General features: G+C 45.8%; 1 protein-coding gene across 1 annotated transcript; it reads left to right on the forward strand.

Annotated features, from left to right (window-relative positions):
• Positions 1 to 283: 283 nt before the first annotated feature.
• LOC120940335 (acyl-CoA dehydrogenase family member 11-like) lies at positions 284 to 113594 on the forward strand. The gene is made up of 9 exons (XM_040353114.1): positions 284 to 468; positions 54115 to 54214; positions 57399 to 57524; positions 57660 to 57821; positions 70703 to 70867; positions 83568 to 83709; positions 105580 to 105701; positions 111162 to 111268; positions 113282 to 113594. Exons 1-9 carry the CDS (start codon positions 329 to 331, stop codon positions 113286 to 113288), a joined length of 1071 nt encoding a protein of 356 aa, XP_040209048.1. The 5' UTR covers positions 284 to 328; the 3' UTR covers positions 113289 to 113594.
• Positions 113595 to 125496: the final 11902 nt, after the last annotated feature.

The following is a 125496-nucleotide window of genomic DNA, read 5'->3' on the forward strand; positions in this document are numbered from 1 at the left end:
CCATCTGTAAGTGGTCCAAGTTTGCCTCTAGGTATTGGCTAAATCTGAAGGCTTGTGGAACCTGTTCCTTCCATCTGTAAGTGGTCCAAGTTTGCCTCTAGGTATTGGCTAAATCTTAAGGCTTGTGGAACCTGTTCCTTCCATCTGTAAGTGGTCCAAGTTTGCCTCTAGGTATTGGCTAAATCTGAAGGCTTGTGGAACCTGTTCCTTCCATCTGTAAATGATCTAAGCCAGAAGAAACTGGAAAATGTTGCTTTGGAAGTTGTTAAATAGTTACAATAAGAGTGTTCAGAAGAGGACTTTACCCTGAACTTGGTTGAGGAGAGAGATGGCGGAGATGGAGATTGACACCAGTGAAGTGAAAGCCAAATACAGGTTTGATGAGCAGAAATTGGATGGATACCTGAGCACCCACCTGCCAGACTTCAGCTCCAGACCAGGGGAAGCCCTCACTGTCAGGCAGTACAGGTAAGGAAGAGGGGAGGTGTAAGGACCTGTTACTTGTACCCCAGGACTGACCAGTCTGTCATAGAATGGGGCAAATTCTGCACATAAGAGTGGCAGTTCATTAATAGAGAGGCTGGAGGTCACCAGAATACAGTTTTCATGCCCCTCATACTGTCCTCCAGCAACTCTTCATCCCCCTCATTCTGTCCTCCAGCAACTCTTCATCCCCCTCATTCTGTCCTCCAGCAACTCTTCATCCCCACACTCTATCCTCCAGCAATTTTCCATTCCCACAAACAGTCCTCCAGCAACTTTTCATCACCTCATTCTGTCCTCCAGCAATTTTCCATTCCCACAAACAGTCCTCCAGCAATTTTTATCCCCCTCATTCTGCCTTCCAGCAATTCTTCATCCCCTCATTCTGTCCTCCAGCAACTTTTCATCCCCTCATACTGTCCTCCAGCAACTTTTCATCCCCTCATACTGTCCTCCAGCAATTCTTCATCCCCTCATTCTGTCCTCCAGCAACTTTTCATCCCCTCGTACTGTCCTCCAGCAATTCTTCATCCCCTCATTCTGTCCTCTAGCAACTTTTCATCCCCTCATTCTGTCCTCCAGCAATTCTTCATCCCCTCATTCTGTCCTCCAGCAACTTTTCATCCCCTCATTCTGTCCTTCAGCAATCCTTCATTCCCTCATTCTGCCTTCTGGCAATTCTTCATCCCCTCATTCTGTCCTCCAGCAATTCTTCATCCCCTCATTCTGTCCTTGCAGCAACTCTTTATCCCCTCATTCTGTCTTCCAGCAATTCTTCATCCCCTCATTCTGCCTTCTGTCAATTCTTCATCCCCTCATTCTGCCTTTCAGCAATACTTTATCCAACTCATTCTTCCTTCCAGCAATTCTTCATCCCCATCATTCTGCCTTCCAGCAATTCTTCATCCCCCTCATTCTGCCTTCCAGCAACTCTTCATCCCCCTCATTCTGTCCTTCCAGCAACTCTTAATCCCCCTCATTCTGTCCTTCCAGCAACTCTTCACCCCCTCATTATGTCCTTCCAGCAACTCTTCATCCCCCCTCATTCTGTCCTTCCAGCAACTCTTCATCTCCCTCATTCTGTCCTCCAGCAACTCTTCACCCCCCTCATTGTGTCTTTCCAGCAAGTATTTATCCCTCTCATTCTGTCCTCCAGCAATTCTGTATCCTCCACATTCTGCCTTCCAGCAACACTTCATCCCCTCATTCTGTCCTCAGAAATTCTGTATCCCCCTCATTCTGTCCTTCCAGCAATTCTTCATCCCCTCATTCTGCCTTCCAGCAATTCTTCATCCCCTCATTCTGTATTCTAGCAATTCTTCATCCCCCTCATTCTGTCCTTGCAGCAACTCTTTATCCCCCTCATTCTGCCTTCCAGCAACTCTTCATCCTCCTCATTCTGTCCTTCCAGCAACTCTTCATCCCCCTCATTCTGTCTTTCCAGCAACTCTTCATCCTCCTCATTCTGTCCTTCCAGCAACTCTTCATCCCCCTCATTCTGTCCTCCAGCAACACTTCACCCCCTCATTCTGTCCTCCAGCAACTCTTCACCCCCTCATTCTGTCCTCCAGCAACTCTTCATCCCCCTCATTCTGTCCTCCAGCAACTCTTCATCCCCCTCATTCTGTCCTTCCAGCAACTCTTCATCCCCCTCATTCTGTCCTTCCAGCAACTCTTCATCCCCCTCATTCTGTCCTTCCAGCAACTCTTCATCCCCCTCATTCTGTCCTCCAGCAACTCTTCACCCCCTCATTCTGTCCTTCCAGCAACTCTTCACCCCCCTCATTCTGTCCTCCAGCAACTCTTCACCCCCTCATTCTGTCCTCCAGCAACTCTTCACCCCCTCATTCTGTCTTCTAGCAATTCTTCATCCCCCTCATTCTGTCCTTGCAGAAACTTTTCATCCCCCTCATTCTGTCCTTCCAGCAACTCTTCACCCCCTCATTCTGTCTTCTAGCAATTCTTCATCCCCCTCATTCTGTTTTTGCAGAAACTTTTCATCCCCCTCATTCTGTCCTTCCAGCAAGTATTTATCCCTCTCATTCTGTCCTCCAGCAATTCTGTATCCTCCACATTCTGTACTCCAGGAAATCTTTATTCCTCTCATTCGAGTGTTAATTTTGTTGACAAAAAATATATTCGCCATAGCTTTCTTCAGCTGCATGTTTTCAGTGACAAAAACGAAAGAAAAAGAAAATTCAAATAAAAGTGATATTAAAGACTTTTTTTTAATAACAAACATCTTATACTTGCCTGCTCTATGCAGTGGTTTTGCACAGATCAGCCCTGATTCTGCTCTTCTTGAGTCCCATGGTGGCACTCCTGGCTCCTCTCTCCTGCCAGGTGCCCCCAAGCTCTGTGTGCATTCACACATTGAGTCGTGGCTTGGCCCCACCCCCCTCCTGAAGGGCTCACTGGCTGTTACTGACAGCACCCGGAGCCAATGGCTCCCGCTGCTGCACAAAAACAATCAGGAGTGCAAATCCCTGTAGAGGAAAGGCTCTCGTAGACATCCCTGGATCCAGAGGGGGCCCACGTAAGTATTAGAGGGGGCTGCTGCACACAACATTTTTTTTTTAGAATGCATAAAGTAAAAAAAAACTTGTGCCTTGACAGCCACTTTAAGTCAATAATTTATAAAAAGGTTACGAAAATCAATTACACTTTTCGTCAAGAAACAAAATGAAAATGTGAGGAAGGGACGTTTTCCCACCTGAACTTTTGCTTTCCTTGGAGCTCTGTCAGTCTGTTAAAGCCCCCAAGCCCCCCTCTATTGGCCAGCTGTAATGGCTGAGAGATGCAAGCTTCCAACAATCCTTTCCCTTTCCTTTACTCTATTTTTACTCTGTTTAACCACTTGACCACTGGGCACGAAAACCCCCTTAATCACCAGACCAATTTTCAGCTTTCGGTGCTCTCACATTTTGAATGACAATAACTCAGTCATACAACACTGTAACCAAATGAAATTTTTGTCCTTTTTTTCCACAAATAGAGCTTTCTTTTGGTGGTATTTGGTCACCTCTGTGGTTTTTATTTTTTTCGCTATAAATGAAAAAATAAAGAAAATGTAAAAAAATGAATTTTTCTTCATTTCTATTATAAAATTTTGCAAAAAATACAAATTTCTTCATAAATTTGGCCTAAAATGTATACTGCTACATATCTTTGGTAAAAAAAAAAAAAAAAAATTTGGTTATTATTTAGTCTGGGTGAAAGTTATATGGTCTACAAGCTATGGTACCAATTACTGAAAATTGATCAATTTGATCACACCTTAAGTACTGACAGCCTCTCTCATTTCTTGAGACCCTAACATGCCAGAAAAGTACAAATACCCCCCAAATGACCCCTTTTTGGAAATAAGACATTCCAAGGTATTTAGAAAGAGGCATGGTGAGTTTTTTGAAGTTGTCATTTTTTCCCACAATTCTTTGCAAAATCAAGATTTTTTTTTCACAAAATGTTCATATTCACAGGTTATTTCTCACACACAGCATATGCATACCACAAATTACACCCCAAAACACATTTTGCTATTCCTCCTGAGTATGCCAATACCAAATGTGTGAGACTTTTACACAGCGTGACCACATACAGAGGCCCAACATGCAGGAGGGAGCACCATCAGGCGTTTTGGAGCACCCAGGCCAATTCTGACATTCCTCTCCTACATGGAAAAATCATAATTTATTTGCTAGAAAATTGCATAGAACCCCAAAACATTATATATGCTTGTGAAGGACTTTTTGCCTATCTGCTTCAGTTTAATTCTCCCTGCTAGTAATGCTGTGTGTGTTAGAGGTAAAAGGTGATTTCAGGTGTGACTCATTCCTCTGTGTCTAAATGATTAGATAAGTGGCTCATGTTAATTATTCTGATTGCTTCATTGTGGTAATTACCTCTTCTATATGCGGGGCCAAGCTGTCTAGATAACGTATTCGGTTACAACTAGTAATTAACTTCACTGATGTCATTATCGAAAGAAATGTGTCTTCAGAGTCGGCGCCGAAGTGTCTGCCTATAATCTGTATGGAAGCCCCCACTGTGTGTGAAAAGGGGGTGGAGATTTCATTGTTCTTTGATTGAGGATTAGCTTGTAAACTGCATATATACCTAGCAGCATGCTGTCATTAAAGAGTGTCTTGTTCCAGCAGTAAGCTTGGCTCATGTGTGGATTATTGGGCGATCCCAGGAATATTCCTCCTCGTGGGATATTGGGTGATTTTCTTTATGGGAAGAAGGGAATGTTTGACCGGGATATCATTCTACTACCGTCACAATGCTTTTTTAGCAAAAATCCTAGAGAATACAATGGCGGTCATTGCAACTTTTTATCGCGCACGTTATTTTCGCAGCAATTTCTCGAATGCGTTTTTTTTGTAAATAAAACGGTTTTGTGCTTTAAAAAAAACAAAACATAAAAGTTAGCCCAATGTTTTTGCATAATATGAAAGATGAAGTTACGCCGAGTCAATAGATACCCAACATGTCACCCTTCAAAATTCCACACGCTTGTGGAATGGCGCCAAACTGCGCTACTTAAAAATCCCCATAGGTGACGTTTTAAATATTTTTACTGGTTACATCTTTTTAGTTGGAGAAGAGGTCTAGGGCCAAAATTATTGCTCTCGCTCTAATGTTCGCAGCGGTACCTCACATGTGTGGCTTGAACACCGTTTTCATATGTGGGCGGGACTTACGTGCACGTTCGCTTCTGTATACGAGCACACAGGAACAGGGGCGCTTAAATTTTTATTTTTTTATTGTTTATTTTACTTTATTTATTTTAGTTTGACATGTTTTTCCCCAAAAATAAATGTTTTGATCACTTTTATTCCAATTACAAGGAATGTAAACAGGAATATAGCATGATAGGTCCTTTTTACAGTGAGATATGGGGTCAATAAGACCCCACATCTCACCTCTAGGCTGGGAAGCCTGGGGAAAAAAAAAAACGATCCTGGCTTCGATCGTATCGGTGAGTCGGAAGAAGCACCGGAGGGAGAGGGGAGGGGGGACGTCCCCTTTCACCTCCCGTAAGAACAATCAAGAGGTGTAACAGCCGCCATGATTATTCTTATTCTTATGGTGTAGAGAATCGCTGACTGAAAAAGATGATCTCTGAATGATGCCTGTAGCTGCAGGCATCATTCAGATATCCCTGCACAAAGTCAAGGACGTCATATGACGGCCGGCGGGCAGGAAGTGGTAAAACACATTTTTTTTTCGGGTACTGCAGAGTATTGTGCGGGGGTATTGCAGAGTATTGTGCGGGGGGTATTGCAGAGTATTGTGCGGGGGTATTGCAGAGTATTGTGCGGGGGGGTATTGCAGAGTATTGGTGCGGGAGTACTGCAGAGTATTGGTGCGGGGGTACTGCAGAGTATTGGTGCAGGGGGTATTGCAGAGCATTGTGCGGGGGTATTGGAGAGCATTGTGAGGGGGTATTGCAGTGTATTGTGCGGGGGTATTGCAGAGTATTGTGCGGGGGTATTGCAGAGTATTGTGCGGGGGTATTGCAGAGTATTGTGCGGGGGTATTGCAGAGTATTGGTACGGGGGTATTGCAGAGTATTGGTGTGGGGGTATTGCAGAGTATTGTGCCGGGGTACTGCAGAGTATTGTGCAGGGGTATTGCAGAGTATTGGTGCGGGGGTATTGCAGAGTATTGGTGCGGGGTATTGCAGAGTATTGTGCGGGGGGTATTGCAGAGTATTGTGCGGGGGGTATTGCAGAGTATTGTGCGGGGGGGTATTGCAGAGTATTGTGCGGGGGGTATTGCAGAGTATTAGCGCAGGGGGTATTGCAGAGTATTAGCGCAGGGGGTATTGCAGAGTATTAGCGCAGGGGGTATTGCAGAGTATTGCAGGGGTATTGCACAGTATTGCAGGGGGTATTGCAGAGTATTGCAGGGGGTATTGCAGAGTATTGCAGGGGGTATTGCAGGCGGTATTGTAGGGGGTATTGCAGGGGGTATTGCAGAAATTGACCGTGTGTAGCAAAAAACTTTGTTTAAAACAACTTTTTTACACCCGCGCATGTCCAGAAGCTAGTTATGAAGCAAGCTTCAATGGAAAAACGTGGTGAACGTAACCTCGCTTTGCTAGAACATTGTGAGAAAAACGATGGTGTGTAGGCAACTTCGTCTTTGAAAATTGAAGTTTCAAAAACGTTGTTTTTTACTTCACAGAAAATGTCGTTTTTTTTCATCACATAAAGTGATGGTGTATATGCGGCATAAGTCTCTGTGATACGTATAAGTCTCTGTGATACAATAAGCAGGTACCTACCGCCTGAAATATCTCGTCCCATCTAAGTGACCAACATCTTTCTCACACTTTTCTCGTACTCTCAAGGCATGCTGCTACAAAATAGGATTGTAATTGCATGACATAACATTGTGAAATAAAACCTTTAGTCTCGGTTCACACCGGTGTGTGCGTCCCCATTCTCCGGTTCAGGAACGAACTGGGGCAAAATCTTTGCCTGAATTCGGCCCTGAAACTGAACTAAAGATGCAGAGCGTTTCTGTGCAGTGCGCTCTGCAGCCGCCCTGAAGAAATCGGAGCTAAGCGTAAGCATGCTCGAGTTTCCCACCCCAAGGTCAATTCTAGACAAGCTACCATGTGTTTTAGAAAAACATGTAAATTGTTTAACATTAGGGTTATGTTGTCGCCAGATATCCACCCAGCCCACCTCTTGCAACAACTGCGCCAAGGGAGTACCCCCTGGAGAGGGCAGAGGACCTAGGAGCTGGATGTCTATCCAAGGCTGGATTCAAACAGCAGTTAAAATCACCAATTTCGAGCAACAGTACATCCGGCCTGCCATCCAAATGAGAAATTAGGAGCCTGAGCACCGCTGCTGTAAAAAGCGGAGGAATATACACACAAGCCAGTATACATGTCGGTGAACCAAAACGGCAATGAATGGAAACAAATCGACCCTCTGAGTCAACTTTACTATCATACTCCTGGTAGTCGAGGGCACCATGGATCAAAACACTCAGGCCCCGTACACACGAGAGGATCGATCCGCTGAAATTGATCCGCGGATCGGTTTCAGCGGATAGATCCGCTGGTGTGTACAATCCAGCGGATATTTATCCGCGGATATATTTCAGGCCGACCGATTTCCAGCGGATAAAAATTTCTTAGCATGCTAAGAAATCTATCCGCTGGAATCGGCTCCAGCTGATCGATCAGGTGGTCTGTACAGACTCACCGGATCGATCCGTCCGAACCCATCCCTCGCATGCGTCGTAATGATTCGACGCATGCGTGGAATTCCTTATATGACAGCGTCGCGCACGTCGCCGCGTCATCATCCTCAGAGGATTTATCCGCGGAAACGGTCCGGAGGTCCGTATCCGCGGATAAATCCTATTGTGTGTACTAGGCATAACCCTCCTAAAGTAGGAGGTATGTGAGTGTTATGCTCTCCCCATCCAGGAGTAACGCAAACAGCACACCATCTCTGCTGTCAAATGAGTTTCCTGAAAGCAAAATACCCCTGGATTAAATTTAGTAAGGCACATAAAAATCATAGTGGCCCGGATTCACATACATCGGCGCATATTTATATTTATCTAATATACGCTATGCCGGCGCTGCGCACAGAGGCAAGCACTGGATTCACAAAGCACTCGCTCCCACTCGCTGTTAAAGATATGCTGGGCTTCCTCGGCGTAAGCCAGCATAGGTGGAAGTGGGCGTGAGCCATTCTAATGAGGCGTAACCCCATGTAAATGAAGGACTGAGCGTCATAAAGATACGAATAACGTACGGCGCATGCGCCGTCCCGTGGACGCATCCCAGTGTGCATGCTTAGAATCATGTCGAAACAACTGCCTAAGATACGTTGAATCACTGCCTACGACGTGAACGTAACCTACGCCCAGCCCTATTCACGTACTTCGTAAACGACATAAAATCCGATGGCTGTGTTCCCTGGTCCATTCCTTAACATGACTTGCGCCTCCTATATGGGGATTAACTTTACGCCGGACGTAAGTCTTACGCAAACCGTGTATATTATGCGCCGGGCGCAACTACGTTCGTGAATCAACGTATCTCCCTCATTTACATATTCGAATCGTAAATCAATGTGAGCGCCCCTTGCGGCCAGTGTAAATATGCGCCCACAATACGACGGCGTAGGAAAGTTACGTCGGTCGGAAGAAGCCTATTTTCAGGCGTATCTAGTTCTGTGGGCATGGCGCATAGATACGACGGCGCATATTTACACTTACGCGGCGAATCTCGAGATACGTCGGCATAAGTGTTTTGTGAATCCGGGCCAGTATGTTTTTAAAGCGGTGGTTCACCCTCAGTGACACGATTTTACCATCGAGACAGGCATTGTAGCGCGAGCTACAGTATGCCTGTCCCGATTTTTTTACCCCCGTACTCACTGTGTACTCGTACATTATAGATTTCGGCTCCCGCGGGGAATGGGCGTGCCTATGGAGAGGGAGGATGATTGACGGCCGGCCCTGGCACGTCACTCTCCCCGAAGACAGCCGGAGTAGGTCTCGGCTCTTCACGGCGCCTGCGCACAGGCTATGCGCAGGCGCCGTGAAGAGCCAAGCCTATTTCGGCTATTTCCGGAGAAGCGTGACGCGCCAGAGCCGGCCGTCAATCATCCTCCGTCTCCATAGGCACGCCTATTCCCCGAGGGGAGTCGGTATCTTCGATGTACGAGTACACGGTGAGTACGGGGATAAAAAAAATCGGGACAGGCATACTGTAGCTCGCGCTACAATGCCTGATTTTATGGTAGAAGAATTTTTTTTTTTTTTGGGGGTTTATAGGGTAAACCCCCGATTTAAGAGGAGAATGAATTGCCCTAACATTCCAGGAGACTATAAGGATCTTTTCTGATCATACATCATGGGACACAGAGACCTAATTACTTAATGGGTTATGTAGTCACCACAGGTGATTGGACACTGGTTAACCCAATTAGAATTGAGTTGCTCCCCCTATATAACCCCTCCCAAATAGAGAGTGCCTCAGTTTTTTCGCCAGTGTTAAGGTGGTTGGTCACGTTCAACATGTGCTAAGAAGAAAAATGCTCTTTTGATGGTCTGGCTGCGAAGACCTAGGAGCTATAACCGGATCCATTCCTTGGGCTAATATCAACGGCCTAAGATGGTTGGTACACGGGCCTCGTGTTGAGAAGAAACAAGGGGCCAGATCCTCAAAAGGGATACGCCGGCGTATCTACTGATACGCCGTCGTATCCCTGTTTCTATCTTTGGAACTGATCCACAAAATCAGTTTCCAAGAGATAGACAGAAGATCCGACATTTTACACTGCCGGATCTTAGGATGCAGTACCGCATCCGCCGCTGGGGGCATTTTGCGTCGAAATGCCGCCTCGGGTATGCAAATTAGCACTTACGGAGATCCACAAAGCTTTTCAGCTTTGTTTTTTCTCCGTAAGTTTTAGTTTGCAATCGTAAAATTAGGGCTGCTTTTACAAAGTGTAAACTGTTTACACCTTGTAAAAGCAGACCCTTCTGTCCAGCGACGCGTTTTTTTTTGTTTTAAAAAAAAAAATTTCGCCGTATCTTTTTTTTTTCCCGACGCAACTTTATTGACCCGGCGCGATCCACAAAGCTCGGCGTAACGTAATTTCGCGCTATGCACGTCGGGAAAATGACGTCACAAGCATGCGCAGTACGGCCGGCGCGGGAGCGCGCCTAATTTAAATGGGAATCGCCCCCATTTGAAGAGGAACGCCTTGCGCCGGCGGAATTTAAGTTACACAGCCGAAAATTTCTAGGTAAGTGCTTTGTGGATCGGGCACTTAGGTAGAAATTTTAAGGCAGTGTAACTTAGATGGGAATTTTTACGTTACGCCGGCTCTTTGTGGATCTGGCCCAAGGTTTGTCTGTAATGTCTCTCTGTGGAGGTCTGGGCTCTGGGATCCAGACTTTGGTGTACTAATGTGAAAGAGGGGGGTAGGTAGAACCCGCGCTACGGACCAATTATTTTCAAGTGCTACAGTGGTGCTAGTATAGAATGTGTATTGCTTGTTAAGTGGCTGCCCCTACGTGAAATTCCACCGAAATGGAACGTAAAGAGTAAATGGGAGTGAGGTAGTAGGTATTGGCGCCTCTTAATTTTTTGTAAAACCAACAAATAATGAATAAAAATAAAACTTAAGATGAGGAATAGATCAGTAACCTCCTATGAATCCGTGCGTATATAGTTATTCGTGGTGTGTGGGTGTATATGGATATATATATCAAACCCTTTCTAGATCATAGGCAATGACTATAGTGCTCAAAATCAACAACTAAACATTTAAAAAAAAACAAAAAAAAAGTCCATACAGTTATAAAAAAAATATAAATAAAAAATATGTTATTAATGGATGAATTTTTTTATAACTGTATGGACTTTTTTTTTTTTATAACTGTATGGACTTTTTTTTTTTTTTTCAAATGTTTAGTTGTTGATTTTGAGCACTATAGTCTTTGCCTATGATCTAGAAAGGGTTTGATATATATCCATACACACCCACACACCACGAAAAACTATATACGCACGGATTCATAGGAGGTTACTGATCTATTCCTCATCTTAAGTTTTATTTTTATTCATTATTTTTTGGTTTTACACAAATTAAGAGGCGCCAATACCTACTACCTCACTCCCATTTACTCTTTGGTGTACTAATACATACGTGGCACGAAAAGTCTCTGGCAGAGTCTTCTACAGGTCCAGGTATGAGGTTTTCTCTAATAAAACCCTATGTAAACCTGAAGGTTGGCACAACTTGCCCGCCGTGATGGGTGAAAGCTGGAACTATTTTGGTAGCTTTCCTGCAGCGTGGATCAGGTAAGAGGAAGATCATTTTTTATATTTATGTACTATCTTCCTGGAGTAGGATGTCTTTCCTGGTTTTCACCACTGGAGGGAGTAAGTGCAACCTGTTTTTTTTCTTACATAGCCTTCCAGGATAAACATGCTCAGTGAAGTCGGTCATAATAAACACCACTCACCTCCTTCCGCTACAGGCTCTGCCACGATACGCATGCATCCTGTCCCCTGCTTCCTCGTCTCCTAGGGGTCACCATGCGTGTGCCGGAAATGATAGTTTGCGGGACCGGAAACGATTGTTCGCGCCAGAAACTATTGTTTCTGATAGGTGGAGACATGAATAGGGGAGGGCCCAAAGTGGTTGCAGTGTCCGTGCGCAATGCAGGACACCTGTGTGTAGGCCCCCAGAGGCTGGTTCAAATGCCCAGCACACCAGAGCCCAAAGGGGTTGCAGTGTCCGTGCGCAATGCAGGACACCTGTGTGCAGGCACCCAGAGGCTGGTTCAAAAGCCCAGCACACCAGAGCCCTGTGGATTGAACCAGGCAAACCTAAGGCCTCGTACACACGACAGAGTTTCTCGGCAGAATTCACCGAGAAACTCGGTCAAAACCCGGATTCTGCCGAGAAACTCTGTCGTCTGTACAGTTTTGGCTCGATGGAGCCGCCGAGGAACTCGACGAGAAAATAGAGAACATGTTCTCTATTTTCTCGTTGTCCTCGTTGTTCTATAGGAGAAGGCGGCCCGCCGAGCTCCTCGGCGGCTTCATCCCAAAACTCGACGAGGAACTCGACGTGCCAAGCACGTCGAGTTCCTCTGTCGTGTGTACGGGGCCTCAGACTCCTACTCTGCATCAGGTTGTGCAGTGAGCTGATATTTTTGTTTATTGTTAAACTATATGTCACGTACCTCAGAGGGTGAGCCCGACGTGCAGGAAGTGGCAGCCGTTACTCCTCTGATTCCGGGACCCCTGATAGAGTAGACAGGAGGAACGGAAATGCAGAGTCGCACAAGCGCCTGGAGAGACGCTGATGCAGGGGCTATTGGTCGCTTCTGCAGGATCTGATGGAGTCTCTGGAAGGCAGGTGCAGCCTGGCAAGTAGCAGACCGGTGGGAAGAGGTCTGGAAGATCAAGCAGCAACAAGTCCCAGAAGACAGTGCAAGTCCCAGAAGCCGGAGAGAAGCTGGACCAGCCGATCAGGCGCAGGGAGGTCAGGATGGTAGAGGGGTCGTCAAGCCGGGTCAGTAACAGGCGGGCGGCAGAGTACCAGGGATGAGGCAGAGGGATGGTCGGAGCAAGCCAAAAGGTCAGGGCAGGCGGAAGACAGGATCAACAGGAACAAGCCGGGTATCAGGATTAGGATTCAAGCAGGGGTAACAGGTACTGGCAGGTTCAGGAAACACTTCAGACCGGACAGCAAGGGGCCAGACTCCCAGGACGCCTTAAGTACCTTGTTTTGGCGCCGAATTGCCGTTTGCACGTGCCCGTGCGCCGTTGCCGCCGGTGCGCGTGCCCGTGCGCGCCGTTGCCGCCGGTGCGCGTGCCCGTGCGCGCCGTTGCCGCGATTGCGTGTGCCCCGCGCGCGCCGATGTGCCGCTAGCGCCATCTGGTGGCTGAGGTATTTCATGACATTGCCCCCCTCCAATGGGCAGCCTCCGGATGCCCAATCGAGACATCTCCAGTGGATGCGAGTCCTTAAATGATTGGATTAGTCTCTCAGCATGTATGTTGTCCTCTGGTTCCCATGAATTCTCCTCGGGCCCATACCCCTTCCATTTAACGAGGAACTGAATTTGGTTGCGTCTCCTCCTGCAATCAAGGATGGATTCTACCTCAAATTCTTCTTCCCCATTGACTAATACCGGTTCTGGGGGACCAGTATCTCGTTCCGGAAAGGGATTGGGAACATCCGGCTTGAGCAAAGCAACATGGAAGACTGGATGAATTCGAAAGGTTTCTGGTAAATCAAGTTCGTAGGCTACCTCATTTATCTTTCTTTTAACAGAGAAGGGGCCCACAAATTTAGGGCCTAGCTTCTTCGTGGGACATGCAAGTCTTAGATTCAGAGTGGACAAATAAACTTTGGTTCCAGGTTCCAGATTGAGTTCTCCTCTTCTTCCCCTGTCAAAGATCTCTTTATTGCGTTCCTGTGTCTTAGTCATTGTCTCCTGCAGGATCCTGTTATTTGTGTTGAAAAAGTTTAGAGTATCCTGGACAGCGGGTACCGTACTCTCCGGAATAGAATTAGACAGGAACAGAGGATGAAACCCGTAGTTGGCATAAAAGGGTGACTGTTTGGTGGCGGAGTGAATAGAATTATTGTAAGCGAATTCCGCTAAGGGCAGCAGGGACACCCAATCTTCTTGAGAGAACGAGGAGAAGCAGCGGAGATACTGCTCAAGAGTTTGATTTGTTCTCTCCGTCTGCCCATTTGACTGTGGGTGGTATGCTGATGAAAAGGAGAGACCGATTTTGAGACTACTGCAGAGTGCCCTCCAGAACCTAGACGTGAACTGCACCCCCCGATCGGACACGATGTCCGCTGGGACGCCGTGAAGCCTAACAATTTCCCTGATGAAAACTTTGGCTGTTTCCGGGGCAGAGGGTGTGCCTTTCAAAGGGACAAAGTGTGCCATCTTTGAGAGCCTGTCCACGACCACAAAGATAGTGGTGAAGCCTTCTGATGGGGGAAGTTCCACAATGAAATCCATGGAGATCATTCTCCATGGTCTCTCTGGCACTGATAACGGTTTAAGGAGTCCCCAGGCTCTAAGCTTGCTTCCCTTGTTGCGAATGCACGTGGTGCAAGACTCCACATAGTCCTTGCAGTCCTTCAGAAGTTGAGGCCACCAAAAGGTGCGTTGCAAAAGTTCCGAGGTTTTTTGTATCCCAAAGTGACCGGCCAACTCATGATCGTGACAAGAGCTCAGAACATCAATTCGTAGACTCTCGGGCACGAAGATCTTGTCCTGATGCCATAGCAAACCGTCCCTGGACTGCAGCTCCGAACCAGATAAAGGGAAAATTCCAGCAGAGGCTTGCCTGATTTGCGGTAATAAGTCCCTTTGTAACAATAGAAAGTTCCCAGATGACAAGATGGTGTCAGGGGGACTGAGAGACCCTGAATCTCCGTACATGCGGGAAAGAGCATCCGGCTTGGTGTTTTTTGACCCTGGCCTGTATGTGATATGAAAAGAGAATCTCGTAAAAAAAAGTGCCCATCTGGCCTGGCGTGGTTTAAGTCTCTTGGCCACCTTCAGGTACTCGAGATTCTTGTGGTCAGTGTAAATTAAAATTGGGTGCGCTGCGCCCTCCAGGAGGTAACGCCACTCCTCCAGAGCGGCCTTTATTGCCAACAACTCTCGGTCCCCGACGTCATAATTTCTTTCTGCTTCAGACAACTTACGGGAGAAGTAAGCAACGGGGTGTAACAGAGCCTTGGGGCCCTGTCTCTGCGAAAGAACTGCCCCAACCGCGGTTTCAGACGCATCCACCTCAAGAATGTATGGCAAACTCGCGTCGGGGTGTCTGAGAATGGATGCCGAAGTAAACAAGTTCTTCAGGGTTTCAAAGGCTGTTTGGGCTTCTGTAGTCCAGCGGAAACGAGCAGTCTGTTTGGTCAAATCCGTTATAGGAGCAATGATGCTGGAGAAAGCTCTGATGAATTTCCTATAAAAATTTGAGAAGCCGACAAATCGCTGAACGCCCTTTCGGTCCGTAGGTGCTGGCCAGTCGAGAATCGCTGAGACCTTCTGAGGGTCCATCTCAACGCCTTTTATGGAAATTATAAGCCCCAGGAACTGTATACTTGAGCGTTCGAACTCGCATTTATCGGGTTTGGCATACAGTCCGTGGGTTCGGAGACGCTCAAGTACATTCCTGACGTGTAGCCGGTGTTTTTCCAGAGAAGGGGAGAAGATCAGGATATCGTCCAGATAAATGATGACAAAGAGGTCCAGGTAGTCTCTAAAAATGTCATTCACGAAGTGTTGGAACGTTGCTGGGGCGTTACAGAGCCCGAAGGGCATGACTAAATATTCGAAGTGCCCGAAACGGGTACGAAAAGCGGTTTTCCACTCATCCCCTTCACGTATGCGGACTAAGTTGTAGGCCCCACGGAGGTCTAGTTTGGTAAAGACAACCGCGGACCCAAGACGTTGAAACAGTTCAGGCACCAAGGGGAGAGGGTACCGGTTCTTAATTGTTATCTTATTAAGTTCCCGATAGTCCACACAAGGGCGAAGGGAATGGTCTTTTTTTTCCACAAAAAAGATGCCTGCTCCCGCGGGTGATGTGGATGGGCGGATGAACCCCTTCCTCAGACTTTCATCGATGTATGTTTTTAAAGTCTCTAGTTCAAGTCCTGTTAAGGGAAAGATCCTTCCGAAGGGAACTTCAGCACCTGGAAGGAGTTCAATGGGGCAATCGTAGGCCCTGTGTGGTGGAAGGGTCTCAGCCCCCTTCTTGCTGAAAACATCCAGGTAGTCGTGGTAAGCTTCTGGAACAGATTGACGGGTCTCGATGTCGAAGTCCATACAAAGTAAAGGCAGAGGAGGAGGTGACACTTGTAAGCAGTGCTGTCGGCAGAACAGAGAACCGAAGCTGACCTTGCCCGTGGTCCAGTCAATCTGCGGGTTGTGAATTTGAAGCCATGGTACCCCCAGTATGACAGGAAACAGGGGAGAGTGAATCACATCTAGGCATAGCAATTCATGGTGATTTTCAGCAATGGTGGTGGGTAGAGGCTGGGTTTCTCGGGTGACTGGTCCGGATTTTAGCACCGAGCCATCCGCTAGGTAAACAGAGAGTCCAGTAGTCCTGGGACGAAGAGGGATCCGATGCTTGATGGCGAAAGACTGGTCCAAAAAGCAGCTGCAGGCCCCTGAGTCAATTATAGCGCTGACTTGGATGGACTCTCCTGGAAGCTGGAAGAGAATAGGAATAGCCAGATGAGCGGAATTACTTGGCAGAACAGGTAGGTGAACGGAAGACATGGACAGACACTTACGAAGTTTGGCAGGACAGGTCCTCACGTAGTGCCCGGCCTCTCCGCAATACAGGCATAAGTTGTTGACCCTGCGGCGTTGTCGTTCTTCGGGCGTCAGGGAAGGACGGAGGAGACCCAACTGCATGGGCTCTGAGGTGTCAGGAATAGATGAGGCTGAAGGAACCGGAGGAACTATACTGGAAACGGGAGGCACCCGTGGCAGCATCCAGACCGGACGAGATGGGGTAGTGGTCCTTTCCGTTCGGCGCTCCCTCAGGCGCCGATCGATCTGGATGGTCAGGTTAATTAATGCCTCCAAGGTCCCTGGAACTCCTACCCGGGCCAGTTCGTCCTTCAGTGGCTCAGAAAGACCAAGGCGGAATTGGTAGCAGAGGGCCGAGTCATTCCAGGTTGTGTCTGAGCTCCATCTGCGAAACTCGGACACATAGTCCTCTGCTGGTCTGCGACCCTGTTGCAGGGCGTGCAAAGCGGCCTCCGCGGAGGCGGCCTGGTGAGGGTCCTCATACAGCAGAGACATGGCTTGGAAAAAGGTAGTAACATTGTCAAGTGATGGATCTTTGTTTTCCAGGAGGCGATGGGCCCAAGCTTGCGGTTCGCCAGACAGCAGTGAGATGGCGAAACCCACTTTAGTGGCTTCCAACGAAAAGGTCCGTGGCTGCAGAGCAAAGTACAGTTCGCAAGCATTGCGGAAGGCCCGGTATCTACTACGTTCACCCGCGAACCTTTCGGGCATAGGGACTTTGGGTTCGGGCGGCAGCATGATCACGGATGGGGAAGCAGATGCCCCAGAAGCCGCTGCAGCGGTGGTGGGAGTAGATAGAGCCTGGACACGATTCTCCAAACGCGTGTAGCCTTCTTGTAAGGTTCGGACGGCCTGGGTCAGTCCCTCAAGATGGCGGCAAAGTTCCTGCATAGGATCCACTCCCTGCGCGGGCTCGGACATGGCTGTCCGGTACTGTCACGTACCTCAGAGGGTGAGCCCGACGTGCAGGAAGTGGCAGCCGTTACTCCTCTGATTCCGGGACCCCTGATAGAGTAGACAGGAGGAACGGAAATGCAGAGTCGCACAAGCGCCTGGAGAGACGCTGATGCAGGGGCTATTGGTCGCTTCTGCAGGATCTGATGGAGTCTCTGGAAGGCAGGTGCAGCCTGGCAAGTAGCAGACCGGTGGGAAGAGGTCTGGAAGATCAAGCAGCAACAAGTCCCAGAAGACAGTGCAAGTCCCAGAAGCCGGAGAGAAGCTGGACCAGCCGATCAGGCGCAGGGAGGTCAGGATGGTAGAGGGGTCGTCAAGCCGGGTCAGTAACAGGCGGGCGGCAGAGTACCAGGGATGAGGCAGAGGGATGGTCGGAGCAAGCCAAAAGGTCAGGGCAGGCGGAAGACAGGATCAACAGGAACAAGCCGGGTATCAGGATTAGGATTCAAGCAGGGGTAACAGGTACTGGCAGGTTCAGGAAACACTTCAGACCGGACAGCAAGGGGCCAGACTCCCAGGACGCCTTAAGTACCTTGTTTTGGCGCCGAATTGCCGTTTGCACGTGCCCGTGCGCCGTTGCCGCCGGTGCGCGTGCCCGTGCGCGCCGTTGCCGCCGGTGCGCGTGCCCGTGCGCGCCGTTGCCGCGATTGCGTGTGCCCCGCGCGCGCCGATGTGCCGCTAGCGCCATCTGGTGGCTGAGGTATTTCATGACACTATAGCACAACAGTGATTGCATTTATATATTGTGGATAGTACCTTTGCTTTGCAGTAAGGACTATGGGCCAAATTCTCAAAAAAGCTGCGTAACTTAACTTTCAGCAGTTAAGTTACACTGACTTAAAATTTCTACCTAAGTGCCTGATCGTCAAAGCACTTACCTAGAAATTACACGCCGTGTAACTTAAGTGCCGCCGTCGTAAGGCGGTCCTCCTCTCCTGGGGGCGTTTAAAATTTAAATGAGGCGCGCTCCCGCGCCGGCCGTACTGCGCATGCGTGTGACGTCATTTTTCCGACGTGCAGCGCGCGAACGTAATTAACGCCGGGCAGCTTTGAGAATTTTGAAAAAAAAAAGACGCGCCGGGAAAACAAATAATTTTTAAAAAAAATGACAGCGTCGCTCAGCATGCATTCCTGAGAGGGAGAACTCCATGCCAATTTTCAAAGAAAAAACCGGCATGGGTTCCCCCCCCCAGGAGCATACCAGGCCCTTAGGTCTGGTATGGGTTGTAAGGAGACCCCCCCACGCCGAAAAATCGACGTAGGGGGTCCCCCTACAATCCATACCAGACCCGTATCCAAAGCACGCTACCCGGCCGGTCAGGAAGGGAGTGGGGACGAACGAGCGCCCCCCCCCCTCCTGAGCCGTGCCAGGCCGCATGCCCTCAACATGGGGGGGTTGGGTGCTCTGGGGCAGGGGGGCGCACTGCGGGCCCCCCCACCCCAGAGCACCCTGTCCCCATGTTGATGAGGACAGGACCTCTTCCCGACAACCCTTGCCGTTGGTTGTCGGGGTCTGCGGGAGGGGGCTTATCGGAATCTGGGAGTCCCCTCAAATAAGGGGGCCCCCAGATACCGGCCCCCCACCCTAAGTGAATGGATATGGGGTACATCGTACCCCTACCCATTCACCTGGAGGCAAAAAGTAAAAGTTAGTAAACACACAACACAAGGCTTTTTAAAATAATTTATTATTCTGCTCCGGATGCCCCCCTCTGTCTTCTTTATTAGCTCTATTAGCAGGGGGGCTTCTTCTTCCACTCTCCGGGGGTCTTCTTCCACTCTCCGGGGGTCTTCTTCCACTCTCCGGGGGGGTTTCTTCTTCCGCTCTCCGGGGGGCTTCTTCCATCTTCTCCCCTCTTCCGCTGTTGACTCGGCGAACCCCGGTTCTTCTGCAGATGTCCGGTGCCTTCTTCTTCAGCGCTGGCTGCCTGCTATCTGTGTGTGTTAGCTCAATTTCTAACAGGCAGCCGGCGCGGTCTTCTGTGACGTCAGGGTCTTCTCTTCTGTTCTTCTCCCCTCTTCCGATGTTGCCTCGTCGCCTGTTGTCACTGCAATGATGGAAGCGCGCCTTACATCCCATTTATATAGGCATCACCGTCCCATCATGCTCCGGCAGGTACCCACGTGGTGGGTGCCTACCCACGTGCACCCACCACGTGGGTACCTACCGGAGCATGATGGGACGGTGATGCCTATATAAATGGGATGCAAGGCGCGCTTCCATCATTGCAGTGACAACAGGCGACGAGGCAACATCGGAAGAGGGGAGAAGAACAGAAGAGAAGACCCTGACGTCACAGAAGACCGCGCCGGCTGCCTGTTAGAAATTGAGCTAACACACACAGATAGCAGGCAGCCAGCGCTGAAGAAGAAGGCACCGGACATCTGCAGAAGAACCGGGGTTCGCCGAGTCAACAGCGGAAGAGGGGAGAAGATGGAAGAAGCCCCCCGGAGTCCGGAGAAGCCCCCCCCGGAGAGCGGAAGAAGAAACCCCCCCCGGAGAGTGGAAGAAGACCCCCGGAGAGTGGAAGACCCCCGGAGAGTGGAAGAAGAAGCCCCCCCTGCTAATAGAGCTAATAAAGAAGACAGGGGGGCATCCGGAGCAGAATAATAAATTATTTTAAAAAGCCTTGTGTTGTGTGTTTACTAACTTTTACTTTTTGCCTCCAGGTGAATGGGTAGGGGTACGATGTACCCCATATCCATTCACTTAGGGTGGGGGGCCGGTATCTGGGGGCCCCCTTATTTGAGGGGACTCCCAGATTCCGATAAGCCCCCTCCCGCAGACCCCGACAACCAACGGCAAGGGTTTTCGGGAAGAGGTCCTGTCCTCATCAACATGGGGACAGGGTGCTCTGGGGTGGGGGGGCCCGCAGTGCGCCCCCCTGCCCCAGAGCACCCAACCCCCCCATGTTGAGGGCATGCGGCCTGGCACGGCTCAGGAGGGGGGGGCGCTCGCTCGTCCCCACTCCCTTCCTGACCGGCCGGGTAGCGTGCTTTGGATACGGGTCTGGTATGGATTGTAGGGTGTCATAGAAAAATTAATAACGCACGTACATAATCAATAATCAGAGAAATATTAATATCGCACGTGAATAATTAAGATAAGCTATAAAAATCTTTTTGTCTATATAAAAATTAAAACAAAGAATAGCGCTGCGAAAAAGAGAAAAGTATTACATTTATTGATACAGAGAAGAAACTTGCATTACTCTAATATTTACAACTATAACATAAAGGATATCACTTGTTAAAAACAGAGAGGATATTGCTGAATGCTGATACAACATACATTTATGGCTATAGAGAAGTCAACAATAAGTAATGCTAATTGGTAGAGAGAGACGGAGAGAGAGGGAGAGAGAGAGAGAGTGAGAGAGAAAGAGAGAGGGAGAGAGGGAGAGAGAGAGACAGAGGGAGACAGAGAGACAGAGAGAGAGAGAGAGACACAGAGAGAGAGACAGAGGGAGAGAGAGAGACAGAGGGAGAGAGAGAGAGACAGAGGGAGAGAGAGGGAGACAGAGAGACAGACAGAGAGAGAGAGAGAGATTACATCACCAGTCTTTTAGGTCAGCTCCTTCATCATGCTTCAGTCTGCTTGGTCAAGGCATCATACACTGAACTATTGTCAAGCTGACTTGACTGTTTTTTTATACCCCTGAGCCTGCATTTTCCTCCCTGCCAAAACTCAAGTTTCCCGCGGATACGATTGGATGACTTATGTTTCTTTTCAGAATGACACAAAAGGACCCCCCAGTGTGCATCCCCCTGTTATCACATCCTCTTGACATAGGGACTGTCTTGGAGTTTGCATATTTATCAACAACAAAACTTCTAGTGTGAGCACTATCTCATCCAGTTCCACACTTTGCATATCACAGGACCCCTGGCTTATGGAGATGCCTTGTCTGTAATCAGATAGGAGATGACAGAAAATTCTTTCAATACAATGAGGGGGCATTTCCTATCACATCCCCCCCCCCCATTGAGGTAACATCCATATGCTGACATATGGTCAAAAACATGCTCCTCAGCTCACAGAGTAATCTAAAGACAGACCCAAATCACATTAGTAAAAAACCTTGTAAAAGAACGACATACAAATTTCCTACAAATCTTAGAAATATGGAGTTGAAAAATCTCTACCACAGTTCCCCCTGAAGTTCATCCTTGAACTTATGTCCTCCTTCAATGATTCGGTACCCACCCACAACGGCCCAGAAGCCCCGACCCTTCCCCCCACCACCACTGCGGCCTCTTCCTTTCTTGAACTCGCCGTAACTCATCAAGGTAGACTTGAGACAGTCCTGGTGCCTTTGAGACTTCCGATCCGAACCCTGAGTGTCTGTACTGCAATGTTTCATCGCCCCTCTGCATTGGAGGAGTGGAATTCCAACATTGATGGCGGGATCCTTATATATTTAGTCCTGTATGAAAAGATGGTGTTCTGATTGTCACCATTGGATCGGACCGCGAGGCAGCACTTTTTCAGCATGGTGAAGAAGGGTTTCGGAGTGTCTTATTCATGGCACGTTTGTCTTCCAAAAAAAAAATGTCTTGGTTGTCGTTATTTCTTCAGGTGGTGGTTGGGTGGGCCTCCAGACAGTCATGTATGAATACAAAAGGAGAACGTCAGTGTACAGTTATTAGAGGAATGTCAGACAGGAGCCGTGGGGTGACTTTCACGACTATAAAGCCGTAGGTAGACTAGGGGAGGTAGAATTACTTTAAGACATGAAAACCTGGATGTCCAGGGATATTTTGGTCAAATGGGTGTACAATATGGCACTGGCGGGCAGGAATTCTCACACGCCTTAAAAAAAAAAAACTGAAGTTCTAGTTACATTATCCTGAGAAGATGTATGATAGAAGCCAACAATAAACTAATATTAAAGGAGGAAAGGAAGAGAGGTGAGTAATGAAAAAGAATATGGAGAATAGAAAAAAAAACATAAAAAATAAAAACTACAGATTTAATGCTGCTCCAACCAAGCTCTCCAGTTTAGATTCCACTTTCGATTGTTAAAGAGCATTGAATCGGTATTCAAAAAACGTAATAAAAAAAAAAAAAAAAAAAAAAAGAACATTGTTCCGTTCAAAAAACGACTCCTCTCTCTTACTAGTAATTGGTGGTATTTTTGCTGGTCAGGTACACAGATAATAACGAGAGAGAGATGATTTAAATTTGTAGACTTTGGGTAAACCTGACCGCACGTTATTATTACAAATTGAAGAGGCTTATTCCTAGATCAACAGGAAAAAAAAATATATATATCTAGGGTCCTCTCTTAAAAAAAAAACAAGAACAAAACACAAAAAAAACAAACAAAAAAAATAGACTCTTCTGCCCTATTGGTGATCAACAGGTGATCATGATCATGGTCACTTAATAATGTACAAGTCGGGTTAAAAACAAAAATAAAAAATATTAAAAAGGAGCGACTAAACAATGGTTGCCAAGAAACTTTTTAGAATTTAGTCCAACCCGACTGTACTTCTTACTAAAAAAATTTTTTTAGAGGCTCTTCCCCAAACCAAAGGAAAATAATAAAAAAATAATATATAGTTCTCCAACAAGAGGGCAATTAAAAACACTGCATTATTTACTATTTTCCTCTTCCAGGTCTATGCACTACTCCCCCCTTCAGGTGGAAAAAGTTCAAACCTTTTGGAACTTTTCTCACCTGAATGAAATAAGAGGAAAAAAATAACTAAATAAAAATAATAATGAAAAACTTTAAAAAAATTAAAAGTAAAAAAATTATAACCATAACCCTTCAGGGAGAAAAATGAGAGAAAAAATTAAAATTAAAATGAAATAAAAATTAAATATAAAACTGACAAAAATAAAAATGAGAAATGAGAAAAATTGATTAAAAGTTACTAAAAATTGAAATAAAACCGAGAGAGAAAAAAACAATAAAAAAATTACTTTTACAAAAATTAAAAAATGTATAAAAATTAAAAGTAAAAAATTGTAATGGATAAAAAATGACTAAAAAATAAAAAATTGAAATAAAAATTACTAATAAAATTACACGAACATGATAAAAATTTAAACTAGGAGAATTAAAAAAACGTTACATTTGTACTGGTCTGGATTTGGACAGGCTTCTTCGGAAATTTGTTTCTGAGTTAGTGGCTTTTCTGTTACTTGAGAGAAGATACCTCGTTGAGGTGCACATTCACATAGTTTTGGCGTTCATTCTCCTGATAGTAATGCACATCATTACTTGCATCAGGGAAAGCAATAAAGCTACACAGATTAGGACAACAGGGTGGAGCAAAATGTTTAGGAAAGCTGACGCGTTAGGACTATACCCAAATATACTTTCCCACCAGGAAATCTTAGCGTCTTCCTCTAAAGCGTGTAATACTTGGATCACCTTATTTTGATCATGGGTGAGTCGTATAGTGGCTTCATTCTCAGCATCTCTTAGCACATTTAATATTTCATCCTGTTGTTCAAAATCTACCAGCCAAGCCTTTAACTCAGCCCCAAATCCCAGAGGAAGTTTCTGTAGATGTATGGGGGTGTCAGGTTTGATATCAAGCCTTTTCTCTGGGGTAACAGGGGTACGTCCTTGTGTCCCGGCTATATCTATTCCCAGGACCTGGGAAGATGTACAGTAGACTCCCTGAGGTAATGTACCCCATTGAGTACAGTTCCACCCGTAGGCAGAATATAGGGCATCATTGGGCATTTGATGCCAGCACCAATACCCTTGCCCCAAGTATTTTACATAAGGTTGGGACAATTCCTCGGCATCCAGGAGACACGACCCTTCCTTGTGCCAGCATTGTTGTCTCATGATCCTATCCTGTTTCCCTTGACATAACACCACCCCTTCCTTTCTCCAGCACCCACAAGTATCAATCATTTGAGGTTGTTCAGACTCAAAAACCATCAGATCATGATGGACTCGGGGGTGTAACACGGTAGCCCGCTATCTGTCCGGTGAACTTCTGTTTCATTATCTCAGACAATGAGGCAGTAGCATCAATATGAGCATGTTGTAGATTTTCAAGAATATGATTCACATCTAGCTGCCCCTCAACCCCTTCCCCAACCTGCTGTGCCAACCTACCTAGCTTGTTTATGAGTACCTCTAAATCCCTTGAGACGGGCCTTTTTATTCACACCTTGCACAAACTGTTGGCACCATTTAAATCCTGTTGCCCGAAGTTTAACTACCTAACTTTTAATTCCTCCCCGAATCCCAACGGAAGTTTCAATAAGTGTAAAGGGGATGTCAGGTTTGCTATAAAACCTTTCTTCAGGGCAACTCGGGGTGTAACCCGGGGTTCCGTCTATATCCATCCCAAGGACAAGAGAATAGGTACAATAGACTCCCCGAGGTAGCGTGCCCAGCTTGGTACAGTTCAACCTAGTGCTGATAACCGTGCATCATTAGACATGTGATACCATCATTCCAGTGGCGGCCCGTCCATAGGGGGCGCATGGGCGCCGCCCCCCCTCTCCCCAAAGCCAGTAAAAAAAAAAAAAAAAAAAAATGAAAAAAAAAAAAAATTTTTTTGGGCCCTTTAAGAAAAAAAAAAAAGGTCCTTTAAGACGGTGCATGTTCAGGGTGAGCGCCGGTCAAAGACTCAGAGCACTGCTATAGCATCATTGAAGCGTCATGCCAATGCAGCAGGCAAGACGCTTCATTTGCAGTTTTTTTTTAAGCTCTGTGGCTATGTGCTGTGCGCCATGAGCCAATCACGCTCCAGTGTCTCCACTCTCCTCTCTAATTGGGTCCTGCTGCTTCCTCACTGCAGAAGGAAATGGGCGGTGCTTTCCCCAGGGCAGTGTTACTTCGCTTTTGACTCCAGGAGGACTAAGGTAATTAACTTTATTAAAATACTTTATTTGTCTCATTGTCTGTCCTGTCCAGTGTCCCTGTCCACCCCATCATGTCCAGCACCTTATGCTGTATGCTCAGCCTGTACTGTGATCGGACTGAGAGAGGACAGGAGGGAGGGGGAGGGTGCCGTGCTTCACATCTCCTGTCTGTGTGTGAGGGCTTAGAGTACCTGCGTCCTGCAGCTGTGCTTTACAAATCTCTTATCTCTGTCTGCCTATCTAATCTATCTGACTGTCCCAGCTCTCTCTCTCTCTCTCTCTCTCTCTCTCTCTCTCTCTGTCTGTCTATCTATCTATCTATCTATCTATCTATCTATCTATCGATCTATCTATAGCTCTATCTATAGCTCTATCTATCTCTCTATCTATCTATCTATCTCTCGATCTATAGATCTATCTATCTCTCTCTATCTATCTATAGCTCTATCTATCTCTCTCTCTCTATCTATCTATAGCTCTATCTATCTCTCTCTCTCTCTCTCTATAGATCTATCTCTCTCTCTCTCTCTCTATAGATCTATCTCTCTCTCTCTCTCTATAGATCTATCTCTCTCTCTCTCTATAGATCTATCTCTCTCTCTCTCTATAGATCTATCTCTCTCTCTCTCTATAGATCTATCTCTCTCTCTCTCTATAGATCTATCTATGTCTCTATCTATCTATGTCTCTATCTATCTATCTATCTATCTATTAGCTACCTCTGTCTAATTATCTATCTATTTATCTATCTAATTATCTGTCTGTCTTTCTATATCTATCTGTCTGTTTAATTATCTATCTATCTATCTATCTATCTATCTATCTATCTATCTATCTATCTATCTATAGATCTATCTATAGCTCTATCTATCTATCTATCTATCTATCTCTCTATCTATAGATCTATCTATAGCTCTATCTATCTATCTATCTATCTCTCTATCTATCTATCTCTCTATCTATAGCTCTATCTATCTATCTATCTATCTATCTATCTATCTATCTATCTATCTATCTATCTATCTATCTATCTCTCTTTCTATAGATCTATCTATCTATCTATCTATCTCTCGATCTATAGATCTATCTATCTCTCTCTATCTATCTATCTCTCTATCTATAGCTCTATGTCTCTATCTATCTATGTCTCTATCTATCTATCTATAGCTCTATCTATCTCTCTCTCTCTATAGATCTATCTCTCTCTCTCTATAGATCTATCTCTCTCTCTCTATAGATCTATCTCTCTCTCTCTCTATAGATCTATCTCTCTCTCTCTCTCTATCTATCTATGTCTCTATCTATCTATGTCTCTATCTATCTATTAGCTACCTCTGTCTAATTATCTATCTATTTATCTATCTAATTATCTGTCTGTCTATCTATATCTATCTGTCTGTTTAATTATCTATCTATCTATCTATCTATCTATCTATCTATCTATCTATCTATCTATAGCTATCTGCCTAATTATCTATTTATCTATTTAATTATCTATCTATATCTATCTGTCTAATTATCTATCTATCTATCTATCTATCTATCTATCTATCTATCTATCTATCTATATCTCTATGTCTCTATCTATCTATCTATTTGTCTGTCTATCTAATTATCTATAGCTAGCTGTCTGTCTGATTATCTATCTATCTATCTATCTATCTATCTATCTATCTATATCCATCTAATTATCTATCTATATCTATATATCTGTCTGTTTAATTATCTATCTACAGCTCTATCTCTTTATCTATCTACAGCTCTATCTATCTATCTATCTATCTATCTATCTATCTATCTATCTATCTATCTATCTATCTATCGCTCTCCCTCTCTCTCTCTCTCTCTTTCTCTGTCTCTCTCTATCTGTTTAATTGTCTGTCTATCTATCTATCTATCTATCTATCTATCTATCTATCTATCGCTCTCTATCTAATTATCTATCTATATCTGTCTGTCTGATTATCTATCTATCTATCGATCTATCTAATTATCTATATCTATATGTCTGTCTAATTATCTATCTAATTATCTATCTGTATGTCTAATTATCTATCTATCTAATTATCTATAGCTCTATCTCTCTCCCCCTCCCTCCATCTATCTATCTGTTTAATTATCTATTTATCTATAGCTCTATCTAGCTATGTCTCTCTATCTATCTATCTGTCTGTCTGTCTATCTAATTATATATAGCTCTATCTCTCGCTCCCTCCCCCTCCCTCTATCTATCTATCTATCTATCTATCTATAGCTATCTGCCTAATTATCTATTTATCTATCTATATCTATCTATCTATCTATCTATATCTATCTATCTATCTATCTATCTATCTATCTATCTATCTATCTATCTATTTGTTTTATTATCTGTCTGTCTATCTATATCTATCTATCTATCTATCTATTTGTTTTATTATCTGTCTGTCTATCTATCTATCTGTCTCTCTGTCTGTCTGCAGGTCCCATTGTCTGCGAGTGGCGGGGGGGGGGGGTTGACTGGGGTTTTGTTTGCGCCCCCCCAAAAAAATAGAGCACCAGCCGCCACTGCATCATTCGGTATTGAGTCCCACAGCACATATACCATTGAAACAATGACAAAACCCACAAAAACTCCATCCCTGTGACTTGATTTCAGTGACCATGCCCCACTACCACCAGGTAGGTCCAAGGAACACCCTAGTTCCATGACTAACACCCCATCGGTATCCTCTAGGACAAAGAAACAAAACCCGCCTATGTCCTAAATTATACCTAGGTGTTTCCTCCCCCGTAATGATCTTCCCATCCAGAACCCACAGTGAAATACCTTCCCAACATTCCTCCTTCACTACCGGGTATTGACCTGGAATGCAAAAGACATCGTGGTCACACTTCTGACAGGGGGAAATATCAACCTGCTCTCAGCTTCCGTGCCCTCTGATCACATGTGGGTCACTTAGCCCCAAATGCACCAAGATAGAATCCCCAGTCAGTAAGCTCATTGATGCCAACCTATCTACAGACCGAGTCTGCACTTCCGTATATGGGATCATACAGCACCTCATTTCTCACAATCCAAACCAGTACAGCCCATCCCGGCATTTGACTACCATTTTGGATTAGTGTACGCGACGAGTTTTGTCAAAGTCTTACTGAATGGTGATGCTAACTCCTCAGGCTACCGCCCATCATACAGAGATTTGGACACTCAGCATGATCCTGGTCAATAACTCCGCCTGCCCCTGCATGTACGCCAGAGCCAATGACATATTTTTGTTCTATACCCTTTCATACTCTCTTCCAACCTCTTAACATGGTTGATAAAAACGTGAGCCATATTGAACTGGGTTTTCATGTAACTTTGTTGCATGTTGTCACAATTGTCACCAATCTCTCTGAGCAACAAAGCCGTGCTTATTGTCTGAAGCCATGGCTGCGGGTCTGTTCCTCAGGAGACCGCTGTCCACTCTATTACTAACACCCATCCCAGCTCCTATTCCCCCTATATAGTGCTGAATACCCCCCTCCTCTGTTGGGTTACTCCCCAGAAAGAAGCGTCCTGCGTGAACCTTATGCTGTGTCTGCACATCTCTGGGAGAAAGCCACTGGTCACTTAATAATCACTTGATTCAGCGTATACTCAGCACATACAGGGTAATAGTCTTATCAACCACTCTGTACCCTGTTAGCCCGCGTGTATTCCCTTTATTTGACAGGGCATGTTCCTGTATGTAGTTACTGGCATTCCTTGTGCAGGGATTCAACCTCTCAGGTGAGACATTAACTAGGTGTACCTCTCCCATGTCCAGTAACTGAAAGCTTCTTTATAGGACTGATAAGCATGAGACACCGCCTCTACGAGGAAGTTTTCACCCCATTGATGTATCACCTGGCACCCTCTAGTTTGGCCAACAGACACCCTATTAGGCATAGATGCCAGTCTCCTGGGTACCTGCACCACATACATTTATGTCATACTAGTCACCCATTCCAATATTTCTTTCAATTCCTGTCTAGACTCACGACCCTCAGAACAGGAATGGACTCCAGGGTATAACCCAGTAGAGTCAGATAGGATAGTACCCAAATTGACCGTGATATATGCACAAAGTTCCGTCCATGATCTTATGGATGAGAATAGAACGAGTTGGATTTTCCTAACCCTTCCCTGATATGTAGCCCAGGGCCTCCCAATGTGTTCTTGATTATCTCCAGCTCTATAGTGATTACGGTATCCAATTACCCACCTCCCGCTCCAAAGACAGGCGCCATTGAGCCTCTTTTAAGTATGGGAAATAGTCTGGATACCCGGATTGAAAACCACCTGCCACCAGGTACACCCGATCCCTCATAGAGGCTGCACACCTTCTCCCTCCTCTATCAATTCAGTAATTAGACTATGTTATCCTTCACCCCTACAAAACAAACTGCCTTCACCATTCAGATAGGACTCCCATGAAAGACAGGAGTCTAGTGCCACCCTGGGGCACTGATATTCTTGGCATGCAAGTCACAGACCACCAGTTAAGGTACCCAAGTAATCTAGGACAGGAAGGACACCTATGGATATTAACTGAGGAGTATACTGCATGCCCACATATATATCGGAAGTGAGGGCCTCTGGAACAGCCAAGAGCTGATATCACCTCATACAATCTTCTTGCACACCTTTTCTCCAGACTCAACCCAAAAACTATACAATACGAGGCCATACCTATGCACTTTCAACTCGTATGCCACCAGGCAGGCCCTCGTACTACATGTCTGCCGGTAACTCTAAAAGAAATTGGAAAACAAGAATTGCATAATGTGTATCCAGCTCAAGGCAACGGGTGCTGACCAATAGACTAAGAAAATTCCCTTGTAGCACTGAGGCAATGCAACCTTGTACAGCCAGGCTTAACAGCGGGGGGGGGGGGAGTTTAAGAAGTCCTAAAAACACAAGTCTGGCCAAAGTAACATCAGGATTTTACCTATTGGATCTATGGAACTACACGTGTCAGCATGGCTGATCTTGGGTAAATAAGAAAACCATATGCCACGGATCTATGGCCGATCCATTTCAACCGCTGGAGAATACCCCAAAACCCTTGTAACACTAAGTGTGGTACCCCTGAATGCTACTTAGCCTAATATATGTGTTAGAGTGCCAATTATCCCTTGCAGTCTTACTCAATTTTTCATAAAAAACTAATACACGGACCTCAGTTAGTTGGTTCTGCTATTCAGTGGATCAGCACATGTAACCCCCACTAGGTGGTCCAAAAACATAGCCAAATGGACTGACCACTAGACGTTCCAACTAGATAATGGTCATGAAAACCTAAACCTTGTGAAACCCGACCGACTAACCAACCTAAAGACTTCCTCTTATTCTGAAATCCTGAAAAACACAGTTATCGATTCTGAGGGATAAAACACAAAATAAAAGTTTAGTAATAAACATTAAATTTTTTCTTAACCTGGAAACAAAAAAACAATGGTTATATATCTGTAACAAGACATTATCATATAAAACACAAATATACATTACATTATATTATATAAACCGTGCACTTTCTTTTAAAATACCAAAAATTGTTGAGCTCAACGTTTCATTAATATGTATTACTATAATACATATTAATGCCATATGGATTTTTGTTCTATGGTATACCAATAATTCCCCCCTAAAAATGTATTCACCATGGTTAAAAATGAGCAGTTTTAAAACAAACACATTTTTTATAAGTTTCCCTTTTGTCTTGCAAGACAATCATACTTACCTATTCTGAGTACATTGGAAAACTTCAAAAAGAAACTTCTATGGAAACAAAGATTACCGTTAATACAAAAAAAAAAATACACACATATATACATATATATATATATATATATATACATACACATAAGGCATCTTACTTTCGCTTTACCATTCACTCGGCTCACTCAATTTGCATGACAATACAGCTGTTTCACACACCCTCACAAAATGTATCTAGGTCAAATATGACCTCAAGACCTTACATGTTCTATATCCTACTTACCCATAAACTCTGTTCATCATCACTTCTCTGGGGATGTGGATTCCCTATTAAAAATACTCACCTCATCAGTTCTGATATCCTACCATCCCTGCCCTCCAAGCATCTTTTTTTTCATTTGTTCGTATCATCTTCCCGTGGTGACTGCACCACAGGGCTTCCCAAGCGCTTGGCTTGAAAGTACCCTTTTTCGAATATTGCTTTCCTGTCCACTGATCCCAATCTTTTATATATTTCACAACCCAAGGTCCATATTCATCTATCATTTCTTCCTTCGGAGTCCAGTGGTACGGCTCCCCACAGTTCGACATCCATTTTGAAGCGATTTGATTTCCCATCCTTTTTGCGGACGAAGGACCTTGAGCTGATCCCGCAAACCCTTAAAGGTCGCTTTTTCCCAAAGTTAGCTACGCTTTGACTCCTGATTGAGTGGACCGGTACTGCCCCTCTGCTGATCTTTTTTCACTACTTGTCAGAACAATGACTGACTATAGTCCTTCAAAAAATTAGCCCGGGGATTTTCCCAACTAAATTAGTTGTCCTCCCGTGAACTTTTCTGCAACATTCTAAAAGAAATGCTTACTTATTAGATTGTTATGATTGCTTGCAGTGCAAGAGGCACCTAATTGCACTAATTTAACTGACGCTTACCTAATAATGATTTTTAGCAGTTACAATATAGTCAGTGTTTACAGATCTTATTACACCGCTTACCATCCCCAGTTATTTGTTTAAACAGAGGAATAGATTCACATACATCCAGATAATTCAGTGTGATTTTAGTTTCCGTTTCCACCGATGTGATTTGCCATGCGACGTTGGACCCAAAGTCGCATTACAAATCGCAGCCCATTGATTTCAATAGCACCCATTCCAATCTATGTGGCTCAATGCTGCAGCGACCGATAAAGGTACCTGCACCATTTTGATGCGACTTCTGGATAAAAAAAACGCATTCAAAGCCACACCGCAGTCGCACTAAAGCTGCATTTCCAAATCGCACCTTGAATCAGGCCACATTGGAGTTGCACCAGTGGAAAACGCAGCCCAAAAGCATAGGTGCTGACAACAACTGAAAATTAACATTTGTGAGATGGATAGGGAAGCTTTGCTCAACAAGAAAAAGCTTCATTAAGCACCTACTATGGATCTGGCCTTTATCACAGTATACAGCAACCAATACCAACAATTGGAAAAGATCTTCAAAAAGTATTGGCCCATTTTCAGAGAGCACAGAACTTTAGTAGCGGTATTGCCATCACGACCCAGACTCACCCACCGCAGAGCACCAACACCACTAACACACCCCGTCCACAATGCACTCGATCCCCCCAGGGAAGCGAACACCTGTCCAGAACCTGAAGGACTCCACGGATGCCAGAGATGTCCACCGTGCAAAACAAATAAACCCCAGCCTCTGAGAAAAAACAACATTCAAGGCCCCTGTACATAATAGAGAGGTTTAATAACCACTACACCCACACCTTATTGAATATTAATCATTATAGCGGCGCCATCGCCCCACTGTTTATTTACAAAAGCATAGGTGTGTTTCACTCACAAATATTGGCCTAATCTCATTCAAAGGGTCAACTGCATAGACGCACACAGGCCCAGATTCACAGTCAGCGGGGTAAATTTGTGCGGGTGTAACGTATCCGCTCTACGCTACGCCTCTGCAACCCAGACGGGCAAGCGCTGTATTCTCAAAGCACTAGCTCTGTAAGTTGCGGCGGCGTAGCGCAAATCAGCCGGCGCAAGCCCGCCTAATTCAAATCTGGATCAGGGGCGTGTTTTTTTTTTTTTTTTTTTTTTTTTTTAAATCTACTGTGACTCGACGTGATAGGCGTTTTTACCGAACGGCGCATGCGCCGTCCGTGGAATTTCCCAGTGTACATTGCTCCAAAGTATGCTGCAAGGACGTCATTGATTTTGACGTGAACGTAGATGACGTCCAGCCCCATTCACGGATGACTTACGCAAACTACGTAACTTTTTCAAATTTCGACGCGGGAACGACAGCCATACTTATGCTTCATATACCAGGGGCAACTATACGCCGGGAAAAGCCTAACGTAACTTTACTGCGTCGGCCGGGCGTACTTTCGGGAATTCGCGTATCTAGCTAATTTGCATACTCAACGCGGAATTCGACGGAAGCGCCACCTAGTGGTCAGGAAAAAAAAAAATAATAATATGCAGTTACGATCCGACGGTGTAAGAGACCTGCGCCTGTCGGATCTTATGGATATCTATGCGTGAGCGATTCTAAGAATCAGGCGCATAGATACGACGGCTCGGATTAGGACCCACGGCTGCGCACCTGGCGTTGCGCCGTTTTAAGTCCTTTCTGAACCTGGGCCACTGTCTCCAAGATTCCAAACAGAAATCCCTGCTACAATTTCATTCTATATATATATCTACATTATTCAAAATCAGTCTCATAAACACATTCGCATAGACAAAAAGAAAAGGTTAAGTTCTGAAGAGTAAGTTTGTTAGGTATTCAGACAGGTTAAAACAAAATAGACCTAAACCAGTTCTGTCTACCATACAATAAATCATATCTATCCAAACTTTAAACCCTCCTCACACGGGGCACCATCTTGTCATAGAAAAATTAATAACGCACGTACATAATCAATAATCAGAGAAATATTAATATCGCACGTGAATAATTAAGATAAGCTATAAAAATCTTTTTGTCTATATAAAAATTAAAACAAAGAATAGCGCTGCGAAAAAGAGAAAAGTATTACATTTATTGATACAGAGAAGAAACTTGCATTACTCTAATATTTACAACTATAACATAAAGGATATCACTTGTTAAAAACAGAGAGGATATTGCTGAATGCTGATACAACATACATTTATGGCTATAGAGAAGTCAACAATAAGTAATGCTAATTGGTAGAGAGAGACGGAGAGAGAGGGAGAGAGAGAGAGAGTGAGAGAGAAAGAGAGAGGGAGAGAGGGAGAGAGAGAGACAGAGGGAGACAGAGAGACAGAGAGAGAGAGAGAGACACAGAGAGAGAGACAGAGGGAGAGAGAGAGACAGAGGGAGAGAGAGAGAGACAGAGGGAGAGAGAGGGAGACAGAGAGACAGACAGAGAGAGAGAGAGAGATTACATCACCAGTCTTTTAGGTCAGCTCCTTCATCATGCTTCAGTCTGCTTGGTCAAGGCATCATACACTGAACTATTGTCAAGCTGACTTGACTGTTTTTTTTATACCCCTGAGCCTGCATTTTCCTCCCTGCCAAAACTCAAGTTTCCCGCGGATACGATTGGATGACTTATGTTTCTTTTCAGAATGACACAAAAGGACCCCCCAGTGTGCATCCCCCTGTTATCACATCCTCTTGACATAGGGACTGTCTTGGAGTTTGCATATTTATCAACAACAAAACTTCTAGTGTGAGCACTATCTCATCCAGTTCCACACTTTGCATATCACAGGACCCCTGGCTTATGGAGATGCCTTGTCTGTAATCAGATAGGAGATGACAGAAAATTCTTTCAATACAATGAGGGGGCATTTCCTATCACATCCCCCCCCCCCATTGAGGTAACATCCATATGCTGACATATGGTCAAAAACATGCTCCTCAGCTCACAGAGTAATCTAAAGACAGACCCAAATCACATTAGTAAAAAACCTTGTAAAAGAACGACATACAAATTTCCTACAAATCTTAGAAATATGGAGTTGAAAAATCTCTACCACAAGGGGGACCCCCTACGTCGATTTTTCGGCGTGGGGGGGTCTCCTTACAACCCATACCAGACCTAAGGGCCTGGTATGCTCCTGGGGGGGGGGAACCCATGCCGGTTTTGAATTTAAAAATTGCCGTGGAGTTCTCCCTCGGGAATGCATACCAAATGCCGTCGCTGGAATGGGCCTTTAGAATGTATGACTAACTTTCCACATTATAAAACCAGCCCTAGTTTTGCGCAGGCAAATTCGGAACTTAGGCAGAAATCACAGTGATGAAATGCTTTGAAAATCTGCTTAAGTCCTCATTTGCATACGCAAAGCTGCATTTCAATGAGAAATGCCCCCAGTGGCGGATGCGGTACTGCATCCTAAAATCTGACCGTGTAAGTGTCTTACACATGTCAGATTTTCTGCCTAACTTTGGAAAAAGCCTTTTGAGAATCGTTTCCAAAGTTAGGCACAGGGATACGCAGGCTGAACAGCAGTTAAGTCTGCGTATCTCTTTTGAGAATCAGGCCCTATGTCTCCTAGAAGAAGGCACCAGAAGATCCCCATGTACGGCTAAGGATTTTAAGCGTGCCTGCAGTTTACCATCCCCCTCTGTTAACTTGATAGCAGCCTCACAGGATGAGCCCTGTCTGGTTTTGCAGCCTCTCCTATGGCAGCTCATGTATATGTCACTGAGGGCGTCTTTAAAGCGGTGGTTCACCCTCCTTAACAACAGTATAGCATTAAATTTGGCATAGTAGCGCGAGCTACAGTATGCCTGTCTGTATTTTTTTATCCCCGTACTCACAGTGCTATTGTACATTGAAGATTCCGTCTGCCGCGGGGAATGGGCGTTCCTATGGAGAGGGAGGATGATTGACGGCCGGCTCTGGCACGTCACGCTCCCCGAAGACAGCCGGAGTAGGTCTCGGCTCTTCACGGCGCCTGCGCACAGGCTATGCGCAGGCGCCGTGAAGAGCCAAGCCTATATCGGCTATTTCCGGAGAAGCGTGACGTGCCAGGGCCGGCCGTCAATCACCTTCTCTCTCCATAGGAACGCCCATTCCCCGGAATCTTCAATGTACAATAGCACTGTGAGTACGGGGATAAAAAAATACAGACAGGCATACTGTAGCTCGCGCTACTATGCCGAATTTAATGCTAGAGGAAAAAAATATATATATATTTTTTTATATAGGGTAAACCCCCGCTTTAAGGTGGCTATGGATGGCCTGGACGGAAGGATTGCTAATATTGTTGCAACCTCCTTGAGAAATAGCAGAAAACCGGGTAGATCTGCTTTGGCTCTCTCATCAGATGAGCATTCTGAGGGTGAAAAATCCCTCTCAGTAGATGAGTATCATGTGCAGTCTGAGGATGGGTGTTTTTTTATGCGACTTCTCATTCGCTAAAGATGCAGGTGCAATATTATGCAGAGATGGTGCGTGACACTTACAAATTGCCTCCTGTTGAAGCTTCTAGGCCCTCCGTTTCCTCTTTGGGATCTCGGAAGTCCCCGCAGGTTGCATGCTCCTTTCCAGTTCATCCCTTGCTGGATAAACTGATGTATGATGACTGGGTTCACCCAGACAAACTGTTTTCTCCTCCTAAGCAGTTTTCCCTCCTTTATCCTATGGAGGAAGGTTTCACCAAAAAGTGGGGGGTACCAGCTTTTGATGCAGCATTTTCTTGTCCAAACAAAAGCCTGACCTGTCCTATAGACAACACGTAGGTTTTCAAGGATCCAACTGATAAGAAGCTGGAATCCCTATTGAAAGCCTCCTCTGCCATGGCTAGGGCTGTAGTACAACCTGCTGTTGCAGTCATTGGTGTATGTTAGTTCCTCAAGGAACAAATGAAGCAGATGATTAACCTCCTCCCCTCTGAGGAGATTGAGGTTTATGAGGACCTTCCTAAGGTCTTGTGCTTTTCGATTGATGTGATTATGGACTCTGTTCAACAAGCATCTTGCTTGAATCTCCTGCAGGTACACATACGCAGGTCCCTTTGGTAAAAACATTGGGAGGCCGAGGCTTCCTGCAAGAAATACTTGGCAGCCTTCCCCTTTGGGGGTGAGCGCCTGTTTGGAGATGACCTGGATAAATACATCCAAAAGATTACCGGTGGCAAGTCTACCCTATTGCCGGTTAAAAGAAAGAGTAAGCGACCCTCATTTAAATGTACTCTTTCTCCAGCCCCTGGAGCCTCATTTTCCAGGTAGTGGCGACGGCCGCCCCAGTCTAACACTAGGGGAAAAGCCCAGAGCCAAGCCCAAAGGCAAAAAAGAAGTTGGGGTTCAAAGTCTAAACAGACCCCCAAAACTTCCCTATGAAGGGATGCCCCCACTTTTTCGCAAACGCCTGGTGGGACGAGATTCAGGACAAGTGGGTCACCTCTACAGTGTCCTCAGGCTACAAGCTGGAATTGAGAGAACTTCCGCCACCCCATTTTCTGAGATCAAGAATTACCAAAGAGACATAAAAAAGAAGGCCTCTACTACTGGCCTTGGAACACCTGTTGTCCCAAGGGGTAATCTTGGAATTAGCCCCAGAGGATCAGGGGTCAGGAATCTATTTAAACCTGTTTACAGTTCCAAAACCAAACGGGGATGTCAGACCTATCCTAGATCTAAAGAGTCTGAAACAGTTTCTGAACATTCGCTCCTTCCGCATGGAGTCTGTCCGTTCAATAGTTTCCACCCTTCAGGGAGGAGAATTCCTGGCATCAATAGACATCAAAGATGCATATCTGCATGTGCCAATATTTCCCGCTCACCAAAGATTTCTAAGGTTTGCGGTGGATCAGCGCCACTTTCAGTTTGTGGCCCTTCCTTTCGGACTGGCTACAGCACCTTGAGTATTCACAAAGATACTGGCCCTGGCAAGACTAAGGGCATGAGGCATAACGGTAACAGCCTACCTGGACGATCTGTTGATCATAGATCAGTCCGCTGCTTGCTTGGACCACTATGTGCACAGCACAGTGGAATATTTAGAGTACCTAGGCTGGGTCCTCAATTTGGAGAAACCTTCCTTGCAGCCTCAAAGAAGGCTAGAGTACTTGGGCATGATCATAGACACATCCCTAAGTAAGGTTTTCCTTCCCAAGCCAAAGGCAAAAGCCATAGGAGACTTGGTCCGAGTGGTAAATGCAAAAAGAAGGCCTTCAATCCGTCTTTGCATGAGATTGTTGAGAAAGATGGTAGCCTCATTCGAGGCTGTCCCTTACGCCCAGTTTCACTCAAGACCGTTACAGGGCAGCATTCTGTCAGCTTGGAACAAGGATGTTCAGGCCCTGGATCTTCCTATGGTCTTATCTCCAGGGGTTTGCCAGAGCCTCAATTGGTGGTTGCTCCCCCAAAATCTGTCGGTAGGGAAATCCTTCACTCTAGTTACCTGAAAAGTGGTAACCACAGATGCCAGCCTTCTAGGCTGGGGGGCAGTGCTAGAAGAAGCATCTGCCCAGGGAAAGTGGTCTTGGGCCGAAATTCTCCTACCCATCAACATTTTGGAGATTCGGGCTATTAATTTGGCCCTCAAAGTTTGGTCTTGTAGACTGCAAGGCTGGCCTGTTCAGGTTCAATCTGACAATGCTACGGCCATAGCCTATATCAATCACCAAGAAGGCACCAGAAGTCTGGATGCCCAAAAAGAGGTGAATCACATCTTGGCCGTCAACTTAGAAACCCTTCTGACAGACGTAATGGCCACCAAGAAGGCCAGCTTCTGAGAAAACGTCAAGAGAGGAATCTCTCTGATGTCCTCGAAGGGAGGTTTCTGAAGAACCGAGAGCACCAGATTCACTCCCATGGGGGAAGAGGTGGTCTAAGAGGGGGAAGTATATGACGAACCCCCCGCACAAAGGTACCCACCAGAGAATGGGCCGCTAAAGGCCGCTGAAAGAACACAGCCAAGGCTGAAATCTGACCCTTAATGGTGATTAAGGCAAGCTTCTGATCCACGCCGCGCTGTAAAAACAGCAGGATCCTGGATACCGAATACGTCCGTGGATGCCAACCCATCTCTTCGCACATAGAGATGTAGGCCTTCCAAGTGCGATGGTAGATCTTCCTAGAAGAAGACTTCTGTGCCCGCAACATAGTTGGAATGACAGAGTCGGAAAGACCTCGGTCCCTTAGAACCTGGCTTTCAATAGCCATGCCGTTAAAGCCAGTGACTGTAAAGCAGGATGGAGTATAGGACCTTGAGACAGAAGGTCCTCCCGCATTGGCAGCCGCCAAGGCGCATCCGCCACTAGGCACACGAGATCGGTGTACCAAGGACGCCGGGGCCAATCCAGGGCGATTAAAATCATCGGGATCCCCTCGGCCTCCACTCTGCGGAGCAGACGAGGCAGCAACTTCAATGGGGAAAGTCATAGATTAATCGATACTTACCCCACAGGGCTACCAACGCGTCTGACGCGTCCGCCCAGGGATCCCTGGACCTAGCTACGAACCTCGACACCTTGCGGTTGAGACGAGAGGCCAGGAGATCCACATCCGGTGTTTCCCATCTCCTGCAAAGGAGTTAAAACACCTCCAGATGCAATGACCATTCTCCCTGGTCCAGCATCTGGCAACTCAGGTAGTCTGCCTGCCAGTTCTCCACGCCTGGAATGTAGACGGCCGACAGAGCCGGCACGCTTCTTTGTGCCCATCTTAGGATGTGAGCGACCTCGGACGCTGCAGACGAGCTCAGAGTTCCCACCTGATGGTTCATATAAGCCACCGCCGTTGATCCTGATCGGGCGGCCTTGCAACCTCCTTGACCACGAGGAGAGGCATAGCCTGATCGTCCGAAGTTCCAGGACATTGATCGGTAGACGGGATTCTTCTAGAGTCCAATGACCCTGGGCTGACTGGACCCCCCAGACGCCCCCCCAAGCCCATGAGGCTGGCGTCTGTCGTAACCACCGTCCACTGATAAGGGAGAAAAGACTTCTCTGACCGAAGAGCCGGAGATCTCAGCCACCAATTCAGAGAAGCCCTGACCAGGTGGCTGACCTGAATCTGACGATCCAGCGATGATGAAGATCTGTTCCACTTGGACAGGATCTCCCTCTGTAGTACTCAAGTGTGGAACTGGGCATATGGTACAGCCTCGAACGAGGCCACCATGAGGCCCAGAACTCGCATGCAAAATCGGAGAGACGACCATTTGCGGAATGCCAACACTCTCACAGCAGACTGGAGCGTCTGCAATTTTTCCAGGGGTAGAAAGACCCTCGCTTCCAAGGAGTCCAGAATCAACCCCAGATATTCCAAATGCTGAGTCGGAACCAGGACCGACTTCTGAATGTTTAACACCCACCCGAATTCTTGGAGGGTCTGGCTGGTTATAGACACAACCTCCCTTAATTCTGAGCCAGAACCTGCTCTCAGAAGAAGTACTCCACGATGGCAATGCCTCGCTGTCTCAGCAAAGCTAGGATCGGCGCAAGCACCTTGGTAAAAACTATTGGTGCTGACACCAGGCCAAAAGGGAGGGCCACAAACTGATAGTGGTCCTCCCCGATCGCAAAGCGCAGAAACCTCTGGTTAATTGCGCAAATTGGACATGCAATGTCCAAGGATGCCAGAAAGTCCCCCGGGTGGAGCGCAGCTACCACCGAGCGAATCGATTCTATGCGGAACTTCCTTACTTTCACGAAGACATTCAGAGCTTTGAGGTCCAGGATTGGACGGACCCTGTACTTCTTCGGGACCACAAACAGATTCGGATAAAAACCCTGAAACCTGTCATCCTGCGGAATGGGTAAAATTACTCCGCAACCTAGCAGGTTTCTTACCGCCCCCAACAGGGCAGCCCGACGAGCCGGTAGGAGAGGGAGACTTAAGGGAAAGAATCTGTTTGAGGGATAGGAAAGAAACTCTATCTTGTACCCCGAAGAGACCACCTCGCAGACCCATTGGTCGGAGAGCAGAGAGGTCCACCGAGTCGTGAACCTTCAAAGCCGTCCCCCCTCCCATGAGTCGGGCGGGGGCAGGCCTTCATGCAGTTGCGGGCTTGGGTGCCGGCTTGTTCGGCTTACGCACCCAGGGACGTTTCTGTCGCCCAGCTGAGCCCTTGACTGTCTGGGAGGGTTTACCCACGGGCCCTGACTGACGAAAATACCGCTTCTGTGTGGGAAAAAAAAGGACCCGGCTTACGGCGGGGTTCCTTCCCCTTAGAGGACTAAGGGAGGAGAGTGCTCTTCCCTCCCGTGACATCCTTGATAATGTTGTCCAGTGAAGACCCAAAAAGCCTCCCAGCTTTGAAGGGTAAATCTGCTAGGGCTTTCTTAGAGGCCTGGTCCGCAGACCAGCATTTCAGCCAAAGCAGGCGGCGTAAAACCACCGCCGAAACAGAAGCCCTGGATATCAAGGGTGCTGCATCTAGTGAAGCATCACAAACATAGACAAGGCCCTGGACCAGCTGGTCAGCCAGTCTAATAACCTTGGATAGGAGTTGGTGCTCCTCTGCGGTCTGGCGCAAAACCTTTGCCCACTCAGTAAGTGTCTAAGACACCAGGGTAGTGGCCACAATAGGCCGCAAGGCAGACCCCAGCATGGTAAACATGTAGCGGGTCAGTGCTTCGGATCTTCTATCAGTCTGATTCTTAAAAGCAGGAGTTCCCTCTATAGGGAGAGTGGTCACCTTGTTTAACCGGGCAACCGGAGAGTCCACTTTTTTAAAATGTTCTGCGGCTTTTCCCATTCCGCATCAATGAATTTATCAAAGAAGGACACATAAGGAAAAACCTTAACAGAGCGGTCTGATTTGTGTGACCCAAAGGAGACAGAGCCCTCAGCGGATGCCTCAGCTACACTATCCAGCTTAAGGGAGTCCCTTACAACATTGATAAGCTCCCTGACAAGTGCCTTATCATTCCCCAGACCCAGTTAAAGTGTCTTCCTCACAAGGAAGGTCCTGGTCCACGTCTTCAGATAAAACAGAACCAGGCACCTGAGCCGCAGCCGGGTCCTGGTCTGAATCTGAACATTCCCCAGGGGATAGCGGAGGGAGGGGGCGCTTTTTACCCCCCTTACTTCCGCACGCTGCTTCCATCCTGGCAACAAATGTCTCCAGGACTGCCGACAAAGAGTCTATTGTGAGTGCAGGAGCAAAAGTACCAGCTGCCGCCTCTGTCATGCTGGGGGAAGAAGGACCAGATACTGACTCAATTTTTGAGGAAAAAAACTCCCAGTGCCCAGTTCAGACTGAGCAGAAAAAAACCCACCACTCCTGCTGCGCTGACCGCAGGAAAATGGCTGACCTCCATAATATGCTGTATCATGGCGCTGCTACAACAAAATGGCCGCCAATGGGATTTTCAATAAAAACTGAAAATCCACAAAAAAAAATTGCCAGCGCCGCCAGAACAGCGGCAAAACACAGCATTTTAAAAGTTGAAAACACAGAAAGGCTGCCCAGCACCCCAAAACGACCAGAAAAGTGGACCCCAGCAGTAAAAAAACTTATAGGCCAGGAGCACAGTCCCCTCAACCAGGTGATCCCCCCCCCACCCGACAGCAATGTAAAACAGCAGAGGGAAAAAGGGAGCAGGGAAGGGAGGATACCCAAACCCCAGGAATGCTCAGCCGTACCACCCCACCTAAGAAGGAGGGACTGTACTCACCCGTCCACGCGACGACTTACTGACACATTCCAGACAGGCGTACAACCGCAATGGAGGTAGCCGCCGGCCGTGTCCACTGTGAGTGAGACAACACCACAGCTCAGTCATGTGCGGACCTCGGAGCAAAGCTCACTGGCCACCCCAGGAGTCATGGGGCATGTCGTGGCAGACCCAGCCTCTTTGCAAAGTTGTGCTCACGCTCGCTGGCCGAACTGAGAAGACTACAAGGATCTAGGATATCCAGCCTGTCTCTCAGCCGACAGTCGATAGAAGTCAAAAAGACAAAAAAAAAATATATATATCTTTTCCCAAAGGGAGCCACACGTCCTTCTCCTTTGCTAGACAGAACGAAACTGAGGCTGCATGCTGCAGGGAGGAGAGTTAAGTCCGGAGGGACCGCCCCCCTGGGCGGGGCTGTTCAACTCTGTTTAAATGACATGTATATGAATATCTAACATGTTTCTGCCTAGTCCCTCCTGTAAACAGGGAACATAACCCACTTTTAAGAATTGAAGAGGCTGTGTCCATTCATGGATGACAAGAGAAATATGATTTTTTAATACAGCTTATCTGTAAAATCCTTTTCTTGGAAATACATCACGGGACACAGAGCTCCCACCCCTCTTTCAGAGTTTAACGTGGAACACTTATTGCTTTGCTACAAAACTGAGGCACTCTCCATTTGGGAGGGGTTATATAGGGGAGGAACTCAATTCTAATTGGGTTAACCAGTGTCCAATCACCTGTGGTGATTATATAACACATTAAGTAATTAAGGCTCTGTGTCCCGTGATGTATTTTCCAAGAAAAGGATTTTACAGGTAAGCTGTATTAAAAAATCCTATTTTTCCATGGAGAAAGGTATGTCAGTAATAGAAGCAACATTATTGAGGAGCACCGAGCTAAGAGGCCCCCAGGCCACCGGGGACTTAGGGCATCAGTCATGCAGAACACAAGGCAGGCAATAGTTGGTAGAAAGCACCACATGGATATGCAATGCACTGTAGGCAATATGAGGTGTTTGTACAGCTGAACCAGATCTTCTCTTCTGTAAATATTGCTGGAAGTACACCAGCTGACAACAAAAACTGTAAACAAAACAAACCATTGTTCGTTGTAAACCGCCAACAGGGCAAAGTTAGTAATTATAGTAACAATCATTTGCCTTGGCCCAGATTCAAGAAGCACTTGCGCCCGCGCAACCATAGTTGCGCGGCGCAAGTGCTTACTTGCTCCGGTGTAACGAGTGCTCCTGATTCAGGAACCTCGTTACACCGAATGCAGTCTAGGATGTGACAAACATAAGCCTCCTTATGCCTTCACATCCCAGGCTGCATTCTTGCGTTGGCCGCTAGGGGGCGCGGCCTTTGTGATCGGCGTGTAGTATGCAAATTGCATACTACCACCGATTCACAAAAGTTGCGCGGGCCCTGCGTACGCAAGGTACGGAGTTTCCGTACGGCGCCTTTAGCATAAGGTTGCTCCTGCTAATAGCAGGCGCAGCCAATGCTAAAGTATAGCTGCGCCTCCCGCTCGCGACGTTCAAATTTCACGTCGTTTACGTAAGTGAACCGTGAATGGCGCTGGACGCCATTCACGTTCACTTACAAGCAAATGACGTCCTTGCGACGTCATTTGCCGCAATGCACGTCGGGAAAGTTTCCCGACGGAGCATGCGCTGTTCGCTCGGCGCGGGAGCGCGCCTAATTTAAATGATTCCCGCCCCCGGCGGGATCATTTACATTAGGCAGCCTTGCGCCCGGCTGCTTAGCATATTGCCCGCGCAATTTACGGAGCAACTGCTCCGTGAATCGCGGGCAAAGCGCAATATTTGCGTGGGCGCAGAGAAAAAAATTTGCTCTTTGCCCACGCAAATATTGCGCGATTCTACTTGAATCTGGGCCCTTGACTTTATCATCGTTAAAGGGGTGTTCCAGACATTTTTAATGTTTATTAAAAGTCAGCAGCTACAAAGAGTGTAGCTGCTGGCTTTTAATAAACATGCACTCACCTGCTCCACGTTCCAGCAACGCGATGGCCGGAGCACGGCTCCTCTCCCCCCCTCTCCGGCCGGCATCCTCATTGTTACTGTGGGCACCCGGCCGTGACAGCTTTCGGCTTCACTCACTGCGCAATGCGCGAGTGGCGCTGCGCTATCTGATTGGACAGGCGATCGCCTGGGTCCTGTCACGTGTCCCAGGCGATCACCTACAGGGAGGGGCCGCCAAAAGGCGATATGACGTATCACTTTAGCAGTCCCTCGGTGGAAGGAGGAAGTGGGACAGGATGTCCCACTCCTCCTGAAGCCCCCAATCCCCCCCCCCAAAAAAATTAAGCGGAAGTTCCACTTTTGGGTGGAACTCCGCTTTAAGATGGTAAATCCACAGTTTGAATCAAGTAGCTGTCATCTTGATCTGCCTCAGTATTATTTCCCCCAGCCAGAGAACATTTGTTTAGCAAGCCAAATGTAGTAAGCAGAGTTTTAACTTGGGACCAGATAACATAACCGTAAAGCAGGTGTCAGTCTTCCTCCACCTCTCGCCCATGTCGCTTTAAGGCCTGTTCATTTCGATCAAGCCATGTTGAAGCTTCTTTGGCTGACTCTAAGAATTGTGCTTGACCTCTCACAGTAACAGAGTTTTGCAGGGTACAGCATAGAATATGGCAAATGTAGGAAGGCGGCATTTCACATCATTGAATTTGGCCCTGTGTCTTCGTGGAGAAGTTAGGCTAGAAGGACACCCTGGTGTCATTATGTTAATGTTACCACGCTCTCGTGCTTGGTGCAGCGCGGCTTCTCTATCACGATAATGGAGCAGTCTCGTCAGGATTGATCTGGGGGGACACACCGGCTGGGGGGTGGCACTCTGTGGGCATCTTTCACCGCGACGAAGGGCGAGAAAGCATTCTTGCTGAATATTTCCACTAACCAATTCTCCACAAAGGCTGTGGAGCCTCTACCCTCCGCATGTTCAGGGAGGCCCACAATATATCTACATTATTTCCTCTGAGACGATTTTCCATATCCTCCGCCCTATCATTAGCTTCCTTTGGCATCTGATACGCTTATTTGGTGTCACAGGCTATAGGAGGTAATTGATCCTCAATGTCACTGACTCTGCTCTCCACAGCTGTGGTTCTCTCCCAAATCATTTGTAAATCCTGACGCAGCAGCAACACATTCCCCCGCATGCCCCCAAAATGATCTTTTAACCACTTGACCACCGCCCCATGTCAAAAAGACGTCCTGTTTTTAAAGTTGAATATCTCGATAACGGCAGCAGCTGCTGCCACAACCGAGATATTCATCTTTTCAGGGGGCGGTGGTGTACACGATAACGGCGGTCTCCGCGGCGGATTCGCCGCGAGATCGCCGTTATCGGTGGCCTGAGAGGGGCCCTCCCGCCGCTCTCCCGCGCCCTCCGCCGCTTACCAGAGCCGTCGGTAGCGGCGGAGGGGATCGGATGTGTTCGGCAGCTGAGCGGGGACGGGACTCATAGCTCTGCTGGGCGGAAGTGACGTCAAAACATCAGTCCCGCCCAGCCTCTTAAAGAAACATTTTTTTTTTTGTCATTTGAAAAAATGACATTTTTATTTTTTTTTATTTTTTTTTGCATTTAAGTCTAAATATGAGATCTGAGGTCTTTTTGACCCCAGATCTCATATTTAAGAGGACCTGTCATGCTTTTTTCTATTACAAGGGATGTTTACATTCCTTGTAATAGGAATAAAAGTGATCAATTTTTTTTTTTTTTTATTTCAGTGTAAAAAATTATAAAACTAAATAAAAAGAAATAAGAAAACAAAAAACATTTTTTTTAAAGCGCCCCATCCCGACGAGCTCGCGCGCAGAAGCAAACGCATACGCGAGTAGCGCCCGCATATGAAAACGGTATTCAAACCACACAAGTGAGGTATCGCCGCGATCGTTAGAGTGAGAGCAATAATTCTAGCCCTAGACCTACTCTGCAAATCAAAAAATGCAACCTGTAGAATTTTTTAAACGTCGCCTATCGAGATTTTTAAGGGTAAAAGTTTGACGCCATGCCACGAGCGGGCGCAATTTTTAAGCGTGACATGTTGGGTATCATTTTACTCGGCGTAACATTATCTTTCACAATATATAAAAAATTGGGCAAAATGTATTGTTGTCTTATTTTTTAATTCAAAAAAGTGATTTTTATCCAAAAAAAGTGCGCTTGTAAGACCGCTGCGCAAATACGGTGTGACAAAAAGTATTGCAATGACTGCCATTTTATTCCCTAGGATGTCTGCTAAAAAAAATATATAATGTTTGGGGGTTCTGATTAATTTTCTAGCAAAAAAATTGTGATTTTCACATGAAGGAGAGAAGTGCCAGAATAGGCCTGGTGGTCAAGTGGTTAAGGTATTCACAGAGGCAGTGCAGTTGTTCACCGCCCAAAGAATGTCTGCTAAGATGGGTTGATCCAGTTCAACTGTTTCAGAGCTGTGTTCAGTCGGGCCAGTAGTTCTGCCTGATCTGCCTCCTCTTCCCCATAGTAACTAGCTAAGATGGCTGCTTGTGTCTACTCCCCCGACTGCTGATGTAAAGTCTCCTTAGAGAGGATCATCTGCTCTGCCCCTGGGAGCCCAGACAGCTTCTGGGCGTAGTATAATATATCCCTGGGTGTGTCCTTACGCTGGGTCCGCTGGGGCTTGAGCGATTTGGATCCCAAGTCCTTCATCCTATCAGTGCCTCGTGGAGTCCCCTTCAGTATGGACGCGACGGCGCCATCTTGGAATTCAGAATAACTAAAAAATAAGTGCAACGCTATACAAATATCCAATGTGCATATGAAAAAATTATGAATATAAAGTTCAATATGCTGTACATTTTTACTGATAGTATACAATGATCAAAAAGTTATGCCATAAAGCTAACACAGTGCAATGTGCCCAATATCTATTTTACACTTTAAAGGGACACTAAAGGAATTTTTTTTTTTAGCTAAATAGCTTCCTTTACCTTGCTGCAGTCCTGGTTTCATGTCCTCATTGTTCGTTTTTGCTTTGATGTTGCTGTAAATCCTCTCTGTTTTGGACACTTCCTGGTTGCCTGTTTCCTGATAACCACAGTACTGGGAGATTTCTCACGGTGGTCACTAATCAAGGAGGTGTGATTACTGTGTGTAAAACGAAACTGGATTGGTGCTGAGGAGTTTTAGACAAAGTATCACTGCTCTCTATTGGCTGACTGCCCTCTAGTGGCTCTCTGTACATCAGAGAACCAGCAAACAACAGCAAAAACGAAACTACACTGCAGGCACATTATATGATTGTTTTTTTATCAATTTTTAATCATTTTTAAAAGGAATCAGTTAACTATTATGTCTCTATGCCCTGTAAACAGTCATTTCAGCTAAAAAAAATTTTTCCTTTAGTGACCCTTTAAGTAATAAGACACACATAAATAAAGTATTGCCAAGCAAATCTTCGACTACATTTTTATGTTTTGTTCTGTTATTTAGCATGCTTCAGTATACCTTCAAAAATTTCATTTTTACTGGTCTGCCCCCACAAATAAAATGCTTACTAAAGTTTTAAATATTTGTTCAATGAAAATGTATCTAAAGCCCTTTCTCTCCTTTTTTGCCATTTAGATTCATATGTCATGGTAATGCACATACCATGTGTTCCAGTGTCTTTTTTCTTGAATGGCATGCTAGCGTAGCAGCATGGTAGTGCTCCGCATTACAAAAATCAGGTCACGGTAAATTTTTGGTGTATTGACAGCCTATCCATTTCAATAGGCAGTCTTAAAGTGGATATAAACCCTCACATACAGTGAGGAAAATAAGTATTTGAACACCCTGCTATTTTGCAAGTTCTCCCACTTGGAAATCATGGAGGGGTCTGGAATTGTCATCGTAGGTGCATGTCCACTGTGAGAGACATAATCAAAAAAAAAAAAAATCCAGAAATCACAATTTATGATTTTTTAACTATTTATTTGTATGATACAGCTGCAAATAAGTATTTGAACACCTGTCTATCAGCTAGAATTCTGACCCTCAAAGACCTGTTAGTCTGCCTTTAAAATGTCCACCTCCACTCCATTTATTATCCTAAATTAGATGCACCTGTTTGAGGTCATTAGCTGCATAAAGACACCTGTCCACCCCATACAATCAGTAAGAATCCAACTACTAACATGGCCAAGACCAAAGAGCTGTCCAAAGACACTAGAGACAAAATTGTACACCTCCACAAGGCTGGAAAGGGCTACGGGGAAATTGCCAAGCAGCTTGGTGAAAAAAGGTCCACTGTTGGAGCAATCATTAGAAAATGGAAGAAGCTAAACATGACTGTCAATCTCCCTCGGACTGGGGCTCCATGCAAAATCTCACCTCGTGGGGTCTCAATGATCCTAAGAAAGGTGAGAAATCAGCCCAGGACTACACGGGAGGAGCTGGTCAATGACCTGAAAAGAGCTGGGACCACCGTTTCCAAGGTTACTGTTGGTAATACACTAAGACGTCATGATTTGAAATCATGCATGGCACGGAAGGTTCCCCTGCTTAAACCAGCACATGTCAAGGCCCGTCTTAAGTTTGCCAATGACCATTTGGATGATCCAGAGGAGTCATGGGAGAAAGTCATGTGGTCAGATGAGACCAAAATAGAACTTTTTGGTCATAATTCCACTAACCGTGTTTGGAGGAAGAAGAATGATGAGTACCATCCCAAGAACACCATCCCTACTGTGGGGGTGGTAGCATCATGCTTTGGGGGTGTTTTTCTGCACATGGGACAGGGCAACTGCACTGTATTAAGGAGAGGATGACCGGGGCCATGTATTGCGAGATTTTGGGCAACAACCTCCTTCCCTCAGTTAGAGCTTTGAAGATGGGTCGAGGCTGGGTCTTCCAACATGACAATGACCCGAAGCACACAGCCAGGATAACCAAGGAGTGGCTCTGTAAGAAGCATATCAAGGTTCTGGCGTGGCCTAGCCAGTCTCCAGACCTAAACCCAATAGAGAATCTTTGGAGGGAGCTCAAACTCCGTGTTTCTCAGCGACAGCCCAGAAACCTGACTGATCTAGAGAAGATCTGTGTGGAGGAGTGGGCCAAAATCCCTCCTCCAGTGTGTGCAAACCTGGTGAAAAACTACAAGAAACGTTTGCCCTCTGTAATTGCAAACAAAGGCTACTGTACCAAATATTAACATTGATTTTCTCAGGTGTTCAAATATTTATTTGCAGCTGTATCATACAAATAAATAGTTAAAAAAATCATACATTGTGATTTCTGGATTTTTTTTTTTTTGATTATGTCTCTCACAGTGGACATGCACCTACAATAACAATTTCAGACCCCTCCATGATTTCCAAGTGGGAGAACTTGCAAAATAGCAGGGTGTTCAAATACTTATTTTCATCACTGTATATCCAGTGAAGTGAACTGCCTCAGATGATACACAGGGATGAAACAAATCTCCCTACATAAGTTTTACATGCATATCTGCTGTCTTGAGCTGGCAATATTCTTTAGAAAGTGCAGATCATGCTAGGAGATTTCTCTTCCTGTTCAGTGCTGCAAGTGAGGTCTGGGCATACAGACAAGACAGCTGATTGGAGGAAAGGTGCACACACCCTCACTCCACATAGGCAGAGACTTGCAGAGCTGTTTTGTGAATAGTTCAGTTCTCTGCTAATCCATATATAGCAACCTACCTTGACAAAAAATTCAGGCTCGTTTTATCTCAGTAGACTATGAACTTGTCAAAAGTGATCATGCTGATAACAGAGCAGGAGAAAGCCATGGGACTTAGTGCTTTGAAGAGAGGTAAGGAAACACTGCTGATATGTGTCCAGCTCAAATGACATGAATCAGGTTTACATCCACTTTAACACATGACATGTTAACACACTACATAATGCCATAGTTGCTAACATTTGAAAAAGGTTTTTAGGGACACCTTTTTTCTGTGTGTCCAGAATGCCACTGTAGGTGGAGCATGTACTTTGGGGCAAGGCATTCATTTAATATAGGTGGGGTTTCACAAGAATATACAAAAACAGAGGGTCAAGAGTGGCCACTCAAGAAGAAGGTATTAATGAACCAACTGCAGTGATTATGAAAGTACAAAAAAACGTTATTATAGATAACAAATTTATACAGCAATAAGGTCTGCCGTTATTGGCCGACAACCCTCCAGGGCACCAAATTTAAAATAGGAGACAACGTTGTCACAAATTAAAAGCATTCAGCTGAGCTCAGAACCTCATACAAACTCGCAAGCCAACATTCACACAGCTAATTTAGCAGAATCAGGAGCACCATGAACGAGCGCTGGTGTTATTGCATCACATAATAAAATATTGAACGCTGTCCATCAATGCAGACAGGCTTCACTCCTCATTGATGCTTCCCAGAGCATTCACTGCAGCGTTAATGCTCAGGCGCCAAGTCACTGTGGGATTGCAACTGATTCACTGTAATGTAGAATGGCAAATATAGTACAGAGGTTAAATACTTCTGGTTCCTACAGAGTTCCCACAGATATGTATAGTTAGATGGTTAGGGCAAACGGCATGCCTATTGGCCAACATACAGTCTATAGGACCAGTATAGTCTCTCAGTATGAGACAGTGAAGTATGAGAGTATAGCACACTACAGGCACTTTGTCCAGATAGTTGCCACGCCACCTACTTAGGTATTGGTACTACAGCATATAAGGGGCTGCCTGAGGGCTCTCATCACTGCCTTGTACTCCTATTCGCTGTAATCCGCTTGTCCGGAACTTACATAGTGGATGTGATGTAGGGTAACTGAGGATCATAACAGTCTTTGGTCCTCATCCACGGGGCTCACTAACCAGTGATCAATGACATGCTCCAACTGGGCCTTCCTCCTAGTGCTGTGTGTTGTCTCCTATATCCCACTTAGGCTTCATGGAGAACTTTAGTATATAATTTAGAATATTAATTTGTTTATTGCAGGCATATGCAGTATATAGCACCTCACATTTTTGCATGGCTTTACATACTAGGGTTTGGATCTATAAGTATCCCAGTTCAAAACATGATGTACAGTCCGGAATCCAGGGACTCAATTCTATCTGCAATTAATTCTTCCTCCACTGAAGCATGCACACCTTTACCCTTAAATGATATCCAGGAAACCACCATACAACGATAAGAATTACTCCTCCACTGAAGTATAGTGCATGCTTCAATGAAAGAGGAATCAAGCGTGACCATTGCATGGTGGTGGAGATGCTGAGGTTCCTGGATTTCAGTTAAGGGTGGAGGTGTGTATGCATTTATCTGGGGTAAAGGGAGATTAGCATGCATTTGTGTTTTAGTTTGAACTTTTTTTCTATCTCATATGTACACATATTTCTGACTTGTTTACATATTCCTTTGTGAAATACACATGCAGTAGCACTCTAATTCACTTTTTCCCATACACCTTTTGTTCTGCTAAATCCTTTCTGCTATTGTCAGCTTTCAGCTTCCTATTGATGCTTTTGTATAAATCCTTGCCTTTCCCTGGATTGGGCTGCTTGAGAAAAGGGTAGAGGCACACCCTATCCCCATCCCATTGGCTGGTATTTGACAGCAGCTCCGGTCCCGCCCACCCCTAACATCACCGCTCAGTTTTGACAGCTGGCATTTACCCCATGCAAGCCCCTACTCTGCCGACCATTTACACACTAAGTAGTTCTTGCAAGCCTCACCATCTGCTGTGGAATTGTTTCATCTGGCTGTGCTGTGTGTGAGTCCCTGAGTGCCTTGATCAGTTACTGGGGGAGGATCTCTTTCCCCAGCATGTGTGCCCTGATGTGAAAAACCGTGCCATTCTGCACCTGCGGCATTGAGTGATTCCCTGAGCTCTGCCTTATCAGTTGCTGAGGGAGGGAGAAGGGGTAGGGTTCTCTGACCCGCATGTGTAACAGGTTGTGAAACACATTGTCTGTCATCTGCAGGCACCTGCTGTCACTGTCTGTGATTGGCTATGATTTCTGGGATGCAGTCCAGGACAACGGGCCAGATTCTCGTAGATCCACGTATCTTTCCGCGGGTGTAACGTATCCGATTTACGTTACGCCTCCGCAACTTTTTAACGTGCAAGTGCTGTATTCTCAAAGCACTTGCTCCTTAAGTTGCGGCGGCGTAGCGTAAATAGGCCGGTGTAAGCCCGCCTAATTCAAATTTGGAACAGGGGGGCGTGTGTTATGTAAAATAACCATGACCCGACGTGATTGACGTTTTTCACGAACGGCGCATGCGCCGTCCGTGGACATATCCCAGTCTGCATTGCTCCAAATACGCCAAACGGACGCATTGGTTTTGACGTGAATGTAAATTACGTCCAGCCCCATTCATGGACGACTTACGCAAACAACGTAAAATTTTCAAAATTCGACACGGGAACGACGTCCATACTTAACATTGGTATGCCGCATTACGCCACCATATAGCAGGGGTAACTTAACGCCGGGAAAAGCCTAACGTAAACGGCGTATCTGTACTGCGTCGACCGGGCGTACGTTCATGAATTTGAGTATCTAGCTGATTTACATATTTCTAGGCGTAAATCAGGGTACACGCCCCTAGCGGCCATCGTAAATATGCAGTTACGATCCGACGGTGTAAGAGACTTACCCCGGTCGGATCTAATAGAAATCTATGCGTAACTGATTCTAAGAATCAGGCGCATTGATACGACGGCACAACTCAGAGATATGACGGCGTATCTGGAGATACGCCGTCGTATCTGGAGATACGCCGTCGTATCTCCTTTGTGAATCTGGGCCAAGGTGTTTTAAAATCTGTGATTTTCCTGGCCAGATCAGGACACTTGGCAACTATGTAATGTGTGTTAAAGGCCCCCAATGAGAACATTGTGGTGACAACTGTCTAGGATTTTACAGAGCTTTCCTTTCACTTCCTGGTGTTTCTATGGGACAGGAAGAAAAGGCAAATATTCCCAATGGGAAATTACCCTATGGCAGAAATGACCTAAAAGGGGTCTTAACCCTTCCTTACGCTATCCAAAACTCAAAAAAATAAAGTTTTGTGTGTACTAAAAAAAAAAGCCACTTTTAAAGCCCATTTTTATATTTTGCTGCTGGTAATACTTGAATGCAAATGTACCTTGAATTGTTCTGTTGTGTGTTTTTTATTTTATTTCTGTTCTTCTTTCTTTGAGAACTATTTTTTATCATTGTGACTGCACCTTATTGGTGTTTTTGGTGGCTGCGTCCACTATGCTGTTTTTGACTTGGTTCCCCTACTTTTATTGCTTTCAAAATCCAATAAAAATGATTAAAAAAAAAAAGCTTCTCTTGTGCTACTTTCCCAAGAGGTAGTCTTGCCTATAAATCTCACACTTGGCTCTCTTCAGAACCCATGTGGATGGGTCCGCCAGGAAGTTGTCATCTATAATGGCCCAGTCTCCTGTGGTGGGGTCATTCCGTCCCCTAGCCTCACGTATTCAAGTGACATATTCCTGTCAGGGTCAGTCACGTAGGTTTGGAAGAGCATCACAACACATCCAAACTCATCTTTAACCATGAATACCAGCAGTGGCTCACATATTGTTCTTTGGAAAACACTGTCATATACTATGAATAATAAATTAAGAAACTTTTCATTTCTTTTTTAGAGCCGGGACGTCCAACGCTATGTTTTCTCTAGAGAAGGGTCCAAATAAATGTGTTCTTCGAAAGGAAGCTTGCGACCCAGTTGTACCAGGAGTTAATTCGGTAAGGTAGAGTTTGTAGATGTTTGCACCTTTTTTTATTATAGCCTGTTTTATCAAACTGATAGTAAACTTCACACAAATTCCGCTCCTCCTCCTACCTCCCTCATCTGCCCAGCGCTGTATCCTGGCCTAGGCCAACAAGGTCCAGGTCTAGGGCAGCACTTTGCAAGGGGGCAGCACGGAAAGAGTCCCCGCCGGCTTGCGCTACACTGTTAGTGTAGCGACAGTCTTATGGGGCGGACTGGGCTGAGAAGCAAATTAGTCTAGCGCCCCCATAAAGCGGCCGGCATTCTGCAACTGGCAACTGTGGGGGGGGGGGGGGGGTTCTGCTGCACCATTGGCATGGTTATATCTTCTTAGTCCTCTCCATAAAATTATCAGAAATTTGTGCTTAACCACTTGAGACCCGCGCTATTGACAAAAGACGTCAACAGCGCGGTTCTCAGGTGCCAACTGGACGTCTTTGGATGTCATTTGAAAGCATTACCCGCACGCGCCACTGGGGGGCGCGCGGCGGGTAACCACTGTGCCGCCGCATCGCTGGGACCCGATGCGTGTACCTGGCGGCCACGATGTCCGCCGGGTACACGCGATCGTCGGTGACACAGCCGGTAACAGCAGGGACGTGGAGCTCTGTGTGTAAACACAGAGCTCCACGTGCTGTTAGAGGAGAGGAGACCGATCTGTGTCTCTTGTACATAGAGACACAGCATCGGTCACCTCCCCCAGTCACCCCCCACACAGTTAGAACACACCCAGGCTACACATTTAACCCCTTCCTCACCCCCTAGTGTTAACCCCTTCCCTGCCAGTCACATTTATACAGTAATTAGTGCATTTTTATAGCACTGATCGCTGTATAAATGTGAATGGTCCCAAATTTGTGTGGAAAATGTCCGATACGTCCGCCGCAATATCGCAGTCCCAATAAAAATCGCAGATCGCCGCCATTACTAGTAAAAAAAAAAATAATGAAAAAAAAATCATAATTCTGTCCCCTATTTTGTAGGCGCTATAACTTTTGCGCAAACCAGTCGCTTATTGCGATTTTTTTTTTTTTTTACAAAAATACGTCGAAAAATACATATCGGCCTTAACTGAGAAAAAAAATATTAAAAAAAAAAAAAAAATGGGATATTTATTATAGCAACAAGTAAAAAAAAAAAATATTTTTTCAAAATTGTCGCTCTATTTTTGTTTATAGCGCAAAAAATAAAAACCGCAGAGGTGATCAAATAGGCCCTGAAAACTTTCCTCTTTGAGGCAAGTTGATTTTGACCACCCCTAATCAAACTACCTTGGTCCTCTTCCCCTCCCCTGCCCTCTGTCCTCTTATCTATGTACACGAGCCACCGGTTCGTCTACGTAGTCCCTTTTTTTTCTTTCTTTAGATTGCTTTTTGGTTCAGAACAGATCAGCGGATCTCCTTCCAGCGCTTAGGCTCCATTCACATTGTAACGCCGGCCATAGACACATTGATGTCTATGGCCGAACGCCAATGCCGCCTGAAAAAAAGGGTCCGGGACTTGTTTTCAGGCGGCAGGCGTACGGCGTTTTTGAGATGTGAACCATCTCATAGACATCAATGGAAATTCTCCCCTCCAGCGGCACGGGCGTTGCGCTTCAGGCGTTTTGTCGCCTAGATGTGAATGCAGCCTTAGGCACACCCTCTTGGGTGTATGTGGCGCTGTAAAGAAAATTAAGTTAAAAAGCAATATTTTTTGCTAGAAAATGACTTGGAACCGCCAAACATTATATATATTTTAGCAGAGACTCTAGGGAATAAAATGGCTATTGTTGCAATATTTAATGTCACACTGCATTTGCCCATTTCAATGAATAATACAAACCATAAAAACAAAACAGTGAAGTTAGCCCATTTTTTTTTTTTTGTTTTAATGTGAAAGATGATGTTACGCCACAAGAATCGTGAGAGGATCGTGATCTATCTTCTAAGCAAAAAAATTGCAATTCTCATTTTAGCCAGAATCGTGCAGCTCTATACCGTGCAACATAAAAAGTGCAAAGACCACCATAGAGTAATTTTCTAGCAAAAAACAAATGATGATTTTTACATGTAGTAGAGAAGTGTCAGAATTGGCCTGGGTGGCAAGGGAGTAATTACCATGAGTAATATACAAATAATTATTATAAGCACTGTGGGCCAGATTCACAGAAGAGATACGACGGCGTATCTCCTGATACACCGTCGTATCTCTTGTCGTATCTATGCGGCTGATTCATAGAATCAGTTCCGCATAGATAGCCCTAAGATCCGACAGGTGTAATTGATTTACACCGTCGTATCTTAGGATGCAATACTTAGGCCGCCGCTGGGTGGAGTTTGCGTTGTTTTCCAGCGTCGGGTATGCAAATGAGGTTTTACGGCGATCCACAAAGGTTTTTGCGTTCATTACGTCATTGCAAGTCTTTTTTTCCCGTCGCAAAGTTAGTCATGTTTTTTCATGCCTTAACTTTACACAGCCCATGTTGAAGTATGGCCGTCGTTCCCGCGTCGAATTTGAATTTTTTCACAAACACGTCGGGCCGCCGTAATTTTGCGCAAAGCACGTCGGGAAAATTGCGAACGGAGCATGCGCAGAACGTCCGGCGCGGGAGCGTGCCTAATTTAAATGGTACACGCCCCATTTGAATTGGGCGGGCTTGCGCCGGACGGCTTTACGTTACACCGCCGCAAGTTTACAGGTAAGTGCTTTGAGGATCAGGCACTTACGCTGAAAACTTGCGGCGGTGTAACGTAAAGACGATACGTTACGCCACCGGAGTTTTTTGTGAATCTGGCCCTGTGTTCCTATCAGTCGGCAGAGTGTGTCAGCTTGTATTTATATTGGCCGCTCTGAATGTAGCTTCTGACAGGCTGTGCAAGCATGATAGCCGTCCCATATTTTGACCAGTTGTGGGGTAGGTCTTCAACTGCCTACCCCCCAAATGTGGTGTTTATGTGACCTCTGGTCGTCGAGCTACAACCCCCAAAGTCGATCTTTTTTTTTTCTGATTTTTTTTTTTTTTTGGGCAAATGGGCCTATCTTGAGAAAGGGGCCTGGAGCTGCAGCTCCATCAGCCCCTATGTTAATCCGGCCCTGACTCTCCCTCCCGCTGCTGTAAATGATTGTGCTAATGATTCTGCATAAAACCAAGAATGACCTTTTGTTTTGTTTTTTTAGATTGAGCGCATATATGAAGTCCAAAAAGCGCTATTTGACGCTGGATTCCCGGTACCGAAGACTTTATTATACTGTAATGATGTGACAGTGATTGGAACCGAATTCTATGTGATGGCACATGTGGAGGTTAGCCAAGTCACACAAGTATTAGACTATGTTGTTTTACTTGGTTTCACAATGTGCTGCTATTATTAAGTGCATGTGTGCTATTAGTAAATTTTTTGCAACTTCATAAAACTAGTGTTACTTTGCCTTTTACAGGGTCGTATTTTCCGAAATGTCCTTCTTGATAATGTCAGCCCTGCAGAGAGAAAAGCGATGTTTGTTGCTCTCATTGAAACTCTCTCCAGGCTCCATTCATATGACATACACAAGCTAAATCTAACAGGGCATGGCAAAGGAAAAGGATTCTGCCAGAGAGAGGTGAGCGGAGCTTACATAAATAAATGCTATAAGGAACCTTCACACTGTTGCATGCGCTAGTTCATATGGTATAATACTGTGTGTCTTTTCTAATTCATTCTAAATGGCAACCTAACACACATATACAGTGTGGAGAAAGATGCATGAAAAAAGATGTGAATGTACATTATTAGTGATTCAGAAAGATTTACGCCGGCGTATCAGTAGATACGCCGACGTAACTCTGAATCTGCGCCGTCGTAAGTTTAAGTGTATTCTCAAACTGAGATACACTTAAACCTAGCTAAGATACGACAGCCTGCGCCGTCGTATCTTAGGGTGCAATATTTAGGCTGGCCGCTAGGTGGCGCTTCCGTTGAGTTTGGCGTAGAATATGTAAATGCCTAGATACGCCGATTCACGAACGTACGTGCGCCCGTCGCAGTAAAGATACGCCGTTTACGTAAGGCGTTTTCCGGCGTAAAGTTATTCCATCAAATAGCTGGCCTAGTCAATGTTAAGTATGGCCATCGTTCCCGTGTCGAAATTAGAAAATTTTACGTTGTTTGCGTAAGTCATCCGTGAATAGGGCTGGACGTAATTTACGTTCACGTCGAAACCAATACGTCCTTGCGGCGTACTTTGGAGCAATGCACACTGGGATATAAAAAACGTCAATCACGTCGGGTCACCCCCCATTAGCATAAAACACGCCCCCTCATCCTCATTTAAATTCGGCGCGCTTACGCCGGCCCCATTTATGATACGCCGCCGTAAGTTAGGAGGCAAGTACTTTGTGAATACAGTACTTGCATCTCTGACTTAAGGCGGCGTAGCGTAAATACGATATGCTACGCCGCCTTAAAGATGCGGCGCTCTCTCTGAATCTGGCTATATTTGTGCCTTGAGGTGCGCTGCATTATCCAAAAATACTGCAGGTATGTTTTTTTATTTTCTTGCATTTCAATGGACTATTTAAATAACAATGCATAGGTGTGAACAGGAGCACTGGAGGTTTTGGATCAATTTCAATATTTTTGGATAAGTTCATCTTTTTTTAAAAATAAATAAATGCACATAATTTTTTTTTTGTTAGCAAATTTAAGCTGTCTGCCTGTAAATCTTACAGGCAGGCGGTTTTACACCGACAGGAAGCATTATTGAGCTACAAGAGGGCTCAACAATGAATCAACAAACAGGGGCACAAGGGGGACAGCGGAGAGAGGGTCCAGATGTAGAGATATCCAGCGTGGAACAAATTTCAGAGGGTAGTATTGGGGCATTAGTGGTAGGTTGACCAAAGCAGCTAAACCCAAGGGGCTAGATTCAGAAAGGAGTTACGACGGCGTATATCTCCAGATACGCCGTCGTAACTCTGAGTGTGAGGTGTCGCATCTCTGCGCCTGATTCATAGAATCAGATACGCCTCACTGTTGCCTCCTAGGCCGCCGTATCTTGGGGTGCATATTTACGCTGGCCGCTAGGGGCACTTCCGTAGATTTACGCGTAGAATATGCAAATGAGCTAGATACGCCAATTCAGAAACGTACGCGCGCCCAGCGCATTGATTTACGTAGTTTACGTAAGGCTTTTTTCTGCATAAAGTTACCCCTGCTATATGAGGCGTAGCCAATGTTAAGTATGGACGTCGGGACAGCGTAGAATTTTGCGTAAGTTGGACGCGAATAGGGCTGTGCGTAAATTACAGTCACGTCTAAAGCATTGACTATTTGTGGCGTAATTTGGAGCATGCGCACTGGGATACTTTCACGGACGGCACATGCGACGTTCGTTAGGAGCGTCAATTACGTGGGGTCACGAGTCATTAACATACAACACGCCCACTACCAGCCTACTTTGAATTAAACGGGCTTACGCCGGACCATTTACACTACGGCGCCGTAACTTAGAGCGCAAGTTCTTTGTGAATACGGGACCTGCCGCTCTACGTTACGGCGGCGTAGTGTATCTGAGATACACTACGCCCGCCTAAAGATAGGCATTTCTTTATGAATCTAGCCCAAGGAATGTAAATGAACAAGTCCAAATTGCAACCTTAGAAGAACCAAAATGGAGATAGTATGCTACCAGACAAAACTACGTGGCTTGTTCACTAATGCCAGGAGCCTGGCTGACAAGATGGAATAACTAGAGCTGCTGTTTGTATAAAGAGGATTTAGATTTTGTGAGAATTTCAAAGACTTGGTTCAACAGCACTCATGATTGGCTGGCAACCATTTAAGGGTATTTCCTCTATCGAAGAGAAAGGGAGGGTAAAAAAGGGGGAGGAGTATGCCTGTATATCAGGAGTGATGTACAAGTGAATTTGAGGGATGACATCACTATTGGAGCAAGGGAGGAGGTATAATCCTTATAGGTACATCTTCAAATCGAGGAAACCAAGGGGAAAGTAATACTGGGAGTATGCTATAGGCCCGCTAACCAGAGGGAGGAGGGGGAGGCGGACCACCCATCACAGTTTGGAATGGCGGCAAGGATGGGAAGTGTCATTATAATTGGGGATTTTAATTTACCAGACATAGACTGGGTGGATGGAACCGCGCATTCGTCTAAAGGCCCGTACACACGATCGGATAATCCGGCGGGAATTGTTTGATGACAGGATGTTGTTGATTATCCGACCGTTGGTAAGCTCCATCGGACAATTGTTGTCGGAAAATCCGACAACAAATGTGGGATAGCATGCTTTAAAATTTCCAGACAACAAATGTGTGGTGTCGGATTATCCAATCGTGTGTACACAAGTCCGTCTGAAAAAAATCCAAAGTACAAACACGCATGCTCAGAAGCAATGCTAACCATAACACAACATTAGCAGAAGTTGCCCAAAGGGTAGCCCTAAAGATCCATAAAACCATGTAGTTGTGTGTTTGTTGGCCAACAATTCTTTGTCATTTATATGCAATACAAGTTCATGGCCAACGCCCTTCGGAGAAAGGTCCTACAAAAATCTGATCGTGTGTACCAGGCTTTAGGCTCTCAATTTCCTAAATGTCTTGCAGAACAATTTTATGGGTCAGATGGTAAATGCACGAACAAGAAACAAAGCGCTACTAGACCTACTGATTACTAACCATACAGACCTGATTGTGGATGTGGAAATACTGTGTAATTTAGGAAACAGTGGCCCAGATTCAAGAAGCACTTGCGCGGGAGCAAGTGTGATTTGCGCCGCGCAAGTACTGATTTGCTCCCATGCAAATTTGCCGCTGATTCTGTAAACCAGTTAAGCCAGAAATACGGCCATTTTCCCGCGCACGCAGCCTAGCTGCTCCGGCGCAATTTTCGCGCAATTTTGCGCGGGGTGTAAGTTGCGCCTTCATGGAATTCCCTCAGCGAATATGCAAATTAGGTACTGCCGATGATTCAGCAACATGCGCGTGTGATGCGCAAGCTTTTTTCCCTGGGCAAACTTGCTCCTGTTAAAAGCAGGGGCAAGTTAGCAAAAGATGGCCAAATGTCATCTGAAGGAGCGCGCAACTTCAGCAGCACCTAGACAGACGAGCTGAACAAGCAGAGCACCCACATTTTCGGGACCTCACATCTGTGCACCAACATGCCAGGGGCAGCTATGGTTCTTGATATTCTATTGACTGAGCCGACTCGTAGGAGGGCACGGGAGAGGATTTACAGAGGGCGCTACAACCTTTTTCAGATGACTGATACTGAGGTGTATCGCATGTTTCGCTTTAGCCCTGAGGTCATCCTTGAGTTGGTAACAATCCTGCAGGATGACATCAGCAGCCCGAACCATCGGGGACAGGCAGTGCAGCCACTGGTGAAGGTAGTGGCAACCCTTCATTTTTTGGCAAGTGGCTCATTTCAGCGCACAGGTGGAGTGGTGGCGGGGATGTCCCAATCCAGCATGAGCAGGTGTGTGCACCAAGTGATCCCTGCAATACTCAGACGAATGGGCACACAATTTATCAAACCAACCACGGCTGACCTGCGGCAGAAGGCAATCAGTGATTTTTATGCATTAGCCAGATTTCCACGCACTGTGGGTGCAATAGATTGTACCCATGTGGCACTACGCCCCCCCCGGCTCCTCGAGCATATCTACTGCAACAGGAAACATTGGCATTCGATAAATGTGCAGATGATTGTGGATGCACATGGTCTCATATGGCATGTCCGTGCCAAACACCCAGGGTCAAGCCATGACAGTTTTATTTACCGACACAGCCCCATCCCAACCGAGTTTGACCAGAACATGTATGGAGACAGCTGGCTGATTGGTGAGTGACATGGGTGTCAGGTATGACTGCCCCTCCCCCCATGATGCACACATCACAAGGGGCACATGCACGACTAACATTCTCCTGTCTTTTCCCTTCCAGGTGACTCTGCATATGCCCTGGGACGTCACATGATGACCCCATTTCGTAACCCTCAAACACCAGGAGAGGAAAGACTCCAATTATGTTGCTGTCCATTCATACACCTTTCACATGGCAGAGGGTGACACCCCTTTTCCAGCAGGAGTGCCACCCCCCCCCCCATTCACACACCAGTCACACTGTAGTATACACTCCTCACCGTGTGTAGGGACTACAAATAAATATAAAAACTCATATCCTGAGCATATAAAAAAAATATAAAAACTCATATCCTGAGCATATATAAAAATAATAAAAAAGCATCAACCCCTACTTCCACACTCCGTGCAGGTGGTGGCTGCATGCCCTCCATGGCGTTGGCCAGGCGGGCGAGGATTGTGTTGGTCTGGGCCAACATCCTCATTTGGCGGGTGGTGGTATCCCGCTGATGCCGGCGGGTAACTCTCGCCTCCTCCTGCACTGCAGCGGTGTTGGCCTGCACAGCAGCGGTATTGGCCTCCACCGCAGCTGTCATCCTGCTTAACAAAGCTGGTGTGGTCTCCTGAGCCACCAAGAAGGTGACTATGGCCTTAGAGTTGCCACTAATTTCCCCCAGGCTCTGTGCGACATGTTTGTCCCGGTCCGCATGCAGGGTGAGGGCATGCTGCATAGAGGTGGAGGTGGATGCCATGCTGTCCGCCAGACGACGCACCTCTCCCACCATGGCCCCTATATGGCGGGTCTGTAGGGCCTGCTCCTCCAGCAGACCGTCACGGAGGCTGGAGGGTATATGCCTCGTTTTTGAGAGAGCCTTCCTGGGAGGAGAGGCTCGGCCACGGACAGAGGGAGAAGGGGAGGGGTCCACAAGGGAGGGGCTTGCCCTGGAGGGGCTTGCCCTGGAGGGGGATGAAATGCTGGGCGGGGGGGTGGTGGGTTGGTCAGGGATGGTGGTCTCCTCCTGGAGGGAGCCAGAGTCCTCCTGGATAAGGAAAAAGGTATCCTCCTCCAATACCACTTCCTCCTCCATACTTGGCCCCGGTATGATGTCCTCCTGGACCAGCATAGCCAGAATGTCCATGGGGCCTGACTGGACCCCTGGCTCTGGTCTGGATGGGCTGGGTCGAGCCGCAGCCGAAGACGGCCCAGCTTCATCATCATCATCATCACCACCTGTGGATGACACCAAAACGAAATATTTTGCTGGTGCAACACACTTCTCACATGTTCACTTGTACCCCCTCCCATGATGCACAGCAGATATGAAAGGAAAATAATACTTACATCTTCACTTCTACCCACAAATATGTTCACTTGTACCCCCTCCCATGATGCACAGCAGATATGAAAGGAAAATAATACTTACATCTTCACTTCTACCCACAAATATGTTCACTTGTACCCCCTCCCATGATGCACAGCAGATATGAAAGGAAAATAATACTTACATCTTCACTTCTACCCACAAATATGTTCACTTGTACCCCCTCCCATGATGCACAGCAGATATGAAAGGAAAATAATACTTACATCTTCACTTCTACCCACAAATATGTTCACTTGTACCCCCTCCCATGATGCACAGCAGATATGAAAGGAAAATAACTTACCAGTCCCCAAGTTCCCAACAGTGGAGTCCAACCCTTCAAGTCCCTCCACCTGCTCCTGCACAAACGTTTGTGCAATAAGCTGCTCCTCCTGATTGAGCCGGATCATACATCGCGGCCCACCTCCCGTGCCACCGGTATGCTTCCTGATAAGGGCCAGCTTATCCCGGACCCTGCGCCTCATGTCGTTGAGCTTTTTCTGGATGTCATCCCAGGTACGCACTTCATTACCCAGGGCATTGATGTCCAGGGCAATGGCTTCATATATAGCCCTCCTTTGGGCAATGGTGGTGTTTGCCCGCTGGGCACCATATAGGACTTCCTTATGCTGCTGGAGTGCAGCAATCAGGATGTCCATCTCTGCAGCCACAAAGTTGGCCTTCCTTTTTTTGGTCCCTTTGGGAGGTGCCATGTCTTGCAAAAGGGCTGAATTTCCTTGCTCAGGGGGGGTAGGAAAAAGCAGGATGAAATTCAGCAAAGAACCTGCGCAAGTCTGCTCCTATTTATTTGCTCAGTGCAAGCAGCTGAGCAGGATTTGCCCTGAAATTATGCTAGGCGCAGTTTGACGCATGCGCAGACGGCAGCGCTCTAACTGCGCATGCGCGCGCCCGGCGCAAACCTCTGCTGAGCCGAAAATTCCTCATTTACATAGGGGCACACCCACTTTGACTTGCACGGCCTTGCGCCCTCAGCTTTGCCTTAAACAGGAGCAAATTAAATGAACAAACGATTCCTGAATCAGGTGGCAATTTGGCAAATTTGCTCCAGCGCAGAGAAATTCAGCTGAGCGGCTCAGGTGTAAGTAATGGGCAAATCTACCTGAATCTGGGCCAGTGATGCCAGGTCAATTAGTTTCAGCATAAATCACACAAATAATAAACACAAGGGTAATACAAAGACACTGAATTTCAAAAGAGCCAACATCCCTAAACTAAGCTCCATGCTAGGAGATATTAAATGGGATAAAATGCTAGGAACAATGAAAAATGGGTGTGCTTTAAGAGCATTTAATATAAAGGTATTGGCCAGTGCATCCCAATGGGAAAGGAGCTAACAAAAGTGGCTTAAGTCCAACGTAAAAATGCATATAAAAGGAAAGGAGAAGGCCTTTAAAAAATCATCAGCATTCCAACTTTACAAAGAATGCAATAAGAAATGTAAAGGTGCCATAGGGCGGCCAAGATAGAACAAGAAGGACACATAGTGGAGGAGAGGGAAAATAACAAAGACATTTTTTAGGTATTTAATAGTAAGAGAGAGAGGTCAGAACATATTGGCCCCATAAAGAATGATGAATGGAATCTGGTTACAAAACAGGGAGAGATGGCGAAGGTTTTGAATTTATTCTTTGCCTCAGACTTAGTGGGGGAAACGGGGGGGATTCAGTAACCAAGATTGCAAGGTTTATCCTCACTACACGTCACAGGAAGCACCCTGGTGGCTAACAGAGCATAGAATTAGAAATAGACTTGAAAAATGTAACATAAGTCACCTGGACCAGATGGCTTATACCCGAGGGTCCTTAAAGTGTAAGTTCACCTTTTACAGATGTAGCGCCCCCTTACTTTCAGTATGGGCACTACACTAAAGTTAGTGGGAATGGGAGGGTTAGTTTACTCCCATTCACAATTTGTTTTAAATTTGGTTGCTGTCAATTCGGAACTGTCCTGTAGGTCAGTCTGCGCTCCAGGGGTGTGTTACCACCCCTGGGCGCCAGTTGGCGCTAGAGGGGTCCTGACAGACAACCTTTCCCAGCAGCCAATCAGAGGAGCGTTTCCCTCGTTGGGCATGCTGGGAGGGGGTATATCTGTGACGGCCGTCATTATTCTGCCTGTTCTGTGCGGGGCCCGAGTTCTAGGCATCCACCTTCAGGGTGCGCGCATCCATGGACCCCGCCACCGTGGCCTGCTTCACTGAGGTTGTGCACCATGCGGAGCCTCATCCTAACATTGAGAGGGGCCCCAGCGGTTTGCTGGGTCCAAACCTTCTGCTGAGAGGATCCTAAGCTGGGAGCTGTACGGTGGGGGATTGGCTCGGGGAGAACCTAGAGATAGAGGTTGTCCGGGAAGCCTAGACGAACCATCGAGGATCCAGTCACCACACTGCATGACAGGTATGCTTAAGCTGTCAATTGGTGACACTATCTGAACTGACTGGGAGGATTTACTCAATCTGATCTCTTACATCTAAAAATTGCTAAGCCCGTGGCAAGGGCCCTGAGTCAGGCCTGTAGCAGGGGTCTGTTCCTCCCAGTGATTTGCAAGTGACGCTCCGGCTGCCAGGCTTGTGACAACCGCCTGTCCGGGGGCACTTTACCCACCCAGACTGGGGTGGCGACGAGTTGAACGTAATTGTTGCCGAGAGCAGGCTTGCTCTCTTTCCATATCCAAGGGCCTGATACTAAAGTTCTCTCCCTATTCATCAACCTTTCTCTATTGTGTGCCATGTTGATGTTGGCCGTGTTGGGCCTTGGAATAAAGCATTGAACTTCCCCTTAATATCCATTCCAGACCTGAAGGGCCTGGTAATGGAATTTGGGGGGACCCTTACGCTATTTTTTTTTATGAATGAATTCGCTCTGAATTGCCAGAGCCGACAATTCATTATAGCCGCAAGTCCGGTTTTAAAAGACTATTTTTCCTTTCAGAAATGACACTTTGTGCAAGGACAGTACTATGTACTGGAAACATGCGCTATTTCACATGCTAACTTTACACGCCCCCTAGGTATGAAATTTAAAGTAATATTTCACTTTTATTGTTTCACTTTTAGCATTATTAAATTCACTGCTCCCAAAAAAACGGCCATTTTTAAAACTTTTTTTGCATTGATACATGTCTCCTGGGACAGGACCCAGGTCCCCAAACACTTTTTAGGACAATAAATTGCATATTAGCCTTTAAAATTAGCACTTTAGATTTCTCCCATAGACTTTAACAGGGTGTTCCGCTGCTTTTCGAATTTGCCGCGAACACCCCTAATTGTTCGTTGTTCGCCGAACAGGCAATGTTAGTGTCGAACATGAGTTCGACTCGAACTCGAAGCTCATCCCTACTTGCGGCTTTAATGTAATGTCTGGTCCCTGCAATATGGATGAAAATCATTGAGAAAAATAGCACAGACACAGACAGTACACACACCACGTAGCTTTAGGTGCACATTGCAGAGGACACAGGCAATACACACTACGTAGCTTTAGGTGCAAACTGCAGAGGACACGGGCAGTACACACCAAGTAGCTTTAGGTGCAAACTGCAGAGGACAAAGGCAGTACACACACTACTTAGCTTTAGGTGCAAACTGCAGAGGACAAAGGCAGTGCACACACTACGTAGCTTTAGGTGCAAACTGCAGAGGACACGGGCAGAACACACCAAGTAGCTTTAGGTGCAAACTACAGAGGACAAAGGCAGTACACACACTACGTAGCTTTAGGTGCAAACTGCAGAGGACATGGGCAGTACACACCATGTAGCTTTAGGTGCAAACTGCAGAGGACACGGGCAGTACACACCAAGTAGCTTTAGGTGCAAACTACAGAGGACAAAGGCAGTACACACACCACGTAGCTTTATGGTGCACACTGCAGAGGACACAGGCAATAGACCATGTGAAATACTGCAGCTAGCACAATCACCTGCCTGCCAGTAAATTAGGAAGAGCTGATCTAGCTAAACTATACAGTGTATAAATATATATACAACACCTGGGATGCATATATATCCTCTACACACTGTAACTTTAACTGACTAGCCTGCCTGCCTGCCTGCTCTATCTACCTACTAAAAATGACACCCTCTCTCTCTCTGTCTTCTCTCTTTTAACCGCCGCAACACACTACACAAAGCCGACCTGCAGGCGGCCTTTTATAGTGTGGGCGTGTACTAAACCCCCTGAGTCATAATTGGCCAAAGCCACCCTGGCTTTGGCCAATTATGGCTCTCCGTTTTTTTGCAAGCTGTGATTGGCCAAGCATGTGGGTCATTTGGCCAATCATCAGCCAGCAATGCACTGCGATGCCGCAGTGAATTATGGGCTGTGAAACGTAACTCGAATTTGGTGCGAACGGCCCAAAACGTTTGTAATTCGACGAACGATCGAACATACAATGTTCGAGTCGAACATGAGTTCGACTCGAATACGAAGCTCATCCCTATCCACCATATAATATGAGATAGCTGCTTACCAGAGAAAATGGATTCTAGATTAGAAGAGTTATGACTCATGAGTGCAGTATGATAGAATATCCCTAAGACAGGAGTCACCAACCCTCTTTCCTTTGCAGCGAAGCAGGAGACCGGTTTGGCAGGGCCGATCCTGGGCAGGTGAACGGGGTGCAGCGCACCCAGGCACCACAGAAGTGGGGGCACTGAAGCGCCAGAGTGCTACCCTTCCGCCTCCTCCTCCTCTTGTCTGTGTCCAGAGGCAGCTCTCTCTGCCGGCAACTGACGGGAGCGGATCAGAGGAGGAGAGACTGTGCCGCCGCAGCCGCCGCTGTGTTTCCTGCCCAAGTCCATCCTCCCTCCCTCCCTCCTCCTGTCAGAGGAAGAGAGCGAAGTAGCTGAAGACCATGGTGGCAGTCTCTGACAGTCTTATTTATTATATCTGCAGTCTCTGAGCATCTCCTGTAGTATTTCTGCAGTCTCTGACCATCTCCTGTACTATGTCTGCAGTCTCTGACCATTTCCTGTACTATATATGCAGTCTCTGATCATTTCCTGTACTATGTCTGCAGTCCCTGACCATGTGGAGGCGCCAGAAATATTTCTGCACCCAGGCGTCTGTGACCCTAGGATCGGCCCTGCCCTTTGGCTTTTCTTTGGTGCCCAATGGGAACACTCACATAAGGAATAATCGATGGTTCATCAGCAATTCATGCATGTAAGATAAATCAAAGAAACTCCCATAGTGTGAAACCATATAAAGTTTTTAGAGATAAAAGATACCAACTACTTACATAGAGGCAGTTAAAAACGAGCATATATGCATGGGCCATGTGCCAATGACGTGATCTTTCATGAAAAAACATCTATGCTTGTGATGTTGCCACGCCCACAGATCCCACAAGGCTGTCAGCTTGAATCCCGGGATGGATATATTTTGCACATAAGTTTGTTTTTAACTGCCTCTATGTAAGTAGTTGGTATCTTTTATCTTCAATATATTTTATACGGTTTCACACTATAGGAGTTTCTTTGATTCATCTTGAATGCGTGATTTGCCAGTGAACCATCAATTATTCCCTACGTGAGTGTTCCCATTGGACACCAAAGAAAAGCCATAGAGGTCTCCCATTTTTCTGCAAAAGAAAGAGGGCTAATGACTCCTGTCTTAAGGATTTTCTATCATACTGCGCTTGTGACTCTTATAATTTAGAGTCCATTTAGTCTCGTAAGCGGCCATCTCATATGGAGGTTTTATATATTTTGAACACTTAATCACTCACATTCTCCTAGTTTCTCCTAGTTTCATGATTGGACTATATCACTTCTAATTGGACTGTAACATTCATGGGACTTTATTTCTTTGTCATTTTAGCGTGGCAATTTTCTGTTTGTATATACTGTAAGTGTAAATGAATGACACGGCTGGGCTGGCAGAGCCCTGCACGGCTGTGTTTTTGTTAAGATTGTGACAGTTAGCGGGAGGACAACATCCTCTGCTAGCTGTTAAAACAGGGGATCAGAGGGAGTGGAGTCTGGTTCATGTTTAACATGTTACACCCTGAATATATTAGATTAAGATTAAGCGTACAATCTATGTAGATTTTACACTTTGTAAAATAAATTAAACATGTAAAAATATTACTTGTGTTATGTTTTTACATAGAGAGCTTGTCTCAACCTAATAAATGTTGTTGGTTTAATTGTTCTTTTATATAATTTAATACTGTATATTTAATTACTACTCGTGTACCTGACTAACTTTACAAGCTTTGCTGAAAAAACAAAAAAATAAAACTACAAAGCACTAATGTACGAGTCAAAGGAATGACTCCTACCAGGGCTCAAGTCCTGCGGGAACGTGTGGGAACGGAGTTCCTGCACTTTTTTCACAGCAGGAACTCAGTTCCCTTTGCAGGACTAGAGCAGCCGAGCCACCCGAGCCAATCCTTCACTAAGTGGCGATGCCCAGCTCGAGTCACTGTCAGGGGCAGGCAAACCTTAGTAATCCTTTATGTTACTGGCCGCTTCCTGTATATGGATTCATCGGGTAGTGTGCGGGTATTCCGTCACTTCCTCGATGCCGCAATGTCTCCTGGGAGCTTTTGTCATTGTTCCCAGGAGAAATTGCGAAGGTCTGCCGCAAGTTATCGAGGGATTTAGAAAAAACATGTGGTTTAGTAATTATGCATATGAGCGTATCATTTTCTTTTTTCTTTGGTGGGGGAGTGGATCTTGGGTGGAAGTTCCCACACTTTTTTCCCCAGGACTTGACCCCTGACCCCTACTCCCTTACTGTATTTTTTTATATCTCAGTAAAGAGCCTGAAATGGAGAACGATAGTGTCAAAGGTACTGTGCTTTTTTTCTTTTTATGCCAGTCTCCCTGCCACCCTTCTCATTGATGTCATTGGGTCTGTAATCAGTGCAGGACAAGTGACCATGTCATCAGGATGAAATTGGCTGCCGATAATATGAAATTGTCTGTCCGTCCACATTCTAGCGAATGGATCACCTGCTGTTTAGGGACTATGAAGTAATGTGATTATTACTGTGTTGCTGAAGAAGTAGTTCATAGCTTACGGGGGAAGAGGGGCCTTTTCACCTTGCGTCCTTGCCCTACATTGGGGGAAGTTAGTCTTTAACAGTGGTGGATATACAGTAGGTAGGTGCTTTTCTGTTTACTTTACTCTTATTGTATACCTGATCTTAACATTCAGCAAATGCACTATTACAAGAGCTGGATGTAATGCTATTGTATGTCACACTGGCTTACTTTCTGTAAATCCATTTCAGGTAACCACATGGAAGAAGCTGTATGACCGGGTTGCACACACTGATGTCCCAGAAATGAGCCAGTTAGCTGACTGGCTTATGAATAATTTGCCAAGCAATGACAACGAAGAGTGCCTTGTCCATGGTGATTTTAGGATCGACAATCTAATTTTCCATCCAACTGAGGTAAATTCTTTTGTAGTAAATAGAGCCTTGTACCAGGGTATTACAAGGTAGTACATAGTTAGGTGTTATAGCTTATTAACACTGTACCGCATGTGTTTTTGAATAGTTTTGTCGTGTTTTTTTTCCCCCCTTTTTTATTTTATTTATGTATATTGTACGTATAGGGCCAGATTCACGAACGATTTACGCTGGCGTATCTATTGATACGCGGCGTAAGTTAAACGTTGCGCCATCGTATCTATGCGCGGTATTCTGGGAACAAGATACGCCTGAAATATGGCTTCAGCCGATCGACGTAAGTGTTAGTACGCCGTCGTATCTAGGGTGCATATTTACGCTGGCCGCTAGGGGCGCTTCCATCGATTTACGCGTCGAATATGTAAATGAGCTAGATACGCCGATTCACGAATGTACTTGCACCCGATACGCCGTTTACGTAAGGCTTACGTCCGGCATAACGTTACCCCTGGTATATGAGGCGAAGGTATTGCAAGGTATGGACGTCGGAACGAGCTTATCTTTTTACGTCGTTTACGTAAGTCGTACGTGAATGGGGCTGTGCGTAGGTTACGTTCACGTCACAGGCATTGAGCCGGCGTAACTTAGGGAGAAAATTTTACGTGATACTGAGCATGCGCGCGCATGCGCCATTCGTTAGGCGCGTCATTTAAATGGGGTCATGAGTCATTTCCATACAACACGCCCCCACCAGCCTACTTTGAATTAGGCGGGCTTACGCCGGCCAATTTTCGCTACGCCGCGGCAACTTAAGAAGCAAGTGCTTTGTGAATACTGCACTTGCCTGTCTAAGTTGCGGAGGCGTATCGTAAATAGGATACGCTACGCCCGCACAAAGATGCGCCCTCCTACGTGAATCTGGCCCATAGTATGTATTTTTATGTGCTGCGGTGCTTTGCATTAAACAGTATATTATGCAAAGATTGCGAGTGAAGTGTTGAGCAAACTCCAATATATAATGTGTATCAACAAATCATATACATTTCAAATCCTGTGAAATATATCATAACATCAAAAAGTGCATAAAACAAAAGGAAAAAAACAATGTAGTGTCAAACTACACAATCACAGTAGCGCCAAAAATAAAATTCAAATGTGTCCATAATAAAATCAAAAATAATTGTCTATCATAAATATCAACAAAGAATGAATTGTGAAAATAGTGCTACTCTTCAGAAAGTGGAAAATTTGGAACACCGTAGAGCCTTCACCAAAGTGCACAAGTGCCAATACACACCCTTATAGAATGAGGCTCACCAGATTGTAGATTTCAATCGCATGTGTGATTAAATCACTTTAAGCTTTATGCAGATGATCAACCCAATCTCCACTCAGATCGCGTCAGATTCAAATGGATGACAGCTCTCTTCATATGTAGAGCTAAAATCAACGCAAAGCCTCCAATAGTCCAAAAACCTTTTGGGTAACAATTTTAATGAAAATGTAATACGCTTACATCACAAATAAAAACAAATCGCCTTTGGTATATGTTAGTTACATGCCGGGTGCCTGCGTGCTGCGTCTCCAACCCCTTCTCGCTTGCACTCACAGATATCACTCTCAGCGTGACGATTCAGTTGCCGTGTAGCCACACCCCTACAATGTTTCGTTACTTCCAACTTGATCACAGGGGATTTTCACAATTGATTATTTGTTGATATTTATGATGGACAATTATTTTTGATTTTAATATGGACACTTTTGAATAATTTTTATTGTTCTTTTGCGCTACTGTGATTAGGTAATTTGACACTACATTGTTTTTTACCTTTTAGTTTTATTTGCATTTTAAGTAGCAGCACGAATATTTATATTTGTGTAACAGTTCATTCTCCATGTGACTAAGGTAATCACTTATTTCCAAAAAAGGTGCTTCTCGTGTGAACATATATAAACCTCCCTGTTACACCTCTGTGCTCCCAGGACTGTCACCTTAGTGAGTAATCAAATACACGTTTTGATTACAATGCTCAGGGCGATATTTCACCAAACCTAGTAGTGCTCAGGGCGATGTTCCACCGATCCTAGCCTAGTTCCAGGTCTATCAGATGTGTTTGGATGTATTAGGATACGCCTTGCTAGCAGTCCCCTTAAAGCGGAGGTCCACACAAAAATGGAACCTCCACTGTCCGGATTCCCCCCCCCCTCCGGTGTCACATTTGGAACCTTTCAGGTATTTGCACCCCCTCAGGCATAGACCCCCGCATTAGCTGTGTTGTGTGCATTTCCCACTCGACAGTAGGTGTCGCTATCACCACAGGTCAGTTTTGGAAATACAGCAGGCTGGGTGCATTGAGTACTCGTTCCCCAGAGGCAGCCCAGTGGGAGTTTTCGCGCCGCTGTGCATTCTGGGAGAGGATACTTAAGGCACAGACGCCATTTTCTGCTCTCTCTGACCTGATGGCCCTCCTGGCCTAAGGTAGGTATGTCATAGCTGTTCTTCTGCCTTGGGCCTTCTGACCCGAGGTTGTGTTACTGGAAGTAGGCTCAGGAGTTTCTGGGGTCTACTGGTCCAGTGGTGGTCCTGTGCTGTCTTGCCTGTGGGGAGAAGCCTAGCTATTGGAGGAGCCAGGGGAGTACCTATTCCGGGAGAGGACCGAGCGAACGGCTGGTATCTCAGGAAGGGGCCTGGTGACTCAATTGAAGGACGCATCCTAACCAACCTACCTCACAGTACTTCCGGACGGCTTAAAGACTCGTTTGGTTATGCAATCCTGTGGATTGTGCAACAACACTATTGTATTCGGTAAGTCTTTGGCAGAGACTTTGGGCCAGATTCACAAAGGAGATACGACGGAGTAGATATCCCTACGATCCGACAGGTGTAATTGTTTTACACTGTCGGATCTTAGGATGCAGTACCGCGGCCGCTGCTGGGGGGAATTTGCGTCGTAAACCAGCGTCGGGTATGCAAATTAGGAGTTACGGCGATCCATTTTCGTCACCGCTAGTCTAGTTTCCCGTCGCAAAGTTAGTCGTCGTTTTTGGTGCCTTAACTTTACACAGCAAACGTATTGCTGTATAAAGTATGGCCGTCGTTCCCGCGTCGAAATTAAAAAATCAACGTCGTTTGCGTAAGACGTCCGGGAATACGAAAGTACGCTACGCACGTCGCCGTTCGAAAAAATGACGTCACTTCGCGCAAAGCACGGCGGGAATTTCGAAACGGAGCATGCGCAGTAGGTCTGGCGCGGGAGCGTGCCTAATTTAAATGGCACACGCCCATTTAAATTACGCGGGCTTACGCCGGAGGCTGCCGGCATAATTTTTCACGCAAGTGCTTGGTGAATCAGGCACTTGCGATGAAAAATTGCGGCGGTGTAACGTATCTAAGATACGTTACGCCACCGCGATTCTACCTGAATCTGGCCCTTTGTCCGTGCATCGCACCGGCTGCTAGGTCGGTGAGAGAGGCCTATCCAGTGGTTGTGAGATCCAGTGTTGGAAGCTGTTTGTCCTCTGGATCCAAAGAAGTACCCGTGATCTGCAAACTAGGTATCTTAATCTTCCCTAACCCCCCATCCCCATCCTTCTATTGCCACAAGTTGTTTAATAAAAGCATTGGAAATGAACAAGACTAAGTGCTTGGTGCATACATCTGTGGACGTATTTTCCAATACAGACTCCTAGTTCTGATACAGTGAACAGTGAGATAACGGCAGACCCAAATCTAATCCAGCAGCTCCTATATATACACACATACACACACACAGTTATGCTTATAAGTTTACATACCCTGGCAGAGTTTATGATTTCTTGGCCATTTTTCAGCGAATATAAATGATAACACAAAAACTTTTCTTTCACTCATGGTTAGTGTTTGGCTGAAGCCCTTTATTATCAATCAACTGTGTTTGCTCTTTTTAAATCATAAGGACAACAGAAACTACCCAAATGACCATGATCAAAAGTTTACATACCCTGCACACGAGTTGACACAAAGGTGTTTGAATGGCTATTAAAGGTAACCATCCTCACCTGTGATATGTTTGCTTGTAATTAGTGTGTGTGTGTGTAATAAGGTCAATGAGTTTCTGGAATCCTGACAGACCCATGCATCTTTCATTCAGCGCTTTACTGATGTTTCTGGATTCAGAATCATGGGGAAAGCAAAAGAATTGTCAAAGGATCTGCGGGAAGAAGTAGTTGAACTGTATAAAACAAGAAAGGGATATAAAAAGATATCCAAAGAATTGAGAATGCCAATCAGCAGTTTTCGAACTCTAATCAAGAAGTAGAAAATACGGGGTTCTGTTGAAACCAAACCATGGTCAGGAAGGCCAACTAAAATTTCAGCCACAACTGCCAGGAAAATTGTTCGGGATGCAAAGACAATCCACAAATAACTTCAGGTGAAATACAGGACTCTCTGAAAACATGTGGTGTGGCCAGGGCTTTTTTTTCAGCGGGAACGCAGTTCTGGCACCTCCAGCACTGAATGTGTGTACTGGAAAGGGGTGAGTGAGTGGAAAACTTGTAAAGCGCAACACATGCGAACTGAATCGCCTCTGGGCGCTGTTTCCATTCCATTGGTAAGGAAAACCCCTTGACCTCAGAAGAGATGGGTTTTAATCTTTCTCCTGAAGGCCAAGTGGTCTGACTCTAAACGGATGGTAGTTGGTAGCGCATTCCACAGCCGAGGTCCCTGGACTGCAACAGGGTGCTGGAGGGTCTATTGATTCTAGATGCTGGGGTATCTATTGTCTCTGCTGGGGATGTGTTTTTGTGTGGGTGTCTATTGTTTCTGTGTAAGTCTACTGTTGCTGGTGGGGGGGGGGGTCTCTACTTGCTGGGGTGTCAATTGTTGCTGGGTGGGATCTACTGTTGAGGGAGAGGTCTATTGTTGCTGGCTGCTGGAGAGTCTATTGATGCTGGCTGCTGATAAATCTGTTATTTCTGCTAGGAGTCTATTGTTGCTGGGGTGGTATTTTGTTGTGGGGGGTCCATTGTTGCTGGCTGAAAAGTCTTTTGTTGTGTGAGGATCTATTGTTTCTGGGGGGATCTGTTGTTGCTGCACAGGGTCTATTGTTTCTGGGGTGGAGTCAATTGTTTCTGGGGTGGGGTCTATTTTTGCTGGTGTGGGGTCTATTGTTTCTCTTTGCAAGGGATCTGTTTTACTATCTTTTTTGTTTTCATTATCAAATTTCATAGAAATCGCAGAGTAGCACAAAATACTTGGTTCTGTATTCTCTGAAAGGTGCTGTACTGGGAGGTGGGTAGGGGGTGGAACCAAGGGTTGGTTCTCAGAGACGGATAGGGGGCATAGATGAAGTGTGATTCGGAAAGGTGGAGTTCCTGCACCTATTCCCTGAGAAAAAACGCCCTGGGTGTGGCTGTTTCAAGATGCACAATAAGGAGGCACTTGAAGAAAGATGGGCTGCGTGGTCCAGTCGCCAGAAGAAAGCCATTACTACGCAAATGCCATAAAGTATACACCAAACAGCACAGAGACAAGCCTCAAACCTTCTGTCACATAAAAATTCAAATTCGAAAAAAAAAACGCGTCGCTAGACAGAAGGGTCTGCTTTTACATGGTGTACTAACTTTACACCTTGTAAAAGCAGCCCTAATTTTGCGTATGCAACTTAATACTTACGGAGAAAAAACGAAGCTGAAAAGCTTCGTGGATCTCCGTAAGTGCTAATTTGCATACCCGAGGCGGCATTTCCACACGAAATGCCCCCAGCGGCGGAAGCGGTACTGCATCCTAAGATCCGGCAGTGTAATTCAATTACACATGCCCGATCTTCTCCCTAACTATGGAAAACTGATTCTGTGGATCAGTTCCATAGTTAGGACCAGGGATACGACGGAGTAACAGCAGTTACTCCGTCGTATCTCTTTTGAGGATTTGGCCCAAAATTCGTAGAGGCTTTTAACTCTATTGTAAGGGGAGATACCATACCACAAGATACCCTTCATGCTTTGATTACTGTTCTACCCAAAAAAGGGCAGTGCCAGAGTTATAGGCCTATATCCTTTCTAAACGTAGATCTAAAAAAAATTGCAAGAATATTGGCCAGTTGACTTTTGTCCTATATTTCCCCCCTTATACATCTCGATCAGTTTGGATTTATACCCAAACAAGAGACGAAAGACAATACTCAGTGCTGAGTGCTATACATCTGGCTCATTTCCTTTATTCTTTTATCCGCTGACATGGAAAAAGTGATTAATAGAATGAGCTGGGAGTTCATTTTAGACTCCCATGCCCATAAAGGCTTAGAGGTGAACATGTTGGCGTGGGCCAGGGCTTTATATTTGCATCCAAATAAGTTTTAGACCCTTTTTTTTAAGTAACGGAACCTGACAAGGTTGTCCTTTTGTCCCCCCATTGTTTTTTTTTATACCTTCTCTTGAACTGTTTTTACAGACTATTAGATCACATCTTATAATTACAGGCCTTGATATCTTTAATAATGTTCAGAAGGTCGCAGCATATGCAGATTCGATTTTTTTTTCTCTTTCGTCCCCTCAAACTACCCTTCCGGTCCTATTACAAGAACTGGAGACCCATGGGGCACTTTTTAATTACAAAATTAAGGTCCCAAAATCAGAAGCCCTTAACGACTTCAGCCCTGGAAGAATTTACCCCCTTCCTGACCAGAGCATTTTTTTGCGATTCGGCACTGAGTCGCTTTAGCTGACAATTGTGCGGTCATGTGACGTTGTACCCAAACACATTTTTTCCCACAAATTGATTTATTTTGGTGGTATTTGATCACCTCTGTGGTTTTTATTTTTTGTGCTATAAACAAAAAAGGAGTGACGGTTTAAAAAAAAAAAAGCAAATATTTTACTTTTTGATATAATAAATATCCTCTAAAAATATATAAAAATAAGTTTTCCTCAGCTCAAGCCGATATGTATTGTTCTACATATTTTTAGTAAAAAAAAAAATCGCAATAAGCTTATATGAATTGTTTTGCTACAAAATAGGGGATAGATTTATGTCCTTTTTATTAATAATTTTATTGACGGCGATCTGCAATTTTTCTTGGGACTGCGACATTATGGCGGACACATCGGACACTATTTTGCGACCATTGTCATTTATACAGCGATCAGTGCTTTAAATAGCCACTGATTACTGTATAAATTACACTGGCAGGGAAGGGGTTAAACACTAGGGGGCGATGAAGGGGTTAAGTGCGTCCTAGGGAGTGATTCTAACTGTGGGAGGGGCTACCAGTGACATAAATTCCTTGTTTACATAGGCATCTCCCCGTTTTGTCTCTCCACACCCCAATCGCAGGCCGCCTGTGAACATCGAGTTCCCGGGACCCGCGACCACACTCGCGAGGCATGTGGCGGGTGTGCACGGCGCTAAGCGGCAAATTCTATGGGGCATACAGGTACACTCATTTGCCTGCCGTGCCATTCTGCCAACGTACATCGGTGTGCGACGGTCGGGAAGCATTTTTTGTTTTCGTTTTGGATGGAGTGGGAGGGATTAGAACACCTGTCAGTTTTTGTTGCTGTCTTTGCCTCCATTAAGGAAATTCACCCTCTCTATTTGTTCTGTTTACCTTTTTAAAAGTAAAAATAGTAAAAGAAATTACCCACATTTTGGGTTGCCCTAGAAAAGTAATAGAGGGGAAATCTTCCAATGGTTACACTAGTTCTGGTGACCTGGGGTTCCCCAAGGAATTATCTTGATTTACAGGGATTTTTTCTTGCTTCCTGTTTGACTATGGGACAGGAAGTGAAATGAAATCTCTGCAACGGGACACAGATGGTGAAAAAAATCCAACATGGGTTATAACACCGTGGGTGGTGCTGCGTTGTGGAGAGGGATGGGTGGTGCAGCGTTGTGGAGAGGGATGGGTGGTGCTGCAGCAAGATGATTGATTTGCAATGCATTGTGAAAATGAATGAGGATGAGAGTTACATTGTGAAGAGGATCTCCACAATGTAACTCTGATATACACCCAGAGTCATCTTCATCCATTTTCTCAATGCCAGCCTCAGCCAGGTTTCACTTTAAAAAGACATACAATTAAGTCTAGGGAAAAAAGGGGAGTTTAGAACTGCGCCATAGAACCCGGACTCAGTATGATCAATAGTCCATATATATAATATTGGTCCTCAATGGGAACTGTGTTGGTGAGAGGAGAGTCTATAATCCTTCCAACTTAGGCATAAGTCTGCTATACATGGGATATTTCAGTCACCAACGTGATTCCACAGTACACTTCACTCTTCAGTGAGAGCCCACCACCACTAAATTCAAGCAGATTACCATATAGACTGTAATAAACAGCAGTCGGCTATAACCCAGCCGCGGCCTTTGGGGAGAGATCTCACTCCCTGGATCAGAATCTACACCTTGGCTCCCGCAGACATGACAGAACACCACTGCACGATCATGCACAAAGATAGCAAATATAGTGTAATTCCGCAAAGGATATTTATTAAAAAAAAGCAATAGAAAAATTACTCACATTTTTAAAAGAATAAACGTGCATTTAAAAAGTTTGTTGAAGGCCGGCGAACACATAAAACAGAGCCCTTCCTCCTGAACGCAATGACGTCACCGCACATCCTACCAGACGCGTTTCGTCATTGGACGTTGTCAAGCGTCAACCATTGGCTGATATATTTCAGAATCCATCATTTACCTCAGGTGTAAGTGTTGAAACCTTTAAATTGTGACGTGACAAGGGGGTGTACCGCATTGGGCATTTCTTCTCACGTTTAGGCCCTCTCCCTATACAATATTTTATTGATAATCTGGAACTTCCTTCTACTGAAAGATCAAGATTTCTTCAACTCTAGAATTTTTCTCATAAATTGTGGGAAGACAAGTCTATGACTGGAGATCTTATACCTTATGAAATTAGATGTCAATAGGCTATGGAAAGGAGGGGAGGGATTTCTGTAATTTATAAGTCACTTGCTTCTAATGCTAATAAATTACCCCATATGCTGGCTTGGGAGAAAGAGCTCCAAAATGAATGGGATCTTAAGGACTGGTGTGAAAACTTTAATAGATCAATGAAAGGCATTCTTAATACGTCACTTATAGAAGCTAATGTTAAAATATTTACTAGATGGTACCTAGTTCCTACGAGATTAGCATGTATCCCTCCTCCTCCCCTCTATGCTTTAGAGGTTGCCAGGGATTAGGCTCTATGATTCACATATGGTGGGAGTGTCCAAAGATCCGGGGATTCGGGATAAGAGTCTTCCATATTATACGAAACATCACAGGTTGTAACATACATCAATCTCCAGCGATTGCTTTGCTCAATGGATTTTTACCGCATGTTCCCAGGGTTACCAGAAAACTGATTTTATTCATCCTTACTGGAATAGAGCTAGAATAACCATAGCCACAGCTTGGAAAAAAACGACAGTATCCATTTTACGTATGAAGAGGAAGGTTTCGTGGATAATGGAGCAGGAAAAAATTATTTGTTCAATGTTAGACAAAACTACTAAATTTAATGATATATGGGAACCCTGGATGATTTTAAGACTTTTTGAGTCTATATAACGATTTAGGGGCAGATCCACATAGAAATAGATGGGCACAGCGTATCAGAGATACGCTACGCCGCTGTAACTTACTTTTGGCCGGTTCGAATCCCCAAAGAATTTGCTCCGTAAGTTACGGCGGCGTAGTGTATCTCTGGCGGCGGAATTCAAATTGGCGATTAGGGGGCGTGTTTCATTTAAATGAAGCGCGTCCCCGCGCCAAATGAACTGCGCATGCTTCGTTTCTAAATTTCCCGCCGTGCATTGCGCTAAATGACGTTGCAACGACGTCATTTTTTTTAACTTAGACGTGAATTACGTCCATCCTGATTCACGGACGACTTACGCAAAAAAATAAATAAATTCAAATTTCAACGCGGGAACGACGGCCATACTTAACATGGCAAGTCTAACTATACGCCGCAAAACAGCAGCTTTAACTATACGCCGGAAAAAGACAACTAGAGACAACGTAAGAGAATGCGACGGCCACGCGTATGTTTGTGGATCGTCGGAAATAGCTAATTTGCATACCCGACGCGGAAAACGTCGTGAACGCCACCCAGCAGACGCCGAAGTATTGCATCTAAGATCCGAAGGCGTACGAGGACGTACACCTGTCGGATCTAACCCAGATGCCGTTGTATCTTGGTTTGAGGATTCAAACCAAAGATACGACGCGGGTAATTTGAAAGTACGCCGGCGTATCAGTAGATACACCGGCGTACTCGCTCTGTGGATCTGCCCCTTATTGTTTTAAGGTCAGATCTTTTTTTTTTGTTGTTTTAATATTTTGAGAATGAATTTCTGTTATCCGATTAATCTTCTCATAGTTTGATATGTTGGATGTTACATATACTAGGATTCATGTCCTCCTTTGTCTTGAATAGATACTTTATGAGGTAATGTGGAGGGTGGGTGGGGGGTTCCTCTTGCCCCCTCAGGCACAGCATGCTGCCTTTAGGGGTGTTGGGGAGAGCCGGAGGATCTCCTTACCATCTGGTATCTATATATATGGATACTTTGACTCTTGAGATACTAAATATGTTGTAATGCTAATGTACTATAAAAGGAGGGAGGGTAAGACGGGGAGAGAGGAAACAGGGGATTACTCCCTCTAGGATACGTTGCTTTCAATAGCTTATGTTTTTATATTATTTTTTATATCTTCTATACTTGGATAAGTCTTTACATGAAAATTTAAGAGTTTTGAACATATTGTATTAAGATTTTTCTGTTTGTGCATTATATTGTGCTGCTATCCTGTAATATTCTTTAAATTGTACTGACTCTATTCAGAAGAAAATAAACTTAAAGCTGAGGTTCACCCATAGAGAACACATTTTTCCCTTAGATGAATGCTCGTTTTGTCTAGGGGAATCGGCTAGTTGTATGGGCTGCGGGACTGGGCGTTCCTTCTTGATTGACAGTCTTCCGAGAGGCTTCCGACGGTCGCATCCATCGCGTCACGATTTTCCGAAAGAAGCCGAACGTCGGTGCGCAGGCGCAGTATAGAGCCGCACCGACGTTCGGCTTCTTTCGGCTACGAGTGATGCGATGGATGCGACCGTCGGAAGCCTCTCGGAAGACTGTCAATCAAGAAGGAACGCCCGCTCCCGAAGACCCATACCCGGAAGCGACGGAGAAGATGCATCTCGAAAACGGTAAGTACGGATCATATTTTAAAACAACTAGCCGATTCCCCTAGACAAAATGAGCATGCATCTAAGGGGAAAAGAGAAAAAAAAACCTAATTGGGTGAACTCCCGCTTTAAACTTGAATGAAAAAAAATATACTGGCTGTGTAGTACTAGGGTTGGGGTGTCAGAAACCATGAATCAGACGAGACAGAAGTACAGTTAAATCACACTTGTTTAATAATAAAAGTAAATAGAACAAACGTAGTCAATACATAGCCAAAGTTCGGTAACCGGAACTGATAGTCAGACAAGCCAGAAAGTCAGGAATCCAGGGATCAGCTTAGTGGAACAGCAATCAGGACCTCCAGCCAGAATAAATGTCAGCCAAGCAAGTCTTTAACAGGAACGCAGGAGATAGTCTCTGATGTTGACCAATTTGAAGGCAGAGATCATCTGGGCTGGACGGCTTATGTATGCAGGACTGACAAGCAGGAAATAATAAACAGGTGAGCCACTGTGGAGAGATAGGAGCTTGCAAATGGCCAACAGCTGAGCAGCCAGCTCAGAGAAGGAAGGCTGAGCCCAGCCCTGACAAGGGGTGATTTTTTCAGAAACAATGTTAAAAATGTAATTATTAACCTTCAGCTCCTCTTGTACATTCTCCCCAGCAGTGGTCAAATGTAGTACCAATTTAAAGTGTGCCCCCACTAGATCAAATTTGTGCTCCCCTTTTGAAATTAAAGTGTTTGAATATATATGATAGTAGATAAGCACGTGTATTCTAAATTATGCTTAGTGTTTTCCAAAACTTCAGATCAGCTGTATGGTACAATTGTAACAAATCAAAGGATAACATCACAAACATTTTGATAAAGTTTAGCTGCCATTTTAAAGGGAAAGAGTACAGGGCTCAGGGGTGCATATTCTGCTGGGCAAAGTACAGGGTTTAGGAGTGTGTATTGATCACGGCTCAGGGTGCAGGACTCAGGAGTGCGCATTGGACAGAGTGTTATCGCATAGGGCATAGACAGCTGTAGACTTTAAATAACACTGTAGATTGAAGCAGATAATCTACCTTTTCTTCCTACATTATTTTTCACTTGCTGTTTTTTCCACACTTTATTAGTGGTTCCAGATTAAAGCCCTCATGCATGTAATGGTGCTTTATACTTGTATAGCATCTCTTTCATTTAAGACGACCAATATGTATAATGAGGGCTTTTCATTTCTCTCTCCTTCCTCTTTCTCCCAGTCTCCCTCCGTGGGGGAATAGACAATTCTGAGGACTTTGGAGCTGGCATAGTGCTTATAGGATGGCACCCTGTTAGACTCAGAGCCTCCTTCTATTTTTTCCCGATTTATTCCCTTCAGTAGATATATGTGTTAATAAATAAACAGATTTTTTTATATATAGGAAACTATTTGAATATATAAAAAAAGGTTACACATATGTTTAGCTGTGTTTAAACAATACTTATAGTACAGTCTACAAACACATTTACTATGTTATGGTTTTCTGGTTTGTTTCTTGGTGTTTAAAAGTGAACTTTACTGTCCTTTAGGCTCGTGTGATCGCTGTCCTGGACTGGGAACTGTCCACAATTGGAAATCCTATGTCAGACTTGGCTTACTTTCTTATCATTTATTTTTGGCCTCATGAAGAACCCATTTTTGGTGGTGACAAACTCATTCGTTTTATTGAAGGTATGGGAGTTACCAATGCTGACCACCTGTAAAAAAGCTAGTTGCCTTGCTGCCTGTGGTTCCAATACTTTAATAAAACAGACCAAACTAAGCACAGATCGCTGCATATTTCACCAGCACACCACGGATCTTCATAATAATGTCCAAACGTTTATTTAAGTGATTGTGTCACAGAAGCTATAGAAACAACTATAGCAAGCTGAGGCCTGGAGAATTAACCCCTGCAGCACTGGGTGACAAGTGAACGTTTGTTTTATCTTTTATTTTCTCTGCCCTCCCTTGTTTTGCCACTAATGCCACTAATATATGATTTAAAAGTATGGCATTGCTATGAGTTTAAACGCTAGAAGTGGGGGGCAAACACATTTGTGGAACCCTCCATGGGAAGGACAGGGTCAGTAGGAGGACTACGAGACAGGGCAATGATAAACTGGAGAAAGATAAGAGAACAAAGAACAACATTTCTTGCATAAGTAATATATAACAGCAGGCACGGAGTGAGCTGACATGGATGCTTCTGAATCTTCGCTCCATGAAGGCTCACCATGTTTTTATATTTGACTTCATTACAGAAACCAATTACGATGTTTATTGTTTTACAGAGACATGGTTAGATGAGGCTAGCGGACCTGTTATAGCGTCTGCTATCCGCCCAGGTTACAAGATTATCTATCAAAACAGGGCTATAGGGAGAGGTGGAGGGACAGCGGTAGTTTTTAAACACAAATTTAAAAGTTAAAAAGATGGAAGAACTGAATATGAAGGGATGCGAGATTCTCTCGATCCAATTTTTAGGTGTTGACAAGGTCCTCTTGGACCTTCATGTAGTGTATATCTGCCCTAATTTGAAAACTACTAGTCTGGTTAAATTTTGGGAGTGGGCTATGAATACACTTTGTAGACCCCACCTCGCGATCTTTTTAGGCGATTTTAACATTTGGTCTGAAGACCACAGTATCAAGGAAGTGAGAGATTTCTTTCACTCCTGTGATGAGATGGGACTGTTGTTTTTAACAACGGGGCCCACCCATCAGTCTGGCCATGCTTTAGACTTGATTCTCTTTAGAGAAATAAGTCTTAATTTCACAGGCACTTTGACTATTCCATGGACAGACCATTGTGCTGTGTCATTTACTAGTTTTTTCTTATTAAAGGAAAATATTTCCACCTCAATAATGAAGGACTGTTCCTTCAGAAATTTTAGGGAATTCCCACAAGAAAGGTTTAACTCTTTACTGGAAAGGCAGCTGGTCTCCACTCCGGAATCTGATGTAGAGACTGTGTTCAGGGCTATTCATAATGGTATTGTGGGGGCCCTGGACATAGTGGCACCCTTCAAACAGAAAAAAAAGAAGGTAGGTAGGGCTTTTAGCTCTGCCCCCTGGTATACCGAGGCTCTTAAGGTGCAGCGGAGAGAAGGGAGAGCTTTGGAATGGGTGTGGAGAAAGAATCCCTCCCCGGATTCACAGATGTTGTGGAAATCCCATATGGGGCTTTATAAGAACGCCATCCTGCTCACACAGAATACTTTTGTGGCAGCGAGGGTGGAGAAAGCCAACAATAATGGAAAGGAACTTTTTAGAATTGTTCAGGAGTTTACTTCCCCGAGGGCACTTCACTTAGAAGCGGAGGTTTCCTCCCAGACAGCCCAAATGTTTGCCGACTTTTTTGTTGGGAAGATAGAAAAAATACATCTTGGCCTAAAAATATCAGCAGAGTCAGTTAAATGCCCCATTTCAGTCTGATATAAAGCCAGCTTTACTTGACTACCCTCAGTTCTTTTTTAAAGATGTGACAGCGGACTTTGTCCTGGGACTTATTTCCCAGGCCAAGGATTCTGCGCCCCCGAGTGACCCCTTCCCCGGTAATATTTTTAAAGGGGCCAAACTAGTTCTGGCTCCCTACCTCGCTAAACTTATTAATCTTTCATTTGTAGAAGGCACGGTCCCCTCTTTTTTTAAGAAGGCTATTGTTACGACTATTTTGAAAAAGGTTGGCTCTGACCCGCTGGACCCCAATAAATCCAGCCCATTGCAGGTCTTGCTTTCCAGGCTAAAATTGCCGAAAAGGTAGTCTGCGGTCAGCTTCAAGCCCATGTGGAGGAGTTTGACCTACTGGACTGGTGTCAATCCGGGTTCCGTCCCAAACATGGGACGAAGACGGCCTTGGTCGATGTTCTGGACAACCTACTGGTGGATGCGAATGGGGGTTTTCACTCCATCTTGGTCCTTTTAGATCTGTCCGCAGCATTCGACACGGTTGACTATCAAATCCTTCTTTCGAGACTACAGGAGGTGGCGAGAGAAAGCTATCCAGCCTTGGCTTGGTTCGCTTCGTTTTTGGAGGATAGGGAGTTTAGGGTGAAGATGGGGGATCACTATACCGACCCTAAAAAGGTGACTTGTGGTGTCCCCCAAGTTTCTCCCCTCTCCCCCCTCCTATTTAACATCTACCTTCACCCTCTCCTCGCCTTGATAGCAGGGATGGGACTCCGTTTTCCGTCGTATGCTGACGACACCCAACTCTTTTCCAGCATTTCGGCCGACTCTCCTGCGGCTGAGGCTAGGTTGATTGAGGGATTGGACGCCATCAAAAGATAGATGGGGCTCAATTACCTTCAGCTCAACCAGGCCAAAACGGAGGTGCTGTGGTCCGACAAAATTACGGGAGAGGTTTGGGTGTTACCATGGCCTAACGAAGGTGGGGAGTTCCCTAAATCTGCATCTACGGTGAGGACGCTGGGTATCCACATTGATAAGGGGCCTAACACTGGGACCACGCGTGAACCAGGTGGTCAAAACTTGCCACTTTAAAATGCGGCTGCTTCAACGCTTTCTGCCCTATCTGACTGATCAGGCCAGGATCGCTGTGGTGCGCGCTCTCATCCTTCCGCATCTGGACTACTGTAACAGGCTGCTGGCTGGTTTATCTCTCTACCAGATTAAACGCCTACAGAAAGTCCAGAATCAAGCGGTAAGGTTAGCCTTCAATCTGAGAGGCCACTGCCCGACCTCTGGGCACCAGGCAGCCCTTCATTGGCTGCCTGTGGGGCAGCAGATCAGATTCAAGGTTTTAATTAGAGTTGAGCGGACACCTGTATGTTCAGGTTCGGAACCCAAACACGGACTTTGAAAAAAAAGTTCGGGTTCGGGACCGAACCCGACCCGAACTTTGACCCGAATCCGAAACCCATTGAAGTCAATGGGGACCCAGACTTTTGACTACAAAAATGTCTCTAAAAAATGAAGGGAAAGGGCTGGAGGGCTGCAAATGGCAGAAAAATGTCAGGAAGAGCATGGCAAGTACTCCGGAAATAAATGTGGATAATGAAATAACTTAAAATAACATAAAAAAATAAAATAAAATCATTTTGACCTAGGAGGATGAGGTCCATATGTACTAGGAGGTTGAGGTGGATGTGGCGGTGAGGAGGATGAGGTAGCCAACACAGCAGGTTTTGGTTTTTAATTGATTTATTTTTTAAATTAGGGTAAACCCCAAAAGAGTGAGAAAGATCTAGGGTTGCTACCTCATCCCTTTAAACCTGAACACAGAGTAATTACACAGGTTCTGGGGCTAATGTAATGTCGATAAGGCACCAAGTGAGTTTAATTAGCAGCACCTTAATCAGCCAGAGAACCTGTGTAATTAATATGTTTTTGCTTTTAAAGGGATGAGATGGCAACCCAAGAAAGATCAGAAAAAAACAATGGCTGGGTAAGGCCGGCCCGGGGTCTATTCTGCACAAGGTACAGACAAGTCCTGTGGCATCCATGCCTGGTTCATTTTAATGAACGTGAGCTTGTCCACATTGGCTCTGGACAGGCGGCTGCGCTTGTCTGTGATAACGCCCCCTGCCATGCTAAATACACGTTCAGACAATACACTGGCCGCAAGGGCAGGCCAGCACCTCCAAGGCGTAAAGGGCAAGCTCAGGCCATGTGCCCAATTTGGAGACCCAGAAGTTTAAGGGGGCATAGCCGTCATTCAGAACATGTAGGCGTGTGCACACATACTGCTCCACCATGTTGCTGAAATGCTGCCTCCTGCTAAAACTTTCCATATCAGCTGTTTGTTGTGGCGTGCTGACAAAGCTTTTCCACATTTTGGCCATGCTAACCCTGCCTTCTGAGGTGCTGACGGTGGCCCTGCTGCGTTGGCGACCTCTTCCTCCTCCTCTGCCTTCGCCTTCTGCTTCCACTGTGCCCCCGCTGCCAGCGTGCGCTTGTACTCGCGCATCTTGCTTTCACGCTCCAGTGAGGGAATTAAGGACGGTACATTGTCCTTGTAACGGGGATCCAGCAGCGTGGCCACCCAGTAATCAGCACCTGTTAAAATGTGCGAAACATGTCGGTCGTTGCGGAGACACTGCAGCATGTAATCGCTCAGGTGTGCCAGGCTGCCCAGAGGCAACGAAAAGCTGTCCTCTGTGGGAGGTGTATCATCTGTGTCCTCTGTATCCCCACAGCCACGCACCAGTGATGGCCATGAGCTGGTCTGGATGCCATCCTGCTGTGAACATGGTTCCTCCTCCTCTTCCATGTCTTCCTCCTCCTCATCCTCCACGTGTCATCCTCCAGAACTGTGCCCTTGCTGGACAATTGTGTACCTGGCCTTTGTTGGTGCATGAACCCACCCTCGGAGCCACTTGTGAATGACTGCCCTGAAAGCCTTGGAAATGATCCTGATTCCTCCTCCTCTTCCTCCTCCTGTGCCACATCCTCTTCCATCATCGCCCGTAGCGTTTTTTCAACGAGGCATAGAACTGGGATAGTCACGCTGAGAGCGGCGTCATCGGCACTGGCCATGTTGGTGGAGTACTCGAAACAGCGCAATAAGGCACACAGGTCTCGCATGGAGGCCCAGTTATTGGTGGTGAAGTGGTTCTGTTCCGCAGAGCGACTCACGCGTGCGTGCTGCAGCTGAAACTCCACTATCGCCTGCTGCTGCTCGCATAGTGGGGCCAGCATGTGCAAGGTGGAGTTCCACCTTGTGGGCACATCACATATGAGGCGGTGAGCGGGAAGGCCGAAGTTATGCTGCAGCACTGCCAGGCGAGCAGCAGCAGGGTGAGAACGCCGAAAGTGCGCACAGACGGCCCACACTTTCTGCAGCAGCTGTGGCATATCGGGGTAAGTTTTCAGGAAACTCTTCACCACCAAATTCAGCACATGCGCCAGGCAAGGGATGTGCGTCAAACCGGCTAGGCCCAGAGCTGCTACGAGATTTCGCCCGTTATCGCACACCACCAGGCCCGGCTTGAGGCTCACTGATGCCAACCACTGATCGGTCTGTTGTTCCATGTCCCTCCACAACTCCTGCACTGGACACACACAGTATATCACAGGTGGTGACAGGTGCAGTGCTGGTGAAATATACAGAGAGTCACCTATAGATTGCTGTCCCTATAGCAAATAGCTGGAACCTCTCCCTAAACTATGTACTGGACACACACAGTATATCACAGGTGGTGACAGGTGCAATGCTGGTGAAATATACAGAGAGTCACCTATAGATTGCTGTCCCTATAGCAAGTAGCTGGAACCTCTCCCTAAACTATGTACTGGACACACACAGTATATCACGGGTGGTGACAGGTGCAGTGCTGGTGAAATATACAGAGAGTCACCTATAGATTGCTTTCCCTATAGGAAATAGCTGGAACCTCTCCCTAAACTATTTACTGGACACACACAGTATATCACAGGTGGTGACAGGTGCAGTGCTGGTGAAATATACAGAGAGTCACCTATAGATTGCTGTCCCTATAGGAAATAGCTGGAACCTCTCCCTAAACTATGTACTGGACACACACAGAATATCACAGGTGGTGTCAGGTGCAGTGCTGGTGAAATATACAGAGAATCACCTATAGATTGCTGTGCCTATAGGAAATAGCTGGAACCTCTCCCTAAACTATGTACTGGACTCACACAGTATATCACAGGTGGTGACAGGTGCAGTGCTGGTGAAATATACAGAGTCACCTATAGATTGCTGTCCATATAGCAAATAGCTGGAACCTCTCCCTAAACTATGTATTGGACACACACAGTATATCACAGGTGGTGACAGGTGCAGTGCTGGTGAAATATACAGAGAGTCACCTATAGATTGCTGTCCCTATAGTAAATAGCTGGAAACTCTCCCTAAACTATGTACTGGACACACACAGTATATCACAGGTGGTGACAGGTGCAGTGCTGGTGAAATATACAGATAGTCACCTATAGATTGCTGTCCCTATAGGAAATAGCTGAAACCTCTCCCTAAACTATGTACTGGACAAACACAGTATCTCACAGGTGGTGACAGGTGCAGTGCTGGTGAAATATACAGAGAGTCACCTATAGATTGCTGTCCCTATAGAAAATAGCTGGAACCTCTCCCTAAACTATGTACTGGACACACACAGTATATCACAGGTGGTGACAAGTGCAGTGCTGGTGAAATATATCGAGAGTCACCTATAGATTGCTGTCCCTATAGCAAATAGCTGGAACCTCTCCCTAAACTATGTACTGGACACACACAGTACATCACAGGTGGTGACAGGTGCAGTGCTGGTGAAATATACAGAGAGTCACCTATAGATTGCTGTCCCTATAGCAAATTGCTGGAACCTCTCCCTAAACTATAAGATACAGATCTCACAGAAATAAACAGTGCTTGTGTAGATTTCTGAAGCAGGATACACCTCTCTGACACTGTCCCTCAATCAACAGCAGCCTGTCCCTATAGCAAATAGCTGTAACCTCTCCCTAAACTATAATATGCAGATCGCACAGAAATAAACAGTGCTTGTGTAGATTTTTGAAGCAGGATACACCTCTCTAACACTGTCCCTCAGTCAACAGCAGCCTGTCCCTATAGCAAATAGCTGGAACCTCTCCCTAAACTATAAGATGCAGATCGCACAGAAATAAACAGTGCTTGTGTAGATTTCTGAAGCAGGATACACCTCTCTGACACTGTCCCTCAATCAGCAGCAGCCTCTCCCTACACTAGCTAATGCAGAGTGACGAGCTGTGCTGTGTGCCTCTATCTGATATAGAGGCTGGTCACATGCTGGGTCACATGCTGCACTTGCCAATCACAGCCATGCCATTAGTAGGCATGGCTGTGATGGCTTCCTAGTCACACTAGTAAAACAAATGGCGATTGGCTGCCGTGCAGCGCGCCATAAAATAGCCAAACTCCGAACCCGAACCCGAACTTTTTCCAATTATTCGGGTTCGGGAGCAAAAAAAAACCAAAGTCCGTACCGAACCCGAACTTTACAGTTCGGGTTCGCTCAACCCTAGTTTTAATCTTAGTTTTTAAGGCATTCAATAAATGAGGTCCTACTTACTTCCAGGTGAAATTGACAAGACATCTCACTGGCCGTTTATTGAGAGCGGCCACTCAATTCCGCCTGGAGGTTCCAAAGTTTAGATTAAAAAAGTTGGGGGCAGAGCATTCTCGAGGTTGGGACCTAGAGAGTGGAACCTCCTGCCGTTGGCTCTCAGGCAGACCTCAAACCTGCTCCAGTTCCGGAAGGGACTGAAAACCCTTCTGTGGACTGAGGCTGGGTAGATGGCTGTGCGACAGGGGGTGGAAACTGACGGGGTGACAGTGGTTCTTTTTCTTCTCGGGCTCTTTTTTTTTCTAATTTTATTTGATTTATGCTATTTCTTTTTAATGTTTTAATGTTTCTTTGTTTTAACGGCTTTGATGTCTGTGATTTTACTGTTGTTATTGTATGTACGGCGAATAGCACCTGGTCCCGTCGCCGGGTAGCGTTTTGATACTTATGTGATTTAACGCTTAACAAAAATATTCAATAAACAATAATAATAAATGTCATGCACCTGAATGCAATACCTTTTTTCAGGGCAGTGTGAGACACTCCGCTGCCTAACAGTGCGCAGCCAGTAAGTGAACTTCATGAGATGAATGTGTGACATCTCAGTAAAGTTCCTTTAAAAAAATGAATCATCATTGCTGCACTGATCTTAGCCAGACCACACCTCACATCAGTTTCTGCATTACAATGCAGTGTCTGTTGTGACATAAGACATGACATGACATGACATGTTTCAATTTTTAAATATAATTGTATTTTTATTTAGTTTTTTATAAATGTGAGGGGACTAGTGTTATTATTTAAGGGAAAATGCCTGGGTTTACGTGTAGGGATCATGTCATTAATGAGAATAGAAAGTGAAGGTGGCACCCTCTTGGATTGGAATCTGTAGCCTTCCTAAACACCAAAGTTCCAGTGCACTGCTACTTCTGTGCCACTGAACGACATCCCTGTGATGAAATGCTTCGACAAGAGCTTAGTGGTGATATCATTATGCCTGCTCAGGTGAGAGGCAGTGGTGGCCCGCCTATTAAAAAATAAAAATACTGGCCCTTTAAGTGTGTGCGGGATGCCGGACACACAGGTGCTATAGGAAGCATGACGTGTTTGCTCTATTATATATAGAAAGAAAAGGAGGGCGCACCGACCTTGCGCATTACCAATGGCAGGGTTTATTCATAAATATACAGATAAAATAACTACTCACAAACACGCTTTAAAATATGGTTTAACAATCCTCCGGCAGTAGTGAATGATGTCTCTAGATGCCAACGACCTGGGCCAGATGACCGGGGGAACCAGACGGCACCAATAATGGCTTACGCGTTGCGCGGGCAGACCCTCTTCCTCAGAGCCACAGCAATAGTCATAAGCCATATTTTAAAGCTTGTTTGTGAGTAGTTATTTTATCTGTATATTTATGATTAAACCTTGCCATTGGTAATGCATAAGGTCGGTGTGCCCTCCTTTTCTTTCTATATGTTTCAGCCTTAAAGTGGAGTTCCACCCATAAATATAACATTACATCAGTAGTTTTAAAAAAATGTCATTAGTCCTTTAAGAAAAAATATTTTTTTTTAGATGCCTTCAAAGTGTTTTTGCTAGGCAGAATAGTTAATCTTCCCACTTCCTGCACCTAGGTGGTTAAGCTTCCTAACCTACACCTCACAGACTCCTGGGAATGTAGTGGGTGTAACTTTCCAGGAGTCTGTGCACTCCCCAGTCTCGAAGAATTATGTGACTTGGACAGTACAGGTGCTGAAACCTGATCTGAAACCTATTACACTGCTTGTGCAGCAATGAGCATGTGCGAGATCTGCAAGGCTGAAATCCAGGAAGTCATACAGTCTGGCTTCATGATGCCCACACTTAAGATGGCCCCAGTCAATTTCTATTTTATAAAGTGTCTAAATGCTGTAACAACCTAACAAAATGGACCTTAGTTTACAGACTAACTTTACTAGAATACATTAAGCTTGTGTATTACAGGGGTATTTATATATAAAAAGTGAAATTGTGGCCGGAACTCCGCTTTAAGAATACCCATTGTTCTGAGGAGGGCAGCAAGACTTTAGTAATCCCCTACTTCATTAGAAGGCTCTAGTTGTGCCACTTGGTGACTGGGCTCCCGAGTGCAGGAGAAAGTTTGTGTTTTTGTGTTTGCTCTATTGGCTTCCTTTAGAAAGTCCTGAACACTCCCTCTATAGCATTGTTCCCTGCTGTGGTGTGTGATTGGTGGGTCCTGTGCCTTCACTTCCGGTTTCTCAGGCTGATCCGGCTGGTCCAAAAGTGGAAAACAGGCGACTTGCTGTGAGAGCTGTGAGTACAAGGTGGAGGAGATGGGGAACATGTAATGTAAAGGAGGGCCCAGATGAGGACATCTAATGTAAAGGAGGGGCTCTGATAGTGACATCTAATGTAAAGGAGGACTCTGATGGGGACACCTGATGTAAAGAGGGGGACTTTGAGGACATCTGATTTATAGGGGGATGCTGATGGGGACACCTGTTGTAAAGGGGGACTCTGATTGGGACATCTGATGTAAAAGGGGGCTCTGATAAGGACACCTTATGTTAAGTGGTTTTATTTACTTTTCCTTGAAATGTGGATGTAATTGGCCTACTGTGATGGGCAAAGCGAGGCTGCAATCGATGGGCACAGTGAGGTGCAATTGATGGGCACAGTTTGATCTAGCAGTAAAAATACCGAATCTCCTGATAGCCATTTACAGTCCTGCATTACCAACAGTTTAATTTTTCAGTTTGTTTGCGCCCCAAAAAAAGAATTTGAGCACCTTCCGCCACTGGTGAGCAGTGTAATTCCATGGACGGCCTCCCAGAACCCAGCCTCTTGCCGCTCTGTGACCACTGTGTCCTTCAAACACAGCTGATCACAGATCCAATCACAGTTGATCACATGTAAACATACTTGTTGGTTACCGGCAGTCCTTTCCTCCCATGCTATGTCTATATGAGGAAAGGAGAGCCGTTAACCTGTCAGCATATTGTTTTCACGTATAATCAGTGCCCATCACTGCAGCCCCATCAGCGCACATCAATGAAGCAGAAAAATTACTTATTTGCAAAATTTTATAACAGAACTTAAAGCGGAGTTCCAGCCATTTAATGTTTATTAACCACTTAAGACCCGGACCTTTAGGCAGCTAAAGGACCCGGCCAGGTTTTGCGATTCGGCACTGCGTCGCTTTAACAGACAATTTGCACGGTCGTGCGACGTGGCTCCCAAACAAAATTGGCATCCTTTTTTTTCCACAAATAGAGCTTTCTTTTGGTGGTATTTTATCACCTCTGCGGTTTTTATTTTTTGCGTTATAAACAAAAATAGAGTGACAATTTTGAAAAAAATTCAATATTTTTTACTTTTTGCATTAATAAATATCCCCCAAAAATATATATAAAAAAAATTGTTTTCCTCAGTTTAGGCCGATACGTATTCTTCTACCTATTTGTGGTAAAGAAAATCGCAATTAGCGTTTATCGGTTGGTTTGCGCAAAATTTATAGCGTTTTCAAAATAGGGGATCGTTTTATTGCATTTTTATTATTTATTTATTTTTTACTACTAATGGCGGCGATCAGCGATTTTTTTCGTGACTGCGACATTATGGCAGACACTTCGGACAATTTTGACACATTTTTGGGACCATTGTCATTTTCACAGCAAAAAATGCATATAAAATGCATTGTTTACTGTGAAAATGACAATTGCAGTTTGGGAGTTAACCACAAGGGGGCACTGATGGGGTTATGTTTGACCTCATGTGTGTTTACAACTGTAGGGGGGTGTGGCTGTAGGTGTGAAGTCATCGATTGTGTATCCCTATAAAAGGGATCACACGATCGATGACGGAGCCACAGTGAAGAACGGGGAAGCTGTGTTAACATACAGCTGTCCCCGTTCTTCAGCTCCGGGGACCGATCGCGGGACTCCAGTGGCGATCGGGTCCCACGGTCCCAGTCACGGAGCTTCGGACCAGGTCGCAGGGGCCGAGGAGGAGTCACCCAGGTGGCACCGAGGTAGAAGTAGGAAGTGGGGCAGGAAGTTCCACTCCTAATGAAGCCCCCGCCCCCCCACCCCCCCCCCAAAAAAAATGACATGCCAAATGTGGCATGTAGGGGGGCGAGGAATGCTTAAAGTGGAAGTTCCACTTTTGTTTTTGTTTTTGTATTTTTTTCATTTGTTTAGCAAAAAAAAAAACTGGGGTGATTAAAAACTACCAAAAGAAAGCTCTATGTGTCTCAAAAAAATTTAAAAACTTAATTTGGGTACAGTGTTGCATGATTGTGCGATTGTCATACAAAATGAGACAGCGCTAAAAGCTGAGAATTGTTGATCTGAATACTTTCCAGGGGGCAACACAGGGACTGATTGAACTTTTGGGCTCTTTCATATTGGCGGTGGTAAAAACAGCCACCTGAGCCGTAGTTTTACTGCCACCCCTTGGCTGCCCACCTGAATACTAAAATTACAGCCTGACAGAGCTGTACACATGTTGCAATTTTAGAGTGGTAATGAATCCAAAAGCAAACATTTAGTTATGTTACAACTTACCAATTCCTATATGTGATTTTCTTTTTTAGGCTTTCTTTCTTCTATTTTTATCTGGTGATCCAGCCAGTAAGTCTCTTGTTTTTCAAAAGAGGAATGTTTGTTTGAGTTACAGAGCTGACCTCTGAAAAGCGATCTGTGGTGGAACACTTTTTAGAGCGCATGTAAGCATTACCATCAGTGTGAAAGGATTACCACCAGTGTGAAAGCTAAGCAGCTGTCCTTTTCATTGTCACATGCATGGACCGCCATCGAGCTGACCTGCCGCCGTAGATATACAGTGGCTGGCCTGCAAGTGGTTAGGCTATGCCCAAAAAACAACAACCTGGAAGTCGATTTCAATGCGGAGCTGCACCAGATTTTATACTCTCCGGGTTTAGTAAATCAACCTCATAGGCCCTGATTTTCAGTGGAGATACGACGGCGTATCTCCACATACGCTGTCGTATCTCTGCGTTGTGCCGTCGTATCTATGCGCATTATTCTTAGAATCAGTTACCCATAGATATCTGTTAGATCCAACAGGCGTAAGTCTCTTACGCCGTCGGATCGTAACTGCATTTTTACGCTGGCCGCTAGAGGCGTGTACGCTGATTTACGCGTCGAAATATGTAAATCAGCTAGATACGCGAATTCCCGAACGTACCCCTGGCCGACGCAGTAAAGTTACGCCGTTTACGTTAGGCTTTTCCCAGCGTATAACCCCTGCTATATGGTGGCGTAAGTGCGGTGTAACAATGTTAAGTATGGCCGTCGCTCCCGCATCAAAATTTGAAAAAGTTACGTCGTTTGCGTAAGTCGTCCGTGAATGGGGCTGGGCGTCATTTACGTTCACGTCGAAACCAATGACGTCCTTGCGGCGTACTTTGGAGCAATGTACACTGGGAAATTCCACGGACGGCGCATGCGCCGTTCGGGAAAAAGTCAATCACGTCAGGTCACAGAAGATTTACATAAAACACGCCCCCCCCTGATCCAAATTTGAATTCAGCAGCCTTTCGTTTCGTTCCCTTAGAACATCATCTAAGGGAACGAAACGCGTCGGAAGACTCCACTGACCCCACTGCTGAAATTTATTTCTAAGCACTTGTTTTATTCTTCTTAAATGTGAGTGTAAAACGTTTTCTATTAAATGTACTTTTTATGGAAATACAGAATCACGCTATGTGCACTTTATTTTTCCCTTTTTCCTTGGCTGCATTAATATAATACTTTGCATGGTGTATAATATCACCTGAGTGTATACATTAAAGACCAATCAAACGGTTTCTGTAAAATCACTGCACTATCCATGAGGATGTCCCAGGAGGTTTACTGATTATTCAACATCTGAAGTATATCTTGATCCTTGGCATCATTTAAGCTTAATTGGCCTGATAAGTATACGCTTATGCGGGTCCATTCACTCCGGTAAGCCTCAAAATTTTCACCAATTGGTGGTGGACCTTCTATCAATCACTGTGTCATAATTAGGGTTGAGCGAACCCGAATTGTAAAGTTCGGGTTCGGTACGGACTTTGGGTTTTTCCCTGACCCGAACCCGAATAATTGGAAAAAGTCCGGGTTCGGGTTCGGAGTTCGGGTATGTTTTGGCGCGCTGCACGGCAGCCAATCGCCATTCGTGTTACTACTGTGACTGGGAACTGATCACAGCCATGCCTACTTATGGCATGGCTGTGATTGGCCAGTGCAGTATGTGACCCATCATGTGGCCAGTCTCTATATTAGATAGAGGCACACAGCACAGATCATCACTCTACTTCACTCATGATAGGGAAAGGCTGCTGGAATCTGCTGCTTAGGGAAAGTCTTAGGTGTATCTGGCTCGTTGTCACTGTATTTCACTTATGTGAGGGAAAGGCTGCTGAATCTGCTCAGGGACAGTGTTAGGTCTATGCTGGTATGCTGCTCCAGAAATATCAAGAAGCACACTTTATTTCTTTGATATCTGCATCATCTTATGGCATCTGGCTCGTTGTCACTGCTTCACTTATGTGAGGGAAAGGCTGCTGAATCTGCTTAGGGAGAGTTTTAGGTGTATGTTGCTCCAGAAATATCAACAAGCACTCTATTCCTGTGACATCTGCTGTGCTTCATATAGTTTAGGAATTTTGTTCAGCTATAGTGGCAGTTTGTAATCTATAGGTGACTCTGAATATTTCAACAGCAGTACACCTGCCACACCACCTGTGCACCTGTGATATACTGTGTTTCTGTCAAGTACATAGTCAGGGAGAGTTTGCTGAAATATTTTTCCTATAGGGGCAGTCAGCACTCTATAGGTGACTGAGTATTTCAACAGCAGTACACCTGCCACACCACCTGTGCACCTGTGATATACTGTGTTTCTGTCAAGTACATAGTCAGGGAGAGTTTCCTGAAATATTTTTCCTATAGGGGCAGTCAGCAATCTATAGGTGACTCTGTATATTTCAACAGCACTGCACCTGTCCCCTGTGATATACTGTCTGTGCAGTACATTGTTTAGGGCTGGGTTCCTGCTTCTTGCTATAGGTGGAGAAATATATAGGTGAATCTCTGCCTATTTCACCAGCTTACACTTTTTTGTATTTAACATTTTTAAAAATTAGGGCAAGACCCTAAATTTGAGAAATATATAGGTGAATCTCTGCCCATTTCACCAGCACTCCACCTTTCCCCTGTGATATACTGTCTGTGCAGTACATTGTTTAGTGCTGGCTTCCTGCTTATTGCTATAGCTAGAGAAATATATAGGTGAATCTCTGCCTATTTCCCCAGCTTACACTATTTTTGAATTTCAAATTTCTCAAAATTAGGGCAAGACCCTAAATTTGAGAAATATGAGGAAAACGTCAAATAAGGGACGTGGCCGTGGTCGTGGTGCTGCTGGTGGAGCTCCTGTTACAGCAGTGTTTCTCAATTCCAGTCCTCAGGTCCCCCCAACAGGTCAGGTTTTCAGGATTTCCATTATTTTGCACAGGTGATTTGATCAGTTTCACTGCCTTAGTAATCACCACAGCCTTTTCATCTGAGGGAAATCCTGAAAACCTGACCTGTTGGGGGGGCCTGAGGACTGGAATTGAGAAACACTGTGTTACAGGGAGAGGACATGGTCGATCTGTGCCAGCTACAAGCACAAGTGAAACACCTTTCTCAGGTGCGAGTAGCCGACAGAGCCTGCAGCGGTATTTGGTCGGGCCTAATCCAGCTCTACGAATGTTGAGGCCAGGAGCAGAACAGGCGGTAGTAGATTGGGTTGCTGACAGTGCCTCCAGTTCCTTCACATTGTTTTCCAACCAGTCTTGTGCTGAAAGCTCAGAGTTGGCGCCTGCAGCCGATGTCCACCATCAGTCTTTCACCTCACCCCCAGTGGCGGCCCGCCCATAGGGGGCGCCCGGGCGCCGCCCCCCCTCCCCCAGTCAGTAAAAAAAAAATCTAAAAAAAAAAAAAAAAAAAAAAAATTTTTATTTAAACATGTCCCTTTAAGGAAAAAAAATTCCAAAAAAGGTTCTTATGTGCACTGAGTCCGGGCGTCGGGCGCCGGGAAAAGCGCGGTATGGGTAGCGCCACGTCTGTGCAATCACGGGATTGCAGACGTGGCGCTACATTGGCAGCCCAAAAATGCCTTTGTGGCGCGGTCCATCGCGCCACTTGCTTCCGGCGCGACTGCATTGTTATGGCTGGGCGGGTGCATCCACTATTTGTGCTCGTTCCGTCCTGACGTCCCTGGAAGAACAGGAAGTGACGTCGGGACTCGGGGCGCTCAGTGCGAGTACAGGTAAGCTGAGCTATGCCGCCTGCCTCTGCCCCTCTGTAATGGACTGTTTTCTCTGCAAAGTTCGGCGGCAGCAGCTGCAGCTGTCCACCCCCCTTCTGCAAAGATTACCTGTGTTCCAATTTTTTTTTAGTGAATATTCGGCCGAAATCGCGGCACCCCCCTCCCCCCCCGGGGGGGGGGAGGGGGGTGCCGCGATTTCGGCCGAATATTCACTATAAAAAAATTTTTGGAACATTTGGAATTTTTTTTTTTAGTGCACATTTGGCCGAAATCGCGGCACCCCCATCCCCCCTCAGGGGGGGGGGGGGGGGGGGGGGGGGGCCGCGATTTCGGCCAAATGTTCACTAGACATGATGAGCAATTAACCCAGTGCAGATGTAGGCTCATTGCAAGGGTGGATTTTTTTTTAACATTTTCATGGAGTTGGGCATAATAAATGATTTTTAATGTTCAATGCAATGCATAATCTGGGTGAAATGCCAGCCGTCAGCAGCCTGAGCCCCAGGAGAAGATGGGGAGCTACAAGTCCCAGCAGGTTATAATATAAGGCTCCTAGGTGGATGGGAGTCTTATATTATAAACCTGCTGGGACTTGTAGTTCCCCATCTTCTCCTGGGGCTCAGGTGCATGCAATCCACCATCTATGGGACTACAAGTCCCAGCAGTGAGAAAAACTGGACAAAGATGGTGGATTGCATGCACCTGAGCCCCAGGAGACGATGGAGAACTACAAGTCCCAGCAGGTTATAATATAAAGCTCCGAGGTGGATGTATGACTGGACAGTGACACAGTGGGGACAATTGGCACAGTGGCTGTGTTTGATGGCATGGTACAGTGGCTGCATTTGATGGCATGGCACAGTGGTGACAATTGATGGCACAGTGACCACAATTGATGGCATGGCACAGTGGCTGCATTTGATGGCATGGTACAGTGGCTGCATTTGATGGCATGGTACAGTGGCTGCATTTGATGGCATGGCACAGTGGTGACAATTGATGGCACAGTGACCACAATTGATGGCATGGTACAGTGGCTGCATTTGATGGCATGGTACAGTGGCTGCATTTGATGGCATGGTACAGTGGCTGCATTTGATGGCATGGCACAGTGGTGACAATTGATGGCACAGTGACCACAATTGATGGCATGGTACAGTGGCTGCATTTGATGGCATGGTACAGTGGCTGCATTTGATGGCATGGTACAGTGGCTGCATTTGATGGCATGGTACAGTGGCTGCATTTGATGGCATGGCACAGTGGTGACAATTGATGGCACAGTGACTGTGTTTGATGGCATGGCACAGTGGCTACGTTTGATGGCATGACACAGTGGCTGCGTTTGATGGCATGGCACAGTGGCTGCGTTTGATGGCATGGCACAGTGGCTACGTTTGATGGCATGACACAGTGGCTGCGTTTGATGGCATGGCACAGTGGTGCGAATTGATGGAACAGTGGCTGCATTTGATGGGCACAGTGAGGCTTATATTTTTTTTTCTTCTTCGTTTGCGCCCCCCCAAAAATTTTGAGCACCAGCCGCCACTGCTCACCCCCTTGCAAATCAGCCAAGCAGTCTGAGCCCCAAAGCATGCAGCAGTCTCTTCTTCTTTTTGATGAGTCTGTTAGCATGTGTTCCCAGGGCCATCCACCTAGCCCAGCCCCAGAAGGGGAAGAGATTGAGTGCACCGATGCCCAACCACTTATATTTCAGGATGAGTTCATGGGGGGACCATCACAGCACGTCTTGCATGATGATGATGAAACACAGTTGCCTGGTGCTTTTGCAATTGTGCAGACCGACAAGGAGGGCAGTGGTGAAGACTGGGTGGAAGATGATGTGGAGGACGATGAGGTCCTCGACCCCACATGGAATCAACCTCATGCAGGTGACCCATGTAGTTCGGAGGAAGAGGCGGTGGTCGCACAGAGCCACCAGCACAGCAGAAGAGGGAGCAGGGTGCCAAAGCAGAGCATCCATCCCCTAGACAGTACGCCTGCTACTGCCCAATGCAGCAAGGGACCGAGCACACCAAAGGCAGGTCCAAGGAGTTCCCTAGCGTGGCAGTTCTTCACACAATGTGCTGATGACAAGACACGCGTGGTTTGCACGTTGTGCAATCAGAGCCTGAAGCGAGGCATAAACGTTCTCAACCTGAGCACAACCTGCATGACCAGGCATCTAAGTGCAAAGCACGAGCTGCAGTGGAGTAGACACCTCAAAAACCAAGAAAGGTCTCTGGCTCCTCCTGCTTCCTCTTCTGCATCAGTCTCGGGCCTCTCTGCCTCTTCATCCACCTCCGTAGTGACAGTGCCACCTGCCACCCCTCAATTAGAGGACCGGCAAGCAACACTACCACCTGGGTCACCAAACATCTCCACAATGTCCCATGGAAGCATTCAGCTCTCCATCTCCCAAACACTGGAGCGTAAGAGGAAGTACCCCTCTACCCACCCACGATCCCTGGCCCTGAATGCCAGCATTTCAAAATTACTGGCCTTTGAAATGCTGTCATTCCGTCTGGTGGAGACGCAGAGTTTTAAAAGCCTGATGGCATTGGCTGTCCCACAGTACGTCGTGCCCAGCCGCCACTACTTTTCCAGGCGAGCTATCCCTTCCCTGCACAACCAAGTGGGGGACAAAATCAGGTGTGCACTGCGCAACGCCATCTCTGCTAAGGTCCACCTAACTATGGATACGTGGACCAGTAAGCACGGTCAGGGACGTTATATCTCCCTAACAGCGCACTGGGTAAATGCAGTGGCGGCTGGGCCTGAGGCGGATAGCAGTTTGGCGCACCGAGGATTGCAGGGCGCTTCAGTTTGTCTCCTGTTCCTAACTCCTTCTACTCAGCTTCCTCATCCTCTACCGCCTCCTCATCCAGTCAGCGTAACAAATTCACCACCAACTTCAGCACAGCCATGGGTAAACGCCAGCAGGCAGTTTTAAAACTTTCCTGTTTGGGGGAAAAACCACACATCGCGCAGGAGTTGTGGAGGGACATGGAACAACAGACCGATGAGTGGTTGGCGTCAGTGAGCCTCAAGCCGAGCCTGGTGGTGTGCGATAACGGGCGAAATCTCGTAGCAGCTCTGGGCCTAGCCGGTTTGACGCACATTTCTTGCCTGGCGCATGTGCTGAATTTGGTGGTGCAGAGTTTCCTGAGAACTTACCCCAATATGCCACAGCTGCTGCAGAAAGTGCGGGCCGTCTGTGCGCACTTTCGGCGTTCTCACCCTGCTGCTGCTCGCCTGGCAGCGCTGCAGCGTAACTTCGGCCTTCCCACTCACCGCCTCATATGTGATGTGCCCACAAGGTGGAACTCCACCTTGCACATGCTGGCCAGACTGTGCGAGCAGCAGCAGGCGATAGTGGAGTTCCAGCTGCAGCACGCACGCGTGAGTCGCTCTGCGGAACAGAACCACTTTACCACCAATAACTGGGCCTCCATGCGAGACCTGTGTGCCTTGTTGCGCTGTTTTGAGTACTCCACCAACATGGCCAGTGCCAATGACGCCGCTCTCAGCGTGACTATCCCACTTCTATGCCTCCTTGAAAAAACGCTACGGGCGATGATGGAAGAGGATGTGGCACAGGAGGAAGAGGAGGAGGAGGAGGAATCGGGATCATTTGCAAGGCTTTCAGGGCAGTCATTCACAAGTGGCTCCGAGGGTGGGTTCGTGCACCAACAAAGGCCAGGTACACAATTGTCTAGCAAGGGCACAGTTCTGGAGGATGACGCGGTGGAGGATGAGGAGGAGGAAGACGTGGAGGAGGAGGAGGAACCATGTTCACAGCAGGATGGCATCCAGACCAGCTCATGGCCATTACTGGTGCGTGGCTGGGGGGATACAGAGGACACAGATGATACACCTCCCACAGAGGATAGCTTTTCGTTGCCTCTGGGCAGCCTGGCACACATGAGCAATTACATGCTGCAGTGTCTCCGCAACGACCGGCGTGTTTCGCACATTATGACAGGTGCTGATTACTGGGTGGCGCTGCTGGATCCCCGTTACAAGGACAATGTACCGTCCTTAATCCCCTCACTGGAGCGTGAACGCAAGATGCGCAAGTACAAGCGCACGCTGTTAGACGCGCTGCTGGTGCAATTCCCACCTGGCAGCGGGGGCACAGTGGAAGCAGAAGGCGAAGGCAGTGGCATCGTTGTACACATTTTTATACCAGTATCATACTTAGCTGCATGTTTTTATGACTGCTTTTAGTACCGTTTGGTATTACTCGCACCATTTTTACAGTTTATGTAGCTACATCGATTTTATCTCCAGTGCAATGTTTATTTTGTTACCTACTTAAGACTATAAAAGTTTTAATGCTATTCCCATCGAGCCCTGCCTTTGTGTGTTTTTGTATCCTGCTATCCATTTTCCAGTGGTTGGTAGCTGCACTGGGAATCGGCCTGCAAGGAGATCAGCTAAAAGTAGTTGGATCTGTATGTGCGTTATAATTAATCAAAATAAGTCGATTAATCGATTAAAAAAAAAAAACGATTAATCGAACAGAAACATTTTGATCAGTAACAGCCCTAATATATATATACTGTATATATATATATATATATATATAATGAATAGCAAACATGTTATACTCACCTGCTTTGTGCAATGGTATAACACAGAGCAGCTCTTGTCTCCTCCTCCTTCCCAGTGCACACCAATAGGAAGCTGCTTCCTATGGTGGCACACCTAGGGGCTCACTCCTGAGCCAGACTGTGTTTGTCCATTGGCACACACAGCGCAGCTTGGACCCCCCCCCCCGCCCCCACTACCTCCTCACAGCATTTTATTGACAGCAGCAGAAGCCAATGGCCTCTGCTACTGTCTCTGAGCCTGTTAGAGGGGAGAGAGAGAACCAGTGCTGCTGCAGATGGGCACAGCACTGGATCGATACAGGTAAGTATATAGCTATATAAGGCAAGGTATAGGTAAGGTAAGGATATAGGTAAGTAACTAATGGCAGGCTTTTTACCTTTAAGCAGGTAAACCATTAAGGTAAAAAAAAATAACTCTGGATATAGAACCAATTTAAGGTTAGGACACTGTCTACATGGAGTTTGCACATTCTCCCTGTGCTTGTGTGATTTTCTTCTGTGCATTCCTGTTTCCTCCCACACTCCGAGAACATGCTGGTAGTTTTGAATCATTTCTACATTGGCCCTAATATGTGAGTGTATGTGTGATGTGGGGACGTTACATTGTAAGCTCCTTGAGAGTAGGGACTGATGTAAATGTACAATATATGTGAAGCGCTGCTGAAATTGTTGGTTCTATATAGATACCTGTAATAAATAATAATAATAAACCTTTTTAAAATAACAAACATGTCATACTTACCTCCACTGTGCAGCTCAGTTGCACAGAGTGAACTGAACCTGGTCTTCTGGGGTCCCTCGCCGGCTGTCTCGGCTCCTCCCCGCAAGAACTAACCACCTTCATGCGAGCAAGCTCGCATGGTGGTTAGTTCTTGCGGGTGCGCTCCTGTGATATAGCCGAGACTGTGTCACTTGGCCCCGTCCCTCGGCGCGCTGCATCATTGGATGTGATTGACAGCAGCACGAGCCAATGGCTGTGCTGCTTTCAATCAACCAATGAATGAGCCGAGAAGCCCGGCTGAGAAGCCAGCGCGTTCACTGCGCAGGACTTTTGAGGGGTCAGGTAAGTAAATGGGGGGGGCGCTAATCCTCGGATGTTTTTTCACCTTAATGCATAGAATGCATTAAGGTGAAAAAACGTGTACATACCTTTACAACCCCTTTAAATTTGTAACTGGACATCAACTAGAAAAAAACAATGTGTCCTCCAGTGGAGAAAATAATTTATGGTGAGTATAAAAAAATCCCGTACCCCATACCTGATAACATACTTCTACGTTGAGCTGCAGATATGTATTGTATATTGTAAAACAGGTAAGCATTTTGCTTTAAGGACCTTTTATATTTGTGAACTGTTTTGACTTTTTACCTGAGATTCTTGATGAGCGTGTAAGAGGACCTGATGACAGAATTGTTTAAAGTGAAATAAGTATTAAAGTCGGCTAAATGATCATTTATATTACTGGCTGGTTACCAATCCCAGACTCCCAATCAAATGCACGTCTTTTTCTTCTGTTCTTGTGTGAAAAGTGAAAAGTAGGCAGTAATCCTAAATGGCTGCATGTGTTCTTTATTTGTTAGGAGCACCACCCTTGGAGGATATGATGAGCATTTATAGCCAGGGTCGAGGTGTGGATTCGCCAGTTCGTGACTGGAACTTTTTTCTTGCACTTAGCTGCTTTAAGATTGCTGGATTATCACAGGTAACAGAGTGAACCCCTTTATCTCATATGTTTTTAAGCACTTCCCACCCAGTCTGTTGTCAAATGACGACTAGGTGGGGCATTTTTCGTTCCGGGTGGACGACATATGACGTCCTTCTGGAACGCTCCTCACGCTGGGCCGTGAGGCCACGCTGCGACATGATCTGTCACCGGCTGTGGCCGTGACTGATCACTGTATTATCTTGCTGCCCTGTACCATGTGATCTCTGTGACCAATCACAGCAGTTCACATGACAATTGTAAACATTGGATGACTTCCTTTCATGCCATTTATTGTGTACAATTGTGTTTGTCACAGTGACCACATGGTACTGACAGGGTCAATCACAGCCCATCTGTAATTAGCTGTGGGTATTCACAACAATACACACTGAATGAATGGATTGCATTCAGTAAAAATGGTTGCTTATACTAGTGAAATTCATTGGTATAAACAATAATAATGTGTAAAAAAATAAATAAAAAATATCCTGATCACTTCCAGAGTAGTATGGTGTTACTATGGTAACAGTTTATTGCTCTGGTCAATGTGGTAAAAAGAAGAAAAAGTATTTTTTTCCTTTACATACGGTCACCAGTGTCTCTGATCACCCCCACACCCGTTATGATGACGCTGTACTGCACTTGTGACAGTGTGAAAAAAACACTTAAAAAAAACTTGACATGCCTCTTAATACCCTGGAGTGTCTACCATCAGTACAACAGAATTGATACGTTTTCATATATATATATATATATATATATATATATATATATATATATATACACACACACACCCACACACAGTATCTCACAAAAGTGGGTACACCCCTCACATTTTTGTAAATATTTTATTATATATTTTCATGTGACAACACTGAAGAAATTACACTTTGCTACAATGTAAAGTAGTGAGTGTACAGCTTGTATAACAGTGTAAATTTGCTTTCCCCTCAAAATAACTCAACACACAGCCATTAATGTCTAAACCGCTGGCAACAAAAGTGAGTACACCCCTAAGTGAAAATTTTCAAATTGGGCCCAACTTGTTAATATTTTGTGTGGCCACCATTATTTTCCAGCATTGCCTTTACCCTCTTGGGCATGGAGTTCACCAGAGCTTCACAGGTTGCCACTGGTGTCCTCTTTCAGTCCTCCATGACAACATCACGGAGATGGTGGATGTTAGAGATCTTGCGCTCCTCCACCTTCCGTTTGAGGATGCCCCACAGATTCTCAATAGGGTTTAGGCCTGGAGACATGCTTGGCCAGTCCATTGTCTTTACCCTCAGCTTCTTTAGCAAGGCAGTGGTTGTCTTGGAGGTGTGTTTTGGGTCGTTATGTTGGAATACTGCCCTGCGGCCCAAGCAGGGCCGGTGCAAGGATTTCTGCTTACACAAGCGAAGCTCCATTTTGGCGCCCCCCCCCCCCAACGGCCACCCACCTCCCTTGCAAAAATGTTTCTTTCAATAATTTTTTTATATAAAAAAAACACTAATTTGTGCTTTTGTAACTACGCCACACCAGAAATTCTTAGTATAATATACACCATAGTACCATACTACTAAATGTAAAACATACTGGACCCCTTTACATTACACAGCACCATACACCACTGGACCCCTTTACATTACATAGCACCCTGCACCACAGTTCAGACCCCCCAACAGTGCAGACCCCCACCCCCCACAGTACAGACACCCCTATAGTGCAGACCCCCACAGTACAGACACCCCTACAGTGCAGACCCCCATACCCCACAGTACAGACACCCCTATAGTGCAGATGCCCACCCCTACAGTGCAGACCCCCACAGTACAGACACCCCTATAGTGAAGACCCCTACACAGTACAGACACCCCTATAGTGCAGACCCCCCCTCACAGTACAGAGTGACCCATAATCAATACCTTAGTCAGATAAGCGCGGGACATGCAAAAAACTGGTCAGGTGACCGGTCCCCTCCCCCTGTTTAGAAAGGCGGAGGAGGGGGAGGCGGCTTTACTCGGCAGAGACAGCAACAGCTCGGCGGAGACAGCCGAGACTTAACAGAGAAGGGGGGTCACACGGCTCGCGTACCCCCCCCTCCTTGCAAAGCCACTACAGCAGGGGTATTGAATTAAAATTCACGGAGGTCCGATTAGTAACATTTTCTTCCAGCTGAGGTCCGCATCGCAGTTTTGTGCAATTACTCCGATTCTTTACATCACAGCCCAGGCGAGACACACAATTCGTTTGAATGGGCTGCTGTGCCTGAGTTTTCTGCTGGGAAAAGGTCCTGGCATCTTTCTAAAAATGCAGCCGCATGGAAACTGCATGATGCATTTGTACCATGCAATTTACATGTGCGGGAAATTGCACCTTGCATTTCAGTGCATTTAGGAGTCAATGGTACCCCTTCACGTTTTCTGTGCAGCACCTCATTTTGTGCGCAGCTGCTTGTCCCCTTCACATATCCCCCCACACAGTATTACCCCCCTTCACATATCCCCCCACACAGTATTACCCCCCTTCACATATCACCCCACACAGTATTACCCCCTTCACATATCACCCCACACAGTATTACCCCCCTTCACATATCACCCCACACAGTATTACCCCCTTCACATATCCCCCCACACACTATTACCCCCTTCACATATCACCCCACACAGTATTACCCCCTTCACATATCCCCCCACACAGTATTACCCCCCTTCACATATCACCCCACACAGTATTACCCCCCTTCACATATCACCCCACACAGTATTACCCCCTTCACATATCCCCCCACACAGTATTACCCCCCTTCACATATCACCCCACACAGTATTGCCCCCCCCTTCACATATCCCCCCCACACAGTATTGCCCCCCCCCTTCACATATCCCCCCACACAGTATTGCCCCCCCCTTCACATATCCCCCCACACAGTATTACCCCCCTTCACATATCCCCCCACACAGTATTACCCCCCTTCACATATCCCCCCCACACAGTATTACCCCCCTTCACATATCCCCCCACACAGTATTACCCCCCTTCACATATCCCCCCCACACAGTATTGCCCCCCCCTTCACATATCCCCCCACACAGTATTACCCCCCTTCACATATCCCCCCCACACAGTATTACCCCCCTTCACATATCCCCCCACACAGTATTACCCCCCTTCACATATCCCCCCCACACAGTATTACCCCCCTTCACATATCCCCCCACACAGTATTACCCCCCTTCACATATCCCCCCACACAGTATTACCCCCCTTCACATATCCCCCCACACAGTATTACCCCCCACACAGTAATGCCCCCCCCTTCACATATCCCCCCACACATTACCCCCCTTCACATATCCCCCCACACAGTATTACCCCCCACACAGTAATGCCCCCCCCCCTTCACATATCCCCCCACACAGTATTGCCCCCCCTTCACATATCCCCCCCACACAGTATTGCCCCCCCTTCACATATCCCCCCCACACAGTATTGCCCCCCCTTCACATATCCCCCCACACAGTATTGCCCCCCCCTTCACATATCCCCCCACACATTATTACCTGCCTTCACATATACCCCCACACATTATTACCCCCCTTCACATATCCCCCCACACAGTATTGCCCCCCCCGTTTCACATATCCCCCCACAAAGTATTGCCCCCCCTTCACATATCCCCCCACACAGTAATGCACCCCCCTTCACATATCCCCCCACACATTATTGCCCCCCATCACATACCCCCCCACACAGTATTTCCCCATCACACATCCCCCCCCCCACACAGCACTACCCCCCCCCCCCACACACACACACACACAGCACTGTCCCCCCACAGCGCTGCCCCCCCCACACACACAGCACTGTCCCCCCCCCACACACAGCACTGTCCCCCACACACCCCATCCATCACATTTCCATATATTTTCCTCCCTTCCCTCTCCACTCCTACCTTTCACAAGAGCAGAGAGCAGGAGGCGTGACAATCGTGAACCAAATGCACAGGGGCGCGGGAGCTGCCGGGTTGAATTTTCTGTGAACTAGTGATTGGCTGCTAGGACCGCCTCCTAGCAGCCAATCATATCCTGATTAACGTGACAGGCAGTCCAGAATTGTCCCGCCCCCCGCTCCTCTACTCATGATAGCGGAGGAGGCTGGGGACAAAAGCGGCAACTATGCCCATGCAGTGTCACTTGGATCTCTCTTGCCGCGGGGGGGGGGGGGGGGCGCGCCGCGCCTGCCTGCGCTGCTCGAGTCCTACAAAGGGAACGCGCGTTCCTGCTGTCAAAAAAGTGCAGCAGGGACGCCGTTCCCGCAGGACTCGAGCCCTGGAGCGGGACACAACTGGAGGACGGCGGCAACTGCGGACAATAGAAGAAAAAAATAAAAAAATCATCATTCCGCCCCATCCCAGGCTGCGGACCTGCCCGCCCCAAGCGGCCGCTTGGTCCGCCTGGTGGTTGCGCCGGCCCTGGGCCCAAGGCAACTATAACTTGGCAAATACATTTACTAGCAACCCTGCCTAAACATCAGGGTGCTACATGCCATTCATTGCACTGCTAAAAAATTCAGATATGCTGCATTTTTATGCAGTGCACCCCAACTGAGTGTTATGTAACGAACGGGGCACATAAACAAATGCTTTCTATGTACCCTTGCATTGAGCCTGCTTTTTTTCTATGCAAATCAATGGACATGATGGAAGCGAGTCACTCAAAAGCATGCAATTGTTTCTGAATTGCCATGGTCAGCAGATTCCAAATCTGTTTGTGAGTATTATGCCACGTAGGCATGACCAGTGATAAACAAAGTTAAAGGATTAATGTATATTGACAAGTTAAAAAAAAGTCTTAATATATTGTAATTTTGCCAGGTAAAGTTTTATCTTCTTGTTGGAATCAGTATATCCAGAGTTATAGTGAGCTGAAAATATATACAACGCTTGACTTTTCCTCATAAAAGTTGGCCTGACTTCTCCCCTCTCCCCTTCTTAGCCTCCATATTGCTCTAAGGCCCCGTACACACGACCGGTTTTCTCGGCAGAATTCAGCCAGAAACTCGATGGGAGACGTATTCTGCCGAGAAAACCGGTCGCGTGTACACTTTTCGTCGAGGAAACCGACGAGGATCTCGTCGGGCCAAAAAGAGAACATGTTCTCTATTTCCTCATTAGTCAATGGGAAAAGTTGGCTCGCCGAGATCCTCGGCGGCCTCACAAAGAACTCGACGAGCAAAACGATGTGTTTTGCCCGTCGAATTTCTCGGACGTGTGTACAGGGCCTCAAAGAGACTTTATTGACTAAGGTGGGAGGGTCTGGGTCAGGCTGGATTTTTACATAACAAGTCAAGATTTTGCATATTACATAACCATCTAATGTGTTTAGCTTGCTCAGGTTTACTTAATTCTAAAAACTTCTTCACAAAGACTGATATTTATATAGCTTGTAACATAACTGTTTTGTTATGTAGGCGATTCATTCAAGGTTTCTTCTTGGGAATTCCAGCGATGAGCATACCATCATCTTCGCTAATATGGTTAAACCTCTGGCTGAAAAGGCACTCAGCTTAGTTAAACGGTAAGATTCCTTCTTTCATTACAATATAATATATTACAAATTATGTGAGCAGACTGCAGTTCAAAGGCAAATTATTAAATGAAAATAAACATCTTGGGCCAGATTCACAAAGAGATACGACGGTGTATCTACAGATACACCATCGTATCTCTGACGTAAACTGGTCCTATCTATGCGCCTGATTAATAGAACCAGTTACGCATAGATAGGGCTAGATCCGACAGTGTTACAATGTGTTACACTGTCGGATCTTTTTTTCAATTTAAAAATGGCGCCGGGGGCGTTCCCGCTGATTTACGATAAATAATATGTAAATCAGCGAGATACGCAAATTCACGAACGTACGCGGACCCGTCGCAGTGTTCTTACGTCGTTTCCGTAGCGGTTTTCCGTCGTATACTTACCCCTTCTTTTATCAGGCGCAGCCAATGTTAAGTATAGCCGGCGTTCCCGCGTCGAATTTGAATTTTCCTACGTCGTTTGCGTACGCCGATTCACGAACACGCGCGTCGCAAGTCCCGCTCACATCGCAACCACTGACGTCCTAGTGACGCCAGTGGGAGCAATGCACGCCGGGAAATTCCCCGGACGACGCATGCGCATTTAAATCGGCGCGGGAACGCGCCTGATTTAAATATGACACTCCCCTAGCCGCGGAATTTGAATTCCGCTGGGGGATTTAGGATCCGCAGTCGCAAGTTTGGAGGTAAGTGGTTTGTGAATTAGCCACTTGCCTCCTAAACTTGCGGGAGCGGATCTTAATTCACGTAGATCGAGCGGATCTATAGATCCGCTGAGCTACGTGAATCTGGCCCCTTATACTTACCTTCTCTGTGTAATCGTATTCCGTGGCACTGAACCTCCTCTTATGGGGTCCCTTCTGTGTCTGCCCCCATAACAGACAGCTTGCTATGGAGGCAGATGTGTGAGCTTGGTCCATAGACACACACAGCATATCGTAGCCCCCCTGCTCCCTCCTCATAGCATTTGATTGACAGCAGCAGCTGCCAATGGCACCCTAAGAAAGTACCATCCCTTGGGAGACAATTATAGTAATCTGAGTAAGGTTTGTGATAATACACAGGGAGTATCCAGCCAGTGGTATCCAGCCAGCCTTCAGGCGATTTAGTTCGCGTTTGTAGCGCTATACAAGTTACTCATTCATTCAGTGGTAGAGGGTGGGATTATTGTATGGCCTGTGGACAAATCGCTGTCCCTGGGCCGCACCGTCGTCCTGAATATTGTGTTCCGCGGCCTGGAAGCATATAATGGAAGCGATGCGTAAAGGAGTCGCGCCACTTTTGATTGCACCATGTGCATTCCAGAAATCGAGTTGCACAGTTTATGGGATATGGGCGATCCGAAAACAACCCCGGGGCGAACCAATGAAAGTGTCCCCTGTCCCATAATAAGCTGGGGAGACACGGCCAGGCTGATCCCACCTATCAATGAAAAAATAGTTTAGGATAGCAGCCTGTATACATGTGTATATATAATTGATCGGATAAATGAAAGAGGATTGGAATGGCATTACACGTATACACATATATACCTATAGAGACAAATACCTATCCAACAGAGTCAATTATCGAATGTTACCATGCATTAGATGGATGGAAGAATATAATTTTTTTTTAGATGCCCCCTGTGGTGCACTATAACACTACAGTATATATTTCCAACATCCAGATATATGGTATTGTCCTTGCTCCTATGTGGGTGTTTCATTTTGGGGTTTTGAGATGTTCTCCAAGGGCTCCCCAGGCTACTTGCCACCACTCTCTTATGTAATACTATACAGGTAATTTTGCGATATATATACACCTTTTTAGAATATATTGATTTGTACCATGAAATATCATTTTCTCCGGTATGTGGAAGGTCGCAATGAATTTATAAAATATATCTACATTTTTTATTATAACAAAAGATGATGCTGTGTATGTAAAGAAATTAATTTGTGATTTTGCTACATGAAACATTGATTGTCATATCTTGTACATGTTTTTACAGTCTTTGACAGGATCTGAGTCCCTGACGAACCAGGTCAGCCCTCGAAACGCGTTGGCTAAAAGAATTACAAAACCGGTTCTTGAATCCAGGATTACATCACCATGGACAAGCAGTTTGTTAATTTGTTTTATGGAATAAACCCCTTTTATAGGAGTTAAATCGTTGTTTAATATAATGATATGAATAATATTTTAGGCTGTAGAGTGCTACTTAAGGGTCTGTTTTGGAGATGTTTGTTCTAAGCACATTTGTTTGTTCTAAGCATATTTGAAAATATGTATTAGTAAAAGTGAAACTTAAAGTGGAGTTTCCATCCCAAATTTTTTTTTTTTATTATTGTGCTTATTAGACCTAAAAAAGAAAAAAAGAAAAACAATGTTTTTACTCACCTGGAAATGCCTGTTACTATGCGATCCCACGGAATCTGCCTTTGGAATCACCTAGGATTCTGACATCATCTCCCTCTAATGCTCCTGGGAAATGTGTGTCATCATTTCCCAGGATGCAGTGCGCTACCCAATTATCACTCCCCATCCAAGACTTCCAGGAAGTAAGTGCTTGTGGGCTTCACAATGCCCACAAGCAAAATGACAACGGTGTGGACATAGTTTCATAAACTATCTTTTTTGAATAACTATGCGGAGCGGCGGCGGATTGTAAAATAGTAAGTGACCGGATTTATATTATAAAAACGCAGGATGAAAGGACATACATTTTAAAAATGCTAATTGTGGTTGGAACCCCGCTTTAAATGAGGAACTTATAAATTCAAGAATAGCCTAGTAATGAGACAGCTAAAGGAAGCTGTCTGATGGAAAATTTGAGCTTAAAGTAGAGCTCCGGCCGAAATTATACTTTTTAAATAAAAATACCCCTATAATACACAAGCTTAATGTATTCCAGTAAAGTTAGTCTGTAAACTAAGGTCCGTTTTGTTAGGTTATTACAGCATTTTGAACGTTTATAAACTAGCATTAGACCGTGGCCATCTTAAGTGTGGGCATATGAAGCCAGATTGTATTACTTCCTGGATTTCAGATTTGCAGATCTGGCACATGCTCAGTGCTGCACAAGCAGTGTAATAGGTTTCCACAGCAACGACAGTGTCAGACGAAGTTGCCACCCCTTATGCTAACCTCTCCTGAAATAACCCATTAAAAGTTGATATGCGGAGGGGATAGGGATTGCCGACCGCGCTAAAAATAAATTACATTAAATTTGATAATAAAAAACAATGACATCGCCCACTAAAAGTTGATAAGCGGCATGGGGGGGGATTGTGGATTGCCGATCGCCGAAGTTGATAACCCGGGGGGGGGGTTGCTGATTGCTGAAAGTAAATGGAGAGAAATGACAATCAATCGCCGAATATAAATGACACTGACATCGCACATTAAAAGTTGATAAGCAGGGGTGGGGGGGGGGGGTTCTGCCTCCGATCGCTGAAAGTATATGACAATCAATGACATCGCCCATTAAAAGGTTCACAACCGGGGGGGGGGGGGGGTGCCGTTGATCGCATATATATGATAATGACATCGCAATGACAACTTATAAAACTTGATGCCGCGGATCACTGAAAGTAAATTACATTCAATGACGTTGCCGATCGCCGAATATAATTGACACTGACATCGCACATTAAAAGTTGCTAAGGGGGGGTGGGTGCCGCTGATCGCTGAAAGTAAATGAAAATCAATATAAATAGAAAGTAAATCAATCAATATGACAGCGCTCATTAAAGGTAGATAAGCGGGGGGGGGGGGGCGCCGATCGCCGAATAAAAAAGACACTGACATCGAACAATATAAGTTGAGAAGCGGGGGGCGCCGGTCGCCCAACATACACTGCCATCGCACACTATAACTTGAGAAGCGCCAATCGCCCAACATAAAAGACAATAGACATGATGGGTGCCGCCGATCGCCCAACATACACTGCAATCGAACAGAAACACTGAGAAGCGGGGGGGGGGTTCTGCCGATCGGTCATCATAGAAGACACTGGGAAGGGGGGTGTTAGCCGCCGATCGCCCATCATAGAAGACACTGAGAAGGGGGGTGCTGCCGATCGCCCAACATACACTGCCATCACACACTATAACTTGAGAAGTGGGGGGGCGCTGATCGTCCAACATACACTGCCATCGCACACTATGACTTGAGAAGCGGTGGGGCCGATCGCACAACATAAAAGACAATAGACCAGATGGGTGCCGCCGATCGCCCAACATACACTGCCATCGGACATAAACACTGAGAAGCGGGGGGTTCTGCTGATCGGCCATCATAGAAGACACTGAGAAGGGGGGGTGTTTGCCACCGATTGCCCATCATAGAAGACACTGAGAAGGGGGGGTGTTTGCCGCCGATTGCCCATCATAGAAGACACTGAGAAGGGGGGTGCTGCCAAGAGAAGCGGGGGGGGGGGGACCGTCGATCAACCATCATAGAAGAATAGAAGACACTGAGAAGCGGGGGGTGCTGCAGACGATCGGCCATATCATAGAAGACACTGAGAAGGAGGGGGGTGTTTGCTGCCGATCGCCCATCATAGAAGACACTGAGAAGGGGGGGTTCCCAATCAGCCATCATAGAAGAATAGAAGACACTGAGAAGCGGGGGACGATCGCCCAACATACACTGCCATCGCCGGACATAAAAAATACTAACAAGATGGGGGGTGAGGGTAGATTTGTCTGTCGCCCGCCGATCGCCGCACATAAAAAAAACTGAGAAGCGGTCGGGGGGGGGGGGGGGGGGCGGGGGTGTGGCGTGTGCCGTCGATCATTACTGAGAAGGGGGGTGTTGGCGGCTGCCGCCGATCGTAGGACATAAAAAATTACTGAGAAGGGGGGGCGGCGTGTTCCACCGATCACGGGACATTTAAAAAAAATACTAAGAAGGGGAGGGTGGTTGGCTGCCGCTGATCACCGGACATAAAGAAATTACTGAGAAGCGGGGGGCGGACCGATCACGGGACATTAAAAAAAATCTGAAGGGATAGTACTTTTATTTTAAAGGGATCTGAGGTGGTGCATTAACTGATACTGTTATGCTGAGTGGCTAGTGGTGCTTCACTAGCGCCCGGCTCCATGGTAACAGGGAGGACAGGACATCAGCCGCCCCTCTAGGCATGACTGGCCAATAAGAAAAACTGGAGGGCATGGCAATCGGTGCACAGCAAATTACTGCCTTCTAGGATTCATGCCAAACATCTCCCAGGAGGCATTGCGGAGGGGGGATGACGCACTCAGGGCTCAGGCCGCGGCTGGAGGAGATCTAGAAAGCTAATAAAACTGTGAGTTTTAAAAAAATATATATATATATATGCCAAATTCTTTTAAGGGGACTGAGCAGCAGGGGATGAAGAGGAGTTGAAAAAGAGGGTGGAGCTCCACTTTAAGTCATGAATAATTAATATGTCCTAATATGTGCATCTCTATGATTGGTTAAATGAATAAGGAGGTCTTCTTCCTAATTATAAAGGAAATATATCATCCAAACATGTACCCCTTATTGGTGGAAAATATTTAACACCCATCTCATCCTGTGTACTTAAGCTCTTGTACAAGCTGAAATAAACAAGTCTCTGCTCTTCATTCCATTGTGTGTCTGTGTCTGATTTAAGCAGAACTTCCTGAGCCCTGAGCCAAGGCAAGGTAAGAGGGAGACCGATGGTAGAATTAAACCCCTACAGTTCAGTGGTGTCAGTTAAAGTGGGATAGGTAGAGACTAGGGATGAGCCGAAAACCCCCTGGTTTGGTTCGCAGCAGAACATGTACAGCAAGTAACATTGGGGTAGATTCAGGTAGATTTGCGCAGTTTTTACGGAGGCGCAGCGCACCGTTTTGCCGCTGCGCCTCCGCAAATTACCTGCGCTACCCTTGATTCACGGAGCAGTAGCTCCGTAAATTGCATGGGCGCTCCGGCAAAATGCCCGGCGTAAGCGCGCGCAATTTAAATGATCCCGTAGGGGGCGTGGATCATTTAAATTAGGCGCGTTCCCGCGCCGAGCGTAGTGCGCATGCTCCGTCGGGAAACTTTCCCGACGTGCATTGCGGTAAATGACTTTGCAAGGACGTCATTTGCTTCAAAGTGAACATGAATGGCGTCCAGCGCCATTCACGATTCACTTACGCAAACAACGTAAATTTCAAATTTTGCGACGCGGGAACGACGGGTATACGTAGCATTGGCTGCCCCTGCTAATAGCAAACGACGTAAACTGCGTACGCAGGGCTCGCGTAGGGTTGTGAATCGGCGTTAGTATGCAATTTGCACACTATACGCTGACCACAACGGGAACGCCACCTAGCGGCCTGCGTAAGAATACAGCCTAAGATATGACGGCATAAGGAGCCTTATGCCAGTCATTTCTTAGGCTGCAGTCGGCGTATCGAGGTTCCTGAATCAGGAGCATTCGATACGCCGGGGCAAGTAAGCAATTGCGCTGCGTAACTATGGTTACGCAGACGCAATTGCTCTTTAAATCTACCCCATTAGGTGCAAACTACAGAGCACAAGTGCAGTACTGGTACACACACAGTAACATTAGGTGCAAACTACAGAGCAAAAGTGCAGTACACACCAAGTAACATTAGGTGCAAACTACAGAGCACAAGTGCAGCACTGGTACACACAAAGTACCTTTTGGTGGAAACTACAGAGCACAAGTGCAGTACTGGTACGCACAAAGTAACATTAGGTGCAAACTACAGAGCAAAAGTGCAGTACTGGTACACACAAAGTAACTTTAGGTGCAAACTACAGAGCAGAAGTGCAGTACACACCAAGTAACATTAGGTGCAAACTACAGAGCACAAGTGCAGTACTGGTACACACAAAGTAACTTTAGGTGCAAACTACAGAGCACAAGTGCAGTACTGGTACACACAAAGTAACTTTAGGTGCAAACTACAGAGCACAAGTGCAGTACTGGAACATACAAAGTAACTTTAGGTGCAAACTACAGAGCACAAGTGCAGTACTGGTACACACAAAGTAACTTTAGGTGCAAACTACAGATCACAAGTGCCCTACTGGTACACACAAGTAGCTTTAGGTGCAAACTACAGACCACAAGTGCAGTACTGGTACACACAAAGTAACTTTAGGTGCAAACTACAGAGCACAAGTGCCCTAATGGTACACACCATGTAGCTTTAGGTGCAAACTACAGAGCACAAGTGCAGTACTGGTACACACAAAGTACCTTTAGGTGCAAACTACAGAGCACACGGGCAATACACCACGTGAGAATACTGCAGCTAGCACAATCAACTGATAGACAGTAAATGAGGATAGGAAGAACTGATCTAGCTAAACTATACAGTGTATAAATATATGTACAACACCTGGGATGTATATATATACTCTACACATTGTAACTTTAACTAAACTGACTAGCCTGCCTGCTCTATCTATCTAGTAAAAAAGACACTGTCTCTCTAGCTCTCACTATAGGACTGATCTCTCTAACAACGCCGCAACACACTACACAAGGCCGCCCTGCAGGCAGCCTTTTATAGTGTGATTCTGGGAGGACGTCCATGGACGTCCTCCCAGAGTTAAGGAACCGCCTTGTAGACGTCTTTCGTCTATAGGGCGGTGATTAAGCGGTTAAAGAAAGGAAATGGAAGATGACATTGTTTTTATGTGTCCCATTATTGCTGAGGAGGGACACCCACATTAGGATTAGAGATACATTTTGTTTGCTGTCTAGTTGTCTTGAAATCAATGGTTTGTTTTAAATAATAGAGCTCATGGTTATAAAACAGGTTTGTATAATAGGGACATTTTGTATATTAGGGAAAAGAATGAACTTCAATGTGGTCCAAGATTTACAGTATGTTTATTACGTGTTTATTTTTTGGTTTGGTTGTTGAGAGATTTCCAAGAACTATTGACAAGTTTATGCAATGTGTTGGGCACATATTAATCCCATTCCAAAAGCACTGTTTAATTGGAATTATATGTGGGAAACGTGACGTCACTACTAAATTACTATTAATAAGTATTTAAAGGGTACCAAAATTTCCACTCCTGAGGAATCTGATCAGATAGTCAAGTAGATTTAAAAGATTAAGAAAATTGTAATTACACATTTTTAAGAGCAAAAAAATAAAAATAAACAATGTTTTAATTTAGAGGTGTAACGTTAGGTTTTAAATCAATGTTTTGTTTAAAATGTCTTATGAAATTGTAGAAGTTAGTTTAGTTCAGTCGTTCTGAAACCACAAGAGAAGTGAGTAGATTCTGAGCTATAGGTGTGTCCAGGGCTCACCTTTTTTTCAAAAATGTTTGCAAGATAAAAAAAGTAAATAAAAAATGCGATTCTAGGTATACTGGACTAAAATAAGTATACTGTACTGAAATAATACAGTTTTAACTTATGGCTGAGATACATCAATTATCTAGGTCGTATCTGCATTTAAGGTCCTACAATAGGTAATTTTTTTTTTTTTTTGTTAGAATTGCCAGTGCTCATATTGTTGCAAATCTGAAGGGATAGTACTTTTATTTTAAAGGGATCTGAGGTGGTGCATACATGAGTTAAACAGCACTTAATTCTAGCACATATAATATTGCCATGGTTGTAATTTACATCTAGTATTTGGAGTTACATATAAGTGAAGCTAGTCATAAAAAGGTAATTGTTTGTCTCCATGTTCTACCCCTGACAGTGCACTTCATTGTACATATAATAAATACACATATACACACACACACACATACTGACCAAATGAAAATTGTACGATCTGGCATTGTATGAGAAAAATTTTCGTCCTTGTCCAATCGGATGAATTGTCGTGATTGGCTCTCGAAAGCTCTGTACTAACGATCCGATTATCACACCATTCTTCCTCGGACGACAGTTTTCATATGATATTCGGATCGTGTGTATGGGCCATGAAGCTTCAGATTGCCAATCACATCTGTTGATTTAGGATTGTGGGCGACATTGCCACACTTCCAAATCACACTGCAATCCTGGAAAAACGCACCACGTTTGTATGCCATTAATTTTTAAGGGCACCTCAACAAATGCATAGTTTTATCACTCTGCAAACTGCAATGTGTGAAGCTTGTCACACAAAAGAGACGCCTGCTAATTTCTGGGTGACAAGCTCTGTGCGATGCGGTTTGCCATGATATCCGCAAAACCACACCGCGCCTGAGGCACAATTAACAATGAATGGAAAACAAACATGTGCGGTGCGCTTTACCAGGATTGCAGTGCGATCTGGAATCACGGTGATTCTGCCTGTGACCCCAAATTGCCAGATGTGAATGGTGTCCACAGGAGAGGTCATCACCACACTGGCAGCCGCCTGTTATCCAGGCGAGCTGTACCCTGTGCAGGCTGGGGGTGGGGGGGGGATCCTGGTGGGGGGTGATGAGGGGGCTGGTCGGAGCGGAGGGAATATTTCTTCAGTTTCGGGCGCATGCCCATTCAGCTTCGCTTGCATGTTCTTCTGCCTTAGCTCAAATCCTGGCCAGCCTCCTGCCTATCTCCTTTCCTTCCCTGGCAGAGCGATTTTCCTCCGCTCCCCATCCAGTAGTAGCCGGGGCCCGAAGAGTAAGACTTGAGAGGCTGTGAGGCGGGCAGCGACGGGCAGAGAGTCACTGATTGTTGCCATTACTAGTAAAGAAAAAATATGTCCCCGGATTTAATTTAAAAAATCTGGTCACCTTACTGTAGGAATTTAAAAAAAAAAGTTCACCCAGGTGTGTTAGAACAGCAAATGAATATTTGTTGTACCAACACTGAACCGCCTCTTTGCCAATCAGAAAGCATGGGTGTGTTACCCGTCACCTGATTGGCTAAAAAACGACAGGCGCTGTGATTGGACGCCTATCAGGAGGAGGGGAGGAGATGCATGGAGGACACAGCTCGCCGTCCCACCAACATAGGGTAAGTGCCGGGCAGACGGCACGCGGACGGGGGTCACAGTGTTAACATTTGATGGGCACAGTGACAACATTTAATGCGCACAGTAAGGTTGCAATTAATGGGCACAGTAAGGTTGCAAATGATGGGCACAGTAAGGCTGAAATTGATGGACACAGTAAGGGTGTAATTGATGTTTTTTTCTGAATTTTAGTTTGTTTGCGCTCTCCCAAAAATTTTGAGCACCAGCCACCACTGATTAAATGGCTGGAAAAAAGGGTGATTGCCTGGATCTCTTAAAAAACAGGATGATCCCTTAGGCCCCATACACACCATAGAATCTATCCGCAGATAAATCCCATCAAATGGGTTTCTGCGGATAGATTCTATGGTGTGTACACTCCGTCGGATATTTATCCGCGGATAAATCTCCCCTGGGATGGATTTCCAGCAGATGGATATTTGCTGACATGCTCAACAAATCCATCTGCTGGAATCCATTCCAACGGATGGATCCGCTCGTCTGTACAGACTTACCGGATCCATCCGTCCAAAGGGATTCCCCGCACGCGTCGTAATGATTTGACGCATGCGTGGAATTCCTTATATGACAGCGTCGCGCCCGTCGCCGCGTCATAATAGCGGCGACGGCGCGACACGTCATCGGCAGAGGATTTCAGCGCGGATTTCAATGCGATGGTGTGTACACGCCATCGCATAGAAATCTTCTGAAATCCTCGAGAGGATTTATCCGCGGATATGGTCCGCTGGACCGTATCTGCGGATAAATCCTCTCGTGTGTATGGGGCCTAAGGCTCAGTTCACACTGGTGCAATGCAGGAACCACAGCAATTCCTGTGCCGGTTCCTGCATCGCATCTGAATCACAGGCAATTCATACTGCTCTCTGCGAACTGATGCAGGTGTTAAAATAAAGTTAATGATGCCCCAAGTTGGTTTTCAAGACGCAGTGCGAACTGTGGAATCAGATCACATGTGTCTGAACACCCATGCATTCGGATTCCAGTGCAGAACAAAAAAAAGTGTCTTGCACAATTTTGGTCCAATTGCGATGTAATTTCAGCCATACAAACTGTATGGCTGAATTCACACTACACAGACATCGCATGTGATGTGCACAGACATGCGGTGCAAATCAAGCCTGAACCCAGCCTGAATCAAAGCTTGAGGGGCAAAAAATAAATACAAATATGATAGAGATTATATATTGTGACTCCCTTCATCTTAGGATTTGAGGGATAGAAAAAATATGCCCCCCAGGGTCTCAGGGTGAAAGGGGTAAAGAAAAAAAACAGGGTGACCGCCAGGTTTTAAGGCCCAGAATGGTAAAAAAACAAAACCCACACAGGGTAACCACACTGAATCAAAGAGTGAGAATGTGATAAAGAGGTGACCCCCCAATCTCAGGATGAGGGGAGTAAAGAACAGGGTAACTCCCTGGATCTTAGGGTGAGAGATGAAAAAAAAAAATCCCACAGATGATCAGCCCCAGGATTTCAGGGTAAAAAAATTAAATAAAAAATGAGGGACCCCGTGGAACTCAGGGTGAGAGGTGTAGCCATTATCTATCTGTGGTATAAGCCAAGGTGTTAGCTATCGCTACAAGCAGTTTATGTTAGTCTTGAGATTTATTGCTCTAGAGCGGTGATGGCGGACCTTGGCACCCCAGATGTTTTGGAACTACATTTCCCATGATGCTCATGCACTCTGCAGTGTAGCTGAGCATCATGGGAAATGTAGTTCCAAAACATCTGGGGTGCCAAGGTTCACCATCACTGCTCTAGAGTCATATGTTATATTGAACGATTATGTCTCTGCTCCAGGATATATTGGACATTTGCTTTGTAGTACAGGGACTAGAGATGGCCTGCCGGTTCGCCAGGCGGTCGTTTCGCGGCAAACTTTGGTCGTTCACGGTCCGCCAAACCGTTGGACATCTGGCGATGTTCGCGGCGGTCCGCAATGTTACATGGGTAAGAACTTTGACCTATGACACATCCATTAAGTGGTGCAGGACAGCCAATTGAGACATTTCAGCACATGGACATACCCCCTACCTTATAAATAGACCTGATCTGGTGTCCATCTTACATTCTGCTGTTTGTCAGTATAGGGAAAGGGTGCTGTGTTTGGAGCAGGGACAGGCTGTATTCATTCAAATAGCTATCTAAAAGGTCCACAAAAGTCCTTTTAAGGACTGGTATAGGTGTGCTACTTGCTCTAGTATATAGGTGTCTAATACATTCATATACTTTTTGTCAGTGTAGGGACAGGGTGCTGTTTGGAGCAGGGACAGAGTTTAGCAACACAAATCGCTACCTAACAGGTCCACAAAAGTCCTTTCAAGCACTGGTATAGGTGTGCTACTCGCTCTAATATATGGGTGTCTAATACATTCATATACTTTTTGTCAGTTTAGGGAGAGGTTGGCGTTTCCATCAGGGACAGAGTTTAGCGACACAAATCGTTACCTAACAGGTCCACAAAAGTCCTTTCAAACACTGGTATAGGTATGCTACTAGCTCTAGTATATAGGTGTCTAATACATTCATATACTTTTTGTCAGTGTAGGGACAGGGTGCTGTTTCCATCAGGGACAGAGTTTAGCGACACAAATCGCTACCTAACAGGTCCACAAAAGTCCTTTCAAGCACTGGTATAGGTGTGCTGCTTGCTCTGCAGTATATAGGTGTAATATACACTTATAATATACTTTCGAATATAGAAAGCATATTATAGGGGATTTGTATTGTGCAGCATTGTGACTGGCGGTGTATTTGGTTACTGCTGGATTTTTGCCTCTTTCGCTGCGTTACCTCTGCTATACACATAAAAAAAAAATCCTGAAAAAAAGTTTCATAACTGCTTAAATAAACCAGTGGCCCCCCAAAAAGACAGATTTTGTTCTATACCTTCTTCCACATATACTGAGCTTCTCTAGAGACTTTTGTCACAGGGTCATTTAAATAATGACAGGCAGAGGAAGAGGCAGGCCCTTCCGCAGGGGTGGTAGGGGTAGGGCAGGAGCACCATGCCAGAGCCAAAGTGGAGAAGTGGCACAATGTTTGTTCGACTACGTCAAAGGACGCACCAGACTTAGTTAAGTGGCTCGCCACCACCACCACCACCATATACCCTCCGCTTGAGTCACAGGAATTATTTTCCGATCCATCAGAAGACATTTCGGATGCGCGGCCATTCTTGGAACTGGATCAGGAAGAGGAGGTAGCAACAGCCGGCACTCAGCAGTCTGACGACAGTACTCAGATCAGCCCAAGGAAGTTGGTGCCTGCTGTTGCTGCCTACTCTGAGATCTCTACTGTTAGTGATGGGGAAGGTGACGTCGATGATGACGTGTCTACAGACGTCATGTGAGTGCCCACAAGAGAGGAAGAGAAGGGGAGTTCAGAGGGAGAGATGGACCAATAGATAGGGAGGAGAAGCAGGCCGAACTTACATTGCACAAGAGGGACAAAGCAGACTCCTAATGTATCAGGAGCGAGCCATCAACCATGTACGGTCACATCTGGCGCTCCCAGGACGCCCGCCCATGGCTCCGCAGTGTGGGCTTTTTTTAACGTGTCCGCTGCAGACAATAGTGTTGCCATCTGCAGCCTTTGCAGTCAACTCATAAGTCGCGGTAAGCCCAACACTCACCTAGGAACGACTGCCTTAAAGGATCAGTAAAGGAAAACATTTGCTGAAATGCCTGTTTACAGGGTATAGAGACATAATAGTTAACTGATTCCTTTTAAAAATGATTAAAAATAGATAAAAATCAATCATATAATGTGCCTGCAGTTTCACTTTCGTTTTTAATCTAGTTTCATGTTTCTGTGAAGTATAGAGACACACAGAACAAAAACAAACAAACACAGGGCAGTGTTTGTTTTTAAAATGAATCTGATTGGTTCTGAGTTTTTTTACACACAGTAATCACACCTCCTTGATCAGGGACCACAGAGAGAAGCTCCCATGATTTTTTTCATAAGGAGACAGACAAGCAGGAAGTGTGGAGATCAGAGAAGGATTACAGCAACTTCAAAGCAAAAATGAACAATGAGGACATGAAACCAGGATTGTAGTAAGGTAAAGGAAGCTATTTAGCTAACAAAAAATTCCTTTAGTGGCCCTTTAAGAAGGCACCTGGCCTCCCATCACCGAGCCCAGTGGGAGCAACCGTCCTCACCGTCCAGCCTCTTCTCCTTCTCCTTCTCCTTCCCCTCTATGCTCACAATTGTCCTCCACTCCACCTTCCATCATGCCTTCCTCACGGTTTTCTGCAAAAAGGCAGGCTTCCGT

The sequence above is a fragment of the Rana temporaria genome, chromosome 5 (genome assembly GCF_905171775.1).
Source record: "Rana temporaria chromosome 5, aRanTem1.1, whole genome shotgun sequence".
Lineage (NCBI taxonomy): Eukaryota > Metazoa > Chordata > Amphibia > Anura > Ranidae > Rana > Rana temporaria.

Excerpts from the sequence above, each read along its gene's own strand:
- LOC120940335 (XM_040353114.1), top strand. The coding sequence starts at position 329 with ATGGCGGAGATGGAGATTGACACCAGTGAAGTGAAAGCCAAATACAGG. Across the intron at positions 57,525-57,659 it reads ATGTGATGGCACATGTGGAG|GGTCGTATTTTCCGAAATGT; the intron begins GTTAGCCAAGTC and ends TGCCTTTTACAG. Across the intron at positions 70,868-83,567 it reads TAATTTTCCATCCAACTGAG|GCTCGTGTGATCGCTGTCCT; the intron begins GTAAATTCTTTT and ends ACTGTCCTTTAG.